Source organism: Fundulus heteroclitus, chromosome 18 (genome assembly GCF_011125445.2).
Source record: "Fundulus heteroclitus isolate FHET01 chromosome 18, MU-UCD_Fhet_4.1, whole genome shotgun sequence".
Taxonomy (NCBI): Eukaryota; Metazoa; Chordata; class Actinopteri; order Cyprinodontiformes; family Fundulidae; genus Fundulus; species Fundulus heteroclitus.
Window position 1 is genome coordinate 25,070,922 of NC_046378.1, and position 125,317 is coordinate 25,196,238.

The 125,317-nt window shown below is 38.3% G+C and overlaps 2 protein-coding genes and 2 long non-coding RNA genes across 6 annotated transcripts; 1 reads left to right on the plus strand and 3 right to left on the minus strand.

Moving 5' to 3' along the window:
- Nucleotides 1–4,864: 4,864 nt before the first annotated feature.
- Nucleotides 4,865–7,289, minus strand: LOC110369097. Its single transcript, XR_002428703.2, has 2 exons — nt 7,201–7,289; nt 4,865–7,101 (listed from the first exon to the last, which is right to left on the minus strand). It is a non-coding gene; the product is annotated as an uncharacterized LOC110369097 (long non-coding RNA).
- Nucleotides 7,096–58,404, plus strand: LOC105932605 (neprilysin). Of its 3 annotated transcripts, none has more exons than XM_012871836.3 (23): nt 7,096–7,311; nt 15,765–15,941; nt 17,021–17,056; nt 20,384–20,545; nt 42,998–43,078; nt 43,375–43,470; nt 43,591–43,709; nt 44,446–44,514; nt 44,685–44,819; nt 47,532–47,633; nt 47,726–47,862; nt 48,054–48,147; nt 49,765–49,893; nt 52,410–52,508; nt 52,602–52,679; nt 52,890–52,993; nt 53,347–53,405; nt 53,493–53,612; nt 54,365–54,498; nt 54,887–54,952; nt 56,089–56,184; nt 57,078–57,154; nt 57,280–58,404. In XM_012871836.3, exons 1-23 carry the CDS (start codon nt 7,269–7,271, stop codon nt 57,377–57,379), a joined length of 2,313 nt encoding a protein of 770 aa, XP_012727290.2. In that variant the 5' UTR covers nt 7,096–7,268; the 3' UTR covers nt 57,380–58,404. The 3 variants fall into 3 exon arrangements, with proteins under 3 accessions (XP_012727290.2, XP_036005563.1, XP_036005565.1); XM_036149670.1 differs by lacking the exon at nt 7,096–7,311 and adding an exon at nt 11,546–11,774; XM_036149672.1 differs by lacking the exons at nt 7,096–7,311; nt 15,765–15,941; nt 17,021–17,056 and adding an exon at nt 20,065–20,209.
- Nucleotides 40,983–48,047, minus strand: LOC118566679. Its single transcript, XR_004933213.1, has 2 exons — nt 47,916–48,047; nt 40,983–41,199 (listed from the first exon to the last, which is right to left on the minus strand). It is a non-coding gene; the product is annotated as an uncharacterized LOC118566679 (long non-coding RNA).
- An 18,324-nt stretch (nt 58,405–76,728) lies between the features above and the next one.
- On the minus strand, nt 76,729–79,272 carry LOC118566758 (zinc finger BED domain-containing protein 5-like). The gene is made up of 2 exons (XM_036150127.1): nt 77,432–79,272; nt 76,729–77,270 (listed from the first exon to the last, which is right to left on the minus strand). The coding sequence occupies exons 1-2, from the start codon at nt 78,948–78,950 to the stop codon at nt 76,939–76,941; spliced, it is 1,851 nt and encodes a 616-aa protein (XP_036006020.1). The 5' UTR covers nt 78,951–79,272; the 3' UTR covers nt 76,729–76,938.
- Nucleotides 79,273–125,317: the final 46,045 nt, after the last annotated feature.

Below are 125,317 nucleotides of genomic sequence, written 5' to 3' on the forward strand. Positions count from 1 at the left end.
CTGAGGCTAAAAAACAATGAAAACCCCCTCTAAGATAAGGTGTTCGATGGGGTAATTAAAGTGTAACTCACCCCCATACTAGAGCCTTACTCCGCCCAATCTCATACTTGAAAAATGTGCCGAGAGGAGGCTTTGCCCGATGAACCAAGGTCAATAAGCTAACTGAATACTACGGTAGTAAATCACTAACCTGTAAAATAGATAGAAGGACCGCAAAACTAACCATTTAAACTCCAGCTCGCTACAGAGGCACAAGGAGGAGCTACATTTATATGCCACAACGGCAGAGCTGGTGACACGTTAGTTTCTCCAGATCACGTCACAAAAACGTTTTATTCAAAATTCAATGCAAGACCATTTAACCCTAGTAAGGCAAGGTAAATTTATTTGTATAGCACATATCAGTACAAAGACAACGTAAAGTGTTTTACATGATTAAAACAGGAAAATAAAAACTAAATAAAAGCAAGTTGGAATAAAATGTAGAAAAATTTAAACAAAATAAAACATGGGAAAATGGAAACTAAAAGCAAATATTAAAAACAGTTGGACTACAAACTTAAACTGATGACGTTTCAGTAAACAGTTTAACTAGAACAGCCAAGGCAATCCTAAACAAATGCGTTTTAATCTTGATTTAAAATAACTTTGGCTTTTGACAGTTTTTCAGTTTTCATGAAGTTTGTAAACTACTCTTGTAACTTCTAAAATAAACCACTCTTGTAACTTCTAAGGTTGAAGGCTATCTTCAGCAAGGCGGGATCTGTGTACTGGAAAACTCACATAAAAAGAAAAAAAGAAAAATTAAATCTTCATCCACTTCAAACTATGTCCTATGAAACACAAGTCCACCAAAAACCTTTCAACTTAAACAAATTGTGAAATGAATAGTGGTACAGAACTCAACAACTTCTGCAAATGAGAATTAAAATATTGGTTATAAAATGTTAAATCACAACACATCTAGTGTGATATAAGCCTCTTTCACAAAACAGCCCCGTCATCTAGCTACACACATCTTTTAGATGCCTGCATTTACTCATAAAAATACAAATGGAGCCAGTAAAACTTTCATCAATGAATTAATCATAGAACCAATAGAGGCAAGAAGTGGAGCTCACCTGCTTTCATGCATAAAATATTAGTTTGACATCCCTTATTCTTAGGCATGAAACATATCAGCTGTAGGCAGCCCACTCCATAAAATATACACCTCTGCTATATTTTATATAGCAACCCACAGGTATGCTTAGTTGTAGACCACCACTACAGCAGATGCCCAGTGTTTTATTCTTCTAAGCATAGCTAGTCCGTTTTGTATGGAGCCAGAAGGGTCTCGATATTCACAAATACACATATGTGATTCATACAAGCACAGTACAAGATCCACACATGCACAGCTTGACTGATGCTAGCACAAAAAAATCCAGAAATGCACAAAAAATCCATGCACACACAGGACAAGATCCACACATGCACAGCTCTGGTCTTTAAACTTCACTGCATTTGTGTGTGGTTTTTTGAGACTCTCCTGCATTGCCTGTTTCACAAATGCATTTTTTTTAAACAGTGAATGGTTTGCAACGAATCAGAAGCCTCACTTGTATAAGCCAATCACAGGAAAGTACCCCACGTGGGGTGACTTACTCATAAGCCAATCACATTCAACCTGTTCAGGAAGCGCGTACTATGAGCACAATGCGCTATCAGACCTCAGCATGGATTCTGAGCTGTGCATTTGTGGATCTTGTACTGTGCATGTAGGAATCACATATGTGTATTTGTGAATATTGAGACCCTTCTGGCTCCATAATTTTGTACTAATGGTGAGAACAGATTACAATCAAATGACACACCACCCAGTGTCCTGGTGGGTTTTCACTTTAGCAAACTCTAGTAGCCCTCTTATAGATCAGCCAGGAGTCCCAAAGCGAGCTTAGAACACCATGCCATGAAAAACATTTGCTCCATGAAAAATGTCTTCCGATTTTACTTTTCAGTCAGACTTGAATATTTCAAATTATCAAAAATGTTTTAAAATCACATAATAGCAACTTAAAAAAAAAATACATTAACCAACTCTCAAGTGACGATTTGATTTCCAACACCAGCCTGGTTAGCAATAGCTGCCATCATGCCTGCATAATAAATCTTTTACATCCCTATGGAGGGATTTTGGACCACTTTTCTATGCAGAAACCTTGTGTACTTCTTGGTCAGTATTGTTTTAAATATTGTGACTGTTGATGTTAGTGTTTGTCAGTCTCTTTCTTACTGCTTAATCATGAAGAATGGCCTTAACGAAGGACTGTAAGGCCTGCTGTGCATTATAACTTGTTCTTGTTTCTTTTGTAAACTCTTGGATCAATTTTGGAAGGGCTGCCACTCCTGGGACCCCACTCACCAGGGTGTTGTAGAAATAGCTTCAAAATAGATAGATGCCATTAATTTAGTGTCTCATCTATTCTTGAATTTCTTTGGATCTGGAAATCTGGAAAAATAAATGTTTAAGTGTGATAAAAATGCAAAACAAGAGTAAACGTCTGAAAGGGGAAATACCTTTTAACGTCCATGACTCATGGGCCCAGATGAGTCTTGGACTTTCGTGGCCCCCTTGCAGAGAACACAAAATTACTACTCGAAACCTCACTGTACTTTTTCACTAAGTTCTTATGTTACATACAGCAATGTGAAAAAGTGTTTGCATCCCTCAAATGTGGCAGAATTACAACATTTCAGCAAAGAGGAGTGAACCGAGATTCCTCCACAGTGCTGGAAAACACTAATTGCAAGTTATCGCTAATGCTTGATTGCTATTGTTCTTGCTAAGGATGACCCAACCAGTTATTAGGTTTAGGAGTCGATCACTTTTTCACACAAGGTCATGTTGGTTTGGATTTTTACTCCTTAATAATAAAGATCTTCATTTAAAAAACTGCATCATGTGTTTACTTGTCTTGTCTTTGACTAATATTTACATTTGTTTGATCTTCTGAAACACTTAAGTGTGACAAAACATGCCATAATAAATCAGGGGAGGGGAAACACTTTTTCACATCACTGTACAAGTCCGATCAGGTTTGTTCTTGCCTTTTTTCATCTTAAAAATGTTGCCAAGCTAGTGTGTCACACTCTGAACTACAAATTGTTATTCATGCGTTCATTTCATCACGTCTGAAGCCTGTGAATCATTGCTCCCTTGTCTCAACAAAGCCTCCTTGGATAATCAACAAGTTCTTCAAGACGCTTGTGTGGTACTTCTGGGACACACATCATTCTGCAGCTTTCCCAGTTACACAGGCTCACCATCAATATCTGTGTACCCTTTAAGAAGCTGGGTTTTATTTTCAAAGCTTTACATGGATAAGCACCAATATAAATGAAAAGGACTTTTACATATACTTACGTAACTAGCGGTTCCTCTAGATTTTATGATCAGAGCCTGTTGGCTTTGCCACATTCTAGGCTCAAGACTACAGGAGACAGACTCTATCCTTGAAAATGATATATGTTGATCTAGTCACTCCCTTTTCAAGAACAAATCAAAACTTGTCTCTTCAAACTATTTTTTTTTACATAATTCTCCTCTTTTTGTGTTTATCACTGATTGAGACCTTGTATTATTTGTTTTCATGTGAAACACTTCATATTCAAATTGAATGCAAGGCAAGGCAAATTTATTTGTATAGCACATTTCAGTACAAAGACAATGCAAAGTGCTTTACATGATTAAAATAATGGAAGATAAAAACAGAATAAAAGCAAGTTGGAATAAAATGTAGAAAAAAAATTTAACAAAATAAAACCTGGGAAAATTAAAACAAAAAGCAAAGTTTAAAAACAGTGGGACGACAAACTTGAACTAATGATGTTTCAGTAAATCAGTTTAACTAGGCAATCCTAAACAAATGTGTTTTTAATCTCAATTTAAAAGAACTCAGGCTTTCAGCACTGACTTACACTGACTTACAGTTTTCTGGAAGTTTGTTCCAGATAAGTGGAGCATAGGAACCAAATGCTGCTTCTCCATGTTTGGTTCTGGTTCTAGGTATGCAGAGTAGACTTGAATCAGAAGACCTTAGTGGTCTGGAGGGTTGATACACTTATAACAAGTCTGTGATGTATTTATGTGCTAAGCCATTCAGGGATTTATAGACTAACAGAAGTATTTTAAAGTTTATTCTCTGAGCTACAGGGACCCAGTGTAAGGACTTTAGAACTGGGGTGATGTGCTCTACTTTCTTAATCTTAGTGAGGATGTGGGCAACAGAGTTGCTGCTAATTGATCCAAATTACACATGAATAACGTAAACTCTATGGTTTTTGTTGAAGGCAGTGGAGCAACAGTGGCCATGGGGCCCTAAGCAGCCACATAATGCACTTCATGGCAGGTCTGGCTCTTACATGCATGCCTGGTATGAGGGATTGCTGAAAAGACAACGACACAATGCAAGCAAGTTTCCACTGTCACTACATGCTCATCCAGGAGGAGGCAATGCTGTGTAAATGGCTCGATGAAATTTGCCTGTTTCCTTGGGTAGAAAACTTTTAACCAATCTGTCTGCATGATCCCATTGAACTGACTTTTTAAAGTTCCTTGAGATGACGTGTTGTGATTTGTCACTATAAATAAACCGCATTGAATAACTTAACTATTAATTACTTATTTAGTTATTAATGAACAAGTTTAAGCTCCTTACTATTTTTTAGAAATATGATTTCTGTTTTGCCTCTATTTCCTGATTTACAGTAAGGCTTGGTTAAATCGTGCATAATAAAACGGGTTCATAAATTATCTGCTACCACTTCTACCTTCCTCTTGCATCTGATATACTCTTATTGTTCTTGAAAGAAAGAACTAAACTGCATTATAAAAATGTTTTATTGCTTTCAACACATTCACCTATATCAGCAATCTTAGTTCAATATAAACTGATGACAGACAATCAGTCACTTATCATGCAGTCTCATCCAAACACTATTGCTCCTACTGAAATTAGGTCATTTATTCTCCACAGTGGCATACCTAGTTTTCTTCTCACTTTGATGCCGACTTTTGCTGTTAGACCAAAACTCCTTGCGTATTTGCAGCATTCCCTATGACTCCCTTGTGAACTTTATTCTTCAGCTGGGAGCAAAAGGTCACATGTAAAGAAATAAAACATACACATGAAGCAAAGAGAAAGATATTTAGGGCAAATTATTCTGTACCTCACACATATATTGAAAAAATGGCTAAAAACATATGGTTTATAGCACCAGTGATCTCAGAAAAGCGAGATTTTACTGCAGTACAATCATTTGCTCACAGATGTTGCATGATGAATAGTGAGTTGGAACTGCATTCAATATTTAAAGTTAGCATGAATTCTGTAATTTTCTTTCAAGGAGTTTGAGCCACGTGCCATTATTTCATGAATAAATAGGTTTAGTTAGTTGAAACAAGCATGCTGATATGTAATCAGATAGAATTTATATGCACATTTATTGCTGAAATATTGGACAATAAACACTCTGATGTCAAAGAAAGACTTGGTTTAAAATCGATGCAACTGAGGTGTACTTTTTACAACAACAGGATATTTGTGGCTGCCACCATTTATCCATTGTTTCCAATACCAGGCCACAGTGACAATTGTATTCCCCAGGCTGTTGCACAGTATAATCTCCATCCTGCCCACAATGCAATTCTTGTCAAAATCTGTCAAGTACTGGCAATCCATGCCAAAGTATTGTTGAAAGAAGTATTGTCTGTGTTTAGTGACCCTCACTTACTGCTTTGAGTGACAGTGAAGTGCTCTGACAACTGTCTTTAACACACTAAAGGACTTATGATGCCACCACTTATGTCTACTGTCATCATTTGCATACCCAAACAGTCAGACATTTTCTTCTGCAATTTTGGAAATTGGGTTGCAGCGGTACAATGTCCAGAGGGAAAAACAAAACAAATATCTATCTTGCAATATACTTTAGGTCACTATAAGAAATCCCAAGGTGTTTACATTCCAGGTGGGACATAGAGTTCTTCCAGTAAGTTATGTGTCTGCCCTACGATCTCTGGATCAGGCGAGTCTCCAATCTATTTATTCATGTCCTCCTCAATCCCACCACAAGGTTTCTTCTTGCTATTTCCAGTCATCAGAGACTGCACACCTCTCTCTGTTGTAACTGCACAGCGAGGAAAATATGTGGTAAACAAAAGACTGGGAAGGAACCAATTTTAAATTCCTATTTGGGGCTAACTTAAATTTAGAATTTTTTGATGACCTCTAATTATAAATCTAAATTACTTCATATGGTCAAACCTGAATCGAGATATTATGTGCTGGACAGAGTTTGTTTTAAACTTGGTTTGAAATTTATGAAGCCTTTGTTATGCTTCTGAAGTAACAGAGTATTTTTGACATTTTATTGACATCAAGACAACCTTAAATTGATACAGGCATGACAATTATGTACAGGCGAAACATGATTAGAGATATTCTGCATTTTGACTTTGTGGAGTCTATTTGTGAAAGCGACCTAACAAAAACAACTGAAATTAAATAATATATACATTGAAATTCTTACTTTTTTCTCTAAAACATAGTTTAAATAGCTTCTTGCCTCATTTTTGTGGACCATTTTTGTGCATTGCACACTTGCCACAAAAGGGGATTGTCCAGTTCATATGGTCACTGTTGTTCAACATCAATTAAAGCTCAATAGGAAGGTAGTTATGTGGAGAACATATTTTTATCCCACTGCTGACTGAGCTGAACCTGCGCCTTGAAACCATCTTGGCGCAGCTTATCGCCACTGAGTCGCTGACAGGGTCACTCAACAGCGCCCTAACGAAGGTGGGGTACCAACCCTGAAGAAAAGGAACTTCGTGAATCTTATACTTCACTGTCTAACTGTTTGTCACAGGGTTTAGGAATATGGGATCCCTTCCTCTCCACCCATGTGCGGATCCCACACTTGAGCGGTTGCGCTGCGCACGCCTCTGATGGATCATTCTAATTCAGCGATCCTCTCCGGGTAGATGTGGTACGGTGTGGCTGATAGTTGCGGGAAGAGTGCGTGAGAGTCTGCGCGCGTCCGTTTTAATATGCACCCCTAGAACAGAGAGAGCCAAAGGAAGGAGAAGGAGGAAAAGACAAGAGGCGGGAAAGGTTCGTGTCTGGCTGAAATCAAGGGTTGAAGCGGAGAGCTCACCAGTGGCGGGCAGATCAGCATTTTGCGCTCCCTTCGAGGATTTGATGGATATCTGATCAGTGGATGTGATGCCCATATATATCATCGACCGAAAATTTCCTGACATATCTGGTAAGTCTCCACACGCAGCCCGAGCTGGACCCGTAACGCAGTGCCATCTGCGTGATCGGCGTGTGTGCGTGCGCGTGTGTGCGCTCATCACCATCATTATTATGATTATTATTAGGCTACTATTTCTTTTTTTATGCCGCGCGTGGCTTTGCCGGTTGGGTGACACGGGGCAGTGTGCACCAGTTGACCATAACACCCCCCTCGGAGTTCCCAACGTGCAACAGGAGATGAGACGCTGGCACGCATTAAGTGTTTGCTGCAGCTGGATATTTTTATCACCGGAGTTTAACACTGAATTGGGTCCAGTTGGAAAATAGTGATCTGACTGGGTATCGTCTCCTATTACTTTATCAGCAGTATTAGGTTCAATATTCTTTTAAAAGCTATTTTTACTTACATGTAGGAAAGCAATTTAGGAAGTGTAATACTGATCTAGATCACATCACCTCTGGGCATCATGTCTCTTCTCTCAGAAGTAATTTAGAGCCAAAGGCCCTGAGCTGAGAACTCCTTTTTTATGTACTACCTTCATGCAAAGTAGGTCACATTTCCACTGATACCTATTTAGGTATACACGTAGATTGCAGAAAAAAGTGACTTTACTCTGCTGAAGTGCAGACACATAAATGTTTTAGGGTGTCGTGTTGAATTATGTTTAATTTCAAAGAGGCTTGTGAGGTATGTGGCTGGTAATGATTAAGATATTCATATCAGACCATATAGATGGGGAGTGGAGAGAAAAAAAAAGAGCTGGGACTTTTTCTGTCTTTGGTTTTGGTAAACCATTATCCTACAAATACAAACTCATTTGAAAGAGTCCTCGGACTGTGACTAGACCTTTCAAGTTCTGAGTTATATCCATAAATATATTGTTTTTTCTTTTTTTCTATGTTATATTTCCCTCTGTAATGTTTTTCTGTTCATGTACAGCACTTTGAATCGTCTTGTTACTGGTCAAAAAGTGTTCTATCTAAGGAAACCCAGCAGATTGCATCAAGTCATGATAAGAAGCATTTACCCCTCCTGAAAGAGCATGTAACCACAGTAGATCATTGTCTGCATTGTTGATGGCTTTGCAGCAATCCCTCATACCAAACATGCATGTAGCGACAGTGGAGAGGAAAACTCCCTTTTAACAGGAAGATACCTCCAGCAGAAGCAGGCTCAAGGTTAACAGCCATCTGCCATGACTCACTGCGGGTTTGAGAAGACCCCAGTTAGGAATCGTTGTTTTGTACTTACAGTATATGATGCTAAGGCCTCCTTTAGCTCTATGAACTGTCTTGTTACTGAAAAGGGCTTTATAAATAAACTTGCCTTGCTTTACCTTTAACAGAAGCAGAATGACTCAGTTGGACAGTTTCTGACCTTGAAGAAGACACACGGATTTAAGGGTCAAATATAACCATGATATCTATTTATATAATAGTTAATGAGTTATTATGAGACAATAACAATCAGCTTTTGGGTTTTTTAAAAACAGTTTCATACATCCCTTCGACTTCGATTTCCATCGACTTTGCAAATAAAGATAATAAAGAAAAATACTATAATTTTAAAAAATACACAGTATTGAAACAGACGTGGAAAACATGGTCACCTCTTTCATTTCAGTTCAGCTTTGTTATTTAGCTTTCAGTACAAATATTGTGTCAAGGCACAAAAAAAATCTGAATTCAACCCAGCCATTAAAAGATTAAAATTGAATTAGATACATTCCAAATCAATCCTGGTTTTTAAAAAATGCACTTAAGATCAGATTAATAGATAATAAAAAGCTTTTCTATTTAAGGAAATTTGTTTTCATATCTGTCCTATCAATAGTGAGAACTGACACTAGGCAGGGAGAATTGAACGGCCCAGCAGCCACCTGGGATGGAATCAGTGAAGCGAGGTTCAAGGTGATCCGTTGGTTTTAGTGAGCCTAACTCTGGTCATGGGGCTTTCCACAGATTCTAACATGGATTCTGGAGCATTTTCATCCAATGTGTTGGCCGTTTCCCCTGACAAATACCTGCTGCATGGGTATCTGCCATATGTATGACCTAGAATGACTCTGATGAGGGCTCTGGTCATTATGCCACTTTACAACTTTGTACCTTTGCAATTCGGATTGTTTCTTTATATAAAAAAATGCTATCTGCCTTAGGCCATTTCATTCTGACTATGTACCAATTTGTACCCGTCAGAGGGACCTTTTGGGTCTGCTTTGATGACTGATGATTTGAAGAAATTTTCTATATGCTATTCTTGGTCTTCTGTTAGAAAATTTGGTTATCTTACTTTGGTAGAAACTCTCTGAATGCAACAGTTTGCTTAGAGTTGTTTTGTGTTCAACAAGGGGTCATAAGCTGCCATATAAAAAACAACTGACCCGAACAGGATTCAGAAACTAAATTAACTACAAAGAAAGATACATTGATTTGGCTTAAGTACATGGGTATGGAATTTTTTAAATAACAGGTACAAACTGGATAAATCAATGGAATCACCATTTTTGCTCTCTATCAGATAATCGTGAAGGAAAAGCAGGAAGTCCACCTCTGAATGCCTTAAAGTCAATGGAGGCTTTGGACTGGCCTAGTCAAAGTCTGGACTTAAATCCATTAAAATGCCCTGACATCATATAAAACAGGCGGTTCATGCACAAAAACCATCCATTGTGGTTGGATTAACACAAATCTGCAATGAAGCATGGGCCTAAATCAATATAAATAAATCTCAGAACCTGCTGGATGACAGTTGTTGCTCCCAAGAGTGGAACAAACGGTTATTATGTTTAAGGAGCAATTGCTTTTTTTTTTGCTACATATAGGGGCAGCTTTGTTTGGATAGCTTTTTGCCCCTTAATACCAACAGTCATTATTTCAAGAGTGTGTCTTGTATTTATGCAGGTTATCTTTGAAAAGCAAATACAAAAGAAAGGGTACAAATACTTTTTCACACCAGTGTACACAGAGTAAAGACGTTATAAGGGTATATGTGACCCAATAACAATTTACAATGAAGTAACAAAACATATTGAAAGACTGAGTGGGGCATTGTGTTGCAATGTGTAACCTGAGTTTCATTGACTTTAAAGTAGTGTTGCACTGATACCGATACCAGTATCGGCTGGGGCGCCGATACCGCACTAAAATGGTGGTATCGGTATCGGCGAGTACCAACAAATAGGTCACAGATACCATTTTGATGTTTGTATGTCACTTGAACGCAGCCTTCTCTCTCCCGACACTCACTAGTTCTACTGGATTCACTTTGTATTAGTCTTTTTTCCTGCTTTAATAAGGTAGCAGCTTGACAAAGCCATGATGGCAATTATTTTACATCCAAGTAGTGTGCTGTTCTTCATATATACACACACACATAATTTTCAAAGTAATGGTATCGGTATGGTATCGGTATCGGCCGATACTGCAGAGCCAGGTATCGGGTATCGGTATCGGGGCCAAAAAATGGCATCGGCACAACACTGCTTTAAAGCCAAGTCTGTTCAAGATGTTTAACTTAGTCTTTTCCCTTATTTTAATAAATCCCACAGACATTCAGTTGCTTTGCATGCATCGTGTCATGACTGAAGTGATTGATGATAATGTATAATCTCTAGTGCTGACATGCACACACAATTTTATTACAGCTGTGGGACTGCTGTCATAGTGATCTGTTTTTTTTTTTTTTTCATTCAGGGGAAGTTCTGCCCTCTCCTGCAGTCATAGACGAGCTGACAGGAAGTTTTGATTAACACATCCACTTGTTTTCTCCCAGTGTCTTATCACATATTTTTTATGACTCCAATATCTGTTTTTTTTCACTTCCCCATCTTGTGATTGTAAACTTGCATTCGGTCGTCACTCTCCTGCAGTAAATCGTATGACCTGCGGTGATGTCATGCCCGCTTTCGGAGCCCAGAAAATAGCCTGGAGGGAGCCGAACTCGCTGTGTACAATAACGTGGTTGGATAATTACCATAATCAGGGAAGTTTACTTTACGTTGGTCTATTGTTTTGCCATACAGAGGAATGATAGGCAATTTGACACTCAGCAAGAAAATATTTTCCAGCGATAAATGTAGGTGTGTGTCTTAAATGATGGGCCTGCTCCTTCAGAGGAAGGAAAGAGACTTTGGTCATACGATGTTCTCATCTCAGGCAGCTCACATTGAGACCCACCCATCTGCACTGACACCTCATGGCACTGGCTTGTAAAAAGGGTGCTGGGAGGCCGTGGATGAGTGTTTGTGTGCAGGAGTCCATGCGTTTCTGTTAAAGGATTAAGGATTAATTGCCTTCAGACCTTCACAGACAGACTTAACTCTTTGTTACATGAACTTTGTAAAGTTCTCTCCTGGCTCCTGAGAGGAAAACAATACTTGACTGTAAGGAGCAGAGAAAAAGTCTGGCTTTTTGTCCAGTGTGTTTCTTTTTTTCCGGCTGTTTCTTGATCTGGAGTGCACAGCCGCAAGGGTAAGAACCTCCGTGGTTTCACCTTTTGCTGTATTTTCCTCTTTTGTCCTTTTATTATGACTCCAGTTTGTCCTTGATCTTTATTTTCCACTTCTTGTTTTTACATTTTTGTCAGCTTCAAAGCATAGGAAGGTTGAAAAAGTGTCAACTTTGTAATTGTTAAATACATCCTTTCAGTTTTATTTCTCTCTCTGGAAAACAGTTGCTTGATGAATTCAAAGGTTAATACATAAATGGACTTGGATATTTAGATAGCACCGACAAAAACAATATTAGCAATCAAGATGCATCAGTTTTAGATGACCAATCCTAACATAATTTTAATGATCTTCAATTTAGTTTTTTTCAACTACTGAGTTAATGGACTTACACTGACTTTGTTTTAATAACACCACAACCCCATTCCTACTTTGCCTCATCATGGTTGCTCAAGAGCCCCAAGGTGTCATGTTTTATTGGTTTGAGGAGCCTTTGCTGGAGCAAGGCACTTTAGGATTTAGCAAGCTGAGTTAGAATCTTGTAGACAATAAGTTACCTTATTGTAATTTCAATATTTCAGGCAGAAACTAAATAATCTCTTAAAAATGTATGTGTATGTTTAAAGTACACTGTTTCAGAATAGTTTCTGAAAAATCTCCTAAGAAAAAAAAATTCAACATTGGTTTGTAGGGAAATTTCCTGACAGCTCTTTTAAGATGTTAAGTAAAAATTTACTTTAACAGGCATTTACCAGTATAAGATTCCCAAGGTATAGCATTGAGTAAAATATAACAATTGTGTGGCATCATGGTGTTCAGATAAACAATAAAAAAATATATAGAAATATATATATAAAAGATGGTCTAACAGATTTAATCTAAAACAGAAAGCAACCAATATTCCAAATTCCTAGGAAATGAAGATTGCAACACTGATATTGAAGAACAAGTTTCTTTTATGCATACAAATTGCAATAGTTTAATAGCTCCAAATGAAATAAAAATAAATAAATAAAATACCTCCAAATGATTCATACCCCTGGAAAATTTAGGTTTAAAGTAATGATTTAGTTTTATCAACATTTCCTACTGGAAATAAATGTTCATCTTTGGGATTGGCCCAGTCAGGGTCTAGACTTAAATCTGATGGAAAATCTGCGGAGGGAGCTAAGGGTTAGGGCAATAGCAAGGTAGCCCTTCAACCTCAAAGACTTGGAGCTCATTATCCAAAGCCATTGGAAAATTCCAATGAAAACATGCAAAAAATGCTGAGGATTGATAAATAATGTTTGATTGCTGTTTTAACAATAGATATTTTTTCCACTGATTTTTGAGAAGTGTGTAAATAGGTTTTCATAGTGAAAACTAATACTCCTCCTACATAATTTAATTATATTTTGAAAGATCTTATTTTGTATCTAACACAAACTATGAATACATTTAGGTTTAACTGTAGATACATATAAACCTCAATTTTTATGGATTGTGCATTTACATACCGTTTTCCTGAAACAAGCTTTGTGTTTCAAGTTTCTAAAAACTCCCTCTTAAGCATCATGTAATTTTTATCCATGCAAACAAACTAACTATGCCTGCCTTGTAAGTGGGGGTACCTATAAATGTACACCAACTATGCCTGGCTTGTAAGTGGTGGTATAAAGCAGAGAAACACACCAAAAACCAAGGTCTAAGATAACTGAGGTTTTGGGTTAGATTTTTATTTGATATCACTTTAAAATAATTGCACATTGATGTGGCTATACGTTTTCTTCAGAAGCTGCACAAAAAACTTAACGTCAGGAACCTGGACTACTGCCATTGCAAGCTCTCACAAAAGTCTGGCCCAAATGTTATTTATAATAGTTTTTACTGTGAGTTTGATTTTTAAACTGTATTACATATACTATGCATATATTGATTTAAACAATATATATATATATTAAAACAGTTTAATTTTTCATGGTTTTAAATACTTGAAATAACTAGTTACCTCTTACCGGGTCTTATTAAGAGACGCAGGAATGAACAGAATCTTGCCAAACCAATATTACATAGCTATCTTCTCATAAGAAAATTCAGCAGCACTCTATGTTCGATACTAGCAATCTGAACATTGCATTATTAAATATTAGTTTGCTTAAAGTTGCATTGTGCAAGTTTTGAAGTTTGAAGTTGAATTTTCTTCCCATACACGCCCTTACAATTGCGCGACAGGTAAAATGAGTTATCCTCTGTTTACCACAGTTCCCTCTATAGGCTGGATTAGTCAGTTCATCAGAGAGTGATTCAGACTGAATCCTCTGGGCATGTGCGTGGGTGTGACGTGCTGTGCGATGTCATTCACCTGGCTACTTTGTTGAGTCTTTGCCACCATTGATGCATTAGCGAGAGAACACGGGCTAACTTTAATATTCATAGCTTTCTTACCTCAGAAGACGGTATGCCTCTAGACAAATTACCCGTGCAGTCTCAGTTGCAGATGCTTTTCCTCTTCTCCCATGCATGTGCACAACACTGGTGTCATTTCAGCTTGTCGCCAGAGGGGGCAGACATCTGCAAAAATCCTGGAATTTACACTATGCCCCTTTAAAGTAGTGTAAATTACAGGATTATGCTGACAATGTGCTAGCCTCGTGAGACCATCCTGATCTCGCGAGCTTTCAAGGTTTCACTCGCAGATCAGTCAGGCTACTCTCCGTTAAAGAAAATTTGGAGCCGTTCACCAAACGAACGTCCAATCAGCGTTGGCTTTGAGGCAGGTTGAGGTGTGACGCAACGAGAAGATCGACAGTTCAGTCTAAAGAACATGGCGGCTTCAGCCGATGAAACTAGCGTTAGCGTGGCTATCGAGCAAGTTTTATCGGAATTACAGAGTATTTCTCTGATGAGCTAACGAGCCTTTACCTGCAGCAGCAAGAGTAGCTTGGCTTGTGGTTGTGTTTTCGTCGTCGCTCTGTTACGAGCGACGACGAATCTGATTGGTTTATTTGGCCCGTCTATCACCAACATAGGCCAATCAGCTAACCAGTATTTTCGCCCCTTCCCAAAATTACTTCAACGGAAGGTTTCCAGATGGATATGCGGAGCAAATCTATCTGGCGGAGTCAGGTAAACAATGTGCAGCATATACCTTTAACCTCATAAGACTTGAGGATTTTGGTTTAAACATAGGCTTTTAGACACCTTAATAAGGGCTTAAAAATAGTTTATCTTCAAATATAAATACTTGATGAGTTATAAGCCTCATTTACAAATCTGTCAGGAGAGAGAAAATATGTTTGAAGATAAACTGATAATTTTTAAGTGTTGAAAAACTTGTTTAGGCTAAAATTCTCAGGTCTTAAAAGTTTAAAGCACTGTAGATTTATATTCTTACTTACAAACTCCAGTGACATTTTTAAGGACAGTTCCCTATGGTCACTTGTGTCACAGTCATAGTTATATCACAGTAATATAAAAAAATGGGTCTAAAATATTCCCTTTATTTTCCTGTTCAGTCAGTGACACAACTTTGAGGAAATTTCTCAACATGTGTCAGTATTGTCTCATTTTGAGCCAACGAACAGGCAAGTTATAAAATCCGTTTTGTCTGTTGTGAGACTGCTGATGTTGCAATGGCATTTTAAGTTGCTGAAAAGATTACAAAAGTCAGGTCACACCACATATAACCCAGTTTGAAAGTAGAAAGCTACCCTGAAGTCCTGGTTTGTGCACACTGGGTAAGAGGGCGCATTTCTTTGTTCTGCAACAAGCTTCCCATCCATATTTTGGGTTACCACAGTGATAGTGACCTCGCCATTTAGTTACGGTCTCATGTTGTCTATTGCAGGCATTGAGGACCTTCTATTGAGCTTCTTTTGCAGTGTTTAGTCTAGCCTGGATGTTAGAAACTGATGCCAATTGGTTCTAGAGAAAATGTATGCTAGCAGGATCTTATTCAGTAAGAGTAACAGGAGTCTACTACTGGGACAGTTTTGTTAATTCATTTACTAATCATTTATTCTCCCATTAGGTGAGTCAATACTGCTGGCTGGCGAAAGAGGAGATCTGAGAATGACAGAGACCAACACCCCGAAATCGGCAAAGAAGCCCCGCTGGACCTCTCTGGAAATTGGCCTCATTACTATTGTCTCTTTGCTGTTCATTGTCATTGTTGCCCTCATCATCCTCTTTGCTACCCAGAAGACTGGTGAGTGTTTTGATTGAGGATGAGCACTGAAAATTGATAGATTTTTATGTGCTTTTCTTATCTTTAATGAACTCCACAAAAATTCATGCAGCCAAAGGGATTTTTCATGGTCTTTCATTAGGTTTCACTGCATGGTTAATGGTAAGCACTAAAGAGCATGCAGAAGAACTGCACTTTGCTCAGATAGGAGTCACTTGCGCTTGAGTCGTGTGCTTTTAAGCACAGTGCTACAATACAGTCTGTAGTACAGAATAAAAAAAAATATGAGTGTGTTCAAAGGTCCCCTTTTAAAAGGTTTGCATGTCTCAAAAACACTGTCTCAAATTTCCAAATGTAGGCTTAATTCCAAGAGCCGGTTCAGGCATGGGTTTTTTTCTGGAAAATGTTATTCATTTGGCATTTTTAAAAAAAGGATGATGTATAAATACAAATGGGGAATTAAGAGCAAGGTTCAAACCTATTCTCTGTTTTGGTTCAATGTCAAAGTTTGAGGCCTTGCTTTTTATATGTTTTACTTTAAAGTAAGCAATCAACTAGCATTTGAGCACCAGTAATCACAAGCAGGTGATCTATAGATTAATTATTGACAAAGTTCAGCGGGTCATGATTGCAGAATCCTGACAGAAAAGGTCATCCAATTAAGTTTGATGGAGTTTGTCTGGCTTCTGTGGGCGTGTTGAGCTATTATTAATTTTTGCAGTCTTGTGCTTAATAAATATGTGAGCTGCCCTGTCAGGAAAACAAACCCTGAATAGCTTGTCTATGTTTGAAGCGATATGTGCTCCCAGCCATGTTCATATTGTGCGCACTCAGATGTAACCCATGGAGTGGTGTATTAAAGGTCAGATAGCAATCTGCTGATGTATCGGCGCATCCCAGATTAACTTTGACTAAGACAGAGCAAAATAAATGCTAGGGAGTAGTTTTGGTTAAATACGTGCAACAAATGAATTGAAAAAAATAGAAGCAAAGAAAAATAGGGAACTGAATAAGGGACAGATTCAGACAGATGACTAATGAGTGCAGAAAACCCGACTGAGTGTTTGTGATTTGTAAAAAAAATGTATGTTCTCTTCCAGATGAAATCTGCACCACAGCCGACTGCACGCAGTCAGGTAAGCAGCTTGAGATTGTTTGTTTTGTTTTTTTTCTCTATTGTTTCATCCTGAAGGCTTTGACTTTTCCCAGAGGGAGACAGCTATATGAGAACTGAGACTGCTGCAGTAGCGTTTTGGACATGTTTACCCAAAATGCCTCTACGAAACCTGAACATACTCCCTTTTCACACAAAACCATGATGAAACAGGCATGATCACCCACTATCATCATGCATGTTCTGTTACATATAGTTAAGGCCAGATATATTCATACTCCTGTCAGATTTTAAATTAAAATTGTGTTCAATCAACCATGAGTTTTCTTTCTGGCAGGTAAGACATATTTAAAAAGATAATAAAACAACGTACAATGAGTTTTGGTTTAGAAAAAACAACAGCAAATTATCTGTTTTAATTTTAATAAAAAATGGCATGTCAAAAATGTCATACCCTTCTCAATAAGCAATCAACAGCAATCAAACCCTTCTTATAATTGCTGACCAGGTTTTTTCTTCTCTCTACTGTTATTTTGATGATTTATCTTTGGTGATGAGCTCCAAGTCTTTGAGACTGGAGGGTCTCCTTGTCATCTCCCTTAACTTCAGCTTCTTCCACAGATTCTCCATCGAATTCAAGTCAGCATTCTGCCTGGGCTACTCCAAAATGTTAATATTAGTTGCAGTTTGAAGGATCAGCTCAGTAAAGATAAAAGATTACTTTAAACTTATGTGTAGAATAAGAAAACCCCAAAGGGAGCCATTATGACTCAAAAGGTAGGCTAAAATATATCAAACAGCAACATATCATGCCCCGATCTACAAGAAAGAACTAATGAGAAACACAGTCATTGATGTCTCTCTGTTTGGAGAGGGTTACGGAGCCATAGCTAAAGCTTTGGGACTCTTAAGCGAACCACATTAAGAGCCATTATTCACAAATGGAGAGAACATGGAATAGTGATAAACCACAAAGAATGGTGCTCCACACCAATAATGACTCATCCCAGAGGTAAAATAAAAGAACCAGGCCCAACATTTAAAATACTGCTGGCTTAGTTACCTCTATTAAGATCAGTGTTTATTATTCAACAATAGGAAAGAGACAGAGCTGAGGAAGTTCAAAGGCAAAAAATGTTAACCAAAAAGAAAACAAAGAATAGGCTGTTGGGGAAATGTTCTTGTGGACAGACATGCCAAAAGTAGAACTGTCCACTCCTGTTAAATCTGTATTAAAACCATCACAAAATTTAAAAAAAATACCATGCCAGCAGTCAAACATGGTGGTGGTATGGTGGTGGTCTGGGACTGTTTTTGTTTTAGGACTTTAGGATAACTTGGCAGAATGGACTGAACCATGATGCCTGCAATCCTAAAGGAAAAATTCTTAAGGATAATTTTTATATGTTTGTGACGTTGGGCTCAAACGTAACAGGATCATGCAGCAGAAATATGGTCAGAGCCACATCAGCAAATCCACCTCTGAATGGTTAAAAAAATTACTTTTGGAGTGGCCTGGTTGAAGTCATCGATGTACATAAATACACAATATATAGCTATACACATTGAATGGCTAGTGAATGGAGTGAGCTTAGAGCTTATGTAATATAAATGAGCAGAAGGATAGCTTTGCCAAATAGTTTTTTTCACTAATTCTCACATTCCAACCAGTGGAAATGTAACTGATACGGGCCATTATCCCAGTGTTTAATTTGATAAACCTATAATCAAATGCCTCCTATCTTTCCCTCAATCTTATCTAATGACAGAATACATTATCGCTTTGTCTCCTCCTTAGACACATATTTGTACATGGGATAACAATTTACTGGTAGAGAAATGAAAACTGCAATAACAAGTAAAAAAAAATGAACATCTTTGGTACCAGTTTTCAGCAACAGATGCCAATTTATTTTCTGAACCATTTCTGCAGAGTCCGTGTCCCAATTCAGTCAGATTTGATAGACAGCCTTGTCACAAGGGATCTCCAAGCGAACACCCGTCTGTAATTTAATTGCAGCTTGAAAAAAGAGGAACATATTTTCACTACTGGTGCCTGAACAAAACCCAATTACTGCTGCTCCGCTGTTTTATCTTTGCAAATCTCTGCTAATGTTAGGATTTTACTTGTCTTGGAAATGATATCTAAGTGAAAGGACATTGGAAAGAAAATCTACTTCAAATTTTTTTTTGTGGTACTGTCAGTTATTTCTTTCTACCAGAATGGCAGAAAGTATTTTTGACAAACTTCCAAAGCTTTTATAGCAGGTGCTCTGTGTAACATATTTCCCCATGTCTCTCCTGTGATCATTTAACATTTGAACAGTTTATTTTCCACTTATAAGACCCACGATCACGACTCCACCTTACTAAGAGGTCTTACCTAGCAACAACCTTGCAAAACAAGATTAAATTAAGATAAAAATGAGTAGTCTGACTCAAATGGCTGAATGATAAATATTTTATGTTTAATTAAATGAGTCAAATTAAATGGAGCAATTTTAGTGAATCGTGTTTATTCACAAACTTCCATATAATATCTCATTGTTAATGATGAATGAACACATTAACTTTTGTGTTAGGACCATCGGAAGGGAGCTGTTTGGCTCTTTAGATTTGTAGGATAAGATTACTCTAATCACAGAGATTTGGAGCTGCTTTCCTGTTTCTAGCATTAAGCTAATCAGCTGGTGCCTTCATCCTTCAACAGGTTCACAGTTAATCTTCTCTTTGAACACTTTGGTGTAAGATGATTAAGCACATTTCCCAAAATGTCAGAGTATTAATTAGTGACATGGGAGGCATCTTTAATCTCCCCGTGGTAGTTTTTGAAAAAAGACCTCATTAAAAGTCCAACTTGTTATGACCTGTGATGTGGTGCTCGTTTCTTTTAGACAGGGACTTTTATTTTGGCTTTTCACTATTAGATTCTTTATTGAGGAGATGTCCTGTTTTATTTTGAAATGCCTGTTTTGTACACCTTGTACACCTCAGTGAGTTCATGTCTTGGCACACAGCTGTTTTAAATCAGCTGTGGCTACATTTGTCAGTCTCAGAAGGAAGTCTGACTTCCTTCTCCTCTGCCAGGCCTTCGTTATGTCCTATCTTGCTGCTGCTCTCTTGTTGCTCTCCAGTTTTGCTAATTTAGTTTCCTGCCTTCCAGTGCACCCTGATTGTAAGTTTTATTGCCGTCCACACAGTCTTTCTGGTAGCACTAAAGTGTATTTAATCTGTGTAATTTGATAGGGCTTCTTTCACCTTGTACTTTTGCAAGCTTGTTTCATACTTGTTTATGGGTATTTTTTTTCCCCCTACACTAAAAGCTTGCCTTATCTCAATTTCCCTTCAGCGTCCCGCCTCATTGACAACATGGATGCTACCGTGGACCCTTGTGACAACTTCTATCAATATGCTTGTGGAGGATGGCTGAAAAAGAACATTATCCCAGAGACCAGCTCTAGATACAGCACATTCGACATCTTACGAGACGACCTGGAGGTCATCCTCAAAGGTCTGAAACCTGCATGAATCTGCGAAAATAATTACAGTTAGTTGACGGTATTTCAAAAGGTTTTCATGGATGCTTCTTTGTTCTTGATTAGGAGTTACAATCTCAATGATTTTGAAGCTTTTTAGTAATTCAGTTCAACAAGTTAGACTCAGCTTCATTAAGGAGGCTATATATAAATTAGTTTTTTTTTTTTTGGTGAATTTGATGTAAAACCGGAATACATGATGTAACATTTAATGTTATGGCCCGCACAATCATGAGAGACTGCTGTTTTTGACAATTGTCCAGCAAAAAGTCATTGATATCTTCCACAAAGGTAAGTCACAATAGGTCATTGCTAAAGTAGGCTGTTCATAGTCCTGTATCTAAGCATATAAATGAAAAGTTGTGTGGAAGGAAAAAGGGGTTGGGGTGGGGGGAAGGTGCACAAGTAAGAAATATAACTGCAACCTTAAGAAGTATCAAACTCCAGTCCTTGAAGGCCGGTGTCCTGATATATTTAGATGTGTCCCTGGTTCATTTCATTCTGGTCCTCAGGATACAATTAAGTTCTTTAGAACCCTGCTAATAATCCCTTTTGATTCAGGTATTTTGAATCTGAGATATGGCTAAGAATTGCAGGATAACAACCTACCAGAATTAGAGGCTGATACCCCTGCTTTGAGAAGATTGCAAAGCAAAGTCTGGTTAAGAGTTTGGGAGATATTCATGAGGTATGGGCTGCAGCTGAAGTCACAGAAGGGTGGAGGGGCACAGAATCCAAGATGCTTAAGGTCTGGTGTGAAGTTTCCACAGTCAGGGAAGTTTTTGGGAGCCAGAGTCTATGCGGTATTGTCAAGAATGAGAGACCGCAGATCCAACAATGCAGACCTGCTTAATGCCACTATTAAAGCAAGCTGCGCTCCCTTAACTCCTCCTGGAGGCACAGGCTGATTAACTCCATGCCACACAACCCAACTGAGTCATGTGTGCAAATACTTTCCAGTACATGAACATACTCTTCAGCAGGCTGATATTTCTGGATGAAAATTGGTCTCAAGTAATCGACATTTCTGAGAAACTGAGGTTTGAGCTTCAGTAAGCCGTCGTTATGAAAGTTACCAGGAGAAACACTTGGAATAGCTTTATCATTCTATGTGTATGCATCTGTATGACAGTTTCCAGTTTGAGATGCACCTGTAGGCCAGAAAACATAAGTGTGTGTGTTTTTTTTTTTTTTTTTTTTTTTTTTTTTTTTTTTTTTTTTTTTTTTTTTTTTTTTTAATCCAACTGCTTTGCAAAGGAGAACAGCTCCTTTTGAGTTGCTTGGATGTATGATTTTTTTTTTTTTTTTTTTTTTTTTAAGAGGACTGCCCTTCAGGGACTGCAGCTCTGTAGATATCACAGATGCCACAAGAGTCTGGCTTCACTTCTATGTGGGACTTTGTCAGCAGAAAGCAGAATTGGTAATATCAGTGTGTTTGTGCCTAATATGCAGTTTAGGCATTTTTTATATTAACACGGTGCAAGGAAAATCTAATTTAGTTTTTGTGCATTAGGCTCAAGTTTTTTTTTTTTTTTTTTTTTTTTTTTTCTCCTCCCTTCTTTTAGCAGGCATTAGGGGCTTGTTGGTCCTTGTGATATACAGAGAGGGTCACATTACTTTGTGAATGTGTTTGTGTGCCTTGTGGATTTATGGGTGTATGTGTTTGTGTGAGGTCCATATTTCACCCAGGGTTGTCTGTGAGAAGGCCGCTCGAGTGCTCAGCTGAAGGCACTAAAACTTTATGGAGGACAAGCCCTCCATGAACAACAGAAACTCTTCATCTGCCATGAATTTACAAATTAAGTGGCAGTACTTTTTTCATGTTAAAGGGACTAAGTGAAGCTTCAGGGGTAAGAAAACGCATTTAGGAAGTTAGGAATTATTTAATGAAATAAAATGATTTGAGCCAGCCTTTCCTTTTTTTTTTTTTTTTTTTTTTTTTTTTTTCTTTCAATGATGGTGGAAAATTAGGGGGTTTTAAAAACTGCTCATTCTGGCTTTTAACATTCTGATTATTTCTTAGATCTGTAACTTGAATGATGGTCGAAATGGGTGGCTAGGATTTAGACTTTTGGGAATCTATTGGTAAATAAATTTTACCAATAAATTCTAACATAACATTTCTGACATTGCACCTGGAATTCTACCTCAGACTCCTTGACGATACATTTATTAAAACAAGTGTTTTGGTTAGGATTCAGAAATGTTTCTGCAAAAGGTTTGATACCCTCCTGAACTTTCTCCATTTTGCCATGTTACAATGCGTTTTATTTGACAGACCAACAGTGCAGTGGAAGCAAAAGGATATCTGGTTGTCAAAATATCTCCTGCATTTGTAATAATCTCCGCCTGAGTCAATACGTTTTAGAACAACTTTCAGTGCAATTGTAGCTGCAAGGCCTTGCTGGTATGTTTCAGTTTTGCACATATAGAGGCTTCTATTCTTTTACAACTTTTTCTTTGCAGAACAGTTCAAGCTTCATTAGGTTAGATGGAGAGCATCTGTGAATATCAATGCGATGGGTTCTCATTTACATTTGGGTTTTGACTCCAACTAGACCATTCTAACACATGGATATACCCTAATTAAAGCTGTTCCATTGAGCTCCGGCTACATGTTTAGTGTCATTGGCTGGAAGGGGAATATGTACAGCCTTTTTGAATGGTTTTCTACCAAGAATGAGCTTAATCTCTCCCCATCAACAACAAATAGCTTCTCATCCTCTGTTAATGGAAAAACTACCTCAAAGCATGATGTTTCCTCCACCCAATTTCCTTTGGTCACTTGTCTGGGATGGTGTTCAGTGATGTGCATTTTTTTTTCTTTCTGCCACACAAGTTTTTGTTTATGAATAGCAAAAACTTACATTTTGCTCCTATTCGATTCCACTAATTCAGTGTTCCCTATGTAGTCTCTGGCTTGTGATAAAATATGAATGGGACTTGTGACCATCTTTCAACAATGGCTATCTTCTTTCCACTTCTGTAAAAAAAAAAAAAAAAAAATCCCTGGATTTTTAGAGTGCACAGCTAACAATTGTCTTGTCAGCAGGCTTTCCCACCTGTGCTGTGGATCTTGTGGCTCCTCCAGAGTTACCTTTTGGCACCTTTTCTGATTAAAGCCCTCTTTATCTGGCCTTTTGGCTTTTGTGGGCATCTTAATTTTTTTGTGTTTGCAGTTGCACTGTGCTCTTCGTGTTCAGGTAAATGATTCAACGCTACTCTTTGAGATGTTCTAAGCTTGGATATTATTTTATTGCCAAACCCTGCTTTAGACTTTTCCACAACTTTTTATTGAACTGTCTGTGTTCCTTGGTATCCATGTTCCGTAATGTTCTCCTAACCTCTGAGACTTAGAACACTAAGTATTTATACTGAAATGAACTTGTCATGGCAATCGGTTGGACTGCACTTTATGTATTTGTATCAAGATAAAAGGGGGGGGGGGGGCTGAATACAAGATCACCCTCCCCCACCCACTTTACAGAATTTGCTTCATAATAAACAACTTGAAAACCCTAATTTTCCTTCCACTTCTCAATTACAGTACATGCCTCCACGTGAGCCACTGTTTAGTATTTATTGAACTTTTTTAGAATGTGGGGGGAAATAAAGTTTTTTAGCAATCTGATACCATGGGCATATACATGGTGCATCTGTTTAAAACCTAATAATTTCATACTCCTTTTTCTTTCTGGGTCTTTTGAAAGTGAGGTTTTTAACAGAGGTGTGTAAGGAGAAGGAACAAAAAAATTGAAAAACAAGCAACAAAAGCGGAACTGTGGGCAAAGTGCAAAGGTTGATGCCATCTAATTTTTAGCTTAATTGCTCTAAATGCTGTTTACTGCCAAAAGGAACGGCACTGCCAGAGGACTGTTCCTAATCATTCAACAGCTTGATCCCCACCAACCGTCAGTGTTGTGCTCATTCCTCTGGGCTGTGGAGCTCACCAGCCAGAGATGGAATGTCTCAGGCTGTACAGTAAACACATGTGCAGGCTTACTCTGTGTGCCTCCATGTAAAACTCTATTTTAGAGACAAATAAAGCAAAGTGCATGTAATGAATAAATGGCAAGAAGGCATAATGTTCCCTAAAGGCTTTATGCTGTCAGCCATTATGGTTAGCATTGTTCTAAATGACTGGGTGACCAGTCATTTATGACCTCTAATTTAAAAGTTGACATCAAACATGCAACCTATGATCCCAGGGCTCGTTACGGCTGCTTGTTTGAACATCACCACCTGCTGATTGATGGATGCTTTTCCTCTTAACAGCTGCATAAGTCTGAAAACACCTGGACACCTTTGGGCTTGGGCTACATGATGGCAGTAAAACAAGTCTGCATGCTTGTATATTTAAGTAAAGAGTAGTGTGGTTTGCAGTTTCTTGTAAATGCCTTGGATTGTTCTTTGCTGCTGTAAAAGGCCATAAATGATTAATAATGAGAGGTTTTTTCTCTCTCTGATTCTTTCAGCATTCTTGCTCGCAAGCTTTTTTTTTTTTTTTAAGTTTAATTTCCCACCTCCCTCTCAGGTGTGGCATACTGTGCAATAATTTGCCCAATTGACCATGAGCATTTTAATTACTAATTAGTTTGTTTCTTGGAAGAGGTAGGTGGGAAGCGTATCGGGCATGGGAGGATAAAAGGCTTTTGTTAAAAAGAAAATGATGTAGAGCTGAAGTAAAAGAGCAGAGGTGAATGACAGATGGAGATGATGGGTGTTGAAATGTAGGCCAAGAAAAGAAGGGCAGCTTAGATGTGAAGTGAAGATGAGTTTTGTAACCAGGGGGATCAGGGTGTATGGCTTTGAGGATAGGTCAAGGCACGTGAAGCAGCATGTGGTAGTCATCTCCTGGCTTTACCCAGTGTATCAGTGAGTGCTCCAAACGAACTGCCAAGTTGCTGCTTTGTGCAACACTTCAGGAATTTATTTCCCTCAGACTCAAGGCTAAGTTTAATTGCATGACAGTGCTTATATTATACAGTTTGTAAACTTCTGAAGATTTAAAGCCCATTTGTGGTCGTTCTGATATCAAATCTGATACAACAAATGTCAACTTTAAATTGAGAAATATATTTTCATCTAAATATAATAAGCACAACATTCGGACAATATTGCTACGTGGAGTGATACGACTATGGTTAACGCAGATGTTCCTGGCCTACAGTTGTGAATCAGAACATTTTCCAACCAGTATGCACCAATTACTTGTACAATGCCTTGCAAGTTCTATATTACTCTTTGAACTTTATCTTGTTCCACTCTCAAAATTCAGTGTTGCAATTTTATGTGATAGGCCGATGCAAAATTGTACATAATGTTTTAGTGACAGGGAAAATGTGTGGTTTTGATTATACTTTTTGACTACACTAATTATACTTTTACAATGAAGATTTAGAAAATGTTGTCACTTGTATTTGGCCCCTGTTGGCTTGCAGAAGCATATCTTATTGCAAATGGAGCCAAAAGTCTTGACATATATGTTCTGTGTCTGTGTGGGTGCTGGGACCACCTCTCAGAATTATGGGCTCCCACCTAGTTGGCTCCTGAGACATTTCACACTGGCCGTGGGCAGCAGGGGCTATGCTGAGCATCCCTTCCTCATCAACTCTTAGGCTAGCTCACCAGGTGTAAAGTAAAATGTTATTTCTAAAGCACCTTTCATAGACCTTGATATCGCAAAGTGCTTCATAGGAGCAAAAGCCATTCAAAAACACAAAGTGCTTAAGCAAATGCTTGTCTAAATAAACAATGTTTCAAATGTTTCTTAAAACACTGTGGATTCTGTTCAGTGAAGAGATTTTTGAAATATTCCTTAAATGATAAAGGCAGTTACTAACTGGTGACTTACAATGATTGTCAAAGGATAAGGAACTGTCAAAAATGACACCCAGGTTTTTGGAGACTACTTTTCACAGTTGGAGTTAAAGAAGCGAGTTGCTGCCTGATTATAGGAATTTTATCATCACGGGAAATGATAAGGGTTCCAGTTTTGTTTTCATTTAACTGGAGATAGTTGTTATGCAGCCACATTTTGATTACTGACAAACCTTCTGAGTCCAGACAGCTTGTGCATCTCAGATGGTCCAAAAAGAGCAATGCAGCTGGATATCAGCATATAGATGGTAAGAAATATTGTATGGCTTTTTAGGATGTTCCCCAAAATTATACAAATGCAACAAAGAGAACTGGACCCAAAATTGAACCTCGAGGTACTTCACAAGACAGTGGTGCACTGAGTAAACATATTTCATAAAAATAGTAAAAGACATGTCTAAGTATGAAGTGAACCAGTTTAACACAGTGCCAAAAATGCCAAACAAGTCTCTGTGAACCAGAACAGTATGATCCACGGTGTCAAAAGCTGCTGTAAAGTCCAATAAAACCAGCACAGAGTAGTGACCAGAGTCTGCTGCCATCAGCATGTCACTGGTAATTTTTAATCATGCTGACTCTGTAGAATGAAATGTAAAAAAAAAAAAAACAGATTGAAAAGTATCCATAAAGCCCTTTTCATCCAAGTAGCAGTTTAGTTGTTCTGCTATGGCCTTTTCAATGATCTTGGATTAAAAATGGTAGCTTGGAGTTTGGCCTGTTGCTTTCAGGGAGAGAAAGATCCAAGTGTGGCTTTTTGACAGTGGGCAGATGACGGCTTTTTAAATAATAATAATAATAAAAAAAAAGGCACATACCTCGAAGAAAGAAGAGTTCATCAGTTTCACAACAACAGGGCCATTGAAGTAAGTCATAAAGGTGAAGACTATATACGCCCCCTACCTTTTGGACCATCTGAGTTTCAACAGTCCAAGGCATGTTGGTTAGGGGGAGTCCTTTGCTTTGTGCTGGCCGGTCTTGCTGCTGAGATACAGTACTCTGTGGTGACCCCCTGTATGTAATGGTGTTACAAAAAAAAAAATTGTTGTTCCATTCCAATTATGTTGCATGATGTATGGCACAATTCTCTGACATGTTCAAAGCTTTGGATACTGTTGTATAACCTGACCCTGTTTTAAAGGCATACTATGCAACATTTTTCAGTTAATGTGTTCCATACCGTTTTGGATGATTAAATGAGTCATTTCAGGTCGAACAAAGGTTTTCTCGGCCGCCCTGGTGGTCTGTGGGGGAAATACCGTACTTGCAATTGCAAGAGCCCTCGCCCGCCACACAGCAAGCTCGTATGGCATACAGGAGAGAAAGCACGGATAACCCAGCTATTACACACGCAACAGAAACAGCGATATGACCGACTTTACAGCCGTTAAACTTTCCCAAGACGATGTCCCAGGCGCACGGATTACTGGTTGCACCAACCTTCAGCTCAAACGATGGCTTGAGGTTCGAGGGCTTAAAAAGACTGGAAAACTGGCCGAGTTGATGAACGGTAAGCTTTGTTTTTTTTCTGCGCGGCGATCATGGCAGCGTCGGCCGTTTTTTTTTTGTTTTTTTTTTTTTTTTTTTTTTTTTTTTTTGTTTTTTTTTTGCAATCACCGTCCAGGAATGGGTATATGTTTAATGTTTGTCTCATTTGAAATGTTTTTGAGTAAGCCTGGTAGCAGGCTATCATGTTAGCGCCTGCTACCATGATAGCCTATATGCTATCATGGTAGCAGGCGCTACTTTATTAACATGTCGGCCACCAAAATACTCTTACCTTGACTTGATGTCGCTGGAATTGGGTCAGGATGTTCTTCGGTTGTGCCCTTTCCTCCGACAAAATGCTTGCTACATATGTACTTGAATTTGGTAACTTTTTCCGGGTTGAACTGTTGTGTAGGCCGACCGCCCCCGGTCCCAGCGCACACATTTCTCCTTGGCAGTCTTGAAGAAAACATCCTTCATATGCGGCCGATCGGCGTAACTCGAGTCGCTGTTGCACGTTCCATAGCAACAATGTTTAAAAACCATGGTCTTAGATTTGGAAAAAGCAGTCGTTTACCGAGTAAAACCTAGGCTAACGCACGTCTCTTTTACAGCAAAACAACGGCGGCTTTCCGGAGTTTGCCCCACTGCGTACCACGTGATGTGACGTCATCGTGACGTGTGTTTCCTAAAATAGTCTGCTGCGCGGTACCCCATTGCAAGAGCCCTCGGCCCCAGCCACACAGGCTCAGAAGGTCTCGTGCAAGACCGCGAGAGTCGGTCTTGCTTTACGGCGAGAACTCCATGTGTTTTTGCCCTGCTATTCACTATATGCACGCGCGAAAGCAACAACAAAGAACCGCGTGTTAACATCAAATAAATATGCAAGCATATCAAGTTTTTTTTTTTATTTAATTTAATTTTTTTAATTTTATTTTTTTTTATTATTTTTTTTTTAATGTTGGCGAGGCAGCCGCCTCGCCAAGATAGCGCTGCGGGAAACCCTGATGTTCATACTTTCATTGTGTTAGTCATTGTTTGTACTGCTGGTTTTTTTTCGACTTTTCGTTGCGTTTGCCTGTCTGCTAAGCTCAAAACAACCGCGCCTGGCTTGACGGAGAAACCAGAACAGCTGAGCATTTTTATGACGGTGCACTTTTACTTTCGCCCTCTGGGGGGAGCCTCGCTGGAAAATCAACCCCGGTTGCATAGTATACCTTTAAAACTTTTCTGCAACGTCATCACTGACCTGTCTGCTTTGTTTCTCGGCCTTTGATTCAAATTGTTTGCCAGTGTTGTCTAAATAAATTAACGTGTCTAAATAAATTAGACACAGGTGGAATCTATTTACAATATGTTTTTTCTAAGGCAGACAGTTGCAATGGATTTTATGTTGGTATCAGAGTACAATAGGAGGTTTACTTCTAAAATAATTTGATAACCCTTTCCTTCTGCTTTTTCTTTTTATTAATCTCTCTCTTAAAATTCCAAGACAAATCAATGCTTAAGCTTGTAACATGGCAAAATTTTGGGGGGAAAATCACAGGGTTAATATACTTTGCACGGTGCTCCGATCTCCTGTAAGGTGGTAAATTATCCCTGTCTGCTGTTCCACAGTCACAACTGCTCTGGGCAGTTATTCACAGGAAGAATTAATAAGGAGAAATTGATGATTATCAACATAATGTGACTGGCAAAGTGTTACTTCATAATGGGGTGACTCCAAAAACAGAAGCAGCTCACTAAAAAGTTTGTCATTCTTGAATAAAGGTTATATTTTACCTGCTCATACATAAGTGGCAATTACTAAGTGATTGATGTGTTAATGAGATACTGTATTTTAGCTGTTGCAGCTGCAAAAATGTATGTCAAAGGTGGAAATTATGCTACTGAAACTAAGCTTGTGTTGTCATTATAATGTGAATGAGATTCTAACGTATTGCTTAGTTTTAATTTATTGACCGGAATTCTAAACGCTTCATTTGTGCTCTTTGGATTTTCCTTGCATTCCTGGAATGTGTCGTGCATTTAAAAAGTCTACCATGTTTTAAAGCTTGCATCCAAGAGATTTATTCTCGACACTCATCCTGAACTGCCTGAAAAGGCTCATTTGTTGTTCAGGATTGTAATACATTTGCATAATATGAGACAGACTAAAATTACGCATTTCACAGAGATAAGAGGTTCTGCAGCAATGTATGAGACACTGTTTAACATTAAGCATGCAAGAATATTCTGGTACACATTATAATCAGGATTTTATGGCGTATGACTGCAGTAGCGGCAATTCTAAATAGGCATCCAAAACTGTTTTTCCACATGATTTGTAATGTAGCAAGAGGTAAGCCTAATCATATATCACAGAAAACTGATGTAGCATCTAATTTTGATCATTCGGCCTAAAATTAGTCTGTCTAAATATATAAATATATATTTTCGATGTCTACCTTTTACGCAGATCTCCACCTTTCCTAGATTTAGGTACTTCAAACAGACTGAAAGGATCCATTCACTTTCTATAGCTGCTTAATCCTTTAAATCTAAGAGGGCTGGTGCCTGTCTCCAGCAAAGGAAAGGTACACCCTGACGAGATTAAGTCCATCACAGAGCAAAACAAAGGCAAACGGTGCGGACACACACACACACACGCTTGTTTAAAATACAAAGTGAGGGTGGTGCCTTAACATCCATTGACTTCCATTTATTTTCAACCCTTTCTATGGGCTGACCCTAACCCCAAACCTAACCTTTAGCAGTATATGCTAAATGTAATTGACACTTTAGTCCTAACCCCTAGCCCAGAAAACAAACGAGGACCAAAAAAGGTCCTCAGTATACCATTAAAATGAGCAAAAAATCTTCTCTCTCGGACAATTCAATTAACCTGACATGCATATTTCTGAACTGTAAAAACATGCATAGCAAGAACAAACTTAGTCCATGCAAGTAGGTTCCTAGTCAGGATTTAAACCACACTCCTTCGTGCTGCAATGCTTACAATTGTGATGCCAAGTATCCCAACGATTGATGCATATTACTGGGTAGAATCTTTTAAATGAAAAATGTTTCACTGAATATAGCAGTAAAGTAGGAACAGCTCATCCATCCATATTGAAGGGTTTTGAGAAGGTAGTCTTTAATCTGTAAAGCAGTGTGTCTGCCTCCGAAACCCATTCTGAAAACAGCTTTCAAAGAGGCAACTGATTACTGAAGGCTCTGCCTTGCATTTTCCATTTAGAGATGCCAATAACCTGTGTGTGTGTGTGTGTGTGTGTGTGTGTGTGTGTGTGTGTGTGTGTGTGTGTGTGATTTTAAAGATTTATAACTCAAAAGGACTGAGTATTGTGGAGTCCTATTGGTGACTTTTGTAAAATGTTTTATTCAGAGATTTATGGTTTTACCTTTTTTATCAAAGTTTATTTTAAAAGGGACAGTATGTTAAAAGCCATTTAAAGGTGAAGGTACCCAAGCTAACCATCATGATTTTTTTTTCTTTGGTAGTCCCCATGCATGAAGAAAATGGGCATCCAGCATGTCATCAGCAATAATGTTAAAAGTTTAATGTTAAATAATACAGATCTTGCATCATAACTGAACTAAGGCTGAAACAATTCATAGTTTTAGTAATGGGATTACTAAAATACCTTGAGGCAAATTATCTGCCTTGATTATTTGAGGTTGTTCTGTTTTAAACTAGCAGTAAATCAGAAGGTACACACTCGAGCCGGCTCCCCCTTTTTTGCTACTTTAGTCCTCACAGCCTCAGCTCTGCCTACAGCAAAGTTTTGCTGATTGCTCAGCTCGGGTTCCATGTAAGCCAATCACATGCAAGTACAAAGGCTCATACCATTTAGTGAAAACGGAGGGGCCAGATGCTCCAATTGCTTCACTATTTAGTAGCTGTCCGAGCATACCGCCAATTAACATTTTCCTGTGCATTGCATTATTAGAACGGAGAGTTGCATGATTTTGGAAACTAATATTTAAACAGTTAACTTATGTTGTCCTGGAGGTTTCTTCACTGTTGTAGATAGAAGAGCCTTATTGACCCTTTAAGTTGTTCTCAAACACCACTGTCAAAGCATTTGCTTGAAGAATCTTGCATTGTTTTTTGTTTTTTTTTCTCCTGTCCCTCTGCTTCATAGGGAAAGTACCTCTTAACCCCGTTTCTCAGTTTATGTTAATTCTGACGCAAATTAGATTCTCTGAATAATTAATTTTAGTACCGACTATCTGAATATTGGTTACTTTGACAACCCCATTATAGACTATATAATTGGGTAAAATGTGTGGACTATACTTAAACACTGGGTCAACGAACAATATTGCACCAGAAGCTGTTGCTGGAAACGAGAAAAAAAAAACCACTAAAATTGAGGTGCAACTTGCTACAGACCAATTAACAAAATCCATGAGTCTGTGTGTGTATATACTGTAGAGGAAAAGGAACTGTGTAAGAATACATTTTGAAGCCAGTGATTAGGTATTTGTGTATAAACTCTGAACAAACCTTTTACATTTTACCAATGGTTATACATATAAAATCTTTCATGTGCATGACCATTTATTCCGTTGTTCATTGCCTTTAAAAAAAAAAAAAATATGATCACTTTTTAATCTTTGATAGATAATTGAAAAACATTTTGCCTAAGATTGTTTTACCACTTTTATTACTTAATCTTTTTTTTTTTTTATACCAAGCCTTCCATGATGATGTAAGCTTCGGTGATTACAATTGCTAGACTGAATAGTGCTTACACCATCAAAAATGTCTCAACCAAAACAATCCAATGGATTGCAAACAACAATGACACAAAACTATCTTGTTACAACGTTGAACTACAAAATCATCATAAAATTAAAGCTGAAAAACAAAATGATATACATTCAAAGTACACAATTGAAGCCAAGCTTTAAATGTTACGCTTGATCTAGATTCCTGTTGAGAATTGTTTTTTTTTTTTTTAAGAAAGTTTTTTTTTTTTTTTTTCTTTCGCCACAGAAGTTTAAAGCTGACTACTATTTCCATCTTATACCAATAAAAATTTTAGCTCGACTTTTTTTGGACACTCTCCTGGCCTTTGCCCTGATAATCACTTAATGACCAAGTCAAAACCTGGCTTAAACCAAACATTTTATTTATTTTTTTTTTTTAGGTGAAATCGTTTACAGAAATGAGAACCAATATGCAATAAAATGGCAAGTTGGATTTAATTTGAAATCTGTCATTCTGGACAAAATAACAAAAAAAAAACTTGGTGGCATAATCTCAAATGCAAATACATATACGTGTGTGTGTGTGTGTGTGTGTGTGTGTGTGTGTTTAAGGTTAAGCCTTTGCTGTGGTTAAACATGAGTGTTTTGCTGTCTGTAATCCAATCACACACACATGATCTCTGCCCTTTTGCGGGAGGCACCCTGTGAAGGGTCTCTAGGTTAGGACTTCATTATAATTAAAGTGAGCGCATGAATAGTGCATGCATGGTAATGAATTCAAAAGGATTAGGAAAACAAGAGCGTATACAGTCTCGAGTGAGATGTATTCACGTAAGGAGGAAAGAAAGCAGATTGAAATGCCCCCTTTTCAAGAGTTCTTAAAGCAATATATGAGATGCTTTGGTCAAACTACAACAGGATTAGAGTACTGAAGCCCTCTTATCTACCCTGTCTTCTAAGCTTGTGTTGCATCATATTCAAAAGGGGCCATGGTGAGACACTTGACTCCTGTCGTCCTTCAAGCTGTTATTACGTACATAAAATGGCCTTGAAGCCAAAAGAAAGTGCTTGGTGTTCAATCTGACCTATGAAACGCATACAATGAGCTAAAAAAGACCACTTGGCTAAAACATCTTATTTTCTCTAAAATCTGACATTTACTTCCTCACTTGTTCCATAAATGGGTCCCTTACCTACTTTAGGAACAAAGGAAGGACAGTGGAGGTGGAGCCTAATACATTTTGAATATCCTTGTTGTTGTTTTGCCCTGCGACAGACTGGCGACCTGTTCAGGTGTTAAACTTAGAAGCTGTTAAAGCTGCAGGTAGTCTGAAAGACGACTTGACTTTGCCATTTAGGGATTTATGCATCATTTTGTTTTTAGGGTAGGGATTTTAATGGACATTGAATGAAAGAAGAGAAAATGTTAAGCAATGTTTGTTTCTGTGTTTTAACTCTCCTGTTGAACCAACTCCCAGTTTTGGTCCGTGAGGCAGACACCCTGTCTACTTTTAAGACTAATCTTAAAACTTTCCTTTTTGACAAAGCTTAAACCTAGAGTGGCTCATGTTACTCTGAGCTACCTTTATAGTTTTACTGCTATAGGCTTAGGCTACTGGAGGACATCAGGATCTAATTTTCTCATTCTATAGAGTTCTATTGTTCTTCAATTATGCATTACGTGTTGTCATTTCTGCTTTAACTTTTTGCTCTCTCTCTTTTTCTTCATAGTAGGTACACCTGGTCTGACGTTCTGTTAACTGTGACATCATCCAGAGAAGACGGCTCACCCGCTATTACCATCTAATGTAGAACAGATTACTGGATCAATGTGTGCTTCTGTGCTTTTTTGTCTCTCTCGTTGTGTCTCTGCTCTGTCTTCTGTAACCCCCAGTCGGTCGAGGCAGATGACCGTTCATACTAAGCCCGGTTCTGCTGGAGGTTTTTCCTTCCCATTAATGGGGAGTTTTTCTTCCCACTGTCGCTTCATGCTTGCTCAGTATGAGGGATTGCAGCAAAGCCATGTACAATGCAGACGACTCTCCCTGTGGCTCTACGCTTCTCCAGGAGTAAATGCTGCTTGTTGGGACTTTGATGCAATCAACTGGTTTCTTTATATAGGACATTTTTGACCAATCTGTATAATATGATTGAACTTGACTTTGTAAAGTGGCTTGAGATGACATGTTTTGTGAATTGGCGCTATATAAATAAAATTGAATTGAACTTATCTCTTCATGTTTTTGTTGGTCCCAAACTTGCAAAGAGAAAAGCGGTTTGGCATCCCCGTCTTTATTTTTTGATACAAACTCAAAGGGATGTGAGTGATGTCCTTTTGGACCCCAGGGAGAGTTCCTTTTCAGCTCCCTCTGTAATTTAAGATCCAACCTCTTTCCTGTATTGATCCTGGTGCTGCTTTGAGATGAGGAGTGTGTGATGGTGTGCATCGGTTGATGCAACATTTGAGATAACACTGAGTGACAAACAGTGCTGATGTCATGTTTAGATTGGTGAAGGCTTGTCAAAGTCAAAGGGTTGTTCTACTTAAAAGATAACCCTTTTCAGTTTGTAAACATCTTAAAAGGTTTTATTTTTTTTTTATTTCACTTTGAGATGCAAATTAAGTATACCACAAAATATCTGCCTGGCTTAAAATGCTTTATATGATTAATTTTATAATCACAAATAGTAGCTGCAGTTGTCCCTAATAAAATTACATTTTTGCTCCACTAGATAATGACAATCGCTTGAGCTTTACAGTGCAAAGAGATCCATCTTGGTCTTTTTTTTTTTTTTTTTATGTAGCTCATTATCTGCTAGCTTGTCAAGTTGAATTTGAAGACTTCTCTTTATGCTTTGTCTTTTTTAGATTGGTGAATAACAAATTAAGAGCATCATTTCTAAGATATCAAGTGCTATTAATGTTATTGAAGTACTTTTTTTTATATACCAAAGGAACTTTATGTCAATAATAAAACGTAATTGCTATCCTTCACCCTCTAGTTTCATGCAAATATTTTACTAAAGCATAATTTTAATAAAAATGCTTTACTAAGGCCATCCCAATGCTAAAAAGCATTGTAAAGGCTATTTTATTTTTTTTGAATAAAGGTTTCACTTTAATTTCAAAGTCCTTGTTCAGTGTAGACCTGTGAGGTTCAAGTTTGCCCTCAATACATTTAAACACATAAGTATGTACACTGCATAAAAAGAGATGGAACCATTATATTTCTTGCTGACAATAAATTAAACTTTTTTTAATGTTTTTAAGTATTTAAGGATTACAAAAAAAGTGCCAGAATGACTTTTTATGTAATATATTCTCTGTTCTATCATGATGACTATGCCTTTCTACAATTTAAGAAAGCCCAGATGTCATGGCTTTGCAAGCTTTTAACAAAGATTTTAGTCAAATGGAAGCACAGCTGCTGGAACATTTTAAGGCAAAACCTTATGTAAGCAATGTATTCTTTTTTTCTTTTTTAATAAATCAAGGACATTATCAGAGATTAATGGATCTTCACCAGTCTGGTTCATACTTCGGTACCCATTACAGATGCCTGTGTGGGCCATGATCATGGGTGTGTTTAAAAAAAAAAAAAAAAAAAAAAAAAAGTCTAAAAATGAATACCATTGTCCAAACATAGTTCAGGGTTGAGATGTGTTCTCTGTTCCAGATATGAACTTGCCTTTGTGTGAAATATGCTAATCAACCCTTGAAAATGAAGAGAAAGCCTTGTGAAGATGCTAGCTAAACATGGGGGTGGGAGTTGGATCCCACCCCCATGTTAGTAGTTGGATCACCCCCCCACCCAGTTAATAAAATATTAGATTGATAAATGGATTATACAGTAATATACCGCTTAAAAATCCTAAACATTAAGTTTTTTTTCAAGGAAAACATGTTTTAAATCACTTTGAGTACTTTAATAACTCAATGTCCCAGCTGTATGGAGTAAGAAAGCTGTCAAAAAGGTGTGATTTTAACAATTCATATTTGTATGTCAAAAAAATTATACAGAAATTCTCATACAAAACTCTGCTGTCATATGTGAGTTGAAATATTTTGTGGGTTAGGATTGTTTTTAATAATTACGTGCTGGAGCACATCCTGCATCGCTTCCATATTGGCTGGGTCTTTTCAACTTCTGGCATAGACGTAGATATTATGTAGTATGTAACGTCTATGGGCATAGGAGCTGATGGGAGTAAATGCAAAGGGATCAATTTTGCCCACATTTTCTGCATTTTATGGTTGCAATAACTGGCAGAAACTGCTCAAAGTAGATTATGTGGTGCAGATGTGTGACACTAATTATGCGCTACATAACGTTGCAATGCACTCTTAGTTCTGCATATACTTGAACATGCAGTTGTTTTACAGCTGGTGCCCCCCATGTTATTCTGAAAATATGGAAACTTTTTAATGTGCAGAACGTTATAGTGTTTTTATCCTTCCCCAGAATTTAGATGATTTGCTTAATTTGGATCGGTTGAGGGTGGTATAAGAAAGGGGTCACCCATGGGCCCATACTGCATCTTAAACTAGATCTTAACTACTATTTCTCAGTAAAGAGCTGTGAATACAAACAAGATACATGTAACATCTAAGATGTTAACCTGATCCCGGTGGTTTATGGAATTTTAAATCTTTACTGTCTGCAGTTGATTTAGGCATCTCAGAGATTTGGTGTATTTGCCTTGATACTAAAGCATAAGTTTAAACTTGTTTTCATAAATGCAGGCATTTATAAAAACATACATAAAAAATGGTTATATGAATGTGCAAATTCCTAATAACTGATTTTTAAAATCTGACAGTCTTTTCTTTTCTTCTAAACTGTCTCGAACAATAGTCGTTACAATCAGAGTTCAGTCATTTACATACATTTTGCATGTAGTGGAAGTTTATCACAAGGCAGAAAGACTTGAAAGAGATTTACATTATGTATAATTCATGTAGTGTCTTATAATGAATTCAAACGGTTAATGATTAAAATTCATAAAAGGTCCCCACACTGTATAAGGCAACAGAATAAAGAACCTAAAAGTAGAAAATTACCCCCAAACAAATAATTCTCTATTAAAGATTCAAGGATGAGGAACAAAATTTCAGCATAAAAAAATGTTCTTTAACACCATTATGGAAAATGATATCAATCTGTTTCTCTAAATATAGGAAGGATTTCTAAGTTTGTAAGCATCAACTTCCTCGAATGACTTGGTGAGAATTACAATTTATGGACAGTAAAGGTTTTCTCAAAGAGCTCGGTGAGGCAGGGATCGGACAACAGTTCTAGTGCCAAGCTAGGTTCCTTTCTTGCTCCGCAACATTCTTGGTTTTCTTGTTTTGATTTAATTTTGGACAGAATAATTAAAATACAGAGCTTTCGCTGGAATAAGTCTCTAGCTACACTACTCTAAATATTTATCTAAATGATTTTATTTTCATCCATTTGTGGGGGAAAAATTGTCTAGACAGTCTGAGTCAAAGCCCACTGTGTGCCAGCAGCAATAATGTGGCCATAATTACATCAAAATTCAAAGAAAGATAAAACTTCAAGAACGAGTTTGGGGTCAATGCTCTCCATAAGCAAATGTAGCTTGTTTTCTCTGCCACCAATTAGCCTTTATTGCTGGTAACCTCTTATGAACTTATTTAGCTTACAACTGAGTTAAATACAAGTCTTTAGGAAGTTAAACCTCTGGTGGGCATGCCCAGAGTAAGCTTCCACATAATTATTTTTTTAACCCACAGCTATCCAGTGCACATGTAAACTCCAAACTGAATTTTAAACATCATCACATCTTACAAACCTATTTTTTAACATCAACCATTTGCTAATAGTCCTTGTTCAATACATCATTCGAGTGAGTAAAATCACTGTGTAAATGCTTGAAAACTTATTTTTAAAGTGCACTAAAATAACACATTTAATTTGACTTCCATTTACCAGTTCAGTAATGTTTTAGGTGGTTCAGTCTCTTGTTATCTTAAAAGCGACTAATAGTTTGTTGCGACTTGAAGTTTCTGCAAAGTGAGCCTCAGTGTGCCTCGCTAAGACGGGATTTTGAGGTTTAAAACACTTCTGTAAAGCGCTGACTGTAGACGACAGGATTTTCCATTGGGGTAATTTTCTGAAGTGCTAAGCATATGTACTCTGTTTCGATATAATTTAATAATTTGGCTTGTAACATTTCATTGTAGTAAAAGCAGTTAAACCGGTGCTCTCCTGCTTTAGAGAGCTGGAGTTTAGCTCTGAATATCTTGAAATGTGACCATTGTTTCAGCTGCGTGCTGTGCACCTCAATCTCCTAAGGTCTTGAATGGACTACTCTAAGTGCAGCTTGCAGAGCAGATCATTTCGCACAATGGGAAGCTGCAGCAGTTTATGCAGTCTTTCACTCCAAATATGTGTAAAGGTGAACAATTCCCTGATTGTATGGGGAAAAACATGCAACATAGTTGAACAAAAAATGTTTTTGCCAAACCTTTTCAGGCTTTAGGAACGTTTTCAAGTGAAGTAACTCATAACTTTAAAATGCTGTTACATTTTCATCTGCTGGGGTGCTCGCCACCATGTTGCTCCGAAGCTGCACTGCTCCGATTGTGGCAGCTGTTCACATGCACATGTCTGGTCCAACCTGACTATGTAAACAAGAGACTAGAGAACAACACAGAGAGTAGCGGTGGGACATCACATCATAGTCCATCTGACATATTGCCTTTTAGTTCCTCACATCACTATTTTTATTTTTTATTTTTTTTTTGGTTCTCTCTGAAATATGATGTAAATTATGTCTGATGTGAATTGTCTCATCTGGAAAAATGGGCACAACAGTAAATTAACAAATTTTAGTTGAATGTACTGCAGGTAGGATTATTTTGTTGATGAATTTATTACTAAGCGGGGCTTTATAATTTAATTACAACATTAGGCTCTGTGTAGTCCATTTTGGCCCATTAGCACAGTGTTTCAAATATTGCTTGATGATTTAAAATCATAACCGGATGTCGTTCACACTCTGATTACTAGTTGGCAGCAAAGTGCTTCTTGGTATGAGTCAACAGGCATTTTGGCAGTACTGGAAACAGAAGCAGATTCATAAAAACTGTCTAAAAGGGGTTAATGCAAAACTTTGACGCACTGCTTTCTAAGCTCGCAAAATTAGATGAGCAAATGGGTATCAGGAGTTGTTTCATGAGGAACTTTTGGTACTGATCAACTAAAAATGTCTTGATTGGGCTCACAATCTGAAATTAAGGATTAGGGGCAAGTATGAATTAGCAACATAAGCTGATTGCCTTTACTGATCCTGGTTATATTCAGTGGCACCAAAACCAATAACGTTCATGTCAATCATGTGCAGCACCACACATAGATGCAACTTTGAGGTTTTAAAGTGAATTAATAAATTCATTTACAGTTCTTAAATACTGACTGTACCTAATGTTACCAGCTTGTTTGTGGATTAATTTAAAACACTGGGTGCGACTCCCATTCATAGCGTGGTTTCTAAATGCCAAGCTTCAGCCACACCTAAATATGCTTGCAACATTAAAGCAGCGCATTGAGATGAGACACGTGTGTACCTCTGCTGATATTCACAATGCAACAGGGTCTCAGAGAAATATGTTTTGAAATTATGTAAAGCTATAGTTCTTTTATGCAGGTGAAAACTAAGCAAGTTATCGTTTTCATACATATCACTTTTATTCGTTTTTGATTCACCTGCAGTAAGTTGGTTATTACATGGCGTTCTGCTTAAGCGATGTCGGCTCCTGCAGGCAATGCAAATTCTGTGTAAACCCAACTATGCCACTCGGCACATGCCATGTCTCGTGGTCCTGCGGTCGTTCCCTTCAGCTGAGCAAGTTTCCACCAAAACATTGCTTGTTCATTTTTGGCTGACTGCTGGAAACACCGGCCTGAGACAGATGTAACTGGCGTCTTTATGCCCACAACAGGTGCTTAGGAGGCAATGAACCGAGGCAATAAAATCAACCACTGGTGTTTCCGCTTGTTTTCAAATGGCCTTTTTACTGTCACATCTGTGGCCCTGTGGCTCCCGGGAGAACTTTGCCACCTCTTTTACTTAACTGAAATACAAATACTGCTCTCTAAAATGACTTGTTTAAAAATGGTTGCATATTTAAATGGATGAATTTAGTACCGTACTGGAAAAAAAATTCTTTACAAAACATTTTAATTGAGGCAGAGTCCACTTTTATCTATCTGCTCCAGGCCTGTCCAATACAGATTTACTCATTTAAGGGGAATTGCAAAAGTAGTCACACCCCATTTTAATCACATTACATCCACCGGTGTCTTTTTTTTTTTTTTTTTTTTTATAGGACTTAGTTGATCAATCAGCACAAAGTACCAAATTGTGCAAATATGCTTGGTTTCCAGTAATCTATTTTGTTGCGCAGGACTGTTAGCTGTCTCCCAACCAAGCTCTGGCACTCTGGCTCCTCCAGAGTGACCATGGACCTCTTGACTGCTTCTGGGTATTGCTCTCCTTGCTCTCAAAGTTATCCCTAGAGCTGGACGATATAGAAAAAAAACATATAGATGAAATTGAGATCATATTAATCTATATCAGTAATTATCAAAAAATTCAAAACATATATTTTAAGTACAGCCCTGGCCATTTTATGCTGTTGCTTAATGGTCTATTTTCAAATAAAGAACACTGAATTCTAACAAAGCCCTTTGTTCAACCAACCTTTTTTTTTTTTTACCAAAACTGTAAGTCATAAAAAAGGAAAAGATAACACATGCTCTCTCAACTCTTTGAAGCTAGAAGGAGTTTAGCTGGGTCTGTGTTTATAATTGGTTGAGAGGATGTAAAGACTGTAGTATGATATGGCTATGCAATAGGCTAGAATACAAAAGTAAGGAAAAGTTTTATATTGAACTTTTTATTGACCCTTCTTTTTCTATTGAACTATGTCTATTGATTGATATATATTGTTATTGAATTATCATCCAGCCCTAGTTGTCCCACACTCTCAGATATTGTTTTATAACCTAATCATCTTCATAAGCTTTTTCCTGAAACATCTGCTGTATGCTTTGGTCTTCATGATGCTATTTCTTCAGTAATGTCGACAACAAACTGCTGAGTTCTTCTTGGAATAGCTGAATTTATTCAGAAATTAAATTGCACACAGCTAGACTATACTAATTAAATGACTTCTGAAGGCAGTGAATTCCACCTGACTTTAGTGTAGGCTAAGTATAGATGCATACAACTATTCCAAAATAAATTTGTAAAAAATCTGTAGTTGCTGTAGGTTGCTGTAACAGGAAGAAATTGAAAAACTAATATATACACTTTTGTAGGGCATGGTAATGGGAGCTTTTATATTGTATGAAGAACATCCAACTCCTAAGTACAGTATGAAAACCTAGCACAAACATTAAGTTCAGGTTAGGCCTTTAAAAACAAAGTAAAGGCAGAACGACTCCGCTCTGGGAGCACTTGGTACCTTATTTCACCTTTTTGGATCCAGAGATAAAAAAAACGGATTGAGAATGCTTGGCGGATTAGCAGTACCAGACAAGGTTTGTGAGGGGAACTGGCTGATGAAAGGAAGCAAAAAACCTGAGTTTAGTTACCGGGGTGCAGTCCCTGCAGTCGCTCTTAAGGGGATTTTCAGGTGACAGGAATGTGTTCAGGATGAGTGTGAATGCTTCTTTTCCCTTACTCCCTTTAACTGCCAGAAACAAAGCATTTTTTTTATGGTTTCAAAGTTTCTTAAAGCCCAATTGTCTGCCTGGGTTCATAGTAGAGTATTGGTGTTTTAAGGGGAAGGTGAAAATTAAAGCATTGTTTTTGTAGGAAAACCTGTACTTTTTTTTTTTTTTTTTTTTTTATAAGAACAGGCGGTTTCACTCTTCAAAGTAGCTTCCATCTGCAAACAACGGTTAAGGGTTCCTTTTTAGTTCAGTTGCCAGCAGCATATTTTAAAAAGAGAAATCCAACTTTGAAGTTGTTTTTTACGAGGATTTTTTTTTTGTTTTGTGAAAAGGACACCCCCCCCCCTCCTCCTATTTAAAAAATACATATTGTCTGCTTTGTCAATGACTGCTATCTGTTGTCAGTGTTCTGCGGTGGTTACTTTAGTGCTCAGAGCTCTTATCGGCGCAGGGACAAATTTTCAATGTAACCATCAGTTCATTTGAACCCTCACTCATGAAAACAGTTCTGCATCCTTCCTGCAGACATGCACTCCTCCTTTTTTTTTTTTCCTCTAAATTTCATCAGGTGCACTGATCCCACCTTTATCTTTGTGCTTTTTTTGCTTTATATGTGATTTTGTTTGTGCTTATATGCAGGTGTCCTTGAAAAGACGGTGGAGGGGGAGGCTGCTGCTCTCACCAAGGCTAAGACACTTTACAAGTCCTGCACAAATGAGAGTGAGTCAGCAGACAGATGTTAACAGACTACTCCCTTTTAAATCATCAGGTTTTTTTTTATACCGGTCTTTTTGTGTTGCTGTTGAAGGTTTTGTGTGTAGCCTTCAGTTTGTGTCCGCAAACTATTCGTCATACCCATTACAACTTTCATCCAGTTTAGAAGGAATAAACCTCAAATTGATTAGTAAATCTTAATTATGCATTTTCTGTATTTTTTTCTTTTCAATTAATGTTTAATTGTTGTATGCAAACTAATCCCAAATTTATCTTTGGCTTTTATCAATACTGCATTGAAGGTTTAATTGAGCTGAGAGGAGGAACTCCTTTGCTTGACATGCTGTCAGATGTCTTTGAGTGGCCCATGGCTGTCGACAACTGGGAGAATGACTATGGTATTGCATTACTTTTTTTTTTTTTTTTTTTCTTTTTGCCCCTCTGTGACATCACACTATAAATCACTTATGGTATTTCTTCCCTCATACTTCCTCCTTCCTCCAACCTTATTTCTTCAGGGAAAGCCTGGAGGTTAGAGGATGTCATTGCCAGGTTAAATGAGAAATATGGAACTCAACTCTTGGTTAACTTTTTCGTTGGCACCGATGACAGAGACTCTACTTCATATATCATCCATGTATGTATAAAATGTGTAGCTGGAAAATCCCTACTGGTGCATCTCAGTAAATTAGAACATGGTGAAAGTCAATTTATTTCAGTAATTCAATTCAAAAGTGACACCTGTATCATTTTTACACCCACAAAGATTAATTTAAAGGCTTCTTTTTACAGTCTGTTTTGATCATTTAAGCTTACAGTTGCTGAAACCCAAAAAAGCAGTTTCTCAGAAGATTTTGAATTTCACATGAGACTAATTAAAAAATATATTAAATATGTAAGGCACTGCACAATATATTCATTGAATACTTTGGACATTTGCTAAGCGCATCAGAAATATTGCATGCCTCTATACCATGGCACACTGACAATGTTGTGTTGGGAGCCAGGTTCAGCGTGGCTTAACACAAGGGATGCAACAACTGTAGTGCATGTACTGGATACTGTGTGTTAATTGAAGCACTAATTCCAGCCGCCGTACATGTCTTGTGAAATTCTTGAAGATTTTCTTCACAATCTTAAGGCTGTGACTGTCTTTGCTGCTTTTGTGCATTTTTCTGCCATATTTTCCTTCCTCTCAACTTTCCATATACCATATTATGTAATATGGGAACAGAGAAATTCCAATGTTATAAGTCTCTGAATTGAATTACTGAAATAAATTAACTTTTTTATCTATATGGGTTCACCATTGTCCCTTTATATTGAAACTTTATTATTTCGTTGACATTTTTTTGTCTTCTATTCTTTGCCAGTTTGACCAGCAAACCAGCCTTGGCCTCTTATCCCGAGATTACTATGCCTGTGATGGTCCCTATGCAGAGGTGTGCTGGAATGTTCAATAATTGTGTTTAACAAAGAGCAAAGAAATGTTTAATGTTGATTTGGCATACTGCCAGCTCATTCGATGAAAAGTTAAAAAGCTGCCATATGATGAAGAATCATTATTACAAATTTAATTTATTTGGGCATTTTCAATGAATGTATTTTCCAGGCATGTCGAGCTTATGAGCAGTTCATGACTGACCTGGCTAAGCTGATCCGCTCTGACCGGGGACTGAGAATCAACGAAACCCAAATAAGAGAAGAGGTGACCCGAGTTATAGACTTGGAGAGAGATATCGCCAATGTGAGCATACTTTTTATTCTTCCGGAGACCATCTTATTTTTGTTAAACCAAAGGATGATTTTACTTGTTTGTTTTTTTATGGGTCAGGATTACAGAGGAAGATATTTCAGAAGGACTTGGTTAAGTGAATACATTCAGCCAATAGGAAGGCACAGGCAGCTTGTTTGACAGCTTCTCTTCTGTGTTTTCAGCTCAGAACATCGCTCACTTATGAGTAGCTTGTGCCCCTGCTGTTTTTAGCTCCAGGGGAGAAGATATCTGCCAAGGCTGTCATGTAATACAGGATGTGCCACATTTATGTTATAGATCAAGAAATGCAGATTTAGACACAATTTAAGATGTTTTCTTCCTTCGGAAATTTAACCACAATTACAGATTTCAGCGAGTGAAAAGAAAAGTAACATGCTGGGCCGCAGAAAGCAGGCATGTCACAGGCACACCCTTATTTATATATAATATAAACGCATTTCACATGGCACAATTTTACTTTAAAGAAATTCGGAGAGTCCATTAAATATGTTGTGCTGGGTCTTTTTACTGCATGACCAGTTAGGGACTTAAACAGAGAGAGTCCATAACTGGGATGGAGAAATGCTCTTTTTTTTTTATATTTTGTAAATTCATGTTGAACCTTTGAATATAAAATTTTAGAACTTGTACTAGCTGCAAAACTGTGGACAATCAACTGCCCTAATTTTTTCACATTGCTCTTAAGCCATAAAGTTGCTAGTATCCAATAATTTGGAAATTGACACCTTTTTAGTAGCATTGCAGGCTTTAGGTTTTTTTCTTCCTCTGCCTCCTTGAGACAGCCCTTTGTTCTTGTTTTTGTAAGCTGTACATATTTTTGTAACATAACTGCAACCCAAACTTCTCTCTTTTCATTAAATATGCAGCAAATATCTAATATATATTAATAATTAAGACCTTCTTTTGAAACTGACATTGTCCTGTAAACTGCATTTTCTGACCGTTTTCACCCAAATAAATTCTGAATCATGGTAAGCCATAATTAAATCTCTGTACAGTTATCGAGACTTGAATAAATCTACATCCCATTAGTTCATCAGACTCAAGCTTTCAGAGTGCATACAATTTATTTTTGATGTGTAACTCGGGATCTTGCAGTTGGTGCTACACAAAATGTTTGCTGGAAACATTAAGCCGAGGCAGTTTCATTCCTACTGGGGCATAGGGCGAAATAAAGACAGGAGGGCATCCATTTTATTTCTTTGTCATTGGTTTTCAGCTATTATTTATCTTAGAACTGCTCTTAGCTCATTGTTGCTTATTGCTACAAGTACAATATTTCTCTAAAATGATTCACAATTGCAATCTTCTCAATTTCTTCAAAAGCCATAATTCTTGATTTTATTGCAGTGGCTGTTTGCCGTTTCAGGGAGTAGTCAGGGGAGTGAGACTGATAGATGGTGTGACTTTTACGCTTTTAACTCTTTCCATGCTGGGGCTGCGTGCACGACCTTGCCATAAAAAGCCTCACGTATCCATATGTTCTTCAGACTGAAATATTTATTGATAATTTTGTTCTTAAAGGCACTAATGTTATGAAACTACAGTCCTAGCTCCAATTTGTGATGTTAAATATTGTACAGACAGTCCTTTTTTCAAAGTGGCATCCTTCCTAGGCAGAAATAAAATGTATAAACATATCTAAGATGCCATTCCTGAAATGAGGATGTCATAAGATCCACACTAAAAGCATTTGAAGATCATTAAGGGTCTTGTTATGCAAATCTAAACCTAAACATCCTTAGTTTCTTTTCACAAGAAGCCTTTTAAATACCTGAATCATTGTACTTAAAACAGCTTTTTTTTTTAATTCATGTAATTTGGCTTGTAACTCGAAATATCGACAATATTCTATCATTTGGCATGATTACTGTAAATATTTGAAATTTACCTGTTTCTACCACCTACAACACTCATGTTTTTAAAGATTTCTGTAATTTTGACTTTAAAACTTATTCTATATTTTATAGTTGCTTCGTATACCCCACTTACTAGGGTCTAGGATTTCATTTTATTCAGTATTTCTTATTTTGTTTGTTAGAGCTTTTGTTCTGGGCAACCCCTGTGAGGACAATGACACTAACCTTCTGTGGTTTTTCACAAAACCTTTTTCTCTTTCCTTCATTCATGCTGTTTGTTTTTCACATCTGCTGTACACATGCAGCTAAAACTGTGGAATGACGAAATGGGGCCTTCATCATTTAAGGCTTAGGCTAATGCCTGGTTTTGCCTTAGTTAATCGACCATGGAAATTAAGGCCCACTTCTGTTTTGATGGACTTTTAGGTAATTCAGGTGAAGACCATAATTATTAAAGTATATTAACATACAGAAAGTCCACTAAGACACTACACAATTGTTTCTCTGCTGGTTTCTGAAACAAGCTTGTTAACCAATCTTACATCTGTGTTTTCCTGGAAATCAACAGGTTTATACCTCTGTTTTATGATTGCGGGCTGCTGGTATTGCCGGCGTGCTTTGCTTCCTTTCCACTCTGTGGCTCGCTCTTACAAGGCAGTTAAACCATTCAAGCTCTGACATTTACAGACCCAAGGCCTCCTGGGCTGCTAAACATGCTTTATGCTGCTGGAGCTGTACCGAAAGTGTGCACGTGTCAGAAAATACCAGGATTTTGATGGAGTTTTTAAAGTCCAGCCTTTTTTTTTTTTTTTTTTTTTTTCAGGCTACTGATACACCAGAGGATCGGAACAACCCAGTGTTGCTTTACAACAAAATGGAATTGGGGGAGCTAAACAGCAACTTCACACTTGAAATTGACTCACAGGTAAAACAAAATTTTTATTAGCATTTCTATTATCTAAACTTTGCCTTGCATGTCTCTTTTTAACTGTTTGTGTGTTTTGGCTCTCCCTGTAGGCGTTCAACTGGAGTTACTTCACAGCTAAGATAATGGACACAGTCAATATCAGCATTCCTGAGTCAGAGAAAATTATCAACTACTCCCCAAACTACTACAGAAGACTCAACTTTGTATTAGCCAAATACACAAAGAGGTGTGTGGGGTTATGCTAGTCAGAAATGGCTTTTTTCCAGAGGCATTCCTTACCTTTGCATTAACTGTGTGTTTGTGTCGAGGTGGAAGTCCAGGGATGCGGTCAGAAAAATCTGGTCATGCACTGCTGTTACTGTAGATACTTGCATGATCATGGCAATCTCTTTGACCTTGGTGTGTTTCCTATTTCAGGGATCTGCAGAACTACGTGGTTTGGCGGTTTGCTATGAACATGGTAGTGGGGTTGAGCCGAGCTTACAGAGACACCAGGAAAGCTTTCCGCAAGGTGCACCGCAATCACCCTGACATTTTGACTTGAAAAAATATTTTAATGAAGATCTTTTAATGTATTTACTTGGGCAGTCAAATGATTAAATGCGCAAACTAAATATCTCATCTAAGATATGATAGAAGAATAGGACATTTTGGGTTTTTCACAAACAAATGAACTTTCACAGAATTGCATGTGGGCCTTTTGCATTTTACATATTCATTAAATTGATATAACGCCAATTCACAACACATGTTAAGGCACTTTACAAAGTCAAATTCAATCAAATCATACAGAGTGGTCAAAAAGTTTCCCCATCTGGGGAAACCCAGCCAATTGCATTGAGTCGGCGGCAAGAAATCTTGCTGCCGAACCGTTTAGGGTGACACCGCATACGCGGTCATAAACAAAATTGAGATCTGCACATACCTGTATACACGGAGTCCTCCTCGAGTATGAGCGGACCTCTGGAGTGAAGTACACTCGAGTATGTGGGGGCCTTAAACCTATAACAGCATAACTACAGAGATGGCTCAGGATAACCTAAACCACTCGAACCATAAATTTTGTGAAAAAGGAAAGTTTGAAGCCTGGTCTTAAAAGTAGACAGGGTGTCTGCCTAATTGACGTAAACTGGGAGTTGGTTCCACAGGAGAGGAGTCTGATAACTAAAAGATCTGCCTCCCATTCTACTTTTAGAGACTCTAGGAACCACCAGTAGACCTGCAGTCTGAGAGTGAAGTGCTCTGTAAGGAACATACGGGGTAATCAGATCTCTCATATATGATGCAGCTTGATTATTAAGGGCTTTATATGTGAGGAGAATTTTTAATTATATTCTTGATATTCATGGTTCAGCCAGTTGCTAAGACAAACTGGTTAACATTTTTTGAATGTAAGGCAGACTGTTTTTTTTTTTCTCAAGAATATGACCTGTGACTGAAGAGGGTTATTGTCATGGAACTGTTGATGTAGGAGTTGCTTGATCAGTTGAATTGTGGGTAAAATGTTGGGAAGTGGGTTAAATAAAATTGTCGGTGGCAAATCCAGAAAATAATCATATTGCATTAAGGCATTCATTTTGACAGCCCTAGTATTTACCAATATCAAAAGCGACATTTTTTTAAATTGAGAGTGATTGTACTTACTGCTAGAGCCACAGTGGAATGAGTCAGATCAGTGGTCTGAAAATGCAGTCCATTGTGGCCAGACTCCCTAGAACTTGTAGCTGTATATCAGTGTCAACACATTTAAATTAAATAATTGGATCATTAGCATGACTCTGTTGTGTTTTGTTGCATTCTATGGCATATAAGTGAGCAATGATTTTCTAACCAATTTAGTTTTGCACTACTTTGTTTTCGCCTGTATCATAAAATCCCATTCAAATGCATTTAAACTTGGAGTTGTGAAATGACAATGTGAGAGTTCAAAGGATGTGAATATTCTTGGAAGACACTGTACTCTCATTTTTCTAAATTCTTGAGAGCTTTCTTCCATAACCCATCAGTTTCCCTTTATTCCACTTTCTGAAATGGAAACTGCAGTCATAGGGTTTCATGTTAGTATGAACAAAGTATAAAGTTTATCCTTGATTTACAATTTTTCTGCATCTCCTTACTTTCCCAATAGGCTCTGTCTGGTACGACGTCAGAGGTGGCTGTGTGGCGACAATGTGCACTGTATGTCAACAACAACATGGACAACTCTGTGGGACGGCTCTATGTGCAGGAGGCTTTCTCTGAAAAGAGCAAAGAGCTTGTAAGTAGAGGCTGAATTTGGACCTTGGATTATCAGATCAGAATAGCTCTATCAAGCAGCTTTCTCTTATATTGACAATCTGAACTTATGATACAAAAACAGAGTGGGTGTTTATGTATTCATATAAAGAAACGGAGCGTTTTAGAGACATCTGCGATTTTTGTCGCCTGTCTCGTGTCTGTGCCTCGGTGCTTGCTTGCATCCACTAAAAGCAGCTGAACAAGGTGTCCTCGTTAGCATGCTCACACCACCTACACTGTAAATCTCTGTATGTGTGTGTGCGTGTGCACAAGCTTTGCCACATTACTGTGTTTCGTGTATGAGTGACACTGCCATAACTCTTGAGCGTCTCTGATTCCATAAAGATGTTTGCCTACTCAGATCCCATTTCCCCACTGCGTGTGTGTGCGCCTGAGTTTGTGTGTTTTGGTTAAGTGAGAAATGACGCACAGCTGCTTTGAGCATCCAGCTACATATCTGCTTACCCATTTCCTCAAATGCATGACCCAGCATAAAGTGTGAGTTGACCAACAGCTGACACACGTACTTTAATAACAACCAACAAGTACGCTTCATGCCAGAAACTCTCAGAAGGAAGCGCTTCATGTTGACCAGAAAAAACTTTTTTTTCCTTTTTTTTTTTTTTGATGGAACCCCATTTTAAATATTTAAATATACAACATTTTTGACCACATTGCAGATTAAGCAATCTATGCTGCAACAAATTATTTTCTTTTGTAAATTCATAAGTAATGAGATTTATTTTTTTTCCCAGTTCGTGGCAGAAAGTAGATTGGGCAGTCTTACAGAGGAGGAAACCTCTAACCTATCTGCCATCCATCTTGTTATCAATGCTCAGATCATTGCCTGACTGTCTCCTTGTATATACCTAGTAATAAGATGTCAAGGGACATTCGGTCTACAGGCACATTAGGTGAATTAAGCACTTTAAGCCAGCGGGAAACGTTTTTCCGATTTACCTCTGGTTTAGGCTGGGCGGCGTTCTTGTTTGAAATGAATAGCAATACGTGGAAACTTTCACCATACAACGAAGCTGAACTTCATTGTATGGTGAATGAAGTTCACCATACAACGAAGCTGAACTTCATTGTATGGTGAATGAAGTTCACCATACAATGAAGTGGTTGTTTATTGTGAAATTTGGACAAATACTTTCATCCACACAATTCACGTTCTACAGTATACAATCTCTCAAAGGGTTTACTGAAAAATCTGTGTGGTTGCTCCCAGTTTGTGGCAAACCACAACTTTTTCTTAAGAGGTTGTGCAATGAGTAAACAAGGGGTCCATTGATGTGATATATGCAGTGATATATTTAAAGTTCAGCCCTGCAATTCGCTGATGACATTTTTGTCTGACCACTTATTTTCTCCAGCAGGTACCTATAAAGAAGAATCTTACAAGTACAACAGGTGTATGCTTAAGTTGTAGTTATAATTATTTTTAATCTGCAAAATCTCTTGAAATGACTTTGGGATGATATCAATACTCCAAAAAAAAAAAAAAGTGTTTGTGTTCAAATTGTACTGTTGGCAGATTAAATGGTATAGCCATGCTTGTAGCTGAGCTTACTGATCTTCAGTGGCCTTACAAATATATTCAGACCCTTTTTACATTGTCCACCACATTACAGCCACAAATAAAAAAAAAATCCACCTTAACTTCAATTAGATCGGACGGAGAGTATCCGTGAAAGACAGTTTTCAGGGGGCTTCATGATACAGTTTGTTAAACCAGATACTATTTACAAAAACAAGAGTAAAAGGCTGAACTCAAAAACATGCCACGGTTTTCAGATTGAGCAAAAACAAAAAAACAAAGCCATGCAATATTTTTTTTCACTTTATATTATAAGCTGGCACAAAAGGCAAAAATCATAAATTCAATAAAGCTCATTAATTAATTTAATTGTGTGTGTGTGTGGGGTGGGGGGGGGGTGTATGGAAGTCTGTATGTATTTTAGTTTATAGTTATCTCTGGATTATTGGAGAACCTCCAAAATACAATGTGGATAGAAATGTATTGATTTTCAGCAACTTTTCATTAACCATTTTCTAATTTGTTTTTTTATGTTGATGTCGTTTTAGTTCAATGATTTTAGTACGTATTTTTAGTTTTTGTCTAAAGTTGTACTTGAATCATTAGAAAACCAAGAAATTGTCCAATCTATTTCTATACATGAGATGTTAGAGCTATGATGTCAAAGCAGATGTCATTCATTTCAAATTAATTACACTATCTGTAAATGTGCCTTGGTCAGCAGACAAATGTGTTAAACTGAATTGTTCTCAGGTGTGAATGGGAGACCTAATTTTAATAAATGTATTCATAATGTGACATAGTGCGACTGAGAAGTTTTCTTATTTTTGATACAATTAGTTTATGGTTTGGAGCAATAGGAACAGCTGAGAAGATAACCTTTGATTATGCATTTCTTTGAATCTATCATTTTCATGTTACGACTTTGGCTCTCTCCTTTTGCATTGGGATATTAGATGGAGGAGATGATTAAAGATATTCGGGAAGTTTTTATCAGTAACCTCGATGACCTCACCTGGATGGATACAGAGACCAAAAAAGCAGCTGAAGAGAAGGTGTGAATTTGAACTGCAAGAATCGTTTTAAATGCATGTTTAAAACAACTTCTAAGGTTTTGTCTCATTTCTCGTTTTTTTTTTTCTGTCCAGGCCCGAGCTATTCGTGAACGCATTGGGTATTCTGAAAACATCATGGATGACGAATATCTAAACAATGAGTACAAAGATGTGAGTATTTATTTTGAAAAAATGCAAGTTATTAAACTTTTCACTGAATACTTGTAACAGAATATGCTTTAGGGAAGTCATATTTCCCACCCTCCGAAAACGTCTCTGAATTTTTGGCTTTAGTGAGTTTCTCTCGCGAATATAAGACCAAGTGTTGATGGCTTTCATCACTGCTAATCCTCCTGATTTTTCTGGCTGTGTCGGTGCTAGCTGAGCTACAGTGCAGAGGAGTACTTTGAAAACATCCTGCAGAATCTGGAGTATGTGCAGAAGAAACGCCTGCGGAAACTGCGAGTCAAAGTCAACAAGGAGGAGTAAGATTTCCTTTTGTGGGGGCGGTGGATTTAACAGCTTTACTCCAGATGTGTTGTAAATGAGAACTGCAGCGTTGGGTATTTAAATCACCTGTTTTTTTTAAGTGGCTTCATTTATGATCCTAGCAGAGTGACCCACTACAGTGTTTACCTAATTTATTCTTTGTACAGTGTGTTCACTTTCTCCCACGCAAACTCCCACACGCATTTAGAGTTCAGCTTTGAACAGCAGGGATCCATGCATTGACCTTGGTATTAAAAGCTGCATGTTAATTTTAATGTTTTTACTCAAGTGGGTTTCTTGATTTGCCTTAGTGCTCTTTTATAGTGCCCTCCCTCTCATTTTTCTCAAGGTGGGTAACTGGAGCTGCTGTTGTCAACGCCTTCTACTCATCTAGCAAAAACCAAATAGGTATCATTTAAGCACTGATGGCATATGGAGCCACGAAACCTGAAACCTAACCCATTTTGAACTTTAGAATCTTTGTTCTGTCTTTAGTGTTCCCTGCAGGTATCCTTCAGCCTCCTTTCTTCAGCAAAGGCCAAGCTAAATCTCTAAACTACGGTGGCATTGGCATGGTAATCGGTCACGAGATTACGCATGGCTTTGATGACAACGGTATGATTTTCCACTCAGTTGTTCTCCCTTCCAGTTTTGGCGGATTAGTCTTTGAGCAGATGTATTTCCCCCCTGTAAATGGCACTACTTTAGAAAAGTGCTTTGTTCCATCCTATTAAGGGTTTTCCCTCAGGATTCGTGTTTTTTTTTTTTTTTTTTTTTATACATTCTCTTGTACTTGACTTACATGTCAGTTAAAAACAATCTACCTCAGCAATGCCACATGCATTCTTATTGATATTTGCTCATAAATCAAATGAAAACAAATTTTTGGATATAAGGATGTTTACAATTACCGCAAATGATTCCATCATACCATTTTTACAGTTTAGTCAATTTTATGTAACACAGAAAGTGACCATAAGTTTCTTCTGGCTATTTGGATCATAGCATCACCCTTCCTCATACTCTGCTGCACCCTGCCTGTCAGCTGGCTGATAAAAGGCTGCAACATTTTTCAAATGTTTACAAGTACAAATTTGTCTGTTTTGAAATGCTTTACATTGCACAAACAGACAATAATGTCTTACATAGGCAATATAGTTTTAAAAGTACAAAAAAATATATCCTGTGCCATAATCTCTCACAAATTGGTACTAAATTTAACTGGTTTCTCTGCTTTTTTTTTTTTTTTTTCGTCTGTGTATCGAAATTAAAATGGTAAATTACATTTTACCTGTAGTAATGATAATTATTTTAGCAGTATAAATTTTCGATCCCCATTTCCTCCACATCTGTTCTGTTTCCCCTAGGCCGTAACTATGACAAGGATGGCGACCTAAAGGACTGGTGGACACCTGACTCCACTCACAGATTCCTGGAGCTTTCAAAGTGCATTGTTGACCAGTACAGCAACTTTTCCTGGGACCTGGCTAATGGATTACATGTACATTCACACAATCCCTGTTTCTTTTCTGACTTTTTTGTTTTTTCATCTTTTCGTCTAAAATTCTGATAAACCTCACTTTCATCAAATTTACTGGAATTCCCAATACCTATGCCAGCTCATCTGTCATTTTTCAATCTTTCCTCCTGTTTTGCAGTTTCATCTCCTCTCTCCTTTAGGTCTCTCTAATGTTTTGTGTTGACACACGAGCACTTCTCCTTTTATCCTTCCTTCTCTGTACTGCTCCTTTGAACAATGCTTCTTTTATTCTCTGGGTAATACATTCTTATAACCCAGAAAGCGATATCTGCAATTTGCAGAAAATATGGAGGGAAAACTTTCAGTCTCTTTCCCCCTTTTACACTCTGCACTTATGTTTTCTTTTAAGTTGAATGGTAACAACACCCTCGGGGAGAACATCGCTGACAATGGAGGGATTCGACAGGCCTACCAGGTAAAGAACCTTAAAGATGCTGTTTAAGCTAATGTTTTTTGCTTTACATACGTGACCTACTTCATATAATTTGCAAATGTTGATGACTAAAGTCAGTCTTTCTGGGTGTTGACTTGATTTTTAGGTTGTAGGATGGTCACAGTATGACTGCTTCTTCTGTGACTTCTTGAGTCAATAGAGGAACATTGACTAATCTAAAATCATTACGATTTTCAATTTTGTCTATCACCAAAAAGGGCCCCTCCCTCCCACCCCACCCAAACATGATTTAAATGTGATTTTAAAATAAATTGCAATTGTCTTAGCTTTTATGTAAAACACCAAACACATAAAAAATTGTGGTAAGATGCAGTTATGCTCAGCAACCGGTTCAAAATAAACACTTCTACTTGTGACCGTTATCTGACGTGTCTCAGCTGCTTCAGCCCAGACAATACACTGTTCAGTCATATCCTCAAAAATGTTATTTTTATTTTTTCCAATCCATGAGTGCAACAGATAAAAGTGCTACCAGGTTGCAGTGACATTGTTAGTTGTTAGGAACGAAGACTGAAATGCAATTTTCCTACTTTAATAAACAAACTCAATTAGTCAGGGTTAGGCCTGTGCAAATTCTCAGTAATCTGGGTCATTGCAAGTGCGAGCCGCCCAAATTGACAAAGGCTCCTGGATAGGTGTTGAAACATTTTCAGAAAGAACTGAGCAAATGTTGCCTCGGATCTAAGCCTATTTGCTGTAGTCAGGGTTAGTTCTTTTCAGCATTAATGAGTTGTTTAAAATTGGAGACAGAGGAATTATGTAACAATCTTTTTAAAAGGAATCTGCATTTTCAATGATTACTTGAGACCTTTTTGCAAGACGAACATATAAAAAATCAAGCTATACCAAATCCAGAAATAAGAAATTGGCTACAAAATGATCAGTTCATCAATATATAAATTATAGATTAATATCTAAAAATATTTCACGACTTCAATTTAAAACCCATATCTTCATATAAAGATGAAACTGTTTCTTTTATAACCAAAAGCTGTTAATGCAAACTTTAATATAGAAATGATACAAAGTTCATTTAATTTTTATTAAGACTTAAATTTTTTTCAATATGTGTAAAACATATCTTGTTTTTCTTGTAGGCATACAAGAACTACGTCAATCACCATGGAGAGGAGCCGCCACTGCCTGGGATTGACCTCTCGCATGATCAGCTCTTCTTCCTTAATTTTGCTCAGGTAATCAAACTAAAAAAAAAAAAATAGTTGGCAGATAACAAAGTTCAGATTCCAATGTATTTTAGTCTGTTGTTTTTCAGTTTTTTACTGATAGTTTACACCATCCTCCAGAGTAGCTTTACCCTAAGAGTAATTACTTGAAAGCTCTTTTTATCCTAATTCTATAATTGCAACCTGTTTTAATTTATACAACAACCTTCCTTAAAATGAATACATGTTGTTTGACAGATTCACAATGACACCCTGAGCATCTGAGTAAAATATCTACCTGTTAAATATGGCACATTTAAGCAATGGGGCAGAATGTCCAATTAAGGCAGGTCCTTTACAGTGACAATTTCTTTAAACAAAATTGCTGTAACAGTTGTGAGAAAATAATTCTCAGTGATTTATTTTAAATCAGAGGTTGAAGGAAGATTTAATATATAAAATATTCTATAACTTAATTGTTGTCGTAAGAGCTATATGATTTGCCTTATTGGCCCATTACTGTTTTACTCTTCCAAATGGGAAACATGACATTCTTGAAAGGCATTATTGAGTTGATTTTCATCCAAAAGTTTTGAAATGGCTACATTAAAAACTGTTGCTTTTGAAACTTGCCAAAAGCTAAAGTCAGACCAAGAATACATTTTTTTTTTAATACAACTGGAATGGTTAGCAAGCGGTTAGAGTGGGAAACCTGTCTTGCAGCTCTTAATGAGGATAAAGAATAGCCTCTTCAACGCTCAGTTCAGGACAATTCAAGTAATTATTTCGGAAAGAAAAACATGCCAGTGTGATTAAAGGAAACATCTTTTGCTTAAAAAAGCTTGTCTCTATGTATTTGAATGGCTCACTAAATTCTGCAAGTATATGTCTAATAAATGACATCCTGTATGTCTCTTTTTAAGGTGTGGTGTGGAACACATCGACCAGAGCAAGCGGTTAATTCCATTAAAGTAGATGTACACAGTCCAGGGAAATTCAGGTAATCAAACGTTTCTTTGCAGAAGTCAACCCTTGTATTTTATGATTTAAAGCTAAGCTTTAAAATGCTGTCCCCTCCGGCACTGCAAGTTCAGTCCCTAACACCAGTCTCCTTTGTAATTTCAGAGTACTGGGCTCCCTTCAGAATTTCCCAGAGTTTGCCAAAGCGTTCAATTGCAACAAAAGCAGCTATATGGTTCCTGACAACATTTGTCGTGTATGGTGATCTACAGACCTCTGGGATTTTTTTTTTTTGTTCCCTATTCCTACTCATAGGGTACCTGTCCCCTCTAACTGCTGGAGCACTCATAGAGGGCTACAGGGAGGTGGAAGCTTCCCTTAGTTCTTTACCGGATGGACCATGGCTGATGAATGGACACTGCAGTATGCACTTCCTCAAAGATGGCAGCATACAGTACCCTCATGGGCAGAAGAAGCACTGTCTCTAAAACTTTAATACTGTAGTTCAATAAATCAGCTCATTTAATCTTCTCCTCACTGGATACAATCACTCCTGTTTTTTTTTTTTGTTGTTGTTTTTTTTCCTTTCCCGTATGCTGATCTACGAGCCTGCCAGTTTTTGTTTGTGGGTGCATAAGCGAATGTGTTTCAGTCAAAATGCTTTACAAATAGTAGGCAATAGAGTGGCGGACAGAAAAAATGTGCTCAACCCACTCACACATTATTACGCCGCCTACCCACTCACATACATGCAACAGGGCCGAACCACTGTATTGTATGTGGGACTTGGCTGGAACTCTCATAAACCTCAGCTGTTTTCAGCCTTTGTCTAGTCTGCAAGGAGTTATGCTCTCTACAGTTTAGTCATCATGGACTGTTTGTTTACTTTGATTAAATATATTATAACAACATTTATTTTGTCCAATGGAAAAAATGGTATTTAATCATCATCTCATATTACAAAGTTCTGATCTGAGCAGTACCTATGTTGATGGTTGTTGACTGTGGTCTGCTATTTAATGGAATGAAGATTTACCAAAACTGTATTTTATTGCTTTTTTTCTATGACAGGTGGTAAATGACTAAGATGACAATCTACATATTCCAGACCTTTTCCATAAATTTTTCTGAGCCTTCTGTTTGTGTGAATGTCGTCTATTATGCTTTGTCAATTATCACTGCCTGCTGTTGGCCAAGCTAATTGGTATGCCTTATGATTGTTAAACCACAAGTGTGCATTTATGCGATCAAAGAATCTGAATATATATTAAAGAATAGTTTAACTTTTTACATTTCTGGTTTGATTTCTTTTTAAGTAGTACAAAAAAAAATCTACAACTGTCATACCTGGTTGTTAGCCGGCTGTTTAACTTAGTATTGGTAACATAAAACAAATTTTATGGTCCTCTTTAGAAGGAAACATATTACTAACTGCACCATGAGGTCCAGCTAACAAATGCATCCAAACTAAAATTTTGCTTTAAGATATGGATAGCAGCTTGCTGTGAATATATAAAAAGAAAATCATCTTCAATTATGCTAGGTTAGCATAGGTTAAGCTGTGTGAACCGGTTAGATGTTATGACCTAAAATCCTATGTTCAGTTTTTAAACTGATTTGAATGGTCTTAGTTCATCACAAGATTGCAGCTCCGTATTGGTGCAATTGTCAAACCTACAGTTTTCAAAGGGATTTTACACATAATTGACAAGAACATTTTTAATAACCTATTGCATGAATGCTCGAATGCTCAACCTAACTTTATCAGTAGATTGTGTGGTCAGTGGATTTCATCTTTACAGGTTTTCTGTCTTATTCTTTTTGTTAAAATGTAAGCATATCTATGATTCTGGGTTCCTAAATGTGGAAAACTTAGCCTTTTTCTATACATTAAAAATAATTACTATGAGTAAAGCACCATGATCATCCACCCTACTGTATACAACCGCTTTCATGACATTTCTTTACTATCTTGGTCACATTTGTTCAAGTTTTGGCTTTCTTTTCCACTGATCTTCTGGCTATCCTTTCTCATTTCTCTATTTGTAGGACGACAGATATACCTCAGTTGCCTGTATTTAGATACTTTATAATAAACTTATTGAGGAGCATTTTTTTTTTCTTTTGAAATAAATCTTTAAAAATACATGCAGTGTCTGTGACTTGTCTTATGTGGTTATTTCTGTGTTTTCTGAAGCAAACTTTAAAGTTACAGTTCAGATTTTTTTAAGTGGATTTCTAAGAACCTATCCTTTCAATAAGAGTTCTATTAACGGTCTGCCAGACTGATACAACCAGCAGCCACCACCAAAGTAAACTCGGTGTAGCAACAAAGCAACACATTTAAGCATCTCTTATAAAAGTGTATATACATCATGGAGAAAATGATGCAATAGCACTGCTGAATCCCAGATTTATAAAACAATTTAGTGATTTTAATTTCTCAAACCCATGTAACTAGCATTTAGCCTTCCACTGTGGTGAAGATCTTCCCATTCATTTACAAACAATGCAATTCAATTAAAAAAAAACATTTCCTATACCTTCTCACAATTTTATAAAAAATGTAACTGTAGCTTTAAAATATAAATCTGTTTTAAAAAAAAAATGCAGTTCCTTAAGTGCTGAAGGGACATTTTATTTTTAGAAGGCATCAAAACTAAAACATTGTACAGGTTAAAATGTGCAAATGTTTTTGACCTTATCCCAGAAATACCACTAGTAGCCTCTATCACAAATACTCATGCAAGAGGTTGCAAACCGTTTTGACAGTTTTCAAATGATGCATCTAACAATTTTATATGCAAATGTTACAATTTCTAAAAGGAAAGGAGAAGGGCATTTTTCAAAAAGGTAAAGCAATGTAAAATGTTACATTTTGGAGGGAAAATTGTCAGAGGGTTGCCAGTTATTCAATGGTATAAACTTTCCAGTCAAAACATTTTCTGAAATTTCATTTTTTTTAAATGGACATACAGCAAAGGTTCACAGGCCGGGACTTTAGCGGGCAGCCGATTTGAGGACTTGGGCCTCTGGACATAGGTTGTGTGCATTACCCTGTTTTAAGCAGAGATGAATAATTTTGTTTAATTCTATGCAATACTTTGAATTGTATTCAACTAAGCATTCAACACAAATGGCAAACGTAGTACATATTCATAAGGACAATGGTTCTCTATTTCTGTTGGATGAAAGGGAAGATTAAGCTAATAATGGATATGATAATGATGTCCTGAGAAGTGGAAGGTCAAAACTATGAGACAAACATAACGTAGGATGGGAATAATGAGTGGCAATGATAGAATGCAACTGAACTGCAAAACCAAGTATGAATGAATGAATGAACTGTGCACCAAAAGTAAGGGCCAATACACCCTTCACTATCCACCTGAGGACTTTTGAATTGGTTATTTCTGTTTAATTTCCTAACAGCAATAAGGCACATCACTTGGCAGGAACACAATCCACTTAAGGTATCTAGATGATGGGAAAGATTACTTGCTAAAAAATTCGAACCAAATGTTAAAATGAGGAAGAAAATGGATTTAAATTACTTTGAATGTGGCATGACCGCTGGTATTAGATGGCCAGGTTTGAGTAGTTCAGAAAACTGCTGATCCACTAATTTTCAGGCAAAACCATACCTCAGGTTCACAGAGAATTCTCCAAAAAAGAGAAAAAAAACGGAGCTGGAGAAGAGTAGTGTTGCGGCCCTGATTCATTTTTGGCTGAGGGATTGGGTGGGAAGCCTTCTGCAGGTGCTGGTGGTTGGTTTGGTTGTTACCTTCTTGTTGAGAGCTCTTGGCAATATGTTACCCTGCAATTTTGGTCCCTTACTACTTTCACACCGCAGCCTTCCTGACTATAACAGCTGGTTAGTTTACTTTATAAAGAAACTCAAATCCTCTAAAACAGGTGTCTTAAACCTGACAATGAATCCACTTTACTTCAATGGCCTCCACAGTAATTAGATTTCAATCCTGCACAGCACATTTGAAATGTTTAGGAATGGGATGGTCCCATAATGGATGTGCGGTTCACCAATTTGGCTTGCCTGCTGATGAATCTTCAAGGTATTTTCCTGTCAGTTTATAGAAATTATGGCCAGAAGAATTAAGGTGGCTCTGAAGGCAAAAGGGGGTTTAACCTTTTACATACAAGGTGTATTCCTGATAAAGTGGCTGGTGAGATTAAATTTGAACAGATTACTAGATTGACTAAAACAATGTTATAAACACAAACACACTCCAAACCTATCTGTAAGAGATGACTATTACTCCAACATTTGTACACTGAATTCTACCATGAAAGATATGCAGCAGGCTGAATGTCTAACCTTTGGACCTAGTTCCTGCATTATAACAGTTTAACAAAACAGTGTGTGAAAACATTTCCACATCTCAAACTACTTCAGGCATTGTTGTAAGCTAATTATCTATTGGGATACTCTGAAATGTCCCCCTTTGCTCCTGCTGTTTGAAAGCACTTTGGCAGATAACTGAAAATTCACACCACCCACTCCTCGTGCTTTCACCCTCCCTGTCATTAGTAGCTATGCTAGTTACCCTAGCAGCTAACATTACAACACCTCAGCATGTTCCTGGGAGGCTCAACTGTTGAATGTTGCAGACTGCTCAGGTCTCGTTCCAAAATAACAGAGCAGGGAGGTAATTTAACCCTAATGGAAATAAGAAACCTATTTTTGAAATTTACAGCCAAAAGTAAAAAAACAAACAACATAGGCACTTAAAATCTTAAAGATCAATGACAACATTTTAAAGTCACTCATGCCAGACCTTCTTTGTTTTTCCTCACATTACATAGTTTTACTCCCTCCTGTTGCCCTGCTGTCATAAAATCACTGCATTGGATTGTTGCCCTTTGGATGACCCTAACTGAGTGTCCAGTGGTATGTGTTTGTGTCTTTGTATATGAGTGTGGTGGTAGTATAGAGGGAACAACATAAAGCCACTGGAATATGTGTGTGTTTGGCAATTCTATGGTGGTGTGTTGGAACCACAGACAGTTATTGGCCAAGAAGCTTGAGGAAAAGGAGTACCTAATATTATCTGCAAATGTGTTCAGGCGTGCCACACTCCTGAAAAGAACACATGCTCAGCTGCACATGTGCAAGTTCACAATGGCACGTGCAAATGATGTGCTAGTATCATGAGTCATCAGAACTTCAAATTGGCAAAAGACAGGTGGGCATTGTACACTTGCTCAGTTGATTTGAAATGGGCTCTAACTGTGAAGTGCACTCCAATGTGCTCATAGTGATAATCAACCATTGTGATTTTAAAGAGGCTTTTAAAGCTTTTTGCCCAAGGGGTCTTAATTGACAACTCCACAAATAACTAAACCTTTTAGGCACACGGTCAAACAAAAAATTTAGATTTTATAATAAAAGAAAATTGGGCTTTTGAGTTAATTGGCAAAGAACCAGAAAAACACATGGAAATTATCTAACTGCTGTAGATATGTAACTTAGATATATGTTAGAATTTTGGAATAGAATAACAATTACTAGATTGGAAAAAATGCAGAAATACAAATTATCTTTATGCTGCCACAGGGTAGCAAAAGTCTATTATTAATGTAAAACAGTGACCTCATGTGGTTTTTCAGTGTACCAGTATTTTTTTTATTTTATTTTTTCAGATCAGTTTGTTGCAATGCAAGAGAGCAGTTTATCCCAAAAAGTTTGTTGAGAGAAACAAGTTGAATGCAAGCTGTTTTTGTAGCTTTATATCAGGTTTTATTAGCAGTTTAGATGGTCATGCAATTTAAGTTGCCAAAAACCTTGGCCAAAACTTTTTCTCGTGTTTTAACTTCAGCAAAATCTATTAAATCTGGTAGATCAAGTGATATTTAATTATGTAACTATGAGAAATTCTAAATAGTATCCCTAGTATAACTATGACAAGCACAGGGATTTAATTATTTAAGTGTACATCTTTTCATATTGTGTAGACTTAATGTAGATTGTGTATGTAATATGGAGTAAAAAGGTGTGGGATTTATATATTCTGCTATATGTACTGCTATTCAATTTCCAGTCTCTTGTTTTACTGTAATTGTTATTGGATTTTTTATATTCTTTCTAATATTTTACTGCTAGTAATTTCTACTCTAACCTTGTGTGATTTAATTTCAGCACAGTTAAAGATGTGCTAAAACGGGGTACATCAGGTACATTTGCTCTTATTATTTGCTTTTATAAAAAGTGTTTGATCTACTAAAATAAACCCAGCTTCATCTAAAGTTTTAAAAGCTTTGAATTTCCCTCAGTAAAGAAAAATGAATTAAAGGGGCCTAGTCACATACTATGATTAGGAATTTCTTTGCCAGTAACTCATATTCAAAGATTTTTCAATTAAATTAACACGCCCGCCCTGTTGGCTCATTCAATTCAATTCAATTCAATTTTATTTATATAGCGCCAAATCATGAAACATGTCATCTCAAGGCACTTTACAAAGTCAAGTTCAATCATATTATACAGATTGGGTCAGATTATACAGATTGGTCAAAAATGTCCTATATAAGGAAACCAGTTGATTGCATCAAAGTCCCGACAAGCAGCATTCACTCCTGGGGAAGCGTAGAGCCACAGGAAGAGTCATCTGCGTTGTACATGGCTTTGCTGCAATCCCTCATACTGAGCAAGCATGAAGCGACAGTGGGAAGAAAAACCACCCATTAGCGGGAAGGAAAAACCTCCGGCAGAACCGGGCTCAGTATGAACGGTCATCTGCCTCGACCGACTGGGGTTACAGAAGACAGAACAGAGACACAACAAGAGAAACAAAAAAGCACAGAAGCACACATTGATCTAGTAATCTGTTCTACATTAGATGGTAGTAGCGGGTGAGCCGTCTTCTCTGGATGATGTCACAGTTAACAGAACGCCAGACCAGGTGTACCTACTATGAAGAGAAAAGAGAGAGAACAGAAAGTTAAAGCAGAAATGACAACACATAATGCATAATTGAAGAACAGTAGAACTCAATAGAGTGAGAAAATTAGATCCTGATATACTCCAGTAGCCTAAGCCTATAGCAGTAAAACTATAAAGGTAGCTGAGAGTAACATGAGCCACTAGTTATAATTTTTGTCAAAAAGAAAAGTTTTAAGCCTAGTCTTAAAAGTAGACAGGGTGTCTGCCTCACGGACCAAAACTGGGAGTTGGTTCCACAGGAGAGGAGCCTGATAGCTAAAGGATCTGCCTCCCATTCTACTTTTAGAGACTCTAGGAACCACCAGCAGACCTGCAGTCTGAGAGCCAAGTGCTCTGTTAGGAACATACGGGGTAATCAGAGCTCTGATATATGATGGAGTTTGATTATTAAGGGCTTTATACGTTAGAAGAAGAATTTTAAATTCTATTCTTGATTTAACAGGAAGCCAATGAAGGGAAGCTAAAATTGGAGAAATATGATCCCTCTTGTTGATTTTCATCAGAACTCTTGCTGCAGCATTTTGGATCAGCTGAAGGCTTTGAACTGCATTTTGTGGACTTCCTGATAGTAAAGAATTACAATAGTCCAGCCTTGAAGTAACAAATGCATGGAACAGTTTTTCAGCATCACTCCTGGACAGAATGTTTCTAATTGTGGTGATATTCCGGAGGTGAAAAAAGGAAACTCTGGAAACCTGTTTAATATGGGATTTAAATTACATGTCTTGGTCAAAAATAACACCAAGATTTTTTACTTTATTACCAGAGGCCAGGTTAATGCCACCCAGATTAAGTGACTGGTTAAGAAGTTTATTTTTTGAGGACTCTGGCCCAAAGATTACAACTTCGGTCTTGTCAGAATTTAGATGCAGGAAATTTAAAGTCATCCAGCTTTTGATGTCATCAAGACATGACTGCAGTCGAAGTAATTGATTGGATTCATCAGGATTTATGGATAAATATAGCTGAGTATCATCAGCATAACAGTGGAAATTAATCCCATGCTGTCTGATAATTTTGCCTATCGGAAGCATATATATAGTAAAGAGAATTGGTCCAAGGACTGAACCCTGTGGTACTCCACAGGTGACCCTAGAGTTTGAGGAAGATTTATTATTAACATGAACAAATTGGAATCTGTCTGACAGATAAGATTTAAACCAGCCTAATGCTTTCCCCTTAATCATTACATCTTATTTGTGTTTTACACTAAATAAAGTGCTTTTGTGTATATGATATATGATCATATACACAAATGATATACACCATATGATATATGATGATATGATATTGTACATACACACAGCAACCAAACAAGGAGAAGCAGTGGAGCCAATCGAGTCAGCAACACCCATGGAAAGTGCGAAAAGTAAGACAAAATGTAATGTGAAATGTGAAAAGCACAAAATAATATTTAATCAAGCAAGTCTGCCACCATCTTGCTTTCTGATAGTTCTGCGGTATTGTCTTTAGATGGCACAACAATGTTTATGTATACTGGTGCCCGGTGCAAAAACTCTTTTTATGCACAAAAAGTACTAAGTAAACACTATCAGGAAGAATGCTTGGCATATATTGTTTAATATGAAGATGAATATATAGATTTTTCTGTTTCTTTATAGTCACAGTTGTAATGCTTACTCAGACATAGAACCAGATATTCAAATGAAAAACTCAGTGGTGCACTTAAAAGGTTCATTAAAAGGAAAAATAAAAACTTGATGCTGGAAGACAGCAGTTCAGAACAGAGTAGATTAGAGGCTGTGCTGAGAGCAGGCTGCCCACAGCAGGGAGACATGGCAGAATAGGCTAGAGCAGTGAGCAGATCCATGGGCAGAGAAGGCAGGCAGTAATATGCCGACAGATCCAGAGGGCAGGGCAGGAATCGTGGTCGAGATCAGTCCAAGTTTGTGTCCAAAGTCAGAAACTAGATGACTTGTCCAGCAAAGGCAAGGCAAACAGGGAATCCAAAAACTCCTCGATTAACACAGGAACCTGAACTGGAAGTGGGTCCACTTGGCCACCCTCCTTGATGAACTTAGGAACAAGAACTGGTGGTGGATCACCCTGGACTCCCACCTCATTGTGCTCAGAAATGTGAACAGAAGCTGAGTTGTCATCTAGACCTCATTGATATGAGCAGGACCTGATGTATCCACAGGACCCTCAGAGACCAAAGCAAGAGTCAGTGTATCTGTAATTTCCCTGTGGGATTATTAAAGTATTTCTAATACTGATTCTGATTCTGTCCACTGAACCTTCAGAGACCTGAGCAGGGACCAATATGTCCACCGGACCCCCATTGATGAGATCTGGATCTGAGGCATCCTCCGGACTCCCAGTGATGGTATCAGGATCTGAGGCATCCTGTGGACCCCAGTGACATGAGCTAGATCTGAGGTGTTCTCCAGACCCTCAGTGGCATAACAAAAAAATGATCTGCTGGCTAGATCAGAGATGTCCTGCAGGACTCAGTGGCTGTTCACCAACAACTACCTCAATCCATGACAATGATTCCGGCTTTCTATGTGTCCCGGGTCAAACCCTTTGTTCACCCCTCCTCCTTCTCGGCTTATGGATGGTGAGCAAGTGTACACGATCTGACGCACCCTTTGTTTGTATTCTCCTGCTTTGTCTTGTCCCTGTCGTACTCTTCAGTTGGCCTATGGTTGCCTCCTAACCATGCCCTTTTCCTGGCCCATTGGTTCGCCAGCCTTTGCCTTTGGTTCTGACCCTTGCCCAGATTGTGGATTCCCCTCAGCTTAGCCCTGTATCTGTTCAGTGTGGAGCTCTTCTGCTGTGTTGCCTGCTTCACCCAACCAAGTATGCAGCTCGACTCTGGCTTCATGCTAGTGATGGGAACCACGGTCCTTTTAAAATGATTTGTTAAAATGATTTGTTCACCGAATCATTAAGTTCCTATAACTACATTTTAATTTCCTTACATTATATTAGGCAATCATCATGGCCTAGTGTGGTGTCAGGTGCTCTGGCGGGTGTCCCGGAGGACTGCCCCAGCGAGTCATGTGCTCAAGCGGGCGTCCTGGAGGATGGCCCCGGCGAGTCAGGTCCTCTGGCGGACATCCAGGAGGATGGCCCCGGCGAGTCAGGTGCTCCGGCGGGCGTCCCGGAGTATGGCCCTGGCGAGTCAGGTGCTCCGGCGGACGTCGATGGACCAGAGTTTCAGGGAGTCGGTGACGGAGCAAGACCCTCAGATGCCGGCGATGGAGCAAGACCCTCAGAGGCCGACATCTGAAGAGGACCCTCGGACGACGGAAGCTGAAAAGGAAACCCTCGGGAGGTGCCTGGTTAATGGCCTTGGGAGGCGCCTGGTTAAATGGCCTCGGGAGGCGCCTGGCTAACAGCCTTGGGAGGCGCCGGACTACAGGCTACTGGCGACGCCTTACTACCGGCTACTGGTGATGTCAGACTACTGGCTACAGGCGGGAATGGGTTACTGGCTATAGACGGGAACGGGTTACAGGCTTCTGTTTGGCGCATAAGCACAAGCAAAAGTCAGAACCCGTCCCCCCACACGTATGCGGAGGGAGGCCACCCTCTCGTTCACTGGGGTGAATCCCAACGTACAGGCACCGAGATGAGGGGCAACAAGTATGCCCACTCCAGCTCGGCGCCTCTCACCAGGGGAAACTCCAAAGTGGAAGAATGTCCAACCCCTCTCAAGGAGACTGGTTCCAGATACAGAGCCATGCGTTGAGGTGAGTCCGACTATCTCTAGCCGGAACCTCTCAACCTCGCGCACTAGCTCAGTCTCCTTCCCCACCAGAGAGGTGACATTCCACATCTCAAGAGCCAGCTTCTGCAGCCGAGGACTGGAATGCCAAGGACCCCTTTTGCCCCTCCTATAGGTGTTAAGCCCATTGGAAGGGGGACCCATGTTTCCTCTTCAGGCTGAGCCAGGCCGGGCTCCATGGGCAAAAGCCCGGTCACCAGGTGCTCGCCAACGTGCCCCACCTCCAGGCCTGGCTCCAGAGTAGCACCCCGGTGACCCGCGTCCAGGCAAGGAAACACAACGTCCATTTATGGAATTCATCATAAGGGGCTTTTGGGCTTCTCTTTGTCTGGTCCCTCACCTAGAACCTGTCTGCCTTGGGTGACCCTACTAGGGGTATAAAGCCCCTGACAGCATAGCTCCTAGGGTCATTGGGACACTCAAACCCCTCCACCATGGTAAGGTGGCAGCCCAGGGAGAGGTTATTAATATAAATATTTTTGTATCTGTAATGCAGATTATGATGATTAGAATTTTACTCTATTACTGTGGTTTTATTTGTTTTTTTAAATTAAAAAAGTGCAAGAATGGCAATATCTATACAATCTAAAACAAAAATCATGTATATACAGAAGTAATAAAAGGTTTATATGAATTGCGTCTGCTGTAGAATTCTATTTATAACAATGTGCCATACCATTATACTTCTTTATTTCAGTGGGCATGATACCAATTTAGTTGCTCAAGTGTTTATTTCAGTGGTCTGTGTTATTGAAGTTGCTAAATTATTGTGAAATAATGCCCATGCTTAACACGTGTTCTAACCACATTTTATGTAAAGAGATGTAAAGATTTTTCTTTTCCTTACATGCTTATAACTGTGCAAATGGCTGCTGCACGTGTATTCATTCATTCTATTCCAGTACTGTGGTACAGAAAGTTTCCATCACAACCTAATTAGTCTGTCAGCCCGAGGTTTTCATCTGGTGCACATGTTGAGCAAAACACCAAATGTGCTGGGTTATTTAGCTGGGGCAGGATTATATATAATGCTTCTAACTCTTGCATACTGGAAAATGGATGTGGCACAACCTGCAGAACCAACCAGACAATGTAATTTCCTGTTATTAAATGGAGGCTTCACTGCATGGTTTAAAGCTCACAGTGCTTCCATTACAGGATTTGCGAATCAGTAGTCACGTCAGCTTATGAAGATGATATGTGAGGAAATAATTGAGCAATTGCAGTGGTTATAGCTAAAATTGCAAACTGCTTCAAGGTTTAAAATTAGTTTTATTTCACTTTTATACTTCAAAAAATCTGTAACGTAAATGTATTTTGTAAAAAATAAATAAAAATAAATACAGCATCAAAAACATTATCTCCAAATGACCTTCGTGACAATTGTGTATTTGACAAAAAGCAGTTAAGGGCAAACAAACAAAACAAGAATAAAATTATATTGATGATAATGATAATGTTATCTTACCATTATTTTTTATTATTAAAGCTAATTTATGTATAACATAATGTATCCTGGACAGTTAAAATAAAACTGGAACAACAACAAAAAGTCACAGGAAGAAATATATTTCTGAGACATTTGTATTTTATGTGTCCATTCCAGAATATATATTGATACTCACCTTTTATTGGTCTACAGTTCCGCTTATGTTCAATACCCATAATTAAAACAGATTCCACATATTTAGAATGTAAATTGAGTATTAAAAAATAAACTAATGAAATATTTTTTTGTTTTGCAATATATGTTATTTCACTTCTGAAGAAGCCAATTGCTGTTTATAGTCATTAATATTTAAAATACAATACAGATACAAAAAGAATACAAATAAAAACAATTTACCTTCATCCTTCCATTTAAAAATTTAAAAAGGGGCCATAACAACGAATTTAATTTTTCTGGGGTATTGGGGTAGCTGTATATCATTGTCACAACCAACCCTTTTACTGAGGAGCACATTTAGCCTGACAAAACAAGTTGACTTTTTTATATGACATTCTTTGGAGAATTTACATATGCAGCAATATCAACTACATTAAATGGTTTATACAGTGATGTCATAGCACCTTTAAAACCATTCGTATTTATGTTTCCTTTGTGAAAACCATTTTAAATTACAATAGGTTTCATGAAAAATATGACCTGTAGCGACAAATAAAGAATTACCCTTTTACAAATCCAATGTTTATTTGAAATGTAGATGACACTCCTAAAACTGTTAGCTAAATATTAAAAAGACATCAACATTAAAAGCTGCTTTATTTGTTTGCTAAATAATTCATTTCACTTTTATAAAAACTTAATTGTGGATTATAACAAAGCAATTTTGGCAATCTAAAATGTCAAAAATTGTAAATGTTGATTGATGCTATCTGGAAAACATTTCTTCAAATACTGTTAAAATGCTAAAAAAGGCCACCGACACTTAAAGGACCAATGAGCACATTTTCACTAGGTGGAGCTTGAGCACTGTCTGTAGACCAAAACAAGATGTGCATCAAACCACGCCTCTCTCTCCCTCGCTCTAGCTCTCAGCACCCATTTCCCTTCTCACCCATCAGCTAGTATGTGCATATTTGTAAAGGACCCAAACGCAGGATCACTTTACAGAGAAGCATGCCTAGTGAAGAAGTAAGTAACTCATAGCTTTATAAAGCTGTTAGCAAAAGAAGGTTTTGATCCAATGGACGTGCTCTCCACCATGTTGTGCCTCGCGCTGGCATTTTATGGGCAGGGAGTGGCTAACCCCTGAGTGGCAGCTTTTCACGTGCACGTACATGCAAGTGCTGGTCCGGCTGTGTAAACAAGGGATTGGAGATCAACACGGAGAGATGGTGTGTGACGTTTAATCATAGTCCATCTAAAGATACCTTTAGTTCATCACAAAACTATATTTTTAGTTCTTTGTATATAAAATAATGACATTTTGCTTATTGTTCCTTTAATGTCTTTCAATTGTTAAAAAAAGTGTTTCTTTTAAAAGGAATACAAACTCGTATCATAATTGTACACTTGTTGAAAAAGAAATGCACCTTTGGACAGTCTTTGATTTTATTTTGTTTGGACGCTATAAATGCTGGTGCTGTTACATTTTAAAAATTTAGTTTAGATATTTATATGCTTGATGTCCAAAAAAGAAATCAGAGATGACACACAATTATCACAATTATCTGTCATAATTATCTAAGGTCCCCTATTGTTCCTGCTTATGAAATGTATGTGTGTTAAGACCTAATTATTTTTGTCCAAAAAACATTTGATGGAAATTAAGGACAAAGGCTTTGTTTCAAAACCTAGGGGACTGCAGAGTTTATTTCCAATCTGTTCTTATAAACCTAAACAACACATATTTAATTTTTAAGTTTGTGATTTATTATGGCGCGACAAACTTTTCATCGCTTAAAAATCTGGTGGTCCAAATGGTGCAAAGGGAGATTTAAGTCCCCAAAACGCAAGTAATTCATCTGCACTTTGACACCAGTTTATGCTTTTACCTCTGTCATAAACCATATATTTTTTACTCCAAAGAGCTTAGTAAATGTAGGTAAAAGACCCCAAGATGTCAACAATTTTAACTAAAAATATTTTTTTCACTGTATATTCTTTAAAAGTGTTACAGTTTACTTTGAAAAAAGTAGTTTAATCCATCTGGTTGAATTGAATTGAATTGAATGGGGGAAAATACAGATTTGTTTATCTGGTTATTTTAATGCATGAAAGATACATATCTAGATCAGCTTTCTTTGAAATTAAACATCATTAAACACCACGATGGACTGTGCCATGGCTGATTGTGACTTATGGCTCAGTTACCTACCAACATTCCTACTTGCCTGCCAAAATGAAAGAAAGTGTGTATCTAGTACAAAATGATAAGCAAAACACGGTGATGATCTTTTCTCTCCTCTGTCCCTGCGGAGGAAAATCATTCCTGTGACAAATTCAATTTCAACCTCACACTTTTTCCCCCCAGAAAAAGAGAAAATCAGAATCCATTAGTGATACCATGGTGCACAGTCTGAACACACCATCCCGTTTGATTTGTATTTTTTTTAAATGGCGCTCTGCGGTGACACATTGATGAGGTTGCAGTAAAAAAAAAAAGTAACCAAGAGGGAGTTATGAAGATAGGTCATACGTGAGAAATCTATCCATTGAGCTTACAAAAATCGTTTTGGATATTCAAAGTCTGAATAATTAATTCCCTGCTGAACATGCATTACATACAACATTAACTTTAACAAATTAAGTATTTACTGAGATATTTCTTTATTTATTTAATTTGTTTTTTATGAAAGAAAATCAGACGGAATCCTTTTAAATGTATGTTTTATGGATAGAAACATAATAAAAAATTCAAAAGAAAATCCTTCATGTCCTGAAACTGGAATCGGACATCTGGATAGAGGTTTTTAACTGGCAACCTAAACAAGAGATAAAGAAAGAGCAATGTGTTGGCAGGTGCAGAGTAGCCATGGATTTAGACCTGCAGAATTCTGAATGAATAGCAGAATCAATCCAATAACCTGTTCATACTGTCATATAGAAAGGCAGGGTAAAATATAAAAAGGTAGATTTTGAGAAAAAAAAAAATAATTTTAGCCCATTCTCAGTTTAAAAATAAAAATGGTGTTCAATTTTGTTCATACCCCTTGAACTTTTGACCAGTTTGTCACATTAAAACTACATACTTAAGTTCCCAGACACCTTGATCCAGCTGTTCAATTCCAATTTCAAGACATGAAGTATTTTCCTTGAAAAAAATGGTTTGCTCTTTGTTTCATTCGACAGGCCATTCTTTATTGGGATTTTGTGAGGAAGGCACAACATTATTTATTTTTGACAAAAATCTGATCGTAATCTGTGTGTTGTACATTTGTGTGTAATTCAATTCTATTATATATATAGCACCAATTCATGAAACATGTCATCTCAAGGCACTTTCCAAAGTCAAATTCAATCAGATTATACAGATTGGTCAAAATAATTCCTATATAAGGGAACCCAGTTGATTGCCTCAAAGTTTTGACAAGCAGCATTCACTCCTCCTGAAGGCCTCCTGGCCTTACAGCAATCCCTCATACCGAGCAAGCATGAAGCGAGAGTGGAAAGAAAAACTCCCCATCCTTTTGTATTTCAAAGGTCAAAGAATTATTAAATTGAGTCTTCCTATCGAAAATCTGGCCTCAATAAATCCTGTTGTACCCTGTAGGCCTTAGATCAGGGGTGGCAAACATACGGCCCGCGGGCTCCGCTTGATTTATGAATGTGAATAGTTTTATTATGATTCATGCGGGGGAATATCTCAAATGATATGGACACTACAATGGGAAAGTAGGAGAGGAAAGGAAGAACAAGAAAAAAAGAAAAGGTGAAAGAAAGAGGAGATAAAAGGAAGAGAATGATAAAACAATTATTGAAAAAAAACATGTACTTCGTTTAATTGAAAGTCTGCAGTTCCTATATTGTCTCACATGCTAGCATGTGAGGAGGGGAGAGGCTGAGGCCTGTTAGCTTATGGTGTGCTCTGATTGGAGAATATGAATTACGCAGAAAAACAACCTACGCAGAAAGACAATCCATTTTCTGATCTGACCTTTTTTGAGAAAAGCAACAAAGCTTACTGCGCCCAGCAGGTATTCATTCACATGACCCCGTCAGTGCACAACAGATCATATTATACCCCAAAACCTCACAAAAATTAAATTTGTTGTCATGGCCTCTTTAGTGAACAATTTTTCTGGTAAAGACATAAGACAAGACTTGCAGGTGACACTGTAGTAATTGTACAAACCTTTAAATCCAAGTGGTTTATTACAAATGAGAACCAAAGTTTTCAGATTTAAATTAGAGAAAAAAAATTAAGGAGATATAATTTCCCTTTCAATAATACTTTTGCTACTTTGTGTTGATCCATTAAATTCCAGATAATATACATTGGTTTTTGTTTTTATAACATGGCCAAATGTGGAAAAGCTAAAGTGGTTGAAGTTATACAGTAACACTAATATTTCTATTTACAGTGTTATTGAAGTTGAAGAACATTATGCTTAGAATGCATGGTGCTGCACTCTAAGCTTGTATTTCAATGTCAAAAAAGCCAATTGCTGCCAACACCGGACTTCAGTACGTTATATGTCTTAAACAAGATACAAACACATCAATGGACTGAATGAATGACAGATGCAGAAGACTGGGTGCAGACTGTTATGCCATAAAATGGCCTACAGCTCCCACTATGCAACATGGCTTAGGAACAAACCCGGGGCACCAGTTATCACTCCTCTGAGATGATCAAACTACCATGCAAGCAATGGCACATCTCTTCTGCAGTATACATGGTAATGGAGAGAACGTCATCTCAGCTCAAGATCCCTCATGTTGGAACACGTGCTGGAACTGGTTGTCATGTTTTTTAAGGCTTTTACTCACATGCAGAGCACGCTCAGGAGAACGTTGGTAGATTTTAGTGTTTCTATTGAAGGAAAGGGGAAAGGGACGACAGGAGTTGTCGGTAACGTCTGCGGGCTTCCGTGGACACGAACCGGAGGCGGGGACATGAAGGTAAATGTGGGAGAGAGGGAGAGATCAGTTGTGGGGAAAAAACCGGTGAGAATATTTCCACGTGCTGCAATGCTTACCACTATTCATGGAGTGAGATGCCGGAGGAGTGGCAGAGAGAGGATCCAGCACAGAACAAGCAGCCTAAGATGGAGTGACAGCGGGCCGGTGGAGCCGGTGGCAGAAAGGCTGACCAGTGGAGAGAGAGAGATCCGTTGGAGCGGCTTGGGAATGATCTGCTGTTGGCAGGTCAATCACAAGAGTCCTCGGTGGGTCTAGGGATCAGACTCATGATCAATGAGGTGCTGCGGATAGGGATCCGGAGCGAGGCAACCATACAAAGTTAACACTCTGGCGGTGTCCAGCTGGCAGCCTGCTGCTTAAATAGCCCACCGCCACGCCGTGAAACAAGGATCAGCTGAGGGGCCACGCCCCCCTGTCAAACTGTCGTTACCTGTGGAGAGGAAAGGCAGGGCCGGAAGCAGCCTGACAGGTGCTGCTCAGGCTGGATCCTGACACCGGCGGTCAATGTTTTTGCTGGACAAAAGCCGCACCCCACCTTCACCTATTGTTATAGGTTTTACAAAAGAAAATTAGGTTGTAGCTCACAACCAAGGAAAACAAAGCAGTTTTTCCCCTTCCCTGTTGACAGATGAGATGTCCTTTTCTCCTTTGGTCAAGAACTGCTCTGTGATACATCCTCTGCACAGACAGAAAACACAGCATCTCCAGCCATTTACTATGGCTCGCTGTGAAGTTAGCAAGAAGTTGGCAAAGATTCTGAGTCATCCAGGCATGATCAATCCAAGGTTACAAAACATTTTTCCTGTAGGCCAGACAGATGATGAGTCTAACAACTCTCCATTGTGAGGGCTCATCAGTTACAGGTTAATCTACAGTACATGTGAATCTAAGCTTTAACAAGTTCTCGTCAGCAGGTCTACAAAGCTTGGAGCTCCACACTACTCCAAACATTTTGAATTAAGAAAGCTTCCTGGATGAGAAGCGAAATGTCTTCAGCTTCAGAATGGAAGTTCAGCTGTTTTATTTTTTTGAACCTATTTTCGGATAAGCAAGACGCTTATCCAAAAATAAGCCGGGGGGGCAATGGAGCGAGCAGGCAGGCACTTGCAGGCGGGTCCGACAGATGGAGTTGGTAACTGAATTAATCCCTCTAGGAAGATCCAGTGACGAAAAAAAAATGACCTGAAGACAGCAAACACAGTGACCATCAACCTCTGGTAAGTAATCAAATGACTGACAAAAGACTTGAGATAGCTAACTACAGGACGTGGCCGGAGAAACTACCAGTAGACGTTAATCATCCAGCACTGAGTGAAGGGTCTGCTGCTCCTTTATCCCCAGCACTCTGATGAGCTCAATGAGCTCCACCTGTGAGGGCTGCCCAGGCTTTCCACCAAGATCCTCGCTGGAAGAGATGTATCACTCGCACTCACACAGGAACCCTGACACCAATATTTGCCTGGGCAGAATTTATTTAGAAATATGTTTAATGCCGATGTTTTACTCCAGCAGGGGTTGTTGATCTCTCAAATGTTTACATGCTGTGACTGAATTCAGGTGATTAGCTGCTTACTGTATTTCTTTTTATTTGCTTGCTGTGAGACCACCGCTCCAAAGGTTAGTTATTATTGTGGATCTCATCATTATTATTCTGAACGAGCCACGCCGTCGTTATTGTTAGGCACCAATCTCTTTTCCCTCCATTCTCCTCTCTCCCTCTGCTTATTTTTGGGCTTTGCTGAGATTTGTTTGAAGCCCATTTATTGGGTCAGCTAGTAGATTTTGTCATTGTGTCGATTTAGCCACCCATTGGTTATCTCCATGTGCTTGTGATATCTAACTGTGATTAATGGTTAGCTCATTGCCTGAGCAATCGCCATTTTGACTCTTTAGCTTAGCTGGTTGAAGCTCAGTGTGGCTAGTCGGATTATTAGCATCAGGCTTGTGTTTTGAAGAACTATCACATCACTCCATGAATTAGCCAGACCCATTTACATGCTGTTACATCATCTGGACTGTTTTATTTTTTTATTACTTTTTATTTAATGCTTAGTTAAACTATTCTAATTGTGGTCATCTGTGGTTTTTATATCTGTGATTTAATTTCTCTAGGAGTACAATTCACCCCTTTTGGGTTAACAATACAAATATATATACATAAGAGGCATTATTTTACTTTGCTTGTGGTTAATGGTTAGTGCAGTGGTTCTCAAACTTTTTCTGTCATTCCCCACTTTGGACAAGGGAGAATTTTCAAGCCCCACCTGTCCCCATCGCCCCAACACAATGCTAATGAAATATGCAAAAATCTTAAAATGTTTCAATTTTATTGAAGTAACAAGTAGTATCTAAATACAAACTATCTACATCAAATAACAGCAAGCTCACAAATAAAGAAAATAAAAATGCAGCTGTGTCAAAATTTGTATCAAGCTTAGAAAAAATTAAAGTGCCACACTGCAATATGTTAATAAAAGAAAAGAAGTAAAATCCATCTGGCAAGACAGGTCTATCCCTGCATTAGTGGCTGCAATGAGCCTGTTTTGCATTGCACAGTTTCTCAAAACGGGGTTGCAGGCTTGATACTGCCACTCTCAAGTCATGCTCAATGTTCAGCTGAGATCTGTATTTTGTTTTCAGTGAAGCAACAGCTGAAAAGCCCATCTCACAGAGATATGATGTGGCAAAGGGAAGAAGAATGCACACAGCTCTCTGCCCGATGAGTGGATACTCCCTCTCCACTCCAAACCAGAATTCACTAAGAGTCTGAGCATTAAACCTGAGCCTCAGGGTGGAGTCAGACGTCATGTCAATAAACTGGTCCTCCTCAGCAGACCTAAAATCAGCAGGTGCTGCAGAGAGAATAGAAAAAAATAGACTTACTCTATTTTTCATTGCATAATAAACACAAAGAAATCAGTTTGACAACAATCCATTCCAGTTAGCATACAACAGAAATAAATTCATGTATATTATATGAGTACAATATTCAATAAAATGTCAAAATACCAACCTGCTGCATTGAATGGATCCATAACCCAGGCATACTGAGCACTGTTGTTTGGGAAGTATTTTTGAAACAATCCACTCAGGGAAGAGAGGTGCTGCTTAATACATGGGATCACTGTGGCGCCTCCAGATTCAGTGGTTTCAGCAACTTCACTCAGGTTCTCAAAGACATCTATGTTTTGCTGATCGAGGCGCCTGCCCCATACCTCAAGCTTTCGGATGAATGCGGTGATCTTGTCTGCCAGGTGAGGTAGGTGCTTGTCTTTGCCTTGAAGCTGAAGATTTAATTCATTCAGCTTGCCAAACACATCGCTGAGGTAGGCCAGTTTCAACAGAAATTGTTCATCACTGAACTTGCTTGCAGACTCATACATGTGCTCCTCTTCCAAAAAGATCCGAATGTGTGCCCTGAGCTCAAAGACGCGCGACAGCACTTTACCCCGGGACAGCCACCGTGCTTCACTGTGAAACAGCACAGATGTGTGATCAGCTCCCATTTCCTCACAAAGTGCGGCGAATAGTCGCGCTTTCAGAGGTCGGGTTTTGATAAAATTTACCACGCTCACAACTTCTGTCAAAACCTCATTTAGTTCAGGGCTGAGCTGTCTTGACGCGAGCGCTTCCCTGTGAATGACACAGTGCGTCCAATGCGCATCTGCCGCAACCCTCTTTATTAGCGCCTGCAGCCCGTTTCTTGAACCTGCCATGGTCTGTGCGCCATCAGAGCAAAAGCCCACACAGTTTTCCCATTTAAGGCCGTGTTCTTTAAAGTAATTGTCCATGATCTTAAACAGTTCATCGGCTGTGGCTCTATTTTTTATGTATTTGCAAAACAGCAAATCCTCGCACAGTGACTCGCCATTTACAAAGCGGACGTACGAAATGAACAAGCAGTCTTTATTGCTGTCAGTAACTTCGTCCACTTGTAATGCAAAACGACTGTCTTTTAATTTTTCTATGAGTTGCTCTTCAAGATCACTGGAAATGTTGCATATACGCCTCGCAATTGTGTCGTTGGACAGGGGGATGGCTTTTAATTTTGCGGCGCTTGTCTCGTCAAGCATAATTGACACCATGTCTAGAGCAGCGGGGAGAACGAGCTGCTCGGCAATTGTGTGCGGTTTTTTGCATTGCGCGATTCTGTATGCTACTCTATATGAAGCCATCTGTGCCTTACTGTTTACTGATGCAGCTTTTACCATGCGAGTCTCCTGTTGACGGTATTCTGCCAGTTTTCTTTGAAAGAAATCAAGAGGCTTATTGACGTGACTGGGGTGTGTGGTCTCTAGGTGTCTTCTTAATTTGTTGGGTCTCATGCTGTCTGCTGCTAGCGGTTTAAGACACAGGACACACATCGGTCTCTCCTCTGCCCCCACCACCGCTGCCGTGAATCCAAGAGCAAGATACCCTTCATCATATTTTCTTTTTGGTTGGCTTTTTGGTTTATTAGGCCCGTCTGGTTGGTGTCTCTCTGCTGGTGCCGACTCGACAAGTTTTGAGGTCCGTGTCACAAAAAAATCCATGTTATCTTGTCCACAATAGCCTGCGACCCAATGGCGCGAAACAGATGTATACAGATACAGATACTGTATGTGAGCGCGACAGTGTTGCCAACTCCTCAGTAAGGAAAGTAGCTATTGGCTGTGCTAAAAGTCACTAGAAGTCACTGAATGACATCATCGCCTAATTTGCATAATCTGCCACATGATGTGATGTGTAAGTTATTGGCGCTGTGGGAGAAATAACGTTGTTAGAGACAGACAAAAAGTGAATAAAGACACTCAGAATATATAGAGCTACTTTTTTTCTGTCCATTAATGTTTATTTATTATTATTACTATTATTATAATAATAATTATTATTTTTTTCTTATTAATGTTTAATTTATTTCAATACTAACCCTCCTCCTTTACCCGGGTTTGAGACCGGCAAAATGAACCATAAAGACACACTATGGCGGAGTTACAATTTAAAAAAAAAAAGATTTTTAACGTTTTCTTTTTTCTCTTGTGGTCCACCAAGGAGCCTACAAATCACGGTAAAACATGAACATGTGGCTGTGTGAATCAAACGCCGTTATTTATTTAAGATAAAATATTTAAAATTCAGTTATTTATGATCAACATGCGCCATCAATCCCGGCGCAGGTGCGCTTTATTTGCAGTCTGGACGCTGAGGGTAAACTCGCTGTGTCGCTGACTGAAGCGCTGAGAGGGACTCCTGCGGTAGGGGGAGAACGGGGTTGGGACGGGGGAGGCGCCCCACGGCAGCACCTGCCGCTGGAGGACAAGAGTATGAACGATACATGCTTTCACGTAAGAGTGTCCAAAATTCGCTAGATTTGTCGCTAGTCGCTTTTTTGAAAAAGAGTCGCTGGAGGGGTCTGAAATATAGCGACAAAGTCGCTGAGTTGGCAACACTGGGGCGCGAAAGGTTATCCCGTTACAAATAATATGCCGACGTCACGTCAATCATTATTTTGGCACTTCAGTTCCAGGTCAAATTTTTCTCATATCTAATGTTCTTTTAATTAGACTGCATGTAGGCTAGTAATGATTACTTTGTGGGTTTGATAGGTCTAATAAGCGGCTACAGAAAGCTATAAGAACAGTTTGCTCTCACACGTTCTACATTTATAGTCACACAACACACACACGCCGGAACTTGGCGCGCCCCACCTGTCACGTCTCAATTCCCCACCAGTGGGTCGCGCCACACACTTTGAGAACCGCGGGGTTAGTGATTCCAAGTAAAATTATACTTAAAGGGTAACATTTACTGGTGGCAAGTCTAATTCGGTCATACAACTGACTAGACATCCATCTTTCATGGTAAATAATGTTAATAATTCTTAATTAATAAACCCATTTGGCTGGTACCCCTTAATCACAACCATTTGGGAGCATTTTTGTTGTTGCTTTCCCTTGATTGGAAAAACATATCATCAATTTTATAATATCCAATCATAGTTACAATCATAGTTATTAATAATATTCATAATCAAATAGGTAAGTGCACAACAAGACCAAAATATTAAAATTGAATGATTCACACTAATGTCTGTTTGAATTGCTGCAAAGATTTCACAAGCTGGCAAAGTTTTACTGTTTTTAAGTAATGGTTTACTGCTTCTTTCTGTACCTTTTGCTTGAACTGAATTGGGCAAGAAGGCTTTTGTTCACTCAGTGCCATCCTCCTGGAACTTGGAAATGTTGAAATTAGCTGATTGAGTAATTTACTACCAAACTAAAAGTTCTCCTGGCTGATTTAATAATATGTGCCTTTTTTCATAGTTTATTGTTTTCTTTTAACTATGTAACTTTTTTGTGTCCATGTCCTTCCTTATGTCATAAATGCTTAAAGAGACACCTTTATTGTGTAGAACTCAGAAGGAAACTAAAGTATAAATACCTGTCTTGTTTTTAGAAAGTAGTATGTTCAGCAAAAGCTTTACTTTACAAGATCTGTTGGAGCTCACTACTGATATGGTTTTAAAGTGAGATTAAATGCATCCTGACTCTGAAAGCACTTGCAAAGTATGCTTGTATAGCAACAGGGTTTATGACTTTGCAGCAACTGCCCTTCTATAAGTGGCATATCACTGCAGAAATTGAAAACACTTTCAGCAAATTTGGAATAAAAATATATTTCACTGCTTCATACTTGTTGTTTCTACGGGAGAATATCGTAATGCTTTTATGATATAGCCCAAATTCTTTAAAAGGGAAAGTGCAAACCATTTCCTTCTGTTGGTAGTACACTCTCAACAAGCACCTGACAGTTCCAGTTCAAATATTGACTTGTTTGCCTTTTCAGCTAAAACTTACTCAGTTATCTGAGGTTTGAGGCTGAGTTGACAGAAGCAACAAGGCAACATCTCTGTTTTTTTCCTTATCTTGACAGAGGCCTCATTACAGGCAAAAACAGCAAGCCCTAAACTCCCAAAAGGAGCTTATTTCACCAGTTGAGCTCTAAAAATTGAAGGGAACTGGGCTACATCGGACTCAATTAAGAATCAACATTAATATTTTTTCGAGTTATTTAGAAGTATTTAGATGTCTCAGTTAAATATCTTATTTTTACAACCCAAATTTGCCCAACAAATACCCTAAGTAACATGAATATTTTTTTTATTTCAAGCACAACAGATACACACAGTCAATGGCCGAATCCTACACTGCATTTAGGAATCCCCAAATAATATTGTTTGATATAACTGATGCTGTTTGTGGCTAGAACGTTTAGGTTGTTTGTATTATACATATTTAGTGTTGTCTTGTGCATTGTGTTTTTAAGTTTTATTAACCACAAATGTAAACCAAATTTCCCTTGATCGAAATTAAGTCTGAACTGAGTTGACAACTTCTGCTTTTGGCTTTGAATGTGCTACTGACATGAAAACCTAGATTGTAAGGCGACTCTCTGGTGTTGAGTGGAGTCAGCAAATCCAATAATGAGGATTTAGTAATGTCAAGAAGATACTTGAGATAAAATGAGAACATCCTTAATTTATCATTTTTCACTTAAACTTAAACACAAATAATTTCATCTAAGCATTTGTGCTACAGTAAAATAGTTTTCAAGCATTTACCCAAACTAATGGTACTAGCTTACCAAGATGATTGTAAGCGTGATGATCCTGGCACTGGGGTCGGTTTTATCCCTCACTTAGCACACCTGTTCAGCTCCACCCCGCCTGCAATCATCCTTCACCTGGTTCTACCTCCTTATGACCCACCGTCAAACCAGCCACCAGTGCCTGATCGTCTCAAGCCAACCCTCAAGTACTTTCTAGCCTTTCCTGTACCCTGTATCTGTCTGTTGTGGATAGCCTGCCCGTGAGCCCGAAACCCCGTTCTGTCTGTGAGTTACCGAGCCTGCCTAACCCCTTTGTACCTCTGTACCCGCAAGTTATTGGACCTTGGATTGAACCTGGACCCGCTTTCCGGATTGCCCCCATTTTTGGAATCGCTGTGTGGACTCCGTGTTCTGGACGTCACACCCGGACCGTGTCTGGATCACGGCAGTAAAGTCCCCAGCGGATCGTCAGCCCACTTGCCGTTCAACGGCTCCCGCTCCCACGGGTCCAGTCCGCAGCTGTTACTGGGCTTCCAACTGAGGAAGCCCAGTAACAGGTTAGTGATTCAGCCTCACACTCACACTCACTCTCACTCTCACTATCTCTCTCTCAACCGTTTTTCCCCAGAGCTGATCACTAACCTGTTGTCTCTGTCACAGGAGGTTCCCAGCCCAAGAGTGAGCTGTGCATTACCAGCAGCGCACTTATTTACCTTTTTAGAATAAAGTCTGTTGCATTCCACTGACATGTCTGTGTCGAATCTTGGATCTGATTTTCCCGTACGTTACAGTAAGATTATTTTAAATTAAACCAAACTGATAGCCTGTGAATGTACAAATGCCATGTTAAAAAATCTGTGTCACTCTACCTGAATAAATCTCACTCTGAACAAGGCTAAGTACCTGCACCTCAAGGAAAACGTTTTTTTGCCATGCAACTGTGATTGCTCAGTGCTCTAACCGCTGTTATTCCTCAACAATTCTCTCTGAGTTTCCAATCACTCTCAAAATGGTCTCTGATGGTAATGCCTCAGTACTCTGGATGATGCCTTTGGAGACTATGGTTAGGAGGTTTTGATTGAGGTCAACCTTCATTTTTTTTTAACTCTGAGACCGTTCTTTAGCCCTCTGATGAGTAAACTGTAGTATTTTTCCTTAGCTGTCCTCTTGTCCAGAATCGTCCCCATAGTTTTACTGATGTCAAAAGGAAAGAGGTTGTTGCTTTAACACCATATCACCAAATTTACCACAATGGTATGCTTCCATCACTGATCATGCATATTTCAGGATGATGTCTGAATATATTTGTTAACAGTGCTCGGGGGACATTTTGTACTTTAAGGCATCCAAATAGACCTTCCAGTGTTAGAGTGCAATGCTTCACTAAATTAGAGAACCCAATATATCAGACAGAGAAAGTTGTGCTTAAAATATTTATTTATTTAAAGGTATACTATGCAACCGGGGTTGATTTTCCAGCGAGGCTCCCCCCAGAGGGCGAAAGTAAAAGTGCACTGTCATAAAGATGCTCAGCTGTTCTGGTTTCTCCGTCAAGCCAGGCGCGGTTGTTTTGAGCTTATCAGACAGGTGAACGCAACGAATAGTCAAAAAAACGGCAGTACAAACAATGACTAACACAGTGAGAGTATGAACATCAGGGTTTCCCACAGCGCTATCTTGGCGAGGCGGCTGCCTCGCCAAACTCACGCTACTGCCTCACCAACATAAAAAAAAAAAAAATAAATAAATAATAATAATAATAATAAAAAACTCGATATGCTTGCATGTTTATTTGACGTTAACACGCCGTTCTTTGTTGTTGCTTTCGCACGTGCATATAGTAAATGGCAGGGCAAAAACACATGGAGTTCTCGCCGTAAAGCAAGACCGACTCTCGCGGTCTTGCACGAGACTTCTGAGCCTGTGGGTGCGGGCCGAGGGCTCCTGCAATTGCAAGTACGGTATTTCCCCCACAGACCACCAGGGCGGCCGAGAAAACCTTTGTTCGACCTGAAATGACTCATTTAATCATCCAAAACGGTATGGAACACATTAATTAACTGAAAAATGTTGCATAGTATGCCTTTAAGAAAATAAACTGACAGCAGGGTGCTTTTTGGAGGAGATGATGGTTGAACAGGCAGGAGACAGCGCGCAGGTCCAAGAGACAAACTGGGGCAATGTACAGAAAGGCAGGGAGCAAACTAGCAGATCTAGAGGACAGGGCAGAAAATGTGTTCGAGAAAACAGTCCAAGGCCGTGTCCAGAGTTAGAGTGCCAATCAGGTATCCAGCAAGGGAAACAGGGAATCCAAAATGAAGAAAAACTGGTCAGGGGACAGGTCAAAGAAAACTTCAGCAACACTTGAAGTTTCGGGAGCAGACTTTATTGACAGACCAACGCGTTTCGGCTTTTGGCCGTATTCAGGGTCTTTAAAAATCACATCAGTTGTCTTTAAAGAAGTACAATTCAGAAAAAATTTAAATAAACCAAGCACTTATTCACACTTACATAGACTGACCAATCAGCATACAGGGGGATGGCTCTTGCTCAAAACACTTCAATTTTAATATAGAGCATATAATCCCACACTTCCACAAAAATACAAACATAAGATCCATATATCACAACCACAAAATCACCAGAAGTAACAGTATAAAAAAACTGTTACTCCATAAAAACAATAGGCAACATTTTAAATAAAAACACCATTGACAATATAAATATCCAATTAATATAATTAAAAAAAATATATAAAACCATAAAAATAACAATGGGTCAATCACAGAAACTCATTAATGGACATATTCTGATTCATACCAGTAGGAGCTAAACTCTTAAGGTAAAAAATCCAGAACGCATCTCTCTTTTTCCTAATGACATTAGTATTTCCCACTCAGGGGACAGGGTACACACACACGCTAAGCTGGATAGCAACTCACTGAAGGCTTGAACACAGTTTGGCAGATACTGGCTGTGGGAGGCAGGTAGATATAGTTTGTTGACAGGTCAAAGCTGTGCAGGTTATTAGGGTCATCACAGGTGTAGCTGCTTCACTAATTAGCAGAATGGAGCAGAACCGAGAGTGTACAAAGCCAGTCAGCCCAAAAAAAAAGAGCTGATGCATAACACAGTTTATTTTGTCTTGTTCAAAAGCCTTTCCTCTTTGCCATAAGGTATAGTCCACCAATTTGAGCATTATGATGTTTTCAAACTCATCAATAACTATGACTATATATTAAATAGACCTGACACCATAGTGAGAGAAGCACCTTTGTGGCAGGATGCTCAAACTATCATGGTCTACTATGTAGTGTCGCTTGAATTCAGTGTCATACTTGTTTATATCACTTCTCGTCTCCAAACAGCGTTTTAATCATAATGAGATGTTTTTCTGCATAATATCTGGAAAGACTGATTTTAAAAATTTTACCTGAGAAGAACTATAAACAGCAAATAGACCAGTTCATTGTTTTTGTTTTGATTTGGGTTTTTCGCGCAGGCGTGCTTGACTGGTAGGCAAAAGGCGAACACAATGGAGGACACAAACAAAGAAACTGACGAGTTCTCGACATATTTTCGTTCTTTACAAAACGTATCACAAGATTGTTATAAGAGTAAGTTGATGGTTGATGGTATCCGATTGCCAGATCCATACAGCAAAAACCTGAAGGGATGGAGCGACTCTGTGAAATGCTGGCCAAGTGTTCTGTACGGCGACATATACAGCTACCTTAACAACACGCCAGGCCAATACACATGAGAGAGCATGAAAGCCATGAAATCACTTGACAGCTACAATTATTTCATATCAGGACATGTTCAGACATGTTTGTGTAACATATGAAAGTGGAGTCGGACACAGACAGCGCCTCAGCAAAGAGGAAGACCCGCCACCGGTAGGTTAAAAAAAAAAACATTGTTCACAAAGGATTATTTTGGTGTTTTTGTCTTATTAATCCTTTTCACAGACTCATGCCTGAGGGTTTGCATTCATTGTACATGTACATATATTATTACAAAATGAACGTTTACGTCTTGACTCAAGTATATATCCTAATTTTTTTATTTATATAATTATTTAAGTAGAACAATGACTAGTGCAAAATTAAGTTGTATTTACCGAAGATGAAGTGTAAACTGCAAATTCTGTCGTGGTATGATGGCTCCCACACTCGACTGGAATTGTCTGCCTGCATCCTTTTCATTGAAATTATCCATTTCTTTCATCTTTCTTCGTCCTTCGGTAAACGAAAGAAACGTACAACCGATGATTTGGAATGCCTCTGTGTGCAACCGGGAGCACAACAAGTGGTAAGCATTGTTTAGATTCCAAAAATAAACTAACAGTACACTGGAATTCACCTGTTTTGTCACGCTGGTAGACAAAAACATTACTGTTTTTGCCTACCAGTGTGACCCGGATGTAACGCGGATGTAGCTCGTGACCTCACGCGTGAACTGGTCTATACAGCATGTTACCTTGAATAAGGGACACCTGTTTGGCAACTCTTTCTTCGCAGAATGAGTGACTTAATTGATTTAACTACATACTGCTAATATTTAGACCCCCCGACTCACCCTTAAATTATTCATCAAAATATACAGAGCCTGCACAATGTATGACATTACTGTTGGGTGGGTTTGTTCTCTATTACTGTAGTAACATACACTAGTAGATTATATGGCACTGACTTGGATCTCGTGCCCCAGGGGTGTGTTCTGTTCCCTCTCCTCTCTATATATAGATGACTAACTCAGCAAACCCATGTCTGAAAGCCCTGAAATTTGTGGATGACACCACTGTAATTGGTGTGATCCAGGACAGTAATGAGTCTGAATACAGACAGGAGGTGGATCAGCTGGTTGACTGATAGTCATAACCAACTGAAACTTAACCCGCTCAAGACAGTGACAATGATGGTGGATGTCCGGAGAACTTCCCCTACATTGCCTCCCCTCACCATCCTCAACAACACCGTGTCTACCGTGAATCACTTCTGGGTCACAGGAACTATCCTTTCCCGAGACCTGAGATGTTCCTCACACATAGACACTGTTCAGAAGAGGGCCCAGCAGAGACATTCTCACATTTGTGGCCTATTCAGCTCCACCAAAATAATCTTACCTTCTTAGGACCATGCTTTCTAGACACTCTAGGAACATTAAAATGACATACATTAATCAGAAAAAAAAACTTATCATAACTTCAAATATTGAAAAAATAAATAAAATTTGTCTTTATATTATTACTGCACTTGTTAGGTCCAATAAGATATATATATATATATATATATATATATATATATATATATATATATATATATATATATATATATATATAGAAACTTTACTTTAAACATGAATACTGCCAGATACTCAACTTCTGAAACTTCTGCCATCTGCCCAACTAATGGTAGCATTTTCAAAAGGGATAAGCTTTTGCAAAGAATAGAGCAAAATTGACATCCAAAAATCGCACAAAACGTTGTCCAAGGACTGGGAAATGTGAAATGGTAATATTAATAGTGCGCAGTACTCAATGTGCAATATCCACTGTGCACCATAATAACAATAATAACAAGTACTTTTTGTAAAATAATCCACTCTATATCATATCATAACGATGTGCAATTTTCTTTGCACATCGTGCAAAGAAAATTGAGGCCTACTAGAAAACAGTGTGTTTTGTGCCGCCGTTTGGCATAGGAGCAATGTAGGCTGACAAACTTGGTATCAAATGAAATGTTGGATCGAGACGATCGAAACAAGCCCACTTGAGAACACGTAGCCCCCTCCTGTGTCTTGCAGTAGCTGTTTTCTGACCTTACTGATTGCCGGTATGGGAGAAAAGTAGGGGTAAGGTTAGGGTTAGTCTTTGTCTTGCAGTAGCTGTTTTTTGACCGTACTGAGTGCCGGTATGGGAGAAAATTAGGGTTAGGGTTAAGTTTAGGGTTAGTCTTTGTCTTTCAGTAGCTGTTTTTTGACCGTACTGAGTGCCGGTATGGGAGAAAATCAGGGTTAGGGTTAGGGTTAGTCTTTGTTTTGCAGCAGCTGTTTTTTTTACCTTACTAGAACAGACAGACTGTACTTTAATCTACTTCAGTCAAAACTGTGTCACAAACTTGAGATTATTCTGTTTTTTTTCCTATCTTCCTGGACCAAACCATTGCTCGTAGACTTCAGAAACATATATTTAAAAGGTAACAAAGGTATAGTGATGGAAAGTAAAAAAAAAAATCTGTTATCAGGACCTGGGTGATAGTTGTTATAGGGACTATTTGTATATCATACACATACACACACCATTTTCCTGATGTTGATAGAACATTGGATGTGTGTGATACCTTATGGTCTCAATAAAAACCATCCTTGGTCCTAATTAGGACCTTTTAATTTATTTACATCTTTTGGGGAAACTGCGGGAGATTGGACCTGATAGAGCCACATGAAGCCATATGGAGAATAGGTATAGTCAAATTCTATGTATTTTACAAGTTTTTCACAGCAATTCAAGAATTTTTGTGTCCTATTACTAAAGCTAGAAAGCTATCCAAACATGCTAGGAACTTCCAACTTCACATCCTCTGAGTCTCAGGCAGAAAATTATTTTTCATTTGTGGCCAATTTGGAATGTATTTGTCTAATTGGCAGGATCTCAAATATTGTACAGCACCAATGCTAGAGCAGGAGGCCTGAGCAAGGTTGAAGGCTTTTTTTCCACCACTTTTTTTCCTTCTAGCTAACTGCTAGCTTCCAGCCACCGGCTTCATCTATTGGCTTCTAGCTAACTGCTACTTTCCAGCCATCAGCTTCACCTATTGGCTTCTAGCTAACTGCTAGTTTCCAGCCACCGGCTTCATCTATTGGCTGACTGCTAACTGCTAGTTTCCAGCCATCAGGTAGTGGCTTCTAACTAACTGCTAGCTTCTTCTTCTTCTTTTCCTTTTATTGGCGGATCGCAAACAACTTATAGGTGCATACCGCCACCTACTGCACATGAGTGTGTTACGGCCCCTGGTCTCTTGAGGCTGTGCAGGCTCCTTTGTTTTGTCATGCAGGTTTAGCTGTGCAAGAAAACCTTTGCTGATTGGCTGCCTGGAGGCTGCAGGAGAGCAGCCACTCCATTGGACCAGCAAAACCAATCAGACTCTGATGAGGCCCACCTGAACTGTATAATAGGCCTGGAAATCATTCCTTCAGGGGGACAGCTAGTAGGAAGAGGTTTTGTAAAGCTGTTCCCCAACCTTTTGTTTGCTACTGTTTTGCAGACCTCTTGGAACTTTTGTGTGCTCTGCTGAAGCAGTCTGACTGTTTGTGTTTGCTAGCTCTAAGCTAGTGGGGGGGTTTGGTGCTCCCTGTTGTCTTTTGATTTGGTGCTCCCTGTTGTCTTTTGATTTGGATTGTTTTGGACTCCTTTGAATTAGTTGTGCTTCCTAGTTTGGTTAAACCCTTAGTAATTTACTTTACTCTAAGCACTGTTAAGATTATCAGACCTTTTGTGTTAAACTGGGTTGTATTGTTTTGTGTTTGTTAAAACCCCTTCTTTTTTGTAATAAAACTCCTTTTTCTTATACTACTTTCTCTGGACCCATTTTTATGTTAATGCCCCTGAACCCCCAGACTTTGGGGACGTAACAAGTGTGTAGCTCTATGGTTCCACCTACTATATTCTATTTTTTTAATTTTGTGTTATGTAAAAATAAAAACAATGCTTTATTAATTACCATATTTTCCTCTCTATCCCCATCTCGCCCTAATATTCATTTAATACTCCATTCTCTCCCATTTTCCATAATTGCTTTCCTCATCCTCTCTCTTTCCGTTGCATATTTAATGCATTTCATCAGAACATGATCCACATTTTCTTTTCCTCCACAACCCTCACATATATCATTATTTCTCTTCCCTAGTATATAAAAAAAACTCATTCAGATATGTGTCCAGTTCTTAATCTAGTAAAAATGATCTCTTCCCTTCTGCTTCTTTCTCCATAATTTTTAATTATTACAGATTTTTGAATCATATATAATCTTCTTCCTTTCTCATCTTCATCCCATATTTATAGCCACATTTTTGTTTCTTTCTTTTTATTTATTGATTTCCCTTCCCCTTTCCCAAATGTAATCTCTAACTGCTGCAGAACTTCTGGCAGCTTACCGTCAAATTCATGCCAGTGCCTAAAGTTACCTCCAACAGAACGTATCTCAATGCCACTATCAAGTGTTGTGGTTTCCATCTTTGACTGCCTTTTATTTGACACCTTTGTGCTGACCAGGGTAGGCTGATCTCCACCTAATATTGGAAATAAATTGGTAAAAAGAAACTACTTGATCATTTTCAAAATTGTTTTGAAGTATTGAGCATAAAACAGGGTTAAAAGTTCTTACAATAAGACAATTTTCCGTTGCAAACACATTTTAACCACATGTTAAGACAACCACTATAGCTGTTTAAGTATCATCAAGCCATCCATTCTCCTACATGCTTTATCCCTGTCGGTGGTCGTGAGGGATGCTTGTTTAAGTACCACTCAGCCAAAATGGATGCATTTTTAAAACTCAAGAACCCTTTCAAAGAAGACACCTCTGTGGGAAGGCTTACTTTCTTAGCCACTGAACCAGTAAAGACCTCTGACATTATACAAATCTACAGGTGGAGCTTGAAGATATGACTTACATCTTGATATATTCTAATTTTACTGAAATATGAATATGCAATCATAAGGTTTGTTAAATAAAGACATTTTGAAAATAGCCTTTTAGCAGGTATAAAATATACTTTTCATTAAGCCAACATTTCTTTATTAAAATGTTTCTTTTTTGGTCTGATGCAATATTAAAATCTTAACGTTTTTCATTAAGAATGAAGAGAAAAATGTAATTCTCAGAAATATTTACTTAAACTATGCATGTTTTCATTTAACTGTTTGTTGTCTAGGTGGTATCCTGATAACGATTAGGGCTGCATTGATAATCTAAGAGTGAGATATTTTAGTCATCAGGCTCCTCTCCTGTGGAACCAACTCCCAGTTTTAGTCTGCGTGTCTTCTTTTTAAGACCAAGCTTACAAGTTTCCTTTTTGACAAAACTTTTAGTTTGAGTGGCTTAGGTTAGCCTGAGCCATCTCTGTAGTTATGTTGGTATAGGCTTAGGCAGCTGGAGGACAAAAAAAACTTTTTCCTCTTACTACTGTCCAATATTATGAGGAATGGGCACATTACTGTGTAACTCACTACATGCTAAAAATAAATTGAGATCACAAATTTACAATATGGTAATAGGCTAATATCAGTTTGGATGAAAATACAAGTACATTCCTTCTACGAATGATGCCACTAAACTAGTTTACCATATGCTATACTACAGTGTTTTCTTTTTGTTATTCAAGGCAACTATATGCCCCCAATGATGCTGCTGAGGCTTGAGCTCCGTGCGTTAGACTGCTGTATTTTTTGTTTTCTACACTACCTATTTGTTGCTTGATGCCTTGGAAGATTAAGACAGTACATGTGAGTACAACATTTATGTTACATTTATACTCTAGAGACAAAATCAGCAAAAAAAAAGAAGTTTACTAGAGAGTTTGCTCGATCACGTGAAGTTTCATTCACTACAAATGGAAAAAAAAAAAAGAAATGAATCGCTTGGAGTTTTTTACATCACATCTGAAGTTATCTGATTGGTTCTAATCTGTTGACATTGACCCCGTCAGTCCCAGCTTTGAAATCATACTCGACCAGCTCCTCACCAGAGTTATACACAGTGTCAGTCTGCCTGGTCAGGCTACTCTTTCATAAGCATTGCTTGTGGCTTAGCTTCTATTCAAACTAAATGCTGTCTTATGTCCTACAGCAGATCTCCTAGAAAAAGCCACACACTGACCATTAAGTTTTTACCTGTCTTCAGGATAGAAAGTACTCTTGAATTAATGTTGCTGTCATTTCATATGCATTTTTGTCCTCCAAATCCCACATTCAGTCCTAGTAGATGGCTGTTCTCACTGGTTCTGATAGTGGTTTCTTGCATTTAAAGAGGGGGTTCCTCTCCACTATTGCTATATGCTTGCTTAGTACAAGTGAATGCTGCAGCTAATTACTATATGCAATCTGCTGGCTTTTCTCATAGTAAACCATTTTTGATAAATTAATTTAACTGAGCTTGTTTTATTGTTTACCAACTATAATAGTTAAACACTTTAAAGGTAATTTAGCACTATTTTTAAGCAGTTTGATATTTACATGGAATCAAGATATTTTTGGAATCAAAGTTTGCAGAGGTCAAAATTTTGGAATGGAAAAAAATGTAAACAACATTGTCAACATTAGGACAATTTGTGCAAAACTGCTTATCCACCATCAACAAGTAGATTCACAGTGGCTGACTTCTTTTTGAGTCGTGCAATCTTTGATGAGTTACATTCTTGAGCTTTAAAAAAGAAAATTGTTAAGAATTATGCATTCATGTTAAACTCAGATTGCATTATTTCTCAAAGAAAGGGAGTTTTCACACCAGAACTATTTGGTTTGAGTAAAACAGTGTAAACTTTAGAGTTCTGGGGAAGTATCCTCACATTAGGTAAGTGTTAAAAATCAATAGAGTGCTTTAATATAAAAAAAAATACATGACAAAATTAAAGATATAGTGGATTTGTCCAGAAACAGGTAAGAAACGTCCAGGTTTACCCATGTGGTGTTATACAATCCTAACTGCTCTTATGCTTCTCACAGGGCATTGTGAGAAAGAATCTCCCAAATACACTTGATCTAATTTCTTTCTTATGAGCCGTTCCTCGTCATAAATTTGACTGTTTGCTTCTTGTGACCCTCAGCCATTTTTCAAAAGATACGGTGAGAGCAGTGAACAACAAACATGCAGAGCAAGAGGATACTAAAGAACTTGCATAAACATTGGCATTACGTGAGCACATTACAATAAATGGCATGTGGGATGACAAATGAATATGACGATCCACTCCAGCACTTGTAGCCAAAAAAATTAATACTGTCCACTATATCTTTAAGCTAAAAAGTTTAAGTATGCCTTGTCCAACTGAACCCACACTATCATGGTGTCAAAATGTCACAATTTAAAGAAGTTAAAATAAGAAAAATACTTACCCAAGACTACAGAGTCCAGAGTCTTGAAATCTTTTCCTTTAAGGGCCCCAGCACCACTCTCCAACACAAACAGAAGTTTCCCAATTTTGGCAACTTGAAAGGTCTTATTAGTTTGGCGATAATAATCACAATGCACTCGTATGTCATGTCCCATGAAACAAGCCAGTTGTTCTAGTTCTTGGTTGTTAGGGTCAAGAAGTTGACACATAGTAGCAACATGTTTTCTTGGTTTTGTTGAGCGAAGTAGTTCTGGATTGCAAGCTTTACTATCTTCAGCAAACTTCCTCAAACAGTCACAGCCACAGACGTTGGTTGTCCCAATCCTTGCAAACACATATGGATTTTCATCAAGAACGCCAACCTCACTTCGCATCTCAATTAGGAAATCAATAGATGTCTTTGTGCTCTCTGTGAGGAGAATAGGCACTTTTCTTCCCCTCTTTCCACGAGTAACCACACGAGTTAGCTTATGACTTATTTGTTGTTCAACTGGTGAGAGAGTCTCATAAATGTCCTTGTTTACTGGGCCAGTGTCTGCTTTCATGTATACGTTTCCATGGTCAAGTGTGACGCTTCTCCTTCACGCTTCTTGTTAAACACAATGACTTGTGCAAGAAGGCATTCACTCAATAGTTTGTACGCTGTAGATGTTGGATGCTTCTTCGGTGCCTCCTTTGCCTCTTCCTCTACTTGTTGCAAATAATTTTGCAGCACAATAACATCCTCTGTCAGAGGGACACAGTCTTCTTAGTTCCACTTTCTTTGTTCCAAGGTACTGTGGGCATTTACTGAAACATAGCTTGACCAACTGGTTTCAAGCTGCGTCTTAAATTTTTTTGCCTTCTTTTCCCTCAAGACATCTGATGTCATCAAGAAGTGTCCATTCCAAGCTTCAGTAGCCGCCTTCAAAGAAAATATTATTTTGACTGCGGTAGATGGCTTACCATACTCTTTTGTGCATGATGTGTATTCAGAAACTCTTGCAGCTTTTACCAAATCAAATTTGGTTGGGTCACACAGATCTTTAAGACCATGAGCAGTCTTATCAAGGTCTCTAGCAGCCAATACAAAGCTGCCAAGTTCTCACATCTTCTGAGCAATATACGTGTGTCGGGATTGCTCACATCCTTTTTTTTTTATATAATGAATTGCCATAATTAATGATCATTTCATCAGTTCTGATCTGTGAAGTCACCTCGTCCTGCCTCATATTATGGATTAGGTTGTGTAATCCCTCAGTTGACTGGCAGATTGGAAGCAGATGGGAGGAAGATTTTTGCATTCTTTTTTACTTACTATTCTGCTCTTCACTGCAGTTCCTGCAAATCTTCTCATGTCACCAAAGCTCTGATTGCTTGAGCATCGCAAAACAGTGTTGGCAGGGCAAGTAATCTTTTACCTTTCCCTTCTTTGAAGGCCGTTTCCATGTTACAATTTCACCATCCCCTACTTCCAAAACCTTTTTGTTTTGTTCCCAGTCACCCTTATTGCGAAGGGATTCCAACAGCATCTTCCTCCTTTTGGAGCCAGTTGGAAAGCTGAAAGCATAAGCTACATCAGACTCACTCTAATGTTTCTGCTCCAGATGTCGTGCAATTTTTGAATTAGCCTTTTTGCAATAGAAACAATAATGGACTTTGTCCCATGTTTGTCCTCCATCGCTGCCTTTGGTTGCCTTAACTGTTGTTTCATATGTTTGTCGTTTTCTGGCTTGTTTTTTTTAATGTCACTGGATGTTTGTGTTTAGCTTTTTGGTTTGGCTGCTGAAATGGATGGTGTAGGGTCCAAGATCATGTCTTTATCACTGGATGAATCGCTGGCTGGTGGTTTGTACTCAGAGTCTGAATTTGGTGAATCACTCACTAGTGGTTGTCGTTTTCTGGCTTGTTTTTTTAATGTCACTGGATGTTTGTGTTTAGCTTTTTGGTTTGCCTGCTGGATGGATGGTGTAGGGTCCAAGATCATGTCTACATCACGTAATGAATCGCTGGCTGGTGGTTGGCACTCAGAGTCTGAATTTGATGAATCACTCACTGGTGGTTAATATGCAGAGTCCAAATTGATGTTGCTTGACAGTTCGGCATCTTAAAAAAAAAAAAAAAAAGTTAAGGGTGTTTTTATCAATGGCCATAGCATCAAGAGTTCTAGGTTTTTACAGAAGTGGCTTTAGTGAATAATGTGACTCTAGCGTTACTATGGAAAGGTTTATAATGCAGCCGCACGCTGCATTCTGCCTTCTTACTTGTCACCCCGCCAGACTGGGAAGACACAGTCTGGCACAATCCCAATTTTCTTGCTGGACCGAGGATTTTCAAAGCAACTTCATCCCTGCACTGCCGATGCAGGAGGTCAATTTTAAAAGTACTTCTGAACCCACTTCGATCAAAGACTGAGAGCCGTTATCTCCTGGTGATCGTAAAATGGACTACGCTTTCGTTTTGGTCGAACAAAGCATCTGAAAAGCCCAGAGAGACGAAGGGATTTCTCCTCCATTCCCCGCTGTCCGACACACCGGCCCGCCAAAGCTGAACCAGATTCGCGGACTCGAAGCGCTCCAGGACACCTGCCGAGGCAATGTCAGAGTAAAGAAAGAGTCCCCCTTTTTTATTTTATTTTTCTTTTCACCCATAAGGTGATCTAATTGTGCCTGAGCAGAATTATTAGGATTTAGTTTAATGCTTAATTACTACAAGATGGAGTTTGTTTAACTGCTGAATATTCCTGATGTATGTGCATGCATTTTGTAAGTGATTTTGGCTGTATTTTGGTTTGTGGTTCTTATAAGTGGCTCCGCCGAGAGCCGATTTCTCCAATTTTCCTTTCCTCTCTTTTCCTGTCCTCTTATCAGTTGAATCTTTTTGTTGGAATTCTCAGTCCGCGCTCCGTCTTTCAAATCCTCATTCAGGACCGCCTCCCTAGCTAAGGTACCACCCCACATCAGCGTAAGCGCTAGAGATGTTATTAGGACCTCCTCCTTACGTATCACGCAAGGTTGTAGAGAGGTTGTAGACTTATCTCTTTTTGAGTTAACATCCGACACTAATACAGAGACATTATCATTGGAGAGGTGATAAAGGAGTAAGGGTTTAAACTCTAATTGCAGCTATAATTTGAGTTATCAACGCTGCTGGATAAATCTCATCGGCCAGAAACCGATCAGACCTCCTGTTCCAAATAAATGAGTTCATAACAGCTAATTAATAAATGCATTAGTGGTATAAATCATTACAAGCTTATAGCCCTGGTATCACCACCATTTGAACAATATTTTGTTATAGCTACCATTTGAGTTTGAATGACGTATTATTAAAATTATAATACCAAATTATAATTAATAATAATAATCATATTCAAACAGCTTTCTGGCATAACAGTCCCCAAGGCCATTTGAAATAGGGCATAAACTAGTACCAGCAGGAACTTTGAATGGAGTCATGAGGGAAAAGCTGAGGCCACTGTGGAAACTTGCAGACCTCCTGAAGTCTCTTCCTGGTTTATCTTCAGCCACTTCCTTCTGCTATCATCCTCATTTCTGGATCGGACACTCGCCTGATTACCTCACCAATCCGTGGAGAGCCCTCCTTATTTAAACTCAGCTCTCCCACGCAAGCTGTGCTCTCCCAGCTGTGTTCTAGAGCAGCTTGCCTCACTGCTGGGTGGTTAGTGTTTATTTTTGCTGTAACACTCTGTTAACCTGTCTATTGTAGGCTGTGCCACTAGTTTGGTGTTTTGCCGTGGCACTCTGTTCAAGCCTTTCAATTCTTGGTTGTGTTACTAATTTGCCTTTTGGTTTGTTTTAGTGTTGATGCTGTTTCCAGCATCAATACATTAGTTATTGTGGCCTTAACTCATTTTTGGGTTTCTTTTGTTATTAGATCACGTCCTGTCCTTTTTTTTCCGTAGTGTACTTATTGTTTCCATCATTTTTTTTCCTATAGCCAACTTAACAATAAATTGTTATGTTTTTTCATAATCTCTTTTGTGTTGGCTCTAAATGTTACTTCCCCTCCCCCCTAGACAAGTTGGGTTGTAACACACTGACACACCAGAAATGGGAGTGTGTTTGACCCTGCTGCTAAGGCAAGGAATATCTGATCTGGATGTGCGTGTTACAGTTGTGAAAAGCCTGATTAGACAATTATAACGAGACCACTCCTTTCTCCATAACCTGTTGGCAAGTGCCAGAACTCAACCTCATCATGACAACTGAGGCCTTTGAGGTTTTCTATTAGGCATAAGCTAGAAGCAAAGACTCTCGTTCATCAAAAGCTTAAAAGCTATTTTTTTATGGGGCTGAGTGAGGTCCAGCAAGTGAACCATAGGCACATGCACAGAAGGTTGAATAGGAGTTCCATCAATGTCAGAGAGACACATCTGCCGTCTGGCCCCTGAACTTGCCAGGACCTGGTTGGAGGCTCATAAATAACCCACCCGGGCACCATAGCGTCACTAACCTATAGAAAATGGCAGTAGATTCCTTTTTGGTCAAAGGTTCAGTTTTGGCCCAAATTTGGCGAGGCTAAGTAACTGAAAGAGGCCAATCTGACTGCTGACCTTTTGTGACCTTTGAGGTTTTTCCCCTTTTTGAGGCACTTTTCAGTGGAGGATTTTGATTAATCTCACAGTGTAGCATCTCCTGGTAATGCGGAATAAAACCCTGTTCTTAACGTTTCTCAGTACAAGATTTAAAATTACGCAGTTTGTTCCTGCTCAACGGTCTTCCAGAGAGTTCAGCAGCCTTATGGAGCTGAGCTATGCTTTCAGCCTGTCACTAGCCTGTTAAGCTCATCATCCCCGTTGTGAGCAGTCTGTCTGTCTCCTCCAGGACTCTTCTGTCATCTACACGTTTTTGTTTGATTATATTACAATAATTTGCAACATCATGTCTTGCTTGAATATCATGTTCTCTGTCTGGGCATTGAATAAGACTGAAGACATATAACTATTTTTATTTATGCACACAGCAGAAAAATACACATTGGGTTTATACTTATTCAATCTATGTTTTGCCTATACTATAAAAATATTACTGCCCATATATAAAATAATAAACTGATCTAATGACTGAAAAAGGCATTCAATCTGGTAAAAGGTGTCCAATTTGGGTGCACTGCCAAAAGAACGCCTATAGGGGGAGCAATAGAGAACCAGATTGTTGGAAACTTGAGTGCAGTTGCATAACTATACAGTAGAGGGACCTAGTGAGTAGATCATCAATCGTTCAAACTCAATTTCTCATTAAAAATGAGGACCTTCATAAAAAAGACAGCGTAACAGCTATATGGCTTGTAGAGCTCATTACTATATCAAACAAAGAGAGGACGAGGAAAATGTCCTCACTTCCCAAAAATGACCTCACTTTGTTGGTTAAAAACCAGTGATGGTCCTCACTCTGATGTAGGAACAAACACACACACACACACACACACACACACACACACACACACACACACACACACACACTGTGAAAAACATCAACACAACCAGAACCATCTGCATGTAGTGGTGTTCAAAATGCTCAGTGTTACAGGCTCCATAAATCAAATAACAGCAGTACACACAAAGAGAGAGTAAAACTTAAATAAAAATATATTACTAGTCAAACTTTCGATTAGACTAACTTGTGTGTAACTCTGGCTGTTTCTTTGTCACCGTCACTTGAATTTCCCCATTGTGGGACATAAAGGAATTTTTCATCTTATAATATATCCATTGAAATCCATTGAGGTGTCCTTTCAGCCTGTTTCTATTCAGTAACAGCAACAGGAGCATAGCTGTTCTTAAAACGTCTTGTTCTACATTTGGATACTAATAATCTCCATCCAGAGGGAAGAAACCCCCTGTGAATGGGATGAAAGTCATATTTTAAAACAGAAGAGGCTTTCCACTGTACCTGCCTGATGTTCAAGGATGCAAGTGATTGTTGGGACTCTCCAATCAGTCTAGACGATTGTATAACCATCTGCTGAATGGAACGCCTCTCCTTCAAGGTTGCAAAACCTTCAGTGAAAGCATGATAAAGCATAGTCCTCACAAATTGGTCAGTATCAAAATACCAGAGTATCCTTCAGCACAAAATATGCTGAAAGGCCTTTTTGCACACTGTCAGCTAACTTTAAATTTTAGTTTTCATCTAAAATAGTTCCAAGATATTTGTAAGACCCTGTACCCTCTCAATAGTTTGACATTTCATTTAAGTGATTTTGTGCATGTAAAGTATCCTCCTAAAATCAGAGATTGGATATTTGGTGTTAACAGTGTTAAGTTGGAGGTCAGACTTCTCATGCCCAGATCTAGCTGCAGAAACAAATTTCAGGGAGGGCATACCATTTTTTTCAGGGGGGCACACTTTTTCAAAAAACGTTTTATAAGCTTCAGGCTGAATAATGGCTCTGTGACTATTCCTACAGCATTGAGAAAGAAATTCTCAATAAAATCCCAAAATCTAAACAAACAAACAAACAAAAAGCAACAGTGTAGTCAGCGTTGCCAAATTAGGCAGGTTTCCACCCAATTAGGCTTCTTTTGAACACATTGAGCTGGAACAAAAATAGATTATGGGCAGGTTGTAAAAATAAATCGGGGAAGCTTTTCACAACATTTGCTGACCTTTTAGAAATAATTACTAACAAAATATAACAAAGTAGTTGTCAATGTCTGGCAGAAAACTAAAACCATTTTAATAAAATGCCATTTCCTTAAACTCATTTTACTAGTCAATTTATTTTTTGAGTCAAATCTGACATCATCGAACGCCCCAAGAGGAGTTGAGTTTTACTGATCAACTTAAAAATAAATTCATGGGTGTATGAAAGAAATGTTTGATTTAGCTATACTATGTAAGAGAAATTAAGTCTATGTTAAGGTAGATTTATTGAATTGAATTTATTTATTTCAGACACACAAGTGTACAATAAATGACAATATACAGTATATCCTTGTAACATAATAAAAAAACAGACTGAAAAAGGTTGTATTGGCAGAAGCAATATGCTTGTAAACAACTCATGATTTACAACCCATGCTGGGAAGCTATTGATAAGTTGTTGTTTTTTCCCAGTTGATGTATCATGATTGTTGAAGTGCTCTTGTGTGTTATTTGGTTGTCTGATTGTATATTTTGTGCGGAGCCTGTATGCGGGAAGTTTTTTCTTTGCTTCAGCGCAGTTGTGTGCTAATGGCATGTTCTTATGTGTTTAATAGTTCTGTGCTTTTAAAGGTATACTATGCAACCGGGGTTGATTTTCCAGCGAGGCTCCCCCCAGAGGGCGAGAGTAAAAGTGCACTGTTGTAAAGATGCTCAGCTGTTCTGATTTCCCCGTCAACCCAGGCGCGGTTGTTTTGAGCTTAGCAGACAGGCGAATGCAACGAAAAGTGGAAAAAACGGCAGTACAAACAATGACTAAACACAGTGAAGGTTTGAACATCAGGCTTCCCGCAGCGCTATTTTGGCGAGGCGGCTACCGCCGCCGCCTCGCCAAGCCGCGGCCGCGGCCGCCTCGCCAGTTTTATTATTATTATATTATTATTATTATTATTTTTTTTTTTTTATGTTGGCGACATAAAAAAAAAAAATAAAAATAATAATAATAATAATAATAATAAAACTCGATATGCTTGCATGTTTATTTGACGTTAACACGCGGTTCTTTGTTGTTGCTTTCGCGCCTGCATATAGTGAATGGCAGGGCAAAAACACATGGAGTTCTCGCCGTAAAGCGAGACTTCTGTGTGTGCGGGCCGTGAGCTCTTGCAATTGCAAGTACGGTATTTCCCCCACAGACCCCCAGTGCGGTCGAGAAAACCTTTGTTCGACCTGAAATGACTCATATAATCATCCAAAACGGTATGGAACACATTAATTAACTGAAAAATGTTGCATAGTATGCCTTTAACATGAGAGAGTTTGAGATTTGGGCTTGTTTTTTTCTTTTAAGTTGAGCAGGTTTTATGCTGGAAACTAACAGTGAGATATGGTAACCTGTAGCACTGTGTCTGGACTCAAAAGTCAAGCATAAGTTACACGCTGCTAAACATGAGCGCTGGTGTCAGGCTGAACACGGGCTGAAGTAAAAATCCATACTAGAAGAGGTTCTGTAATTACAGCAGCTAGGGAGCACATGGAGCAGAACAAAGCAGACTTCCCTTCTGCCTGCACTGCAAGTAACCCAAGTTTCTTCAGTTTGGCAGTTTTCCTGCTTGGTTCTGCTCCTTGAATGTCTGACCCAGCGACCCGCCCCTCTCCAGCTGTAATTGGCTGGCATGTTGCCTTCAGTCGTTGATTTGATTGGTTGAATCGAATGATTGACAAATCAAAGATAGTACCTATAGAACGATGGCCACTCCGAGGTAAAAAAACAAAGAAAACAGCTTCTAGTGGGAGGGGGGCTCGGCCGGCTCAGCGGGGGGACATGGCCCCCCAATGCCCACCCATGCCGGGTCTGCTCACGCCATTGAACTAAGTCATCTGTCACAGGGTTGAGGGTACAGTACGCAGCCTTGAGTTGACCCTGTAGTACAGTAGAGATGTTTCCTGGCTAGCAGCAACATGTATATTGACAAGAGCCAGTGAATATCCCTTTTTATTGTAATTTTACATTTTTGGTTTAATTATTTATCATAATATTTGTTATAGTACTTAATAATAATTTTATTCAATACTCCAATTTTTTAATAGTGAAACACAGAAGAGTGGATGGTTAGTACATTTTGTGATATTTGACCAATTGAAACCTCGGCCTACTGCATTTGTTCCTCTTTCTGATCCCCCACTGGGCGTCAAACATCACTGTAATGCCAAGAAAAAGTGAAGATGACTATGTAACACTGCCAAGAGTCTATAAATTGCTTGAATAACAACAAAAACATTTTATAAAGATCTAATTGAAGAACAAGAGAAGAACTACAGATCATGTGTCCAAGTGTTTGATGACTTCATGTTTGCTTGCATGGACAACTTAGTGAAATATGTCCTAAGCCTGTCTAAAGATGTTGAGGACTTAAAATGAAGCATCCAGTTTTCTCAAGCAGACTTGGATGATCTGAAAGCTATAGTTGTCAACCAAGGTGATAAACTTCAAGCTATTTTTGACAACCTTGCTGTTTATCAAGCCTCCATTAGCAACCTCACAGCAAAACTGGATAATATGGACAATCTATCAAGAAGAAAAAAAACAGATTATTAACAGAGTTCCTGATGAAAAATCTTAAGTGGGGTGTGAAACTGAGTCCAGGGTGAAGAAAGTACTTTGTGAAAATCTGTAAAATAGACCCAAAACTTATTAAATTTGATAGAGCACATCGGGCGGGAAAATATATGATCAGTCTGGAAGACGCAGGTCTATTGGGATTGAACTGCTTCGTTATAAAGGACAAACGGGAGATATTAAAAACCCAAATCCCTCAAAAGGCACAAACACCTTTATTAATGAAGAGTTTACTGAAAAACTTCACATGAAACGAAGAGAACTACTGCCTCAGTTTAAAGAAGAGAGGAAGAAGGGTAGCATTGCCTTTAATTAGGTGTTAAACATCATTTGCTTGTATCTACAGGTATTAATTTCATAACATCTACATTTGTATTTTTTTTAACTTATGTCTCTTAAAATCAGTTTTTCAGTTGCTGATTTAGACTTTAACCCATAATGAATCAATTGATCCAGATAAAACAATTCTCAATTTTAAATCTAATAATACTTGCTATTATTATAATCAAACTGACTTAACGTGTTCATTAAAGATTTATAAAATCAAGGCCAAAATAATATTTCAAGTTTTCATCTAAATATACGTAGTTTAAACAAAAATGTTTGATAATTTCCACATTTTTTTTAGCAACTTTAGAAAATACATTCTCAGTGATTGCTTTGTCAGAAACATGGCTCAAAGATGATATAATATAGTTTTTGATACATTACCTCAATATAATGCCATACATTTATGTAGAAAAACTTAAATGAGTGGCAGAGTTTCTGTTTATATAACTTACATAAGGACTTTGAATATGTTGAAAATAAGGATCTTAGTATTCATTTGATTAAAACTGAGGTAGAATATATTTTCTTAGAAATGTCAACTTGCAATAATTTCAAAGGGCAAACTTTTATTGGGTGTATATATCGCCCACTTGACAGTGACATTGGCATCTTTATTAAGGCATTGTCATCTACTTAGGAGATAATAATTGTCAAAAATAAGGCCTGTATTCTACTTGGGGATTTTAATATTGACATTTTAAAACATGAATCAAGTCTGTGTTGATTTTCTACATTCAATATATGGTTATTATTTGTATCCACTTATTCATAAACCAACAAGGATAGCTCACTCATCTGCAACTTTAATTTATAACACATTAACTAATTATTTTATCAATCCAAACAATGGTTTATTACTTACTGATATTTCAGATCATCTTCCACTATTTCAGTTTTTTTTACAAATACTTCACAAAGACAAAATGAATTTAAAATGAAACTCAGTAAATTTACTGTTAAAAATGTGGAAGCCTTTAAAATCTCATTGCCACATGTCTCATAGGTTTGGTCTATTTCGGTACACCATAACAGAGCTCCTCCGCATCCGCTCACTTCTGACTGAGCCTCCGCCGGTATCCTTACACCTCTACCCTGATTTTTCTCTCCTACCCTGCTGGAAATACACATACCGCAGATCTCGCTGACTCTTGCATCCCAGCGACTACAAACCTGTTAAATCCTACTGGTCCACAACTTGTTGCTCTCAACATAAACCCCATTGGACAGTGGAACACAGCGTGCTAGCCAGCCCAGCTAGGTCGGCTAAGCCTCCAGTCAAACTTGAAAACATCACCCTCAACTTCGGTCTCCTCAATATCCGTTCGCTTACTAACAAGGATTATCTCGTCAAAGATATCCTTGTCGACCGTGAACTGGACTTTCTGATTCTAACGGAAACTTGGCAACAGCCTTAACTATTCACAGCTAAATGACTCCACTCCACCTGGGTTTGTTTACCTTTGCCAGCCCCGCGTGATGCACCGAGGAGGTGGTCTTGCGGTACTCTACAATGAGAAATGGAAAGTGCTGCCCGTCACTGTGCCTGCCTTTAGCTCATTTGAATGACTGTCCTGTAAACCCTCTGGCCCAACACCCACCTTTGTTGCGGCTGTCTATCGCCCCCCCCCCCCCCGAAGCCACATAGTGACTTTTTAAATGAAATAACTGATCTCATCACACTCTTCTCCTCTTTCTCACCCAATGTGATATAGGTGGGGGATTTTAATATTCACATGGACAATTTGAATATTCCCCTCACCAGAGATTTCTTATGTTGTTTGGACAGTTTTGGTTTTGATCCATTTTCTAATTTTCCCACACACTCTAAAAGTCATATTCTCGACTTAATTTGTTGCTCTGGTCTTGCCCCCTCTAACTGTTCAGCTGAAGACCTCCAGATATCTCCTCTTTTCCTCCTCTCATTTAACATTTCCCCTCGTCTCATCACAGCAAAGACCCCACAGCTCCTTTCATTCCGGAACATCAAGAATGTCAACTTGGACACACTCTCTTCACATATCATAAAAACTTTAATCCTGGTTCCTTCTTCCTCACCGGATGAACTGACATCTCAATACAATAACTGCTTAAATCACATTTTGAACCTCCTTGCTCCAAAAAAAACCCGGACCGTTACCTTTTCCCACTCCACCCCCTGGTTTACCCCTGAACTCCAGACCATGAAAGTCATTAACTAACTTAATTAATGACTGTGTTGAGCAATCCTTATATTTTTTTTGACCTGTAGACAAATCTCACGATAAGGGAGGTTAACGTAAATCAGTAAAGTGGTAAAATGGAGAAGTTTCTAATTCAGCCAACAACTCCTGTCTGTCATATAGCAACTGCTAAACTACCGCAATAAAAAAATTCTGTCTACGTCAATGGTTTAGTATCAGAAAAAGCGCAGCTAAAATTATCACAGACCCAAACATCCTGTAGACAACCTATTAAGACTTTTACTGTCAAAGTGGCTCTACAGAGTGCTATTTGCTAAAACTCGTCATCAGACTGTCCCCCAGGCTGTCAATCCCATGGACACTTATCAGTCAGAGTACTCAGATTATTACCATGCTTACTTTTTGCCAGTCTAACCATATCTCCCATTTTGTTAAAATGTATTTGTTCATATTTACAAATAACATATAAACTTTTTTGTAAATTGTACTTAAAATGTCTTAACTGAGAGCAAAATAAAAGTCTTTATTCTATAAAGGGCCATGGTTATTAAACCTGATTCTGATTTTGTTTTCCTGTGCACATGAATACCAAGTTATTCACATTTGTAAATTAAGGTATGCCATAACCTTAATTGAGATGTGGCTACTGAGAAAGTCTGTGTGGCTTTTTTTTCAAGGTTATTCTATGTTAAAGACCAGCATGAGAATATAAACAATTCTTCCAGTTTAAACCTGGTTCTGGTTCAAAATCCTGAACAGAAACATAAATACAATAAACTTCACATTCCATCTGTAGTTTCATTTTGCAGCAAACTGACATTGTAACACCAAAAGCATTTCAAACCTTTAAGTTAGCAAAAAATATTTTTTAATATTGCTTTTAAATTTGCAGGAACTATTAGAAACTAAACTATGTTGATTTAAGTGTAATGTTTGAATTATGCTGTAGGGAGGATAGAACTGCTGCCAGAAACCCAGGAATAAATTAGCATTTTGTTCATGCTGCACTTGGACTTTGAGTACATTTAACACACAGGACACAGCATGGAAGGGAAAGGAGCGCTCATTACTCGTGACCTCTTAAGAACTAAAAAAAGGATGAACGAGAGGAGCAGACAAAAGAAAAGGATCAGGTGGTCTGGAAAGTGGAGAGCGCAGTAAAAACGCGAGGACAGGAAGAGAGGACACTCATGGTGTAATTGGATGAGCACTTGCAACCAGCAGGGTCTGCTTCTGAAAATGACAGCTCTCTTTTTCTCCCTCTAACCCCTCTTATTGTAAAACGGACTCTCTCATCTGTTCCTCGGCTCACAGTACATCCACACACACACACACACACACACACACACACACACACACACACACACACACACACACACACACACACACACACACATGCCAGGAGTGAGTCAGCATGATTACACTCCAATGTATTGGATGTTATTAGTTGCCTGGTGACATAATCTCAATGCTTTTGCAGAAAATGCATTAGTTTTTTTTTTTTGCAGAAACTTTAATTATAGTTTTCATCATCTATTTTGAAATAGCATCTTTATTTGCTTTACTGTTTTTCCTGTGTTAACTCTATATCGCAGTGCTTCTATTCACTTCGTTGATAGTTTCACCCCTGCTGGAACACAGCTGGATTTTCCTCTCTGGTGATGATACCTTTTAGATCAGATGTCTTGTCTCCCTCTTCTTGTCTTTGATGTGCCATGAAACAGTTGTTTAAAGCATGTATCCATCTTTGTTACTGAGCTAAAGTGTGAGATTGAACAAGTGGCATTTTTTAAAGCTCGTGTTGGCTGCATAACTTTTATCTGGCTGTGTTTGGATGCCCATGTCTCATGTGTGAAGTAATCAATGACTTTTCATGTTTTGTTCACCATTCAGAATTTCCCAAGCGGCACTCTTCTCATCCAAGTCGATGCTCTGCAGCTGTATTGGCACAGTCTTGGTGTGGATGGGAGCACAGCCAGTTTATGATGAATAAAATCCAGGTAGTGTTTGTCAGGCAGCAGATGTTGGTACTTGGTGTCTTTTTCCTTCTGGGTTTGAGGACAGCCCATACTGAGTTTTAATTGCACACTGTTGATAGTCTTTTCTCTGGAACTTTTAACAATACAATGTTTTTGTTATCAAGATGCCATTATTTATAGTAATATTTAATTTCGTCATTTCTGTCTTTTTTCCTTATTACATTGGTGAAAATTAGGAACTACTCAGTGTCAGCTGGCACAAATTCACATGTGCCAGCTGATACTTGTGCGGCACATAGCACAGCTCTATTAGCAGTCATGCCTGTGATAATTGGACGAAAAATATATAATTTAGCAAATTCAGAATGTTCTGCTTTTAAGTGTGGCACCAGTTATTGTTTGTGAAGCTCCCCCTTCTTTGTTGTTGTAGCCTTTGGGTGCTTTATGTGCCCATGTTGCCAATAATTAATGCTGTAAATACAATAGCTCACTGCTCTTTTAGTTTTGTGAAGTACTTTTGATTATTAACAATTACAATATTACAGTAGCATGTGTGTTTTTGTCATAATAAAGTGTTGTACACTGTTTACTGCTTCAAAGAGAAGCTAGATAATTTGCAACTTTTCTCAGAATTCAGTTGGACTTCAGCTGCTTTGAGTTTTTGAAATGGGGGTTATTCTGATAAATAAGGTTGTTTATTGACCAATACTGTGCTATTTTTAAACTTTTACTTATTTGTTGGAAAAGATCCAAACGCCTAGTTCACGTCACATACAGCTACAATGATGGACTTAATTTGGATTTAATGTGACAGACCATTACAACACAGCGCATTATTAAAAATTTTTAAATATTCAGGCTTTTCAATAGTTTTTACAAGTAAAAATATCCACGGTATGTTGTGCAAATGAATACAGTCTTGGTAATTCAATACCCCTAAATAACATCCAGTGCAAACTAAGATCTCAGAACTCTCTCAATAAAGCATTTCTTTGGGTAATTTATTCTCCCTATGAATCCAGCTGTGAAGGCATTTAAGGAGTGGTTGTAAAGATTGAACATTAGTGAATAAGCAGCATCATGAAGACAAAGCATACACATATAAAGAGTTCAGAAGGCCTGATCCAAGGGTGTTTTATATGTGAGAGACAAAAACATAATGGTAGTAGTGCATCCTTTAGTGCATTGACCTGTGAGAAAACACAACTAAACAGATAAGCTTTGAGTCACTTTTCTAGTCTAGATAAAAAGATAGAAGAGAAAGGATTAATCACGGAAAGACAGGACCAAACCATCATCTGTTAAAGGAGAAGATAAAGTTGTTGGCAGCTGTAGCCCAGCGGATAAGCTAGTCTTTTAAGCCTAGTCCTAAAAGTAGACAAGGTGTTTGCCTCATGGACTAAAATTGGGAGCTGGTTCCACAGGATAGGGCCCTGAAACTAAAAGATCTGCCTCCCATTCTACTTTTTGAATCTCAAAGATACACTAAACCTACAGCCTAAGAGCAAAGTGCTGTTAGAAACATACAGAATAATTGGATATTTGATGTATGATGGAGTTTGAATATTAAGGGCTTTGAATGTGAGAAGGATAATATTATTATTATTATTATTATTATTATTATTATTATTATTATTATTGTTATTATTATATTTTATTGATACTAGTTGCCTTTTATTATTTACAAAATTGGCCAGATTGTTAGTAAGAAAAATCGATCTGTCCAAAATGGGATGGATGCCGTCTCCCCAGACCAGCCTAGTCTGGTCTGGGGAGACCAGACTAGGCTGTCTGGTCTAGACCAGACTAGCCTAGACCAGACTAGGCTAGCCTAGACCAGCCTAGCCTAGACCAGACTAGGCTGTCTGGTCTCCCCAGTTATCAGTGTTCCCACATAATTTTCAAGACCCCATCTAGATAACCAGCGATGAATGACTGCATGTGGTTAAACATGTCATCACTGGTCAGGTCAGGCGGGGGAACGGAGAAAATTACAGTCCCAAATTGTTTAGCTAGACCTACAGACTAAAGCAACACTAATTTTAGTGACCTCTGCTTGACATAACAGGGTGTCGTAACCGCCAGTGTGAATAACAATCTGGCTGTATTCACGCTTATCCTTACTGATATTGCCCATTCTGGCCCATGGCAAACATTCAACTATGGTCCCTGGTCTCTCAAATGCCATGCATCTGCTGCCAGTTACCCGAGTCAGCTTCTCAGTTGGTGTGTTGTTGAGCAAATAAAATCTGTTAAAAACACGGACGGGTTGGTGGAGATCCTTGGGCTGGGGTCTAGGACTATGTTTCATAGGGACTATCACCCAGCCGGTCTAAGGTCGCAACTGTGCGAACTTTGCTGAAGGATCACTTTGTGAAACTAGCCTCGGTGACTCCACACTAGTTAAGGTACTCAGCTATCTGCTGGTTTTTGAACAGAGCGGAGCCGACACCCTCACCGCCAAAGTTACAAGCTGGGTGCGATTTGCCGGGGGGGATGGGAGGGATTCCCCCCCCCCCATCCCCCTCTGTTTGTGACCCCCCCCTCTGGTCATTCATGTTTTATCCCTGGGGGCGATACATCCCCCCCCCCACCCCTCTGGTCTCAATAAGTAATATTATGGATTTTTAAAAATGTATATAAAGTAGGGCTGTCCGTTTTAACGCATTATTTTTGTTAAACACAACGGCAACATTTTTTTTGTCGCCGTTTATTGCGCGTCAAAACACACACACCGTTCCCTAATGTTTTTTCCCCGCCGTGCTCTCCGGACTGTGTTTCTTTTATCCTCGGCGCTTTCCGTAGTTTCAAAAGCGCTAGAGACTGTAGCAAAACAGACCCGCGCTCACTGTTGCACAGACTGTTGATTTCATGCGACTTTGGACTTGTTTTATTCTAAAGGCGCTTGTAAATTTCACGAGTCACGGGTTGCGTTTTTTTTTTGGGACGTTTCTGAAAGTGAAATCGCTTATTTGGGCTCTAAAATAAGTGACGAAACAGCGGTTATTAAGAGATCTGCCTGCACTAGACACTTTGTATCCAGCTGAAATATCCCTCCGCCATAGGAGCCGATGATAGTAAAGGCAGACAGAGCAACTCTGCACATATTTTCTGCAGTTTACGGTGCAATAACCAGTGATAACTGCTGAAAAGTAGATTACTTGGTGCAGATCACCATTTTGAGCAGACATTGGTTCTTAAGATGAGTTTTTAACATGCTGATAACGTTGCAGAAACCCAACCCATAAACCGTACTTTAATGCTTATTAATTTGTTTTCTCTGTATTTGTCAAACTAATGCTGAATCACGTTGCCAAACGAAGGACCTGGAGTTACTAAACAGTTGCTAAAAAGTCTCTTTCAGGGTATTAAGCTCCTGCCCAGTTGCAAGCAAAGTGTAAGACTGGAAAGACCTGGAAATTTAAAACCTTTTTCCAGGCTTAAACTGTATGAATATGGATATAAACAGCAAGCAAAAATATTGTTGGTGTGAAAGCTCAGCATTAGATGTGTGAGAGAGAGAGTGAAAAAACAAACAATAAAACTTATGACTTTATTGAAATGCAAAATTTTTATTAATTTATATGTATATGCCTAATACCATGTCTATCTTTGTTTAAGACGCAAAAAAATATATCAGCATGGTATTTATTTACAAATTTATTTACACATTGTGTAAACATCAGGGCGTCATGATTAGTCATTTAGCCATTATAGTCCAGAGTTTAACATTTGGCACTAGGATGTTTTCATTCCAATTCTCAAAAGTGCTTGAAAAATAACAAAATAAAAATATTTTTTGTACAAGCATGTATTTTATTAGTGTCATTTATTGCAAAATTGTATATTAAAATGCCCAAACAGGCTATTACACTTTCAGAAATGAAAGGATAAAACATGCAATTAATTTGCAATTAATCTCAAGTTAACTATCGACATTATGTGCTTAATCGATTCAAATTAAAAATTTTAATTGTTTGATAGCCCTAATATAAATACATGTCTTGTGTCCTTCACATTTGTTAATTTAATTTTTTGTTGTCTGTTTAATAAAGAGTATAATGTTTTCTGCTCGAAGTGGTTAAAGTAAACTAATACCCACTCACAAAGTATTTAGTCATATTTCGGCCCGAAAAATCAACAGAAAAGGTCAAGAGTAGATGACGGGACAAACAGCCATGGTAATGTTACAGGACAAACTTTTTGTGGATGATGAAGATTTGCAGGCAGCTTCACAAGACAAGAAGCAGCAGCAGCAGCCGATTTCTCCACCCTCCCGCCCAGGACGGGTTACATGCTGTCTCTAGCCAGACAGCATGCAGGCCACATAACCTTGTTGTTATGGTAATTTATAAAGCACTTGAAATGATCCCCCCCTGTTTATTTTGTTTTTTTTGCAAATCGCACACTAGTTACAAGAATACTGCATTTATTACATGTACCATTATCAGGAAGGAGGAATAGGAGTAACTAAACATCTGAACCAAAGAGTAATAATAATTTAACTTTATTGATCTCACAATGGAGAAATTCACTCTGCATCTTAACCCATCCCCTTGGGGAGTAGTGGGCTGCCACTGTGCGACGCCTGGGGAGCAATTGGGGGTTAAGGGTCTTGCTCAGGGACCCAGCATGGCAGGTTGTGGGAGTTTAACTCAGAACATCTGTGACCGAAGCTCTGTGCTCTAACCACTAGGCCACCACTCCCCCTTTTCTCTGCATTTAACCCATCTCCATTGGGGAGCAGTGGGCTGCCACTGTAGGGCGCCCAGAGAAGTTGGGGGTTGAGGGTCTTGCTCAGGGACCCGGAGTGCAGGCAGTTGGGATCGAACCGGGTACTTGCATCCTTCTCAGAGCGCAAGCGCGCTGCTCTAACCACTCGTCCAGCACTCCCCCTAGTAAGAGCGAGGAGGAGTCTCATAGATGTAGAAACAACAGCTCTTTTACCATACTGAGAACAACCGTGTAAAACACAAGGGTTCCCAAATGTAAAGTGCAATTAGCAGAAAATAGGTGTTTTAATGTGCTAATGTGTTAAGGCTCACACATACTAGGGCACACTGTGCCGTGCAGACTCTGCACTGACTCTCCGCAGACATTTTACTCTTCATAGTTGAGCCTACCTATTGCCTACACTTCTTGTGACAAATTCCCACAGTTCTCACACTTTCTGCCAGTAGGATGAAGTGGGTGAAGGGATGGTAAAATGTTTGATTAGCTATTTGAGCATCTAGTGCCATTTCTTCTCCAGCAGGCACCCACCGCACACCTGTCAGAGCGCTCAGAGACAAAGACTGTAATGCTGTGCGTCCTTGAGACCACCTCATTGGAGCAGCTCAGTGTATCAAGCTCAGCGTCACATATAAAACAGTTTGTTGTGAAGACTTCTTGCCACTGAGCAGTTTATAGTGTGACACTGCCTATGCGATTGTAAAAATTTACCTCTGTGCGGAGTCCGGTATGTGGGAGCCTTTAGAATAGATTAAATATAACCCATCCATCCATCCATTTTCCAAACCGCTTAATCCATCATGGGGTCGCGGGGTTGCTGGTGCCTATCTCCATTAAATATAACCTTAGGGAGAATTAAGATCAAAACCTAGAGAATCTGAAACACCAAACAAATCCACCGAATGTGGCAGCAAAATCAGGAACAGACTCAACACGTCTTTTAAAGGAGAAGTCCGGTCAAAATCAGAATTCAAACTGCTGAAAGTACTTTAAATATAAAATGATTACATACTGTTCAATAAATCAAAAGCTTTTTTAATTAAGAGTAATTTTCATTTGAATGTCCTTTAGTGGGGACAGCCATCTTGGTGAAGAACAGTACTGCCACCTCCCAGTTTGTGACGTCAGGTTGCGGGATCGACTGTCGAGCAAGTTCCAATGCCCTGTCTGTCCCCTTGTAAATAGATATTCGTTTTCATGCCAAAATATTTTTTTAACCTCTTAAACAAAGATAGACATGGTATTAAGCATTTAAATTTAAAATAATACTAATTTTACATTTAAGAGACATAAAAAGACAACAAATAAGCATTAAAGTACGGTTTATGGGTTGGGTTCTGCAATGTTATAGGATGAGTTTAAAACTCATCTTTAGAACCAATCTCTGCTCAAAATGGTGATCCGCACTGCCTAATCTATTTTCAGCAGTTATCAGTTATTGCAACCGTAAACTGCAGAAAATATGGGCAGAGCGGTTCCTTCTTCCTTTACTCTGGTCCTGTCAGGATGCGCTCCAGTGCGTTATGAGGCGGTGAGATATTTCAGCGTCACTTAGTTTAGAGCCCAAACATACGACAGAGTATTAGGGCCACACATGATGAGAAAAAATATTTTTGCCATGACGAGATTAAACTCGACATGTCGACTTTAAAGTCGCCATGTCGACATTAAACTCAACATTTCGAGAATAAAGTTGAAATGTCATGTCGACTTTAATCTCGACGTGTCGACTTTAAAGTCGCCCTGTCGACATTAAACTCGCCATTTCAAGAATGAAGTTGATATATCGTGGCGACTTTAATCTCGACATTCCAAAGTTTGGAGAAAAGAGCAACCGTGCTCCACAGCTGCAGTCTCTGCGTTTTAATTAAGTGTGAAGGTAGTCTTTGCCGTGCTGCAACTGTATAATCATCACTGGAAGCGGTGGCCTACCAATAACGTAACGTCTTTCTCTAGTGATGCTTACCCGGGCTCGCAGTTCTGAATTTGAGTGATTTAATGAGAAATTAATTAAATCACCACGGACGTATTAGTTTTAGGTATAGCTAATGATCCACTGATTTTTCCTAGTTGACCGGATTTCTCCTTTAATCAGTCAATTCTCCTGCTCTAGATTTAGGTCTATATGTTCACATATGCTCTCTCCATCCTATCTGCATGAACTTGAAACATTTACAAAGAACAATAGTCAAACATTATACTCCCTAGATGTTGAAGCCACAAATATACCCATAAAGGTTTTGCATTAATTCTAACAAAAGGTGGCTCAATGGGGTACAACATGCATGCTACACTAAAATCTTCATTTGTACAACATTTTCAACCAACGTATCATCCTTCCTCTTCACATATGTCTTACTTTGCGTTGGTATAGCAGACAAAATTTCAAAACTTATATTTGTGGCTTTGTGGCTGTAATGTGACAAAACAGAGAAAAGTTCAACAAATATGAATGATATTGGAATTCACTTTAAATTTATTTAGTTAGCACTCCTGTTCTTTTTTGGTAAACTACTTCCCTCTGTGTGAGTGGAAAACTAACCTGCTGTTTTTTTGCCCATGCGCATAAATTTACTATGGCTCAGCTGTTGTCCGTGATAGAAGCCGTCTGTAGATGATGAGTTTGTCAAGTTTGAGATTCCAGTGTTGATAGATATTCTCAGGGGTACCAAGGTGTTTGAAATAATTTGAAGGTCCTTTGATGCCTCATTTTAAAAATGTCACTACAAATCCTCTCTGTCTTTTCACTCCCTACAGTTCTTTTATTTAGCTATGAAACTAACCAAGAAACAGAATACAAAGCAGTTAATCAAAGCATAAAATAATTCAGTATTGCTATACTGCTTGCTTATTTCCCTTTTTGAAGAATAGTGAGCAATATTGCTTAAATACTAAACTGTGCATGATGTATGAATTAAATAATCTTGGGTTTAAGAAAAGTGGGGATTTTAACTTTAACTTAGAAAAAAATATCTATCTCAGTTTTCACCACAATCATCATGTGTAGTTAGCACATAATTTGCCACTCCAGGTTTTCATCAGTTTATGTTTTAATTTTTGTGTGTTGATCTGAAGTCATCCTGCTGCCAAAAAACAAAACAAAAACATTTCTTATATAACATTTTTGTTACTTTTCAAAAATTCTAAAGGATGTTTTAATGAATAAATACTAAAAATAATAAAAACAAAATAATAAAAAATTGTTCACTTTGGGTTTTATTAAGCAAAGTCTTTTACATTTTAATTTAGAGATGATCATATGTAGTCCAGATTACTTGCAAAACAATGAAATAGATGTTAAGTATTGCAGAAATGTTAATAAAAAGCTAGAATTTTAGAAGTTATCTGCAAGTAAAGAAAGAAAAATAACCTGAGAGAAAATCACCTCATCAGTGAGCCAAAAGAAAACTCTTTCTTGATACAAATAATATGAATTGAGTAAATTTTTATTAATCGTTTATCAATTGTTTATACAATATCTATGTCATCAACTGCTGATTGTTTGTTGAAAAGGTGATTCAGAATTTGGTAGCATACAAATAAATCTTATCATGAAAAGGTTGTTCAATTATTCCAAAGAAAGGTGGCTTCCTTGAGTGGCAGATATTGGTTGTTAAACCATCAATATCATTGAGGTGGAAGGTTTGAACAGCTGCTCTCCTCTATAAAATGATTAGAAGCCAAATTAATAATAACAACAACAACAACAACAACAACAACAATAATAATCAATCAATCAATCATTTCCATGGTGGTTGCATCTTAATTTTGAGGTGACTCAAATCAATCAAAAGGTTCTGCTCAGCATTTCTTACTCTCCAAATATGTTCAGGTTGAGTTGATAGGTTTGTTTTCATTTGACTTCATAACTTTATCTCAAGCTTTTTCTAAATAATTCAAAAATTAAATAGCAAATTCAACTAGGTTCCCAACCTCCCTCAGATCTTAATAAGTTTCATGTAATATGTTACATACTTGTGAAGATTCTCAGTCATCCAGCATTGTATAACATCTTACTCCAAAAACAGTAAAAAACAAAACAACTGACTTGTTTTTCGTAGTTGAAGATGTTTTGCCTCCTCTCCAGGAAGCTTTTTCAATTCAAAAAATCTGGAGTAATGTGGAGTAACAAGCTTTATACTACTGCCTAACAAAGGCCTTGTAATGGCTTAGATAACATGCAAGTTCAACCGAAACAGGTCCACCCCTTAGTAATGGGCGGTCGTTTAAGCCATTAAAACAGCAGATTGAACCGAAACTGGTCCACTTCTCTGTAACAAGGAGTCGTTAGGGTTGTAATTGGCCTGGCTTGAAGGAGCAATGTTTTGATCACCCGTATGAGGTGTGAGGATTGACGTGATGATTGGCCGGAATTAATCTTTATAGTTGTATTGTAATCCAATATATAAGGTGAAGAGGTTGGAGAAGCAATAGATTGTTTCTGTGGACATGTTTGCTTCACTCACATAATGATTGTTCTGTAATTGATTATCTAATTAATCTCAGCACCACATGGGTAAACACATGGTAGAGAAAAATTAGACCTTTTTTTGACAGGAATCAAATATTTATTTCACTTAATGAAAAACAAATCGATGTTTAAACTTTCATTAGTGTGTTTCGTATTGGATTGGACGTCTTCAACTACGAAAAACAAGTCCAGTTGTTTTGTTTTTTACTTTTTTGGAGTAAGATGTTATACAATGCTTAAGACAGTTGTCAATTAATATTTTTCCCCATTTCTGAATAACAGCTTTTCAATGCTGATTGTCTCAAAGCCCACCCAAGCTTTTTGTAGCTCTATCTTGTTACACCATCTTGTTTTGGTGATAAACAGCTCTTTGGTACTGTCCATGGTGGTGAAGAGGTTGGAGAAAGATGACTTGTTTTCTGTGGACAGTTTGCTTTCACTCACATAATGATTGTCTGTAATGATTATCTAATTAATCTCAGCACCACATGGGTAAACACGTGGTAGAGAAAAATTTGACTTTTTTTGTACAGAATCAAATATTTATTTCACTTAATGAGAAACAAATCGATGTTTAAACTTTTCATTATTGTGTTTTTTTTCTGGATTCTCACTGTTATTCTGTCTCTCCACACAGAAAAACAACCATTAAAAGTTATTGACTGATAATTTCTTTTTGAGAAATTTTCAAAACCAGCAGGGGAATGAAATATTTATTGCTACCATGTACTGTGTATGTTTCTTTTTGCTGTGGCAGTTTAGATGTATGGTGAAGTCAAAATATACGTTTACCCAGTGTAATCAAATTTCTGTTGCAACATATCGTAATTAAGAACCAATAGAGTAATTGCAAATGTCACTTAAGCTTGTTATCACATTGTTAGAAAGCAATACATGAGTTGAAGGATTTTGGGAGAAATGCTACTTAAGTACCTTTTGTTTTCAATGTCAGACATGGAGTGAATTGGTAAAAATTGGCAATTAGGTTTTGGATTCAGGTCTATGAACATTTGGATCAAAATTGTGTTGCTCTGCAGAAGGAGGATTTCGCTGGATTTGGAATATTCTAAATCAAATTGATTAAGACTGTAAAGTAGTGAGGTAAAGGGTCAGCAAGTTGAACTTAAAAAAAAAAGAAAAAGAAAAGAAAACAACAGCCTCAGCACACCGGTTCCAGCTTCTTCTGATGACTTATTTGTTTCTTATGACTCTGAACACCCCTCCCGAGCTTCCAAGAACTCAATTTTTTTATAGCCAAGTGGTAACACACCCGCACTTGAGTGGACCAAGCCACAATTAAAACAGGAGAGAAAAAACTACCTAAAGCTAAACAGAAAAACAAGAATAAAATTATTAATGTAATTTACAAAATCATCTACATAATGAAATGATCTGCAAAATAAACCATATAATACAAGATGACTCAAAAGTTACTGTAAAAAAAAGACAAACAAAGCAATACTCAAACGAAAACCCTCTAATTGGTAGAACCCAGCATAGACACTTAAGCAGGAAATACTGGGTCTACCCCTCCCATGCACCTGCCCTGTTGCAGATCTACAAGGGACAAACAATGGTGAGTAAAAAGGAAAACAAATACCATGAATATACTTCAACCAAACCAAATAAACAAGTTTAACCAATAATCCAGAAGTAGTAGCTTTAACCTAAACCAGTCACTCAGTCTTCATAGGAACGGGGAAGGAAATCCGCCACAACATTCTTCTTTCCAGCTTTATACTGAACCTTGAAACAATAAGGCTGCAATGATAGGTACCATCTGGTGATTCTTGCGTTGGTTTCTCTCATTCTGTTCATCTACTGTAACGCTCGATGGTCTGTCTCCTCGTTCTTCACCGTCGAGCCTGGAACCTCGATCCCACGATAGTAAGTGAAGCAAAGTTGCGAACTAATGTTTAAATTTAGGCATTATGAGCAGCTACAGAAAGTAAATGAATCAGAAATAAGAATAAGGGACAAATGGTGTACACCAACTAAACCACTTTGTCACAGAGACCATGCAAGTGCTTCTAAAGAAACTCAGACATTAGTGGGGAAGTGGTAGAATAGCGGTTAGAGCAGTGTGCTTGAGCTTTGAGTAAGTCACAAGTACCCAGTTTGATCCCTGCAGACTGCCACTTTACATCCCTAAGCAAGACGCTTGCCCTAGATTGCTCTCTTGATGCTAAAGCTGCCCACTGCTTCCTAAGGGATGGGTTAAATATAGAAGACAAATTTTGATGGAATGTACAATTGCAATGGCAAATACAGATTTCTTTCTTTCAATAAATGTGATGACAAAATAAAAAAACAACATTATACACATAGCTGGAATCAGATATCTGCATACACTGTTTAAAAAATACACCTAGCAATACTTTAGTTGGGAGTTCAAACGTTTTTTTGTCAGTTAGGATTGCCAAAATTATTTCCATTTTCAAAATGCAAGCATATTGTGGCAGATAATTTTCAAAGAATATTCTGTCACTTTCTTCAAGTTTAGAAATGTACATACACTAAGGATACAATCAGGCCAGCTGACAGCTTTGCTAGGGCCCGGGACAACAGTCTTTTGGGTTATGTCAACTTAACTGTATACTTCATGCCCTGGAAATCTCTGTATTTTATATTGGATATTTTCAACCCATCTATTGAATTTAGTGCACTAGTTGATATTTTCTTCATAAGTGAACAGCAAGCACTGCAGCCAAAATATGGCCTTTTTTGACCTGCTGTATATTAGCCAGTCCCTAACAATTTTTTCCCTTCCATTGCAGGAGGTAGAATATGTTAGATACTTTGGGAATTCTCTGCCCTGTGAATCTGCTGGGGGTTAATTTGCCATCTATGAGAAAGGCTTCCTTTTTGCCATTAAACGCACAACATTCACTCGATCAGAATCAGTAATTTTTGTTGGCCATAAGGCGGGATCATTGAAATTAACGGTGTGATCCATCTCACATAACCAACACTATGATCACGTCATACATTTTAATTTAACTAGGGCTGGGCAAGTTAACGCGTTAATTTCACGTTGATTCATTAGACTATTAACGCCGATATTTACTTTGTGCATTAACGCATGCTGATCATATGCTTTTATTTTGTGAAGGTCTGTTGCTGCGGTGTAGGGGTTTGAATCAGAACAGTAGATGCCGATAATGCGCCAATAACCTCGCTGTCAGCCCAGCCTCGGATTCAAACAGGAAGAAAGGTGCTGGCTGTCGTGGAACCAAGAAAGGAAAAGGAAAACGCGGAAAAAACAAAGCTGACATGGGGAAGGGTAAAGTCACAGAACTTTTAAATTGACATTTTCAGTTTAAAGTTCTTCCAGCAACGAATATGACAAAAACAAGTTAGTTGTAACCCCTGCCAAGTTAAACTTCTTATCACTGAGCCACCTTGAGCTTAACATATCACTTAAATGCCAAAAGCACTGTAGAACATCACCAAACAATTCAATGTCTCAGATAAGCTAACCAATGTAATGGCGAAGTGGATAGCTACTGTAAACCATTTTGTGCTTCACACTTTGGTATTGAACATAAAATGGTAATGCGCTTCCTGCTGTTACCTCAGAATTGCCTGTTTTTGGTAGATTTATTCCCCATAAAGAGAATTTCCTGTCAGTGGCATAAGCTTTAATTTATTATTATTGCTATTTTTTGTTTTACATGTTTAAGTATGAGCTTTACACTAAATATTGTTAACTGATAAGTGCTACAAAGTTACAAAACAATTTTGTTCATATGGCAGCAGAACATTAAATAAAAGTGCTCTTTACACTACTGACTCTGCTTTGCCCGTTATTGCACAGCAATTAATTATCACAACTCCTGAGTTTATAAAAAGACATCACTTAACTATTTTAAAGTTCAATAAAAACTGCAAACTTTTAGCCCTGTGACTGGAAACCTGTCTAGGATGGACCCAGTGTCCCCACCTCTCGCTCACTGACTGCTGGAGGGTCACTAGCATCTAAATCCTCATCATTTAACGAGTGTCCTGGTGCGCAGCGGCTCATCGGGTGGAGCTGTTGCATATTGCCTGATAGCCGCTCTGACTGCAGCTCTGCCTCTTTCTTCAGACAAGCGCAGGTGGAATTATTTTTATTTTTTAACTTTTTCCAAATCGGACTCAGTCAAATGCGGAAACATTGTTTCAAATTCCGACCCTTCCGGAAAAAAAACAACAAAAAACGCTTCATGGTAAATTAGCCTGAGATAGCGCGTTACTCTTTGAGTTTTTAAGAAACAGTACAGTGAATCATGGGGAGATCCCTGGTTTGGTCACTGCATTTATCAGCCAAGTTGCTGAAGGCGAGGGAATAAACGCTGACAGGTGGCATGGCCACAGGTGGAAGTAACTCATTAATTAATTTAAAGAGCAGATAGACACGCTTACCGAGGGAAGTTGTTGTCAGATGTTCAATCCGCTGAACTTTCTGACCTGCTGTTTCATAAATCCACAAGAAACCTTTGACCAACGCTACTTTCATTCATACCATCTGTGGTCAGTTTGAGACGCTCTTCCAAAAGTTAAAATGATTGAACACCGATAAAACTCAGACTGGCAGATGTCCTCTTTGCAAGACCCCGCCCTACTCTCTTTTTGATTGGCTAATGTCCCGGCTCTGCCAGGTTTCATTGGTTGAGAGCAGCTTCAGTTTAAAACCTTGAAAAAAAAAATGCTAGGTGGAACAATTTGCGCTCATTTTCCAATGATGGAAATCTGTTGCAGTGACGGAGAACTTTAACCCCTGGTTTAGTTACTCTAATATTAAATAATCTTCACACAAACGTTTTCTGAAAAAAATACTTCTGCCTGTATTTTAATGGTCAGAGTTTCAGTTTTTCTTCCCCCCACCGCCTCCGTCCTGGGCCCGGGACAATTGACCGCTTTGTCCCCCCTGTCAGCGGGCGTGGATACGATACCTATAACTCATTTGGGAAACCCAGATGAAGATGCCAAAGACTTTATAAGCTTCTTAAGAAGTTAATTCACAACATTTCAGTTAGTGAGGCACACTTGTACTTGAAGAGACATTGTGTAACTAATTTGGCTTTAATTAGCAAATATCAAGTATTGCTTCTATAAATACATATCCCTGGCAAAGTCTAATAACCTCACATCAAAAATGAAAGCATTCTCATACTTAGAGTTAGTATTTTATAAATATATAGGTGTTGGTGCACCCACTAGGGGGCACCATGTTGTGTCAGTACTTCGGATTTCAGCCTTGTCAGCCTTACTCCTTTTTCCTATCGTCTCCTATATAAAGACGTGCTGTCGGTAGAGGAGTACAGACAAGCAAAGACGACCGTAGATCATTCTCTTTGCTGTTTTCTGTTAAAATGGCGGCCTATCCATATTCTTTGCCCAGCAAAAGGGAAGAGAAAGTAACCAACAAAGAAGAAGTAATAACCATGGGGAAAAGAGAATCTATATAGCTATTCTTACCAGGTGTCAATAATTAATGAGGAACGGTGATTTAAATGGATACGGAGGTTGCAGGCTTTCTGCTAGATAGGTAAGCTAATTCAATATAATATACAGTGAAGTTTTACTGTGACTTATGTTAGCGACTACTCTGTGCTCCCGGTAGTTGTGGCTCATTTGTTCATCTCCCTCTCAGGGAGTATGTGGGAAGGGAAGCGGAGGGATATCAGCCGGCCTGCTCGCTCTCTGTAGTGTAGTACTTGTGTTTATAGTTGCTCATAATAGACCCAAATAAGCAACTGCACATTCAGAAACAAGCCCAAAATACTGCGACTCACGGAATTTACAAGCAACTTTAGAAAAAAACAAGCAGACTTGGCAACAGTGCCAAAAAACATTCCAATACACGGAGGACAGGTGGGACATTGTCACATTTTATGACTCTCCAGGCTTCTGTAGTAGTTATTACGTGCTTAACGGCGAGGTTGTTTGTAATTCATTTAGCGTACCACTAGATGATGCATCAGTGTGAAAATATTATACACTGAGGCTTTAAGATAACACCTGTAACACAATGTTTCCTAGAGTAAAATCATAGAGAAAAAAAAAACAAAAAACAGCCTGACATAGAGAATTGTGGATCTCCACAAGTCTGGTTACCATTGCCAAATAACTGAAGGTGCAACATGGATCTGTTCAAGCAATTATGTGGAACAGCACAGAATGTACAAGCATCACGCTGTTCAGTAAGGAGATGGGTTCGGTGTCACAGAGATGTTGTGTATTTTGAGAGAAATGTACGAGTTGAACCCTGAAAAAGAGCAAAAGACCTTGTGAAAATGTTAGGTTAAGCTGGTTCAAGAGTGTCATTATACACAAGGGAACAATTACTGTATCAACAGGATTAGAGAAGATCATTTCTTATTTATTTATTTTTTAACTCTCAGTTAAAAAAGAGAAAATAGATTGATTCATGGATTGGGAAATATATGTCAACATATGAATTTTAAGGTCTAAAAAAGATTCTCTAATTTATTGTAATTTGGCAAAAACAAAAAAATTTACTGGTGTCAGTGAGGATGTATCTTTTACATAGTTCATGCAACTATGTTTTAATGAATATGAAACAATGTACACTGCATAGAATTTCTTGTTACAATGAGTTATTTATCAGTATTAGATATAATTTGTTTACGGATGATTCTTCTTCAAGCCTCAGGCTTGAAGGGTTTCTTGCACTAAAGCAAGAAACCTTTTTGAGGCTTTGGACTGTACAAGGATCCTCAAGTCTGGAAATTTCAAACCCTAAAAGGATGAAGAAACCTAAAATAACCAGAAGTCACAGATGTTATCATAGATTAAAAAAAAGTCCTTATAAAAGAAGGGTACTTGTAGTTGACTTTACATCTGTAAAGAACAGATGAACTTTAAAGAAGAGAAGCTTCACCTCCTTACATGATATGATCATTTGGCATTTCATAGGTCACAAAACAATAATTTTCTCGTATCAGTCTTCTACAGGAAGAAAGTGGATCAGGGAGGCAGCAGTGGAGATAAATGTAATAAAGCTGTTTATATATATATATATATATATATATATATATATATATATATCACTTACAATTAAGGAGGACTGGATTTGACTCTCAGTTAATATGCATCAGTATATCTTTAGACATTATTATGTAGTTGTCCACATATCCTCTCTGTCTCTTTATGTTGTACTTTACTTGATACAAATATGGGTCCACAGAGAGGAAGAGTGCCGTGTGGTTTTGGGTAATTTCTCTGTGCTGAAAGTAAAATTGACATATTAGTGTTTTAAAAAGAATTTGCTGAATTATAGATAAATAACCCTTCGGACAACTGATTCTTATTGTGCCAACAAGCCATCACCGGAGGTGATGGACTACCAAAAGGGCAGCAGAAAGCAGATATAGACGGTGTTATTTAGCCACCCTGATATGTACCTCATGATTCATTATGAACCAGTAATTAATTAGTAATAAATGTTAATGTTTGCATGAACAACATTGGTTGTATGACTGATTGCCGTACGAAAAGAGCAAGCTGTGTGGTAAACAGCAGAAGTAATGGTGTCTACTGTTTTAACATTAGCAGTTAAGATTATGGAGGCACAATGTAATTCGTATATAAGGAATAAGCAGACATATTTTAAGAAGTTTAGTTAAAGGAGATGAAAGGAAAACACCAATATTTCAGAGATTACATTTCAGTAGTAAAGTCGTTCTTTACCAATCAGTAACTTTACAACACCCGTTTTGTAGCATTAGACTCAGTAACCTGGTGGCACTTAAGCACCCCAAACAAAGTAAAACACAAGGAAATAAACTATATTTATGTCTTTTTATTTTATTCTGAATTATTATTCTCTAACCGTACACAAGCTCTAAAGTGAACCATTCTGATGAACAGGACGGCCGATAGGAGAGGGCAGGTCCGAGTAGACAAGACTGGTGGGGCAAGGGTCTCTTCAAATTGGCATATGGGCAGCATGCAGGGTTGTGGTTTCAATGCTGTCTTCTTCTAGTAGTGGAGAAACATTTTTTAGTTAAATAATTGGGGACTGCGTGTTTAAATCTACAATTCGTTCAGATTCTTTCTTATATTGGACCTCATATAGCCTTTTTCAAGCAGTTGGTCTTATTTTTGCCCAGAATTGAAGTCACTGGATAGAAAGAATAAGCCGCACTTATTTTGGAACCAAGGTTTATTCGAAACCTAGTGCAGATTCTGGAGAGACCTGCAGTCAAAGAGAAAGAAAGCTATACTCGCTAGAGTTTTGTATCTCTGACATCTTGGGGTTCCAGCTGTGACTCCTCCTCCCAGGTAGTTGTCACGGAAATTGGTTAATGCTGTGCAATCTGGGGATTAGAGTTTTTACAAATCTCATTAATTCTCTAATACAGGCAGTAATTTTTGTTACTCCCATGGGTGGGACTTGCAGTCAACTAAAATGGCCAGAGTTCTTTCAAACATACTCAGTTGTTACATTACTGCATAAGCCAACATGCTCAAAATAATTATTTTAAAATCTCCTCATGCTTTAGTAAAGAGTAATCACTTTAAACCATGTCATTTATTAATGTAAATTATAATATTAATTATTAGCTAAATGAGGGCTTTCCAACATCACTAACCGGAGTAATTACTGTTTTTGATTGAAGTAATTTCAACATGGCAAAAATTTACTAGTATGTAGAGTAACTGAAAATCACGAGACCCAATAGCTATAACATGCACTCTGCTGATTCTGTTCAACTCAATTTACTTAAGGGGGACCTTTTAAATTAATAGCAGTGTGGAGTTTAATTGATGAGGTTGTTCATTTAATAAAACAGTAAAAAATGTCTGCTGTCATCTGCGGGTATTGTAACATTTAAAAGATGATTTAGTGAAGTCAGGGCATCAGGAAGCAGCCCCAGCCAAGTCCAATCCTATATATATATAAGATATATATATATATATATATAATATATATATATATAATATATATATATATATATATATATATATATACTGAAGAGGTTATAAATCGAAATTTGTGTTTTATTTTATATTACCCTTCACATAATTTTCACTTTAAAATTTTGCCTTTCAAATGTATATATTTAAGGCCCTACAGATTCAAACTCTTCGCTCTTTTTTGTAGAATTCCTTAAGGGGTAGGGGCTGCACACTGTTTTGTTTTTTTAGTTTATCCTTATTTTATCAGGTGCTGGAGGTTTTTGCTGTGCTTGCCTTTGTCTCACCCTGCAGAGGGAGAGGCAGAGAGAGACTGCAAGAAAGAATGGTTATGGACAACTGGAGATCATTATGTGCATTAATGTTGGTGG

What these genes read in the sequence shown, in the direction of transcription:
- LOC118566758 (XM_036150127.1), bottom strand. Translation starts at nt 78,950, where the DNA reads ATGGATTTTTTTGTGACACGGACCTCAAAACTTGTCGAGTCGGCACCA. An exon ending in GGATCCATTCAATGCAGCAG is followed by an intron (nt 77,271 to 77,431) that starts GTTGGTATTTTG and finishes TTCTCTCTGCAG; the next exon opens with CACCTGCTGATTTTAGGTCT.
- LOC105932605 (XM_012871836.3), top strand. Translation starts at nt 7,269, where the DNA reads ATGCCCATATATATCATCGACCGAAAATTTCCTGACATATCTG. An exon ending in CTACTTCATATATCATCCAT is followed by an intron (nt 43,710 to 44,445) that starts GTATGTATAAAA and finishes ATTCTTTGCCAG; the next exon opens with TTTGACCAGCAAACCAGCCT. An exon ending in CCAGGAAAGCTTTCCGCAAG is followed by an intron (nt 48,148 to 49,764) that starts GTGCACCGCAAT and finishes CTTTCCCAATAG; the next exon opens with GCTCTGTCTGGTACGACGTC.